The 144,179-nt window shown below is 44.3% G+C and overlaps 2 protein-coding genes and 1 non-coding gene across 10 annotated transcripts; 2 read left to right on the top strand and 1 right to left on the bottom strand.

Moving 5' to 3' along the window:
• Nucleotides 1-40,866: 40,866 nt before the first annotated feature.
• Nucleotides 40,867-52,669, top strand: actb2 (actin, beta 2). Of its 5 annotated transcripts, none has more exons than XM_078240126.1 (8): nucleotides 40,867-40,926; nucleotides 47,442-47,495; nucleotides 48,383-48,513; nucleotides 50,114-50,249; nucleotides 50,350-50,589; nucleotides 51,145-51,583; nucleotides 51,703-51,884; nucleotides 52,038-52,669. In XM_078240126.1, the coding sequence occupies exons 4-8, from the start codon at nucleotides 50,127-50,129 to the stop codon at nucleotides 52,179-52,181; spliced, it is 1,128 nt and encodes a 375-aa protein (XP_078096252.1). In that variant the 5' UTR covers nucleotides 40,867-40,926; nucleotides 47,442-47,495; nucleotides 48,383-48,513; nucleotides 50,114-50,126; the 3' UTR covers nucleotides 52,182-52,669. The 5 variants fall into 5 exon arrangements, with proteins under 5 accessions (XP_078096252.1, XP_078096254.1, XP_078096251.1 ...); XM_078240128.1 differs by lacking the exon at nucleotides 40,867-40,926 and adding an exon at nucleotides 50,676-50,716 and having other exon boundaries at nucleotides 47,229-47,495; XM_078240125.1 differs by lacking the exon at nucleotides 40,867-40,926 and having other exon boundaries at nucleotides 47,233-47,495.
• On the bottom strand, nucleotides 46,572-46,763 carry LOC144510942 (U2 spliceosomal RNA). The gene has a single exon (XR_013500711.1). It is a non-coding gene; the product is annotated as a U2 spliceosomal RNA (small nuclear RNA).
• A 16,105-nt stretch (nucleotides 52,670-68,774) lies between the features above and the next one.
• fbxl18 (F-box and leucine-rich repeat protein 18) lies at nucleotides 68,775-111,997 on the top strand. Of its 4 annotated transcripts, XM_078240143.1 has the most exons (5): nucleotides 68,785-68,856; nucleotides 68,941-69,226; nucleotides 81,101-82,680; nucleotides 89,804-90,022; nucleotides 111,101-111,994. In XM_078240143.1, exons 2-5 carry the CDS (start codon nucleotides 69,002-69,004, stop codon nucleotides 111,255-111,257), a joined length of 2,181 nt encoding a protein of 726 aa, XP_078096269.1. In that variant the 5' UTR covers nucleotides 68,785-68,856; nucleotides 68,941-69,001; the 3' UTR covers nucleotides 111,258-111,994. The 4 variants fall into 4 exon arrangements, with proteins under 4 accessions (XP_078096268.1, XP_078096269.1, XP_078096271.1 ...); XM_078240142.1 differs by having other exon boundaries at nucleotides 68,775-69,226; nucleotides 111,101-111,997; XM_078240145.1 differs by lacking the exon at nucleotides 68,941-69,226 and having other exon boundaries at nucleotides 68,802-68,856; nucleotides 111,101-111,962.
• Nucleotides 111,998-144,179: the final 32,182 nt, after the last annotated feature.

The following is a 144,179-nucleotide window of genomic DNA, read 5'->3' as shown; positions in this document are numbered from 1 at the left end:
TTCCTAGAATTGCTCTCTTGCAGCCATCTGCAGGCAATCAGTTGCTATTGCAAAACGACAGAAACAAGAACAAAGAACTCAGCTAAGGAGCTGTGATCGGAATAGAAATGTGCCTTTTCAACAGATAAATATGGAGCAACACTCCTGAGCCAAGAAACAGGTATAAGCAAAATCTGGCCCATGGTACAGTGATTCAAAAATAAATTACACAAATCACCCAAATATATCATTTTTATTGATGATGGATTGAAGTCAATTTTGCCTCATCCCATTTCTGGCTGGGTCTTCAATGCTTATTTCACTAAGTACAGTTGATTTTGTTTCCTCTAAGCCATTCATACAGAAACCTGGTTTGCTCCTTGATTTCTATCATTTTTAGATGTCTACAAAAGAAAGAGGGAGGAGGACTCATTTCTCTCTGCTGTAGGAAAGTACCCAGTCTCCCCATAGCAAGCCAACTCGATCAGGAAGTCAGTAGAGAAAGTAATCTATTTATCTCCCACACAACAATGCACTGCTCATTTTTCTCTTTTCTCCCAAAGGCATATACTCTTCTTCCAGTAAAATAATAGAATTGCCTGGCACAAAAGGGGTCATTTGGCCTTTCTGTCTGTCATGATGTGGAGATGCCGGCGTTGGACTGGGGTAAACACAGTAAGAAGTTTAACAACACCAGGTTAAAGTCCAACAAGTTTATTTGGTAGCAAAAGCCACACAAGCTCCGAAAACTTGTGTGGCTTTTGCTACCAAATAAACTTGTTGGACTTTAACCTGGTGTTGTTAAAACTTCTTACTTTCTGTCTGTGCCAGCTCTTTGAAAGAACAATCCAATGACTCCCACACCCCTGCCATTTCCCCAAAACCCTGCAAATTTCTCCTTTTCGAATATATATCCAATTATCTTTTGAAAGCTACTATTGATTCTGGTTCTGCCACTCTTTCAAGTACTGCATCCCAGATCATAGCATGTGGGAAGGTGGGTTCAACTATATGGAAAATTATGAAAAAATTTAAGATGAAGGAGAGCTCGGGAGAAGTTATTAAAGTCTCCTGAACAAATAATAGGTCAGAGTGTTTGGAAGGGTTAGTAATCTAACTTCAGGCAGAGCAGATAAGGGGACGACAGTGAGAAGGGGGACGGTTAATGCTGAACTGAGGGTGCTATATTTGAATGGGCGCAGTATACGAAATAAGGTAAATGAGCTTATAACGCAGATTGAAATTGGTGGGTATGATATTTTGGACATCACAGAGATGTGGCTGCAAGGGGATCAGGGCTGGGAGCTAAATATCCAAGGATACACATCCTATCAAAAAGACAGGCAGGTGGGCAGAGGGAGTGGGGTTGCCATGTTAGCAAGAAATGATGTTAAATCGATAGCAAGAAACGATGTAGGGTCAGAAGATGTAGAATCTGTATGGGTAGAGTTGAGGAACCGCAAAGGTAAAGGGACCCTGATGGGAGTTATGTACAGGCCTCCGAGCAGTAGTCAGGATGTAGGGTAGAAGATACAGCAGGAAATAAAAAAGGTGTGTAAGAAAGGCAAGGTTACAGGGATCATGGGAGACTTCAATATGCGGGTGGACTGGGAAAATCAGGTTGGTAGTGAATCCCAAGAAAAGGAATTCATGGGATGTCTACGAGATGGCTTTTTAGAGCAGCTTGTGGTGGAGCCTCCTAGGAATCAGGCAATTCTAGATTTGGTGATGTGTAATGAGGCAGACTTGATAAGGGAGCTGAAGTTGAAGGAACCCTTGGGAGGCATTAACTATAATATGATAGAATTCACCCTGCAGTTTGCGAGGGAGAAGCTGGAATCAGATGTAACGGTAAAGGCAACTACAGAGGCATGAGGGAGAAGCTGGCCAGAGTTGATTGGGAGAGGAGCCTAGCAGGAAAGACGGTGGAACAGCAATGGCAGGAGTTTCTGGGAGTAATTTGGGAGACATAGCAAAATTTCATTTCAAGAAAGAAGTATATTAAAGGGGGGATGAGGCAACCATGGCTGACAAGAAAAGTCAGGGACGGCATAAAAGCAAAAGAAAAAACATACAATGTGGTGAAGCTTAGTGGGAAGCCAGGAGATTGGGAAGCCTTTAAAAACCAAGAAGAGGACAACTAAAAAAAGAAAGGCTGTAGAGGCCAAGTCATTGGGTGTATTTAAGACAGATAGATAGCTTCTTGATTTGTAAAGAGATCAAAGGTTACAGGGAAAAAGCGGGGGAATGGGGTTGAGAAACTTATCAGCCATGATTGAATGGCAGAGCACACTCAATGAGCCGAATGGCCTACTTCTGCTCCTATATCTTATGGTCTTACATCGCCCCCTCCGATTGCCCGCCCAATTGGCGCCCCCTCCCCATTCCCCACCGATCGCTGCTGCAGCCGATCCCCGACCCCCCCCCCATTGCTGCCAAGGCCGATCGCTTCCCTGGCCGATCGCCACCCCCCCCGATTGCCGCTGTCCCCCGCTGATGCAGAGTACCCCCTTCCCATCCCCTCGACGGAGCTGCCTCACTCCCTATCATGGCCCTGTCCCCGTCATGGGCCTGCCCTTCCCCTCAGGCCCTGACGCCTTGGCACTGCCTAGTGCCTGCTGGACAATGCCAGGGTGCCTGGTGGGCACTGCCAGGTGGTAGGCTTGCAATGCCAGTGTGCCAAGTGGCACTGCCCGCCCCTGCTCCTGACCACCCATCATTCTGATGCACTTGTGGCAAAGTTGTGGAGCATAAGCAGCTTTCACACAAATATGCTTTTTAAGGGTAGCTTGGCCAATCTTGACAGGTTCTCTGGAAGTGAAAGAAACTGGAAGGGATGGTCACATACTATTCCATTTCAACATACATCCAGATTGCCCAGGTTAACATTTCCTTACAACAGTGACTACCTGTTCATTGACTGTAAGGAAGGTTATGGAAGACACTACATAAATGAAAACATGCTTGATTTCTGATGCAGCAATCACACAGAAAATGGAATCATAACCAAGTGCTAAGTGGTCCTTTCTGTTCAACCTTGGAACAGTAAGGCGGGTGGGGGAGACCATTTGTCCAAATAAATTATTTTAGAAAATGCACAAAAAGCATCTTCTCAGTGCCACTCTAAATAAATATTTTTTTAAATATCTGTATGATCCTTTTGAAATAGAAGTAGTGCTTGGCTCCCAAATGAATTTTTAGGTGGCTTATGAATCCTCAGCATTTTAAAAAGAAAGAAAATCTTTCAGGAAGTTGCAATGTTGTCAAAACAGGAAGAAATGGAATCCTGCCACCTAATGGTGTCACTTGGCAATTATAAAACAGTGTTATGCTCTTAACCAAGCTTCATGGATTTTATTTATATTCTGCTGTTCTCCCTGAACCATTGTTTCCCTCTCCTCTTGTACAACTGGTGACTCATGTTAAGCTATATATAGTCCTGGGAACCTTTAGCCATGATGTGGAGATGCCGGCGTTGGACTGGGGTAAACACAGTAAGACTTTTAACAACACCAGGTTAAAGTCCAACAGGTTTATTTGGTAGCAAAAGCCACTAGCTTTCGGAGCGCTACTCAGATGGAGTGGAAATTTGAGAGTAGATTTCCACTCCATCTGACGAAGGAGCAGCGCTCCGAAAGCTAATGGTATTTGCTACCAAATAAACCTGTCGGACTTTAACCTGGTGTTGTTAAAACTCTTACAACCTTTAGCCACCCAGTTTCTACACACTGAGGCAAGGTAGACCTGTGGGTCTGATCCTGATCCCATCTGATATCATTATATGTTTGAAAAACAAAGGAGGCTTAAGGTTATTGAAATGGGAGGAATAGCCAAAATAAATTTTAAAAGAGCAGCTATGTATGTAGCAAGAAAGCAGCTGATAAGTTTAAAGCAAAGGGGAATGGACGAGGGATTGGAAAAAAGCGAAAATGTTAGAGGTTGTCTAGGTTTGCATCTGGATGCATTGGATTACCTGAATACAGCCAGATTAAAAACAGTGGAGAGAATTGTTAGCCCTCATTGGGGGTAAGTATGGAGGTAGTTGGGCATCAAAATTCACACCCTGGCAAGCAACCCCAGCTCCATCCCACCCCAGACCATTTTCCAGTTAGCCCCCAGGTTGCCTCAGGCATCGGAACACTGTAGCTGCCTAGAAGCTTACACATCCTCACTGCCTGCCATGGTTCAACTGCAATTGTAGCCCAACTCCTGAGTCATTTATTATTTAAAATTTCTATTTTCTAAGTAACTCCTCGCTTGGCTGCAAAGTCATTCTGCGGCTGCTTCCAACCCAGAGAGCCTCTTGTTGACCTTCCAGCTTTGACAGCCAAGCCACTGACCTCAAGAGGGTGAACTCACCCTCTGGCCACTTGTTGAACAATTCAGAAAAAATCACAGATAAATTATTGTCCCTCACACAGTGATGACTTCTGACGCCCATTCAAAGCTGATGATGGAATCCTGAATACTGCAGGGAAAATCCTGCCCAATGGCCCAAATCCTAACCAGGCAACACATCCAATTTTCCAGTATTTGCCATGCCCAGACAAATAAATGCATCCAAGCAAAGATGGCACAGTGGCATAGTGGTTAGCACTGCTGCCTCACAGTGCCAGGGACCCAGGTTCAATTTTGGCCTCAGGTGACTGTCTGTATCTGCGTGGGTTTCCTCTGGGTGCTTTAGTTTCTTCCCACTGTCGAAAGATGGGCTGCCGGTCTCTGTACAGTTTTTGCTTATTAATAAATACCTTTTGTGTTCCTGATGAAGTCTGTGAGCGTGCATTATTACATTGGTGACAAGGATGAAATGGATTATGAGAACACTGCTTTTTGCCTGACATGTATGAGTATTCTGGTTGATCGAAGTCTGAAGAAAAGAAATACTCACCCGAATGGGCAAATAGACCATTTGAGATGTTGCGATATTGTCAGACCCTGACGGACGGACGCAGAGCAGACCTGAATTGTCCGATGCAGTCAAAAGTTTAGAAATGTATAGAGGAAAAAAACTCAAGAGAAAATAATCTTCAGAAGCAAGAGTTGTGATTTTGAGTTTAAAGAAAAGTGTAACTTAAGCGTTGCTGCAGAGCTTCTTTTGAAGAAAAAAGAAAGGAGACAACAGAGTGTAGCGCTTAAAGGGAAAAGGAAAAAATGCTCCAAGAAGCTGCAGTGAGTTCTTAAAAAGCATGGCAAAAATGAAGAGGCTGAGATTGCCAGGCTCCTGATCACAGCAGAGCCTGCACGGTGGGTGGGGGGTCTGGGTAGCAATCCCTGCACCGAGGGACTGCATGCAGTAAAGTTCCAAAGTTTTGAGGAGAAGTCCCCAGCCTAAATCGGCCCAAATCGAACATGCTGGATCTCCCATTGGAATTGACAAGGGAAACCGGTGCATCGGGGCGAGGAGGGAGAACAGATTCTCCATGCAGCCAACAGGTAACAAAAGCTGTGGAGGTCGCTCAAAAAGCTTTCTACCAGTAGAAGAATAGTTTCAAATTTTTTAAAATTTCAAAAAGGAGCAGCCAGTATTTCCGCCAAAACTTCAAAAGTGCGGGAAAAGCATATGGAGGGAATGGGCAGCTGCTGACCGTTTTTTCAAAAAGTTGGCAGTCTTAAAGTGGCAATGCCATTTAAAGTGGCAACCACAAGAAGAAACAGAGGGCAATGGACAGGAAAATTGGAGAACAGAGGGCAACTCTCAAAAGAGCAATGAAGACCTCAAGGAAGAGGCAATGGAAGACCTTAAAGAAGGCAATGAAACCTAAAGGAAGAGGCAACACAAGACCTCAGAAGACACAATGAAAGACCCCGGAAAGAGCAGCACTGAAAGACCCCGGAAGGAAGGCACTGAAAGACCCCAAAAGGAGGGCAATGATGATAGACCCCAGAAAAAGGATAATGGAAGACACTAAATGACCAAATGAAGGGCAATAAGAGAATTGCAGAACAATTCTTCAGAGACAGACCCAACCAACAGAGAAGCTCAAAGGGTTTAGGTGAAATTAAATCAAGTAGAAATGAGAATTCTATTTGTGAAATGTACATATCCAGTAAGAACATGATGGATTCACCTTGGAAGAAATACAAAAATTAAAGACTTCAAAATAAATTAGGAACCATTGAACATAAAGAGTAATTAGCAAAAGGAATTAAAGTTCTACAGAAGATATTAAAACAACAAGATGAAATGACAGACAGCAAACTTGGAAAATAAATGCAAAGAAAAACGTACTAAATTAAGGGCCCGATTCCCCCATCCCAATGGGCACGATTTTTGGCGCGTCAGATTGGGAGATGCATGTGTCGGCCATTTCACGGGATTCATGCATCCGTTCCCGATGGATGCGCATCCCCGGAGAGCAGATGCTGTCAGGACCGTGCTGGAAACCGGCGGGAAGACAACGCAAGTGATTTTAATCTCATTTGAATCTATTTTAAATGTCATTATCAGGCCCGGGACTGAATTCTCTGGACCCGCTAGCATCTCCCACCCCGCCAGGAGTATTTCACTCCGGTGGGGTTTAGAGTACCTCCCCACTTGTGGGGAACTAGCGGAAAATCCCACTGGAGTGAAGGGGGGGGCAGTTGGGGTCCACCATGGTTGGGTGGTGGGGGGGTGGTGCCACTTGGGCATGGGCACCCTGACAGTGCCAGCCTGTGCCCCTGACACTGCCGAAGGGGCAAAGTGCCCATGTGACGGGGAAACTTTGGCACTGCCCACTGGACATTGGGCAGTGCCAGGGGGCCAAGGGGGCAGGGCCAATGGGGCAGGACCAAGGGGGTGGGGTCTAGAGTCAGGGCCAAGGGGCAGAGCTTATTGTGAGCGGGGGCCTCTTGTGGGGGGGTCCTAGGGGGCGATCGGTGGGGGTGGGTGTGTTTCGCTGCCACTCTGCAGATAGGATTGGTCGGTGCTGGAGGAAGGCCAGCGATCGGGGCGGGCGGGGATTGGTGATCTGCTGGGGGGCGGTGGTCTGCCAGGGGGTTGGGGAGGGATCGTCACTGCTGGGGGTGGAGGGGGGTACTGGAGATTGTGGTGCCCCAGGACGGGAGAGGGTCGGGGTCATGCTTGTGCGGGCCACAATCGGCCCGCGATCGGGCCGTGGGGGTGTCGCGAGGGGCAGCAGTGCGGGGGTCCCGGGTGCTGGCCAGCAAACTGCATCTGACAGTTTGGGACCACTGTGCACGCACAAAGGCCCGGAACTGTCAGACTCTGGCGTGAATAGGTTTCGCCCCCCAAGCTTTTAATGATAATCATGATTGTGGCCTCTGCATTGCACAGAATGTGGGAGATTCGAGTCTGAACTCCCACTGAAACAACAATCGTGATTTACACCAGTTTTCCTGCCACTTCAGTGCTTAGAATTTTTTTGGGAGAATTGGGCCCTAAGAAGGAGAAGTGAATGAGACAACATAGAATAAACTGAATTCCATAAAAAGGTAACCAGAAAATAAGAGAAGTCCAGTAAAGAATTGAATTGGGAGAGTAAGAGCTTGAAGAAAGGAAACTTGACAATGAGAAATTAACTGAAGTTAAAAACAGTGAAATTGATCGTGGATTCAGCAATTCAAACAGAGAAATAAACTGAGATTACACACAAGAACAAGATTGCTGAAATGGAAGGATAACAAGCCTGCATGGAAGAGTTCCATGCAAGACCATATTTGGAACTGTACATAGTTAAAGCCTACCAATAAAAGTTATGTTTTGTCTATGAACATGCATTATTACACCAAATATAAGTTATAATTTAAAAAAAAAAAAAATTTTTGGAGTGTGGGTATTTCTGGCGAGGCCAGCATTCATTGCCCACCCCTAGTTGCCCTTGGAAAGGTGATGGTGAGCTGCCTTTTTGAACCACTGCAGTCCCTGAGGCGTAGGTATAACCACAATGCTGTTAGGGAGGAAATTCTAGGATTTTGATCCAGGGACAGTGAAAGAACGGTGATATATTTTCAAGTCAGGATGAGCAGTGACTTGGAGGGGAACCTCCATGTGATGACGTTACCAGGTATCTGTCTGTCTTTGTCCTTCCAGACGGTAATGGTCGTGCATTTGGGCAGTGCTGTCGAAGGAACCTTGGTGAGTTCCCACAGTGCATATTGCAGATGGTACACGCTGCTGCTCCTGTTCGTTGGTGGTGGGGGGATTGAATGTTTGTGGAATGGTAGCAATCATGCAAGCTGCTTTATTCTGGATGTTATTGAACATCTTGAGTATTGTTGGAGCTGCACTCATCCAGGCAAGTGGAGAGTATTCCATCACACTCCTGACTTATGCCTTGCAGATGGTGGACAGGGTTTGGGAAGTCAGGAGGTGAGTTACTCATTGCAGGATTCCTAGCCTTTCACCTGCTCTAGTAGCCACAGTATTTATATGGCTAGTCCAGTTCAGTTTCTGGTCAATGGTAACCCCCATGATGTTGATAGTGGAGGATTCAATGATGGTATTGCCATTGAATGAGCAATGGTTAGATCGTCTCTTGTTGGAGATGGTCATAGCCTGGCACTCGTGTGGCACAATGTTACTTGCCACTTGTTTGCCTAAGCCTTGATATTGTCTAGATCTTGCTGCATTTGGACATGGACTGCTTCAGTATCTGAGGAGTTGCGAATGGTGCTGAACATTGTGCAATCATTGACGAACATCCCCACTTCTGACCTTATGATGGAAGAAAAGTCATTGATGTAGCAGCTGAAGATGGTTCGGCCAAGGACACGAACCCAAGGAACTCCTGCAGTGATATCTTGGAGCTGAGATGATTGACCTCTAACTACCACAACCATGTTCTTTTGTGCTAAGTTTTATGGGTCAGGTTAGAAACTCCAAAGTATTTTATGGAGACTGCTCGAACCATAAGTTTTGCACATTGAATTTGGCTAGGATGAGCATGATAGGTTTCACTTCAGGTATGATTCAACAATCCACTAGAGAATTTTTATCAAAAAAAGCTTATTTAAGAATATAGTTAGCATTATAGAAAGAAAATTAGCAATACCTTTTATCAATCACAAACAAAAAAACAGAAAAAAATCAACCACAATTATGTATTCACCCTTAATTGAATATTAAAGCTATTCCAACAAATCAAAACCTTTCATAGACAAAACCCTTTTCACAGGTTTAACACAGCTAAGATTAAAATCTCACTTGACTGGCAATGAGTCATTTCGCAGCCTGCACTTTCCTTCCGGAAGGTAAAACGCTGCCTTGAGATAACCAGCAGAATTTCCACATAGAATAGGGAGATAGAGAGACTTCAGCTTCTTTCTTGCTTAATGCCCCTGCTAAAACCCAACTGCAGCTCAACTGAAAATGAAACCTTAAACTCACTGGGAAAAGAAAATCCTGTCCAAAAACACATGACCATCCTCCTAACAATGCAGGATCATAAAACTAAGCCCAGAGTAAACACAAACATCCCCATTTACCACTTAAGTAGTAATAACAGGATTCTTCATAGTCAGCCCACCAACAATGACATCACTGAAGCTGTGAGCTAAGAAACCACTGAAGCTGTGAGCTGCAGAAATCATGTTTCAAAAAAACTTCCTTAAAGGACACTAACGTCACACAGGTATGACTCCAATCAGCGGAGGATTTTCTCCCTGATTCGCATTGACTCCAGTTTTGTTCGGGCACCTTGATGCCACACTCAGTCAAATGCTGTCTTGATATAAAGGGCAGTCACGCGTACCTCAGCTCTGAAGTTCAGCTCTTTCATCCAGGTTTAAAACAATGCTGTAATGAGATCAGGGACTCAGTGACCCTAGCGGAACCCAAACTGAGCGTCATTGAGCATGTTATTGCTAAGTAATAAGTAAGGCATAACTTATCCTCATATAATAAAGAATAGAAGACTATCAACATTGCATAACTTTATCTAAGAACCTGCTTCTAAATAGCATATCTTTCTGATCTCCCAAAGCACTTCACAAGCAATTAATTACTTTTGACGTGAAGTCACTGTTGTTTTGTTGGCAAACATGACTACCAGGCAGATACACAGAGGGGTTCCATAATCAGCAGTGAGATGAATGACCAGTTAATCTATTTGGGGTAATATTGAGGATTCGTTGTTAACCAAGACATTGGGACACATATGTTCTTCTCTGGAAAAAGAGTAATAGGATTTCATACCTCCAGGCAGGCAATTTAACTGTGACAAAGATATCCCTGGACCTGATCCATTTTCATCTATTCCTTTACCCCACCAATGTTTAAGTAGCATGATGCTGCTTTTCTGCACCACTGTATACATTTAAGAAACAAATCAAACACCCAGGTGCAATCTCAGCTTCACACTGCCAGTGGCTATGGTAAGACCTTTCCAGTAAATATATGAAGAGTCAGTGAGGGCACATCGATATGAATTACGTCTAGTGTCTCACATTGTGCACCTGGCAGGCAGACGTGCCAGAGGAGCTCAGATGTGTGCATTGCTCAGGGGGGAGATGGTTATTTAGTACTTTAAAAGTAATGCCCACATCTTTTAAAATCTGAGTTGCTGGTTGGATGTCTTGGGTCACACCCCTTGGATTTTTTTCTTTAAGTTCCTAACAATATGGCAGGTAAAGCCACTGTTGAGGCAACCAGCTTCAACACCACTTTTCCTGCCCACTGCCACGCTCTGCATTTAAAAGGGAAAATTCTGCCCTTATTTTTCTTGCTCTTCCCATGCCTTTTGTAGTGAGTAACCAGGACATACAGGCTTGTTCTATACATAATGTTAAATGAACTCACCTTAGATGAAATGGCAGTTATTAGATTGGCTACAATAACTCTGAGTTAGGTAAGCAAAGACTGCTTATGCACTCTCCTCCTGATTACCGACCAGGAAACCTTGCTGGAAGTATACTTTTGTCCTGATGAAAGTGTGGAATTCAGCTGTGATCTCCCCTGGGTCCCCACTGCTGATCAAATAGGCTTGTACTGTCAAAGGTCCACACATGAATATCTTTGGTCAGTCACTGGTAAGAAACTATAACCATTGGAAATATATCCAAGCAAAGAGTCAATTCTTTATGGAGGAAATAGAATATTGGCAACAAAAATAGTTACTCGATAATAAAATTTCAGGAAATAGAATTATTAACAATCATAAAAGAACTTCCAGAATACAAAATATGCCATTGGACTCCGGACAAAAGTATTTGATCTCAATGGAGGTACAGGTAGAAACTGTCCAAATGTGTCTGTAACAACCAGTTGTAAAAATTTGATAACAAGGATATTAATGGTGATTCTATGTCAATAACTAATAGAAGTTTAAAATGTTTTAAAGTTTATTTATTTAGTAGTGTCACAAGTAGACTTACATTAACACTGCAATGAAGTTACTATGAAAATCCCCTACTCGCCACACTCTGGCACCTGTTTGGGTGCACAGAGGGAGAATTTAGCATGGTCAATGCACCTAACCAGCACATCTTTAGGACTGTGGGAGGAAACCGGAGCACCCAGAGGAAACACACGCAGGCATGGGGAGAATGTGCAGACTTCACACCGACAGTGGCCCAAGCTGGGAATTGAACCCGGGTCCCCGGCACTGTGAGGCAGCAGTGCTAATCACTTGCCACCGTGCTGCCCAAAGCAGCCCTCTGAATTTACAAGTTTAAATGTCCTAGAAATTTGCCAATTCTATTTCTCATGAAGACATATGACATACTTTTGGCAGCACGTGCACACTGGATGCTGGATGGTTCCAGGAGTTGCCATTTGAATAAATCTTGTTATCAATTACAAATGGCTAGTTCTCACAATTATTTTTATGTTGATTAGATTGAATCTGGCTGACAAACCAATATTCCATCTTCACGTAAATAGTCTCAACAAGTAGAATTGAACATAGCGCTTCAGTTATATGAAGTTTGCCATGGTTAATTCCACCAGTGGCAGTTGCCTTCTTTTACTCTTATTCACATGGCAATTGAAGTGCAACATAACAATGACACTCATCATTAGTCCTAACTGCCCTGCTTCTCATCTCTTTAGATGTTTTTTCCTGAGTTCCAGAAAGAACACTTACCATAATTCCAATCTACTGCACATTTGAATGCTTTCAGAATACTTTCATCCCTTATTCTTTGAATTTCCTACTCAGTTGATGTAATAAATTGTACATTTTTAAGGAGGTAGCACAATATTTAATAAATATGCTTTACCAGAAAAGCATCAGAATAATATTTGACTGTAGTTTTCAATGTAGCCATTCATTCATTTATATCCATGAGCTGACCTTCTAACTGAAGGAGGTCATGTGGGAGACAAAAGAAACCAACCAAACATCACTAATGAACTATTATCTTCAATTAGGGGCCTGGCTGAAATTCAAACACATGGACAGTAGGGCTTTTTGTTTCCTAATTTATTTCAATGCTGAACTGCTTAAAGGCCAGATAAGCAGAGAACTGAAATTTAAACAGTGTGAGCTTTTCGAAAGAAATTCTGAGGGAGAATTTTGTGGGAGTTCTACTTTCACAGCAAGGCCAACACCTTATATTAATAGCGCCTTCAGCATTGTAAAATATCCCAATACACTTCAGTGAAAACCAACTGTATGTGGACGAACTGAGTTATTGCCAAACTTCCACTATTGTTATGGTATGGAGCAGAAGAGGTTGCAAGGATCCCCTGATGGCTCAGTTATTAAATACACTGTTAAGTGCAATGAAGGGAGTTTTATATAGCACCAAATTACATTTACAGGACATCTCAAAAGTGCTTCAGCTGATGCTTTGCATATAAGCTAAAGGCAATGTTTATTTAGTAGAAAATATGGCAGCTGGCTTCACAGCATGGTCCACTAAACAGCAAGTGCAATAGATGGTCAGTTAATTTGGGTTTCTTTGACAGTTAGTTGATGCACGAATGTTTGCCAAGCACTGACCAGAACTTTCGGCTCCTGTTTTTTTTTGGCGATGGGAGCGCAAAATCTCATGAGAGGCCAAATTGTGTTTTATGTTGGTGGGCAATCTCGAGGCAATCGTCCCCTATTCTGTCAGTGAGGTAACGGGTTTCCCACCATGCAACATTAGGAACTTCATTTCCATTTATTTGCATGTCATTATCAGACATTCCCTCAGCAATCATCCCCCCGTTCAAAAATCTGCCCACGACGGCATGATGTCACCACAGCATGACTCACGACTGCTTTCAAAAGGCGTGCACCTGGCGAGTTGACTTCTGAGGGGAATTTGGGGGTGAGTGCACAGCTTGCTACACAACATGGCCTCTCCAGAGGGAACAGAGGGCACTGGCAAAGGCCCTAGGGGTACCGGTAGAGAAGAAGGGGGGTACCATCAGAGGCAAGGTGGTTATCAGCAGAGGTGAGGGAGTTACTGACAGAGGTACCAGCGCCAGAAAGAATCAATGCACTGGGGCTGAAGGGTGCAGGCACCATGGCTGAAAAGTGAAGGCACAGGGGCTGATGGGGTAATGGAACCGATGCAAAGGCATTGGGACCAGAAGGGGGGAAAAGAGTTGGTGCCAGAATGGGGAAGGCTCAGCACCAAAAAGAGGAATACAGCCAAGTTGTAAAATAATCAGTCCTTAGGTTTCCTTCTTCTGGTACTAGGCCACAGCTTTCTTGGAGGGCCATGACACCGAGGAGGAAGACTGAGCCAGTGAAATGGGTGGGTGGTAAGTCAACAAGACAACAGATCCACTGTCCAGGGGTGGCGGTGAGCTCATTACTGCCAAGGGCAAGTCTAATGGTCAGGCATGTCAGTATTCCATTGCTGCTGAGGTGATTCAGCTACAACTCAATTAACATGCCTGTAATCTGACTACTCACCCAATTATGCCCACTAACTCAACACTGATATGTGTGAGTGCCATTGATTTACACTCAGCAGTTAACCCTTGGCATGCTGAACTCCACATTCAGTGACTGTTATGACTTCCCTGAACCATAGGCCGACTGGGCAAGCGCATACATCCCCTTGAACAGTGAGCAAGGGCACACTGGTTGAGGAGAGTGTTCAATCTCCACCAGATGTGTGCTGAAATGTGTTTTGACAGGTGCCCCCCACCTCGTTGACAAGGTTGCACACAAGACCTTGGAGTGAAGCTTGGGACAATGCCTGCACCTTAGATGAGAGCTCAGGATACAGTAGAGTGGCCAAAGATGTGGTAACTCAGTCAAGCTGCGTGGGACAATGGTGGTGTGGGGTCTTTTGCATTCAGAGTGCAAATGAAGGACTGTCATCAATATGGTGGCCAGCACATGAGTTACTGGCCATCGAGATGCAGTGACCAAAGGTGAATGGGAAAAGTGTGAATCCTTGCAGACTCAAGTTCATTGCCAACTCTCGCTGTTTACTTTTGTAGTGATTTGTGCAAGGGAGATATGGAGCCTGTGGAACTGGCTATCATTTTTCTGGTGCATAGAGAGAAGACATCGACTGAGGTGGCTGGCTTTCCAGAGATTTGAGGAGAACTGAGGAGAAGGTATGACACGGGTACCCCCAGAGAGCCGTCACTCAGAGCATCTTCCATAACCCAGGGTGTACAGACAATCCCTGACCTTCCTGCAGAAGAGTGAGAGCCAGTGTCAGCAAAGATTTGCCTGTCAAGCGAACCGGTGGCACCCTTCTGCAAGAGTTGGTGCCATGGGGACTTGTGGGGGGTGTGGGGGGGGGGGGGGGGGGGTGGTATCCACTGCCTGTGGGAGTGTACACAATTCATACATCCTGAGCCACTCTCAGATTCCCACCATGTTGAAGGGTTCACAATGGCTATAGGGTTGGCTTCTCGGGGACAGAGGACACCCACTGAGGAGGTGGTTAATAAGATCTGTGCGGAAGCCACAGTATGTAAAGCACTAGATACAACGAGGCTCAAACTACAGCTCGCACTTTGGTGGAGCAGACTTTATGGATGCTGAAGATGAGGTCTGGTGCTTTGACCAGTCTGGTGGAGCCCTGCAGTACATTCCACAGAGGGTGTTGTGCATTTTGGTCATTTGCTGCACCCTTTACAAGCTGACACTTCAACAGGGGAGGAACTGCCTGAGGAGGAGATGGAGGAGTGGCACATTTCCTCAGATGGGGAACATATTGTGGTGGACGATGGAGATGAGGTCCTGGAAGAGGACGGGGCAGGGCGATGTTGACTATGATACAATGGCAATGGCCAGATGGGGCAGGCAAGCTTGGAACATGATCATAGCCGCCCGATTCATTGATGGTGATGAGGCAAACTCCCATCATCCTAAAGTGCCTTCTATGAGCACTGATCTTCCATTTGACTGCTGGCAGCGCACCCCCCCACTAATAAGGCTCATGTCATGGGGAGGAAGTTGTTGCCCACAGTCCCTATGTTGCAAGAGGATGATGATAATTTGCAGTAGGGACAGTGTATTGATTCTCAGACAGCTACTGCGAATGACTGATTCTTGTCTGGCTGATGGCAGCTCCATTAGTCTGTGGCCTGGGTCATATCATAGCTATGTTGCACGGAGTCTCACCTCTCCTGATCTAAGGTCATCCTTAATGATTGGTGCCCTTGAGGCCCAGTGCCATTGCAGGCTGAGGCTAATGGGGGCAAGCAGCAGGGCAACATATGCAGAGAGCATATATTGAAAATGAATGGGCTGAGTGACAGTAGCCCTGAACATTGTGGGAGGTGTCCTAATTCCTTAAACAGGCATGTGTCCAGTCACTGTAAAGGGACGCTTCCAATGTCCTTGCAACCCTGCAGAAAGCACATGGAGGAAGCTCTGGACTAAGCACCCAGCCTCTCTGTAGAACAGTAATCAGGCCTCCACTACATGAAGACAACTTATCAAAACAAGCAGTCAAAGAGAGGGTGCAATAACTGAAAGCTTATCGACAGAGGTTGATGCTATAAAAGACTGATCCAGAAGGTTAGTACCCAGGAGGTTGAATTTGGATAGAGGATTGGTTGACTGACAGAAAGCTGAGGATCGGGATAAATGGGTCCTTCTCTGGATGGCGAACTGTAACTAGTGATGTGCCGCAGGGTTCAGTTCTTAGATCTCAACTATTTACAATCTATATAAATGGTCAGCAAGCAGGGACAGAGTGTAACTTAGCAAAATTTGTGGATGATACTGAAATAGATGGGAAAGCAGGCAGTGATGAGGAGATAAAGAGTTTACAGATGGATATTGATAGGCTAGGAGAATGGGCCAGAATCTGGCAGATGGAGTTTAAAGTGGATATGTGCAAGGTTATCCATTTTGGCCAGAAAAATAAAAGGGCAAATTATTATTTAAATGGGAAGTAGATTTAAAGTGCGCCATTGCAGAGGGATTTGGGTGTCCTTGTGCATGAATCGCAGGTATGCAGGTGCAGCATATAATAAGAAAGGCAAATGGAATATTGGAATTTATTGAAAAATGAATGGATTATAAAAGTAAAGAAATGTTGTTACAATTGTATAAGGCGTTGATGAGACCATACCTGGAGTACTGTGTCCAGCTTTGGTCTCCTTGCTTGAGGAAGGATGTGGTGGCACTGGAGGCAGTCAAAGAAGGTTCACCAGATTGATTCCAGGGATGAAAGAGCTGTCGTACGAGGAGCAGTTGGAAAGCTAGCCTTGTACTTGATGGAGTTCAGAAGAATGAGGGGAGTTCAGAAGAATGAGGGGATCTGATTGAGGTATATAAAATGCTAAAGGAGATTGATAAATTCCTTGTTGAACATATGTTCCCCCTTGTGGGGCAGTCTAGAACAAGAGGTCATAGATATAGGGCAAAATTCTCCCCAAAAAATTCAAAGTGTTGAATTTGCAGGAAAACTGGCATAATTCACATTGGGTTTTTCCGGGGGAGTTCACACTAGAATCTCCCACACTCTGTGCAATGCAGAGGCCACCAGCGTGAGTATCATTCGATTTCAGGGGATGGGGCCTATTCCCACCTGGGAGGCTGGAACCAGCGGGCCACTGTGCATGCGCAGTGGCCCCAGACAGTCAGCCTCCCATTTGCTGGCCAGCTCGATTGCTGGCTCCCAGACCATTCCCAGCCTCGAACCCCCTGTCCCGCCCCCCCCCCACACCCCGCAGTGTGGACCCCCCCCGCTGTGCACACACCCCACAGGCAACCCCAGTAAACCCCCCCCCCCCAGACAACCCTGATCGCTGGCCTCCCTCCTGCCCCCATCGATCCCAATGGCAGAGTGGCAGTGGGACCCCCCATCCATTACCCCCTAGGCTCCACCCCACCAGGCCACGCCCCCAAGGCCCCATTCCCCCATAGGCCCCATCCCCTTCGCACCGCTCCATAGGCCCTGATGGGCAGTGCCAAGGTGCCCCATGGCCATTGCACTTTGTCCCTTGGGCAGTCACAGGGGACACAGGCTGACACTACCAAGGTGCCAATGCCCAGGGGGCACCTATCCCCCCGCCACCCGATTCCCTGGGGGGGGGCCCGATTTCCCTCCCTTCACTCCAGCGGGATCAGCCCACTCGCTCCCCAAAAGTGGGGAGATCCTCTAAATCCCGCTGGAGTGAAACACTCTGGCGGGGTGGGAGAGGCTAGCAAGCCCGAAGAATTCAGTCCCAGGCCCGCTAATAGTATTTAAATGATATTTAAAATATCATTTAAATGCTAACCCTGCCTTCCCGCCGATTTCTGGCGTGGAGCAGACTGTGCCAGAAATCCGGCACTGGGAGACGCTGGCAGGGCGTGAACTCTTGCACGAATCCCACCCATTGTCCCCCACGCGATTCTCCCATCCCGCTGCACTTGAGAGGAGGTAGGTTCAAAACTGAGATGAGGAGAAACTACTTCTGTCAAAGGGCTGTGAATCTGTGGAACTCCCTGCCCCAGAGTGCAGTGGAGGCAGAATCCATCAACAGGTTCAAGAAAGAGATAGAAATGTTCCTCATGAAAAGCAGGAGAAAGTGCTATGGGGAGCAGGCAGGAAAGTGGAGTTGAGACCAGGATAAGATCAGCCATGATCATGTTAAATGGCAGAACGGGCTCAAGGGGCTGAATTGCCTATTCCCGTCCATAATTCCTATGTCCCTATATACACCTTCTTAACCTTTCTAACCCTGCCCTTTCTAACCCTGCCCTTTCTAACCCTGCCACTACATTTTGTATCCCCAGTATCCACAAGAGAGTTGGAGGCAGCTTGCTCTTTGCCATGCCCTATTGTCTGTCATTACCTTGGCGGCCGTCAAGAGACTTGGAGGGCAATACTCTGTTTTTGGGGTCCTGCAGTGTGGCATTGCCATCCTCCTTGGCCTGTGGAATTGGAGCTGAAACGCTTCCAGGAAGAGGGGAATCGGTTAGGCTGGACACTCCTGGAGCCACCTGGGTAGATGGCCCTTGGCTATGGACCAGCTCCCTGAAGGCTCCGGCTTCCTCCTTGCAATTGAGGGGCAGCCGGAGTGAGCTTCAGCAGCCCTGCCATCCTCTGGTATTTGTGGATGCCCACAAGTTCCTGCACCATGGAGTGCATGTCCTGCAGCAGTACAGAAATCTTGCACCAAACTCTGCACGGTGGACCCAACCCTTGCTGTGTTGATTTAGTTGCATCAGAGTGCCAGCACTATCTTGTCAGACAGAGGTGGTAGGTCTCCTCAATTCTGCCTTTCAATCTGAAGAATGTAGCTGACATCCCTTCCTGATGTTCCCAACTTTACCTTTGCAGCTTCAGCAACTGAGACAAGACAGAGTCCAGAGACACATCATCTGACTGGGCCTCAGCAGATTCCTGGTCTCCAGCCACCTTCCGAGTGCTGGCACCCTTGAACGTCTCTGCCTCTGCCTACTGTGTATAAGAGAGAGTGAGGTGCTCACCAATTTATGACCCCAAGGCCTCTCTAAAACTAAGTCCCACAGAGGGTGGGTGGAGGGTATGGGTGAACGCTGTGATGGCTCTTCAATCTCCATATCAGAGAAATCATCTTGGCTGATGTTGGAGGTCACTTGGACCCGACTGGTGGACTACCTGGGCTGATTTGAATGAGTTAATCTAAAACAAAGACAACCCTCATAAGTGCTAACGCACAATACAGGATGTGGAATAAACATGAACACCACACCTTATTTGGAAAAGGTTAGGAAATCTTGTAAAAAACCACACGGAGACAGCCACATATTCTTTGTTTAAAAGATCAGCTAGGAGCTGTGTGTAGGTTGTTCCATCAAAGCCATTAGAAGCATCAGTTCAGCTGGTTAGTGAACCAGACTCAGAAAGAAGCTGTAAGACATCAGGCAGCCAGATATGTATTCTGTTTCAGTTTAAGTTTGCCTGCTATTCTAGCTATTCAACTACAAAAAAACTTCACTACCTGCCATGAACCCTTCACTTTACAAGACCCTAATTTCAACTTTAAATCACTGAATCCATTCAAAATTCCATAGATCTGCCACATGGGGGACCGGAGGTTAGAAATCAGAGACTGAGATAACTGTAATTTGTAAAGGTACATACCTTTATCTGTGTCCAAGCTTTGTGTGTGTGGGTGCCCAAATAAAACTGAATGTGAGTGATGTTGTGTTTAATTTAGGATAAGTGTGTGAGAATAAATAACCTCCTTTATTTTTAAACCCACGAAGGTTTGCTGCTGAATATACACACTATGGATAAGGAAACATACACCTCTTTCCAAACAAAACAAATTGATCGTGGGGAGTAAGAGAACATATAAATTCTGTCCGTTACACAATCATCAGCATGGAATGATAATTACATCCCACTACTTACTGAGCTTAGTTCAGGCTCTGTTCAGCTTAAGATCTTTCCATAGTCTTGATCCAAATGTGGATTCAGGAGCTGAATGCCAGAGGAGAATTGATGAAAATACTTTGCAAGGACTCCTGCAAAAACCAAGATCTCTGGGGTCAAATGGTAAAAGTCTCCAATAACTGAAGACATATCTGACACAAATGGAACTGTGATTCTTGGAGGCCAATTATTACAGTCCGAGGACATCGCTGCAAGAGTTTCTCAATGAAGTGTCTTCAGCCAAAACATCTTCAAGTGATTTATCAATGACCTTTTTTCCATTATAAGATGAAGGAGAAGGATTTCTAGCTGACATTTCTACCCCACGTTCAACTCCATTCACAACTTCTCTGATAATGAAGCAGTCCTTAAACAGCCTCCAACAGAACCTAAACAACTCAGGTTTAGGTTGACAAAATGGCAGATGATATTCACACTGCACAAGTGCCAAGAGTAACCCTCTCGAAAAGGAAACAACCATCCCTAATATTCAATACCACTATCCTTGAAATCAATATCCTTTGGTCACCATTGATCTGAAGTTTAACTGGAGTAGCCATAGCAATAAATGCGACTACTCAAGCAGAACAGACATTGAATTCCTCATTTTCAAACCCCTCAAAGCCTCTCCACCATCTATTTGGCCAATTCAAGAGTGTAATGGAATACTCATCATTTGCCTGGAATGCTTCAGCTGTAACAACACTGAAGTATCACAATGATTACAGCACAGAAGGAGGCCATTTGGCCTATTGTGTCTATGCTGGTTCTCTGAAGGAGCAGTTCATTTAGTGCCTTCTCTTTCCCCAGCACTTTTTCCCTGTAATATTGCACATTCTTCCTTTTTAGATAATTGTCCAATTCCCTCTTGAATGCCATGATTGAACCTGCCTCCAGCTCATGCTTGGGCAGTGCATTCCAAATCCTAAACACTTGTTGCGGGAAAATTTGTCCACATGTTGCTTTTTTTTTGCCTATTTTACCTTCAATCTGTGTCGATTTTCAATCCTACCACCAATGTGAACAATTTCCCCCAGCCAATCCAGATCCCTCATGATTTTGAATACCTCTATCAAATGTCATCTAAACCTGCTCTTCTCCAAGGAAAACATTCCAAAATTCTTCAAGCTATACATGTAACTGAAGTTTCTCATCACTGGCATCATTCTTATGTTTCTTTCCTGCACTCTCTCGACATGCTTTCTAAAGCGTGGCGCCCAGCATTGAAATGCAATACTCAAGCTAAGAACCAATATTTTATACAAGATTTATATAACTTCCTTGCTTTTGTAATTTATGCCCATATTGATAAAGCCTAGGACGTTGTATGCTTTATTAACTCTAAAGTTGTCCTACCACCTTCAATCATTTATGCACATATTCCCTCTGCTCCTGCACCCCCTTTAGAATTGTCCCCTTATTTTATATTGTTCCGCTACATTCTTTCTAGTAAAAAATGAACATATCCCTTTGCATTAAGCTTCATCTGCCACTTGTTCATCCATTCCTCCAACATGTTTATGTCTTTTGGAAGATCTACATTATCCTCTTCACAGTTTGCAATACTCCCAAATTTTGTATCATCTTCATATTTTGAAATTGTGCCTTGTACATCAAGGTCCAGGTCATTAATATATTTCAGAAAGAGCAAGGGTCCTAACACTGACTCCTGGGGAACTCCATTATAAACCTTCTTCCAGTCTGAGGAACAAGCTTTAACCACTACTCTCTGTTTCCTATTGCCCTTTTCTAATTTCTTTTTCATTTGCTAATGTCCCTTTTATTCCACGAGTTCTAACTTTGCCTCTGTGGTGACCCACTGTAACTGCGTGTTGTATGCCTGGACACACCCCTGTTGCACCTGACCCGAGACTCCTCCCTTTCCACCGGTCGAGGTATAAAGTAACGGTTCCTCCCCTTTGCCTCAGTCTGGTCCAGGCTAGGTACAAGGGTGTGTTTCAGTTCTTAGCGATTAAAAGCCTGTTATAATTTCACACTTGCCATCGTCTTCGTGAATTGACGGCGCGTCAGCCTCTTCTGCGGCACTTTATTAAATGTCTTTCTGAAGTCCATGTACAACTAGATCAACAGCAAGTGGTTAGCATTGCTGCCTTACAGCGCCAGGGATCCGGGTAGGCCTTGCAAAATCACGGGACTGCTTCCTGGTTAACATGCAAGGTCGCCTTGGCTCCTTTTATAGTTCCTAGCCCTTCTTGGAAAACTTCCAGGTACTTGAGCACTCAAGTGACCATTTTCTAACTGGAAAACCCAATCCAGGTGGATTTCTCGCAACCAGTTTTGCCCCCCACTAGAATTCACAGCAACCGAACCAATTGCCTTTCATAAGAGAAAAGAACAAAAATTGTACCCATGATTTTCAGAGGTTCCCCTGTAAAAGTTCTCAGTCTTGCCGAAGTCTTGATTAAAGTTAAGGGTTGGAGTCCAGTGCGAATTTTACTGAACACTGATTCTCCAAACATCTATATGAATCATAGAATCCTATAGTGCAGAAGGAGGCCATTCTGCCCATCGAGTCTACACCGACCACAATCCTGCCCAGACCCTATCCCCATAACCTCATGCATTTATCCTAGCTAGTCCTGCTGACAATAAGGGGCAATTTAGCATGGCCAATCCACCTAACTCGCACATCTTTGGATATGTCTGAGCCTGCATTGACCTCCATTAATGCTGGATGTCCATTTAAACTTGTGGTTATCTTAATTGGGTCCGATTTGGACATTGCTATGCAGTTTAATTGTTTCACATCCGATGTAGATGGACCTTCCCAGGTGTGCACTCTCCTGGACACCAGCCTCTGTGTCATTTTCCTAAATCTTGGTGGTGAGGGCTTGCTTTGCTATTCTGACTCCACATACCAGCAACAATTACAATGCCTTGCCGGGCACATTCTGAAGGGACTGTGGACTGGTCAAAACTTGGCTTTGCTTTAGGGCTGTACTGCAAGCAGATCTGGGTTTACTTATATTCAGACACTTGCTAAGGGGGGCTATGTATTTGCCAGTGCTCAAGTGATGGTCCCCGAATTCAATCGAACTGGCATGGGTTTCCACTTCCATCGGGATACGTTGCAACTCATGTGCTCCACTTGCAGTATTTTCCAACGATAAAGCCAGCTGCAGTACCTGTTTGAAGTCCAGCTGGGCTTCAGCCAACAGGTATTTTTGGATAGTTACATTATTTATCCCGCATATCAAACGGTCTCTTAGCATCTCATTTAGCACCAACATGAATTCACATGCTTCCGCCAGTTGTCTCAGCCTTGTTAGGAAACCTGTAATACCGAGTAAAATTGGTATCTTCTCAGGATCAGTGGTGGATTAGAGTTATAATATTCCTTCACTAGGTCCACCAATTCCTGAATGATTTTGGTATCTGGTGCCTCCTAGAAAGTTAAGCTATGAACAGTAGCAAATGCTGACAGTCCACAAGCAGTCAGAAGACTGACCCATTATTTTACATCTGCGACAATGTCGTCAGCCCGAAAAAAATAATGCATCCATTCTACATTTTGTTCCCAGTCCTCCACAACAAGGTCAAAAGAGTCCAGTTTCCCAAAGAGAGGCATGATGCTTGAAAATGGCTTACTCCTAGTGAAGCCAGATGTTAGCGAACAAGTTCCTGAGGGTCGTTTTTTTTCCTCGTTGCCACCGAAATATTTCCTCAGAACCCGGTGTCTCTTCACCAAATTCCCTTTATTTACAAACTTATCTTCACTCCTAAGAGTGCTTCAGGTACAAAATCAGAATCTGGAAGGGTCACTGACACTCCTCAATATATGTATAGAGGTGAGACTCCCTGACTGGGCAGGCAATCATTACCAATCTTTTTGGCAACTCAAATAAACTAACTCAATTAACAACGGGATAAATTAAAAGGGGCAGCTCCCAAAAAGGAGGAGAATCGCCCGAAACAAATGACAATGTGGAAAAGAAACTTAAAACATTAAATCAAAATGTGATTCAAGGGGTCAATAATACACCCCAGTCTCTGCGGTGCCCAGCGGGTATGGAAGGCGTTAATGCCCTCAGACATCATGTGCTCCATCTCCAGGGACACCCGGCCACGAATATAGCCACAGTATAGGGGCAGACAGTCGGGTCGGATAACCCCCTCGGTCACCTGCTGCCTGGACTTGTAGATGGCAAACTTTGCCAGGCCCAGGAGTAGGTTCACCTGGAGGTCCTCCTCCTTCCCTGGCCCCCTCCACACCAGGTGTCTGTAAATCAGGAACGTGGGACTGAAGTGCAAACAAAACATCAACAGAGGGTTTTTAAGGAAACTGAAAAGGGAGTGCATCCTATAACATTCAACATACTCATGGCTCACGGACTCCACAAGGTTGCAAAAAGGGCAGGTCGCTTGTGATTCCATGAACCAATTTAACCTTTGGTTGTACAGAACTGCTGTATGCATCACCCTCCACCCCAGGTCCCCAAGATAGTGGGAGAAGATCCCTCCGTAGAGGGACCTCCACTGGGGACCACCGTCACCCGGTGGCAACAGGGCCTGCCAAGGTGTACCTGGGTGACGGGTGAGGAAGCAGTAGTAGAAGGTTACAGCAGCAGCCTGTACAGGAAGGCATGACGCTTGAAAATGGCTTAGTTCTAGCAAAGCCAGCTGTCCGCAAACAAGTTCCTTAGAGTCGTTTTTTTCCCTTGTTGCCACTGAAATAACGCCTCAGAGTCCGGTGTCCCTTTACCAAACTCCCTTTATTTACAAACCTATCTCTACTCTTGGAGTGCTTCAGGTACAAATTCAGAATGTCAGTAGCTCTGACACTCCTCAATATATGTGTATATATATATATATATATATATAGAGGTGAGACTCCCTGATTGGGCAGGCAATCATTACCTCAATCAGGGAGCTCATACTCTGAGACCAACCTCATTAGTCTCATTGAGGTTATCACAGAGGGAAACTTGGAAAACAGAGTTACTGTTGTTCCAGTCTGTTGCTAACCACATTACGCATGTCCAGTAAGGCACTTTGTCATAGCTGCCTCACAACTCTTCACTGAGGAATCATTCCTAAGTCTTAAAATTGTACCTGCACATTTCTTCCTTTTATGGTGGCTGTTGCAAAGCTTGACAGGGGAACAATTTTCAAACCCTGAACAGTTGATTTTACAAGCTCATGATGACTTGAGGTTAATGGTTACTTTTTGTGAAAGAACAGGATATAAATGGCATTAAAGCTTTGATCTTAAGTATAAACAATCTCAGAGCTAGCTTCACAACCACAGTTTGTTGTCAATATATTCTTACCAGTTTTATGGTGTCTGACTAAACACCTATATTTGACAAATTCAGTTAACAGGGAGAAAATTAATTTAATAAATAGCACCATGACCAGTTAAATTTCCCACTGCAACAATCAGGTGGAATTTAATTTGCAATGACAAGATTTATAAACCTATGAACTTACTTGCAGAACACCTGCTTTTTGCCACTACCCAGACTACCAGTAGGCAGGAAGCAAGTTCACATATTAATGTTTGGCCCGGAACTGCATAACCCACCATATTGTAAATGAAAAAAATGTCTGTACCACACCCGTGGTTATAAAAGGTGCTAGGCACTTGGCATTTGTAAATAAGGGCCTGATATTTGTTTGAGCCCCCATTGCCAAGACTGCTTCATCCTGAGGTAGCAGGTGCTAGTCTTGGTATCACTTCTTACCAACAATGTAAATATACTTACTTAGGAGGAGCAGGACTGTTTTTCTTGGACACAAATTTAAAGACCGCAAGCAATTCCTCACCCCAGACCAGCTTCTCAGATCCCTGGGCAGTGACCTGATCTTTACTCTTCTTCAATGAATTGTTTGTGCCATATTAGCTTGATGTGAATGAGGCCCACATCCCAAAAATGAACACCTTGAGCCTCACTGTTCAGGCTCAGGGAATGCAGCCTCCCTCCACCCCACCTCCCAGTACAGCTAGTTTTTACCCCATGAACTGAAATCTATTAGGCTGCCTTGATAGTCTATTGAAAAGTACATTGCCCAATGTAATTTTAACCATACATAGCAAAAGATCCTCATGTTTGTTGCTGGTTAGTGTTTAATTAGCTGATCTCAGCTGGGGTAGCAGTTGATGCACCACATTTGGCCTCAGCAAATGTAGGGCAGAAACACATAGCACTGATCTTCAATACATTTATATTGCTCTGTACATTTGGGGATTTCCCGAAGGTACAAATTCTCTGTACTAACAATAGTGACAGGCTAATTAGACAGGGGTTTTCCCATGCCCTGCTGTCATATTTTCCTGACAAAACACTTGGTTTTGAGAATCGACTAGACAAAGTGGGCCTTAGGATTCACCCAGTTTCTCACCTCTAATGCAATGCAGGCAGCAAACATAAAGGCCTCAAAGGTAAGTCTTTCTCCCTAAATAGTAGATCAGGTGAGAGATTGGTGTTGGAGGGTTTCTGGCAGCTGCGTTTGAACTGTGGACTTAAGACCCATGCTGCCATTGCTAATAGAACTGCACCAGCTGCTGTTTTCCCCTCTCCATTTCCTAGGTATGAGACCTATCTGGGGCACAGACCAGGGCACTTAAGTAACCTGAATCTACAAACTCGGGTAGGCTTATAATTTAGATCGTTGATTGTTTTAAAATCACATTTTTCTGATGTCCAATATTTTGGTTTTTTTAATTGAATTTCTCAGCAGCTTGGTATGAAAATTCTTTAATCAGAGTGATGCACAGTGTCTGACTCATATCTAGGCACTGGGGTCTTGGGTAAAGTCCCAGTGTGTCATTCCATAGATGGTAGAGTTAGTGAATGTATTGCCTAGTTGAACTGAGGCACAAAACTATGAAGGTCAATTTCAGGCCTGTGCTTAGTTAGCTAATCACTGCACAAATAGAAATAGCAATACAGTAATTAATCTGAGATCTAATGAATGAATTTCTTCGAAGTTTGATATGAAAACTCTAAAATTTGGTGATGAGTCTCCATGTATGTCATACTAAACTGGCCAAATAAGTTATTTTGTTAATAGAATATTCTATTATTCACTGTGGTGTTCAAAATATTAAGTAACTCTGCAGCTTCCTGGCTAATTATTTTCATGGTGTTTCCCAGTACTTCATTCTGTTGTACTCACTGAACTCTGGCTTATTAAAATTAGATTCTCCCCATCCTCCATAGATGATGGGTAGAACGTAGCACGAAAACTAAAGAGAAAAACCTCATTTGATTGCTCATTTTGTTATTGCAGCATCGTCACCACAACAGGAGCTAAGGGACTGAAACAAATGCCTACGACAGTTTTAAGCAGTGGATCTGTGGAAATAATGACGGTCCCTTGACACCCACAACTGCAACATAGCCTTAAATGAAAACAATAAAAACAAATATGAATTTATTGTAACTTTCCACACATGTACCTTTAATTTTAAATCAAGCAGTGTTCATTTTATTTTCCTGGCCTATTTTCCCCATCACTTGCATTAAAAAAATCAACAGGTTGAATTTTCCAGTTCTGCCAGGATTGAATTGGATTGATTTATTATTGTCACATGTATTGGGATACAATGAAAAGTATTGTTTCTTGCGCACTATACAGACAAAACATACCGTTCATGGAGTACATAGGGGAGAAGGAAAGGAGAGAGTGCAGAAAATTGTGTTGCAGTTACTGATAGGGTGAGGAGAAAAATCAGCTTAATATGTGATAGGACCATTCAAAAGTCTGATGACAGCAGGGAAGAAGCTGTTCTTGAATCGGTTGGTACATGTTTTCAGACTTTTGTCTCTTTTTCCCCAACGGAAGAAGAGAGTATGTACATGGGGTCCTTGATTATGCTGGCTGCTTTCTCAAGGCAGTGGGAAGTGTAGATGGAGTCAATGGATGGGAGGCTGGTTTGTTTTTTAAAAAATGTTTATTTATTAGTGTCACAAGTAGGCTTACATTAACACAGTAGTGAGGTTACTGTGAAAATCCCCTAGTCGCCACACTCGGTGCCTGTTCGGGTACACTGAGGGAGAATTTAGCAAGGCCAATGTACCTAACCAGCAAGTCTTTGGACTGTGGGAGGAAACCAGAGTACCCGGAGGAAACCCACACAGACATGGGGAGAATGTGCAGACTCCACACAGTGACCCAAGTTGGGAATTGAACCCAGGTCCCTGGTGCTGTGAGGCAGCAGTGCTAACCACTGTGCCACGATGCTACCTGTGTGGTTTGCAGTAGGTTTTGTGCTGAGTGTGAGTGGAAAATTTGGAGTGAGGCCAAAAGTCAGATTTCTGCCAGCGGAAACGAGTCAGAACTTTCCCCTCGCCACTTACATGGTGGGAGGATGACGGGTCAGCTTTTCTGCTGATCCATGTCGGGAATGTCATTTGCATGCATTAACTTGTCATAAATACTCAAAAATGCAACTCGCTGGAATCACGTTCTCCCTCCCAAATTTGTGCCACACCAGCAGGATAATAGACTGGTCTGTATCATGACCAGAGAAGTGGTGTGCAGCTGTCCACCCTCACTTCTTGTGACTTTGAGGTGAGTGCAACATTAAAAGTCTATCTGCAACAGCGCTGCTCTGATTCCTCAGCAATGCCAGTGCTGGCCCATACTGGTGGGGATATATGGTAGGCTGCTGACTGGGGCTGCTGGTGCTGCTCCAACATGACAGCATTGTGTGCAGTGTGTCTCAGGCAGGGCTGTACACTAAACCACAGACCAGCATGACAAATGGAGGGTGGGGAATCAGGAAATGACAGAGACATAAGGGTGAAGGGGGTTGGTAGTGTTGGAGGGGCAGGAGGATGACAGAGGCATGAGGGTGAAGGGGGTTTGGAACGATTACAGGAGGAAATTATGGCAGGCATAGGGAAGATCGAGGATGGGGAAGCTGGAGCCTGACATGGAACAGTAGAATGCAGACACAGAAGAGGGTGGATGGATTCAATTTGCACGAAGGGAGGGAGGAGCACACAAACTCCAGAGTATGAAAGGTGTGGGGGAGTTGATAGTGTAGCACAAGAGTGGCAGGTTACAGAAAGACCCATGGAGCCAGGGACAAAGGGAAACGGTCCTGTGATAATTTATTGAGAAGCCAGAGAGCTGAGTGAGAGACAGTCATAGTCTCTGGATCGATGCCAAGGCATCAGGGTGAATGATTAAAGACAGTTGTGGGGCTCTGTGGACCTTGTAGGTAGGTGAGGTTAAAGGCACTCCTGGAGCTCTTTGGGCCATGCTACTGGACTTTGCATGGCATACATGTTGTGTTTTTACTCCAGGAAAGGCCAACACCTAAGTGCTCAATAGAGATCAGGCACGGCTTGAAATGCAGGACATGGGCATAATCTCCCTGTTGGTGGTCGATGGGGGTATCTGGCTTGGGCGGCACGGTAGCGCAGTGGTTAGCACTGCTGCTTCACAGCTCCAGGGTCCCGGGTTCGATTCCCGGCTCGGATCACTGTCTGTGTGGAGTTTGCACATTCTCCCCGTGTCTGCGTGGGTTTCCTCCGGGTGCTCCGGTTTCCTCCCACAGTCCAAAGATGTATGGGTTAGGTTGATTGCCCATGATAAATTGCCCCCAGTGTCAGGGGGATTCGCAGGGTAAATATGTAGGGTTATGGGTGCTACAGATATTCGAAGGGATACAGCGCTTACAGACTGGCTGCTTAGTGATAAGGGGTACCCACTGAAATGGTGGCTTATGGCACCTATGGATCATCCTCAAAGTGTCTTGGAGGAAAGATACAATACGGCGCATAGTTCACAAGATTCACCATAGAGCAGATCATTGACATCCTGAAGATGCACTTCCGATGCTTAGACTGTTCAGTTGGGACTCTGCAGTACTCTCCAGACAGGCTGTGTTGAATCATTTTGCTCTGTTGTGCCCTGCACAACATGGCACTTGGGGGGTGGGGTGGGGGGAGGGTAGGGGGAATCACTTGCTAGAGGGAGACTGGAGAAGGCTATGAACTCCTCAGACGATGAAGAACTGGAAGGGAAGAAACCTGAAGTGGGCAATGATGGGGAGCTTCCATGTGAGGATGCAATTAAAGGTACAACATGTGGAAGATGTGCCCATGTCACACTCATGGCCACAAAGTTCCAGGAGAAATAAAGGTACACTAGTGCATTTCTCTTAGTGGCATGCCAGTGATCTGAATGGCTTCTACAACCACTAACATTGAGAGCAAGGAAAGCATTCAGCCTTGGACCTCTATTCTCATGTTTCACCAGGCCCTAATCTTTGGAAAGGTCAGCAACCAAAGCTGTATGTAGCTGCTCTGGGAAGTGAAATACAGCATACCAGCACAAAGTCAAGTGGACTTGATGCAATCATGGCATTCTGAATGAGACATTTCTTGTTGCCACAGAGATGGATTCATGACTGGAGAGATCATCATGGCTGCAGGTCTTGGGCTTTGGCACAAGTAACTGAGAGAGCTATTTGATAATGAGACAACATGAGTGGTAACCCTCCAATGCAATTAAGCAAGCATGATGTCTTTTAATGAATATTATTTCCTCAGGTAATTTGCAGTCACTTTCAGTAAAGAGAGGTTGACACATCTCCCTGACATTAGACAAGGGTGAGTAACTAACATGAGTCAGCTAGACATCGCATAAACGTGACGCTCACAAAGGTAATTACGGAGTGGGATTTGGGTCACCCTCACAAAAGAGGCCACGAAGATGTATATGCAAGATGCTTTCAAATGACGAGTCATTAACACTATATATTTCTGTATGTACAATGTATTTACGAAGATGCATGATATACAGTGAGTGAACACCTGTGACCTAAAAGTGATATCAAGGTTCCTTAATCTTTCTACCCCTATTGCTACATCTTGGTGGATCCCTGACATCTGCAGTGGAGGTGGAGGCAGCCTGCTCACTGCTACGTCCTGTTATCTTTGATAACTTTGGCAGGCATTCTCTGGAAAGCTGAGACCGGGGGTCCCTGGCCTGCTTCGGGTCGCCTGCCACTGATGGGTCCCACAAATGCTTTTAGAGATGGAGTGAAGCTGTGAGTTCAAATCCGGCAGAAGCTGCTGGACCAAAGTCTCCAAGAGGGCACCACCCTTTCCATGGGAGACCTCGAGTTGCTCATATTTCAGAACAATGACACTCGACAAAACAGACGGACTATTCCACCCTTCATTCTAGTCTGTTGAGTATCTCTCACAACTCTGTCTGATGTTCTGCCCCTTGTCCTTGCATCACCAGAATGTTTGCTACAGCCATTTCCAGAGGCTCATCATCTGACTCAGACTCAGTGAGAGGCTGTTGTCCAGCAGCCTTCCGAATGCCAAAGACCTGGGCTGTCACTTCCACCGCAGGCTGCGGAGACATGTCTGTGAGGTGTTCTCCAGAAAGTGAGCCCTAAGCCTAATCTAAACCTATGACCCATCTATGTGTCTCTGCACATACATCTATGTGTCTCTGTGTTGGTGGAGGATGCAGGTGAACACTGTGAGAAATCTTCTTGAAATGTATCCTCAATGTCCTCCTCTGAGGTGGCCTGGGGGCTGAGGTTTATGTTGCCTGTGCTGGTCTGTCTAGATTTGCTGCTGTCTATAAGAGAGAGAAGATAGATTTCGTTCATGAATAAGTTGAATACAACATTGCATGTCACTCATTTTGAATGTCAGGATGTGATCAACTCATGGTGGGCTGATCCATACTGGCTGGGAGAAGCTGATCGCACCTTCACCAAAGGAGCAATCTGTCCTCCCTTGCCAATTCGACAGCATACTCAAAGTTGGAGAGCTCTTGGATGTTGCCCATCCGTCCTCCAGTCTGTGAATTCTCCCTCTCGTTGGCAAGCTTGGCCTGCATGAAGACAAATGGATGGGATGTGATGAGAAGGTGAGCAGATGTTAGGAAACGTGCATGCCTACTGTGTGTGTTGAGCCTTCCCCAGCAACGGTTGAAGATCCTGTTCATGAAAGATGATAGAAGAGATGCTGGTGAATAGACTTTCAATGCTGGTATCCTCTCCCCGTAATATTGTGTGAGATCCCTGAGCTGTGTGATGCTTTGAGTGCATAATGTCATTATGAGAGTGTGACTTTGGACTGAGCTGAAGGTTGACTTACCCTGGTGGTGCAGATGAGATCATTCCTGCACTGTATGGTATTTCCTTGGCTGTTGTCTGCAGAGCTGGTCTCCTTTACGACTGCCTCCTGGGTCAGCGAGGTGAGGTTGGTGGGTCTCTTGGATCTATTCCTGGGAAAAAGAATCTCACGTTTAACACAGCAAAAACTAACGCTCATGTGATACTGGACTTGAGACCTTTGGATGAAGTCTGCAGTTCTCTGGATAGCCTCAGAACAGATTGAAGTCAGAACAGCTTCCCAAAACACCAGGGACTCTAGGCAAGCCACCAACCGCCAATTCACCCTTCAGAAGGCCAAGACCTTGCTTTCAGGTGACCAGCAGAATTTCCAAAACTAGGGAGAGAGAGAGAGAGAGACACTTCTTTCCAGCTTAATGTCCCTTCTAAAAACTCCAACTCATAACTGTAGCTCCAAACTGAAAATGAGAAACTTCTATCACATGACCTGCCAACCAGGTTTTCCCTAACAATGCAGAGTCATAAACACCCCAGTAAAAATAAACAATAAGAGGACATCTCCAGTCAAACCAGTGTCATAATGGCATCAGCTAAGGCTGTGAGCTGAGAAACACTGACTGTGAGAGCTGCAGAGATCATGATTTTTAAAAAAAATCTCTTAATGGTACACTAACGTCACAGTGAGGGTGAGGTGGAGTAGCTGCCACCACCTTCTCAAGAGCATTATGGATGAGCAATTAATGCTGGTCCTATCAGTGATGCTCATATCCCATGAAACAAATAAATAAAAGTGGGGGTAAAGGAGTTTGGATGAGTAACAGGAACACACACTAGCAACATTGAAAGTGACGAACAATTTACATAAATTTAAGTCCTGTAGTCTTTGCAAGATCTGTTGTAGATTTTCAATTGGCCTGGTGCTTCACTTGTCACACGCTAAATGTACTGCATAATATGGCACCAACCAGTAGTCAAAAGTTGCCCATACTTAACACATTATGGCATCTTCCTGAACCCACATCAACGAAATATCAACCAACCGTTGTCATTTACCAACGTCTCCCCCCGTTAACAATCTCTTTGTTTTAGCTACCGATCCTCCCCCATCCCCACCTGGGTACCAATTGCCCCCACTTACCTGACAGTTGCTGCTAATATCACTCTTCAGTGATGCCTCTGATTCACTGCAGCTCAATCACATTCTGGACATTAGGTCTAAAATTGGGTTTTCCTTTGGAGCCTGCCGATCAGGCATAAGGGATAGTACTTTGTGTTGTCCCCCCAACTCTCTCCATCCGTGTAGCCAAAAATGGGCATGCATGAAGTACTAGCAAATTTAGTTTATGTTCTGATGAAGTTATTGCATACATCTCTATCTAAATCTCTGGAGCTTGGGTTTCCATTTTTGTTGGAAATTAAAATTATTCAGATTAGCAACTAAATCATTATTCTAAATAAACATAACTTAAAGTTACTGTAATCAATGCCATGCCTTCAGCTTAAAAACATTGTAAAACATGGCCAACAGGAAATACATTTTATGGCAAGCAGGTCATGACAAATAATTTCCAGAGTTCCTCTCTTGTGGGATTTCAGCCTTAACCAAGAAGAAAATCAATTTAAGAACAGCTAGGAAACTGCACAGAAACAGGCCGTACATCTCATTTTATCAACATATTCTTGGTAGAAGTAATCTAGAAACCCTACAGTACAGAAAGAGGCCATTCGGTCCATCGAGTCTGCACCGACCACAATCCCACCCAGACCCTACTCCCATATCCCTACATATTTTACCCACTAATCCCTCTAACCTACGCATCTCAGGACACTAAGGGGCAATTTTTTAACATGGCCAATCAACCTAACCCGCACATCTTTGGACTGTGGGAGGAAACCAGAGCACCCGGAGGAAACCCACACAGAAACGAGGAGAATGTGCAAACTCCACACAGACAGTGACCCGAGCCGGGAATCGAACCTAGGTCCCTGGAGCTGTGAAGCAGCAGTGCTAACCACTGTGCTACCGTGCCGCCCTATTCTTCTGTTCCTTTCTCCTCCATGTACCTACCTAGCTTCCCCTTAAAAACATCTGTTTATTCACCTCAAGGACTCCAAACTCCAAAGTCTTCTGGGTGAAGAAGTTTCTTACTGGATTTATTAATGACTATCTTACATTTATGACCCTTAGTTTTGTAATTCTCCAGGAGTGAAAACATCTTTTTTGCATCTACCCTTCATAATTTTAATAACCTCTATCAGGTGATTTCTCAGTCTTCCCTTTTCAAGAGAAAACATCACTGAATATGTTTAGCCCAAACATAAATATATATTTAACAAAAATTCCATTCACTTTCACATTTTACAATTTCACATATGAAAATATGCATTTTCCCACTTTACTGCATTCCCTGAACACCTCAGGGCAGAGCTGTAGCCAATTACATTGCAGATATGTAGAGGACAGAAGCAGGACTTCGACTTCTAATCTGTGCAGATTAATGCAACCTGCATTACTCTTTCCTTCCCTGTTGAGAGTCCTCCCTACATTTGCAGTTGTCTTTTGGAGACCTTTAACCTTCAGACTCAGACGGAGTCTTGGGTTGTACATTTAAGGCTCATGGTTAGCTTGTGATTTTCCTTACATCTAAAATGTCTCTTTCTGTCGAAATACAGGATCAATTAAAGTGATGATGATGCATATGGTAAGACTTTAGGCAGAATTGTTTCCCGCAGGCCAGTGGAAATTAAAGCCATGGCCAGGATTTTCCCAAAAAACTTCTAAGTCCCCAATGTGCAGGAAAATGGGAGTATATCCCACTGTTTTTTTTTAGCGTGATTTCCAGAATGAATCTCCACACTCTGTGCATCAGAGTGCCCTAGCGGGATTCACTCTGAAAATCTAGGGGCGGGACCTATTCCCGGCCAAGAGGCTGGCAGCATAGCGCTGAGTGGCATGCATCAATCTGTCAGCATGGAGATCGGCGCATGCACAGTGGCCCTACATTGCCAGCCTCCAGATCGCTGACCAGCCTGATTGCTGGCCAGCCCCGCAACCCCCCATCACAGGCCTTCTGACCCCTCCACCCCACGATTGCTGGCCTCCTGGACCTCCACAGGCCAGCTCCAATGTAACCACCCCCCCCCAACCCTGCCACCCCCAATCTCTCCGATCCTCCATCTGGTATCTCCTGATCCTTACACACCCCCCCAACAGGCCCGACCCCACCCGGATGCCCAGCCCCGGTCACCCCTTCCCTCCCTATCCCAGTCATCCCGAATGCAGAGTGGCAACGGGTCCCCTGACCCCCAACCGATCACCCTCCCAATTAGGTCCTGCCACCTTGGCACTGCTCAATGGCTGATGGGCAGTGCCAGTTTGCCCCTTGGGCAGTGCCAGGGTGTCAGGCTGGCACTGCCCAAGGAGCAACCCCCTCTAACCCCGACCTCATGGAGGGGCCTCAACGGCCTCAGTTCCCTCCAGCGGGGTGGGATAGCTTCCTCCCCGTTAGTGGGGAGCAGGAGTAAAGCTTGCTGGAGTGAAACACTCCCGCCAGGAGTGGGGGAGATGGGGAAGTCTCCGGGCCTGCTAATGGAATGTAAATGGGATTTTCATATTGTAATCAGCTCTGCACCGATTTCTGGCACGGAGCTGATTATGCTGGAAATCTTAGTTGCGGAGACTCACAGAGGCCCTGACGCCCAGCTGGAAGCCCACAAAACAGCCTCTGCTGATGTCTCCTGGCCCAATCCGAAACTCAAGCAGTGCAGCGGGCTGGGAGAGTCCCCCCCCCCCCCCCCCCCATATCTTATGGCCCCAATTTCATTAATTAGGTTTGCTGCCATATTCTGTGGCAGGGCGGAATGATGGAGCTGGTTCCGCCATCATATCTGGGTGCCATATTGAAAAGATGCTCAACATCAATAGTTGGTGAATGAAGAAAGAAGATGGACCTCCCGGAACACTCTTGAGGCTGACAGATGGACCTCCTCATGACACTAAATCTGGACGATCCACCTGTAGATGTCTCCCACTCGCTGCCGTGGTGTTTTGGGGCTGCTGGTCTCCATCCTAAACTCTGAAGGCAGCCCAAGGCATCGTGCAGGTGAGCTCGGACTTCTGCACATCACATTATTCCAGATGTGGGGGGGGGATTTTGCATTCACATTCGCCACAAGCGCAAACAGCGAAGTGGGTGCAAAATCCTGAGAGTGTCAGGAAACGGGATTCTTGCCAGCGAGATCTCATTTCCTGATTTTCCCAGCCCCACGTCCTGGTCCCTGGCCAGGAAGGGCGGGTATTTCATTTCAATTAATTTCAATGTATTAACATATTATTAAAGGCCTTCCCAGCCACATGATCCACCCTCACTAAATATTCATATCTCACCAACATTTACAACAGCTATATAAGAACTGGAATCAGTTGAGAGGAGCCTTCTGGGGCACCAAGGAGATATAGCCACCAGGGAGAGAAGGACATGCCTAGGCACTACCCTGGCATTGCCCCATGTGAGGGGACAGTTCCAGACTGGCCTTCTGGGGAGCCCATTGGTGGAATGGAGGGTTCCCTTATGTGTGGTGGAGGAGGAAGGACCAATCGATGTGAAGGGGGGGGGGGGGCAATGCCTGTGAAAAGAGGGTGATACCGGTGAAAGGGGGAGAGTGCCCATGGTGGTGGGTGATGACTGTCCCTGAAACTCTGCGGCGGGGTGGTCGCCCTCATGCTTGGGAGTCAACGAAAGGGTGGGAGGGAAGTATATTTTAAATGAAGATTAAGGTGCCCTTTAAAGATGGCAGCCCAATCTCTGTGGATTCTGCCTTGCAGGCTGTATCAGCCCCGCCTCACACCGACAGTGCAAACTACGCCCCCAGATTTTCCGTGCACTCAGCTGTGTTTCGGATAGATACACGCCAGTTTTCAGTCAGAGCTGAACATTCTGGCTGGGATTTTCCGGCCTCATCCGTGGCTGGGATTCTCCAGTCCCGCTGCTGTGAATGGAGATTTGGCTAATTGTCAAATTCTCAGTTCTTGCTGGCAGCAGTTGCAGGGTGTACTGGAGAACTCCGGTCTCTGACAAATGATAGTTAAATTCCACCCGTGTTCTGGACTGGTGTTTTTCCGACTGGCATCACAGAGAATTAGGAGTGGGGGAGAAGATTCCAGTCGGGCTTTCATCTGCATCCCACTAGCAGGATGCAAATTAATTTCACACTGGTCTGTAGTTTGTTTCCTGATCTGCCATGGTGAGCACCAGTGGAGGATCCCAAATTCACGCCAGGGTGGAACTGATTTTTAGACTCCCAACAATTCTGCCCACCATTGAACCCACTGGCAGGGCCATGGGAGAATTCCACACTTTGTTTTGACATCTGTGCAATGTATGCATAAGTGTGAAAAATAATGTTATTTCTCACTTAATGGATGATGTAGCATTGGCAAAAACAATGTTAGATTTCAGAGTATGTACAGGTGAAAAAATGTTGAAAATGTGAACAGTTGAGCTGCAGAGCATACATCTTACTAAGGCACTAACATGTGAATGAGCAGGTAGACCATGCATGTGTTTAAACTACTTTGAATGTCTATAACAAAGTCAGGTGAAAGTCATACACTTTTGTCACAGGCTAACATAGCAAATAAGCAATGTGAAATTGTAGAAAACTGGAAGTGTATGTTTTAAATGCTACAAAACAAATTATATCGTTAGAGGGTCAGAGTTACTTAAGGAATAGCTGAATTGAAAACAAAGGCACATTTCAGTTGCTATTTATGTTTATTTTCAATGTCATTTACTTATATCCTGTGCACTCACTTCTCAATGAACAAAATGTGAGTATTGATATTGGTACAAAACTCCAGAAAACTGAGTCTTGCTAAAATTAAATATCATTGTAAGGGAGATCTCTAGTGTTACAACAAAACTAAAGAGGCCAACTCTTGAAAAACAATAATAGAAAAACAAATTATAAATAGGAAATGCAATAGAATGTTAAGGTATGTGCTTTCATAAGCGTTTAACATTTTGACCTGGGCCACAGTCATGAGAGGATATTGTAAGCTTGCCTTTTCTCAATCTGCAGGATATGAGTTTCTGGTTCAAAGAACTTCCGGTTCTTTGATGTTATTGATTGGCTGATGTACTTCACACCACTGGTTTTTTTTAGAAAAAAACAACTTTAAAAAAGTCCATATAAAGAAAGATTTTCATGAGTGTCTCTGGTTCATATCCTGTGATCATCTCTTTCCATGTTAGGGCTTGAGGACCAATTAGTTGAAATTCCTGAGCAATATGAAGCCACTTTTGCAGAACTTCAAGATAAGCAGATATATTTTGCTTATTTTATATTTATATTACTTTTGCTGTTTTTTTAAAGGTGCACACAACCCTCTCACCTCCCCCACCACTCCTCCTCTCACCTCCCCCCACCCCCAACCCAGCTCTGCTGCCTCACACCCTGTACAGATGATAGGGTATGTTGGAAACTTGTTACTACTTTTCTGCCAGTGCTGCTGTGTATCTGACCACTGGAAACCATTAATCAAAGTAGTCTAATCCAGTGCAGGGGCAGTAGATCTATACCAGCAGATTTAACAATATATCACATGATTTTTGATTGCCTGAGGGGAATTTTCCAAAGTAGTTTTTCCTTCGTCCTTGGGTTTTTCTCTAATTTTTTGCCTCTTGATGACAGGGGTGCAGAGCTGGGGATGGGAAGGTTTGAAGATGCTATTAAGTGTCTAGTCATGAAGCTCTGGCCATTATGTATGGAGAAGGTTTGATGAACCAGCTGATTTTCTCATTAGCATTTTCATATGATTGTGAAAATTGTATCCCTTGCCCACTGCGAGGCAGACCAGTTTATTTTTTAAATTGTACAAACAGTGTATGCCTGGTTTTTCCTCTGGCTGCTGCCATCTTGGAGTCATCACAAGTGGGAGGGCGATTTTCAACTGTTGTCCTCTCACTTCCTGTCTGTAAATCAGAGTTTTTTGTGCACTGATTTGCCTACCTGAATCAATTTTCAAGCAGTTGCGTAACGGCTGCCCAGCGCTCCCAATCAGGTGGCAGACAGTTCAAATTTACAAATCAGGGTCCAATGTAATTACCGTTTTTGTGGAGAAAAGGGAAGTGTCGTGGCAGTCCCAATTTCTCCCGACAACTAACTGATGGTATTTAAAGGAATTGCTAGGGTTCTTTCCAGAACCAGAAAGCTATGTGCTATTTTTAAACTTTTGGAAGGAGGGGCTGGTGTTCTCCAGGACCCATAAATTCTTTGGGTTTGCTGCGACCCATTTTCACAGCAGCCCTCCACTTCCCCCTCCCCCCGCAGTGCACACAGTCGGCCAATTTTCCACTGTCAGAAAGGGATAAGCTACTGCGAAATGCTCGTTTGACTTGGCACCTTGCATGAAAAGCTCCAAAGGCGTGAAACCGAAAATGTTTTGAGACTCCTGACTGCTACTTTGGGTTGGCACCACAGGTAACTATTAATATTGTGCCCAGTTGGCACACAAATGGATCCTCTAGATGGTTGGCACTAAACCTGAATGCAAAGTGCTGAAAAGAACCGGGATTAAGCAATGTAAATCAAAAATAATAGAACAGAAACTGTTGGAAATACACAACATCCATAAAGATAGAAGACAATTTATTACCTATTAGATGTTCACCCTTCATCAAAGCGCCTAATATACTTTACTCCAAAATTTGCAACTCATGCACAATCTCCTTTTATTGAAATGCAGTGACTGTGACAATGGAAAGGAAAGTGAAATGGTCTGTCGGCGTTCACTGTTTTATGGAGGTAGCCATTAATCTGTTTCTCAATGGTCTTCTTGAGGGAGGAAGTTTGGGCAGGAATTGGAAAAACTCCCTGCTTTCCTCTGAATTGTGAGATCTTAAACATCCAGCATAATAGGCAGATGGGATCCTGCTTTAATATTTCAACACAATATAGTGCTCTCTTGATACATGACTGAGCGTCAGCCCAGATTACATGTTCAAGTGTAGAGCAAACAAGTCAGTCACTTATAATTGTACATCATAATAACGATATAATTGATTGTTGTGACTAAAATTCCCCCAACATCCCGGTCAAGGATGACTTTAATGTTGCTAATGTGACAGATTGAAAGATTTACTGAAACATCTGATTAATGCAAAGTAATAAGAGATAATGAATACTACAATAATGTCAGGCTTTCTGATCTTTTGTTGAAATTCCCAAAACTACCCCTAAATGGCTGATCCATTTATAGTAAAACAGAATCGGAAAGTATGAATGAACATGCAAGTATAAATAACATACAATATATACATTTCAGGAACCTTATCACATTACAGAATAACATTGCCACTGTAATGATAACAAAGTTGGAATTTAGATGTTTATGTTTTCCCTCTTCCTGTTAGCTTAGTTTATTTTCTTTCTGCATGCAAGGATAACCAACTTCCATGTGAAGTAAGAAATGTGTAAAGAAGCGTAGATGAAAATTCTACACTGTGTGTATGGATAGGAGAGGCACTTAAGTTAAAAAGTCAGAGCAAATATACAACACGTACTGCAATTTTCACACCCTTGCTTTATTAGTAGGTTTTCGGAGCATCGATCACAGTTGCAGTGTGTGTATCACAGGCTCGGTTCAGGGTAATGCAAGTAATTCAACTTTTCAATATCACGTACAGAACTACAACAATGGATATTCATGACATCCGAGGAGATAATGTCTGTGGCAAAAGTTATCAGAACAAATTGTCTCTAAATATGTGCATGCAAAGTCAAGATTTGCTCTTAGATAGACCAGCTAACTTGCATGATTGACAAAGAGAAAATATGCTTCAACAACCAGCTTGGTTTTCAACTGAGGTAGCTTGAGACTCAACCTTACAACCATCTGCTTCCAATGAAAATACTTATTTAAGAATGCAACAGTTAATCTAATGCATTTGTGAATATAAATTACCACACAACATGCAGAAAGGTAATATTCTAAACACTGGTAATTTTTAAACATTCTTTGCGGGGACTTGGGTGTGGCCGGCAAAGTCAGTGTTACTTGCCCATCCCTAATTGCCCTTTAAAGTGGCTTGCCAGGTCATTTCAGAGGGCAGTTAAGAATCAACCACGTTGCTGCAGATCTGGATTCACATATGTATGTCAGACAGGTAAGGACGGCAGATTTCCTTTCCTAAAGAAAATGAGTTGACCTGGTGGGTTTTTATAATAATTGATGATAGTTTCTTGGTCACCATCACTGAAATTAGCTTTCAATTCTTGATTTGATTAATTCTTTTTAAATTCCACCTGCTGCCACGGTGTGATTTGAACCTGTGTTCTCAGAGCATTAGCCTGGGTCTTTGGATCACTAGTTCAGTGACATTCCCATAATACCACCATCTCCCCCAAGATCTGAATCACTGAAAAGCTATTGTCCCTGCCTGTCTGCTTGGCCAGGAGACTCGTTGCATTTCTTTTTATACTGAAGCCGAGTGACATTGTGTTGTACATAAAGTTGCAATAATGACAAGAGTTAGATTCATGGCTGTGTGTTCCTCACAACTAATAGGCCACCCACCACATAATAAAAATGGAATATCTCAAGGATCAGCTAGGCAAGTGCAATTTGTTAGAGGGATTCATCATTCTTTCCATTTCTTCTCATGCTAGATGATGAACCTGGCTGGAAGGAAGTTCCCTCCAACTTTCTGTGGCTGGCAGAGGTCAGCGGTCAGAAGCAGGAGGGGAATTCTTTTCTCTCATAAAATAGGGAGAACATGCCCTATAACCTTTTCAAAAAAACATGGTTAAGGTGGCAGATGAAAGTAGTAGCTGGAACATCAATCATTCCATGGACTTGAATCCATAACGACTGCGTGCAGTAAGACATTAGGTATGTTGCCCTGAAGGATAATCAAGAAAGGCTAGATCGGTGTAAAAGCCTTTCAAGTTTGTATTATCTGATACTTATTCTTCCCTGAAGATTTCAGTTGAACTGTCTTATTATGCTTGTAATGCAAGAACTTATCATACTATTAGGTTAACTGGTGCTATAGTTCCCTGATACCTACCGCCAAATTGAACAATGTGTTTTTCTGTTCCAGTAACATCAGACAACACACCACACAACCTTTAGTCAATATATTTTCTAGTGTTGTTGCTAGCCTTTGTTTTGAGACAAAGAAGAATGTGCACAGTTACAGGGAGAAGATAGGAGAGTGGCACTAAGAAAACTGCTTATTCTGGTGCAGACATGTGGGCTGAATGGTCTCCTCCTGTACTATTTCAATTCTGTGATTCAATGTAGGAGGAAAGCTCAATGATCTCCTTGGATTAGCAAAGGTAATACAACTCCTTCTTTCCCCAATTCTTGCAATGTAACTGGTCAGTACTTCCCACCATCCTTCAGCAATCAGAGCAATGAACATGCCTGCATTGCATTCCTCAGCATCTACACAAGTTAACACTTTTGTCACCTCTCAAAATCACTCCTAATGCATGTACTTATCTCTGATGCTTTCACTCAAGACATGCTCTTCTCATCTGCTCTTAATTACAGAGGGAGGGAGAAAGGAACTTAAAATAATCACTATGACTAAACGAACATGATTTGATTTGATTTATTGTCACATGTTTTGGTACATACTGAAAAGTATTGTTTCTTGCATGCTTTACAGACAAAGCACACCGTTCATAGAGTACATAGGGGAGAAGGGAAGGAGAGGGTGCAGAATGTAGTGTTACAGTCATAGCTAGGGTATAGAGAAATATCAACTTAATATAGATAGGTCAATTCAAAAGTCTGATGGCAGCAGAGTCAGTTGGTACGTGAGTTGGATCTCAGACTTTTTGTATCTTTTTCCTGATGGAAGAAGGTGGAAGAGAGTATGTCCGGGGTGCTTGGAGTTCTTGATTATGCTGGCTGCTTTTCCGAGGCAGCAGGAAATGTAGACAGAGTCAATGGATGGGAGGCTGGTTTGCGTGATGGAGTGGGCTACATTCACAACCCTTTGTAGTTTCTCGCAATCTTGGTCAGTGCAGGAGCCATACCAAGCTGTGATACATCTGGAAAGGGTGCTTTCTATGGTGCAGTTGTAAAAATTGGTGACAATCGTAGTGCACATGCTGAATTTCCCTAGCCTCCTGAAAAACTAGAGACGTTGGTGGGTTTTCTTAGCTATAGCATCAGCATGGAGGGACCAGGACACAATATTGGTGATCTGGACACCTAGAAACTTGAAGCTATCGACCATTTTCACTTCATCCATGTTGATGTAGACAGGGGCATGTCCTCCACTATGCTTCCTGAAGTCAATGACTATCTCCTTTGTTTTCCTGATATTGAGGGAGAGATTATTGTCGTTGCACCATTTGACCAGATTCTACCTCTATCTCTTTCCTGTGCTCTGTCTCGTCATTGTTTGAGATCTTACCCCACCATGATGGTGCCATCAGCAAACATGAAAACTATTGGGACGAGAGACTGACAAGTCCCCTGGACCTGATAGCCTACATCTCAGGGTATTAAAAGATAGTGAATGCATTGGTTGCAAATTTCCAAAATTCACAGGAAAATTCCCAGCAGAATGGAAAGCTGGAAATATAATACCCATGTTCAAGAAAAGGCAGAGAGTGAAATCAGGAAACTATAAGCCAATTAGCCTAACTTCTATCATTGGGAAAATGTTGGAATCCATTATTAAGGAAGGAGTAGCAGGACATTTAGAAAATCATAATACAATCAAAAAGAGTCAATGTGGGTTTATTAAAGGGAAATTGTGTTTGACAAATTTATTAGAATTCTTTGAGGGTGAAAGGATCAGAAGTGGATAAAAAGGGAGTGTATTTGGATTTCCAAAAGGCATTTGATAAGGTGCCATGAGATAAGAGTTCATGGTGTTGGGGCAATATATTAGTATTGCTAGAGAATAGCTAACTAACATGAAACAGAGAGTTGAGATAAATATGTCATTTTCAGGTTGGCAATCTGTAACAGTGATCAGTGATAAGGTCTCAACTATTTAAAATCTATAATGACTTGGAAAAGGGGCAAAATTTTCTAGCAATATGGAAACTAGATGGGCAAGAAAGTTGAGATGACAAAGGCCTGGATCTTTTAATCAGTGGCAAAGTAGAGGCATACACCGCTGGCTGCATTACTCACATCTTCAATGGATCCATGCTGTAGCTGGGAGAGCAAGTTCCAGCTGCAGCTGACAAAAAAGATAGGAACATACAAAAACCTACAACTGCATCCATGGCTGGGATTCTCCGGTGCTGCTGCAGTGAATGGAATTTTGGATGAATGCCAAATTCTCCATTCCTGTTGGCAGCGGGGTGGATGTGAACAAGATTGGAGAATCCCGCCCATAGTTTTTCATGCAGCCAACTATGTATGCTCCCGTTGCCAGCGAGAATGGAGAATTTGGCCCTCAGCCAAAATTCCATTCACTGTAGCGGCACCGGAGAATCTAGCCATGGACGAGGTCATAGGGTTTTGGCGTATATTCCTACCTGTTTTGTAAGCTGCAGAAGGAGGGCAGTTAAGAGTCAACCACATTTCTGTGGTCAGGAGTCATGTATGTAGGCCAGACCTAGTCAGGATGACAAATTTCTTTCCTAAAAGGTTGTTGTTTATGACAATTGCTGATAATCTCAGTAATTGTGTCTATGAAATTATCTTTCAATTTCAGATTTTATTAATTGAATTTAAATTTCACCAGCTGCCATGGTGGGATTTGTGTTGAGAACATTAGCGTGGGCCTCTGGATTACTAGTCTAGTGACATTACCACTATACTACCATCTCCTTCCCCAAGTACAGGAAAGAGATAGAGAATCTGCTGAGCTGGTGCAATGACAATAATCTCTCCCTCAATGTCAACAAAACGAAGGAGATAGTCATCGACTTCAGAAAGCGTAGGAGAGAACATGCCACTGTCTACATCAATGGGGACAAAGTAGAAATGGTCGAGAGCTTCACGTTTTCAGGTGTCCAGATCACTAACAACCTGGTCCCTCCATGCGGACACTGTAGTTAAGAAAGCCCACCAACGCCTCTACTTTCTCAGGAGACTAAGGAAACTTGGCATGCCCACTACAACTCTCACCAACTTCTACAGATGCACCATAGAAAGCATCCTTTCTGGTTGTATCACAGCTTGGTATGGCTCCTGCTCTGTCCAAGACTGCGAGAAACTATAAAGGGTTGTGAATGAAGCCCAGTCCATCACTCAAACCAGCCTCCCATCCAGTGACTCTGTCTACACTTCCCACTGCCTCAGAAAAGCAGCCAGCATAATCAAGGACCCCACGCTCCTCGGACATGCTCTCTTACACCATCTTCCATCGGGAAAAAAATACAAAAATCTGAGATCATGTATCAACCAACTCAAAAATAACTTCTTCCCAGCTGCCATCAGACTTTTGAATGGATCTTCCTCGCATTAAATTGATCTTTCTCTGCACCCTAGCTATGACTGTAACACTACATTCTCCACTCTCGCCTTTCCTTCTCTATGTGCGATTTGCTTTGTCTGTATAGTGCACAAGAAACAATACTTTTCACTGTATACTAATACATGTGACAATAATAAATCAAATCACTTCCCCTTCCCCCACCAACTCCAAACCCACCTCCACGGGGCTGGTAAAATCCACCCTCCTCCCCCATTGTGCCCAACTGTGCACACCACACTTTAGGGTGGATGGGCTTTGAGAGAGTATCCACAAAATTTATTAGAATGGCCACAGGGATGAGCAATTATAGTTAAGTGAATCGCTTGGAAAAGCTGGATTTGTTCCCCATAGAGAAGCTAAGGTTAAGACAAGATTTGATAGTACTTTTTAAATCATGAAGGGTTTAAAAAGAGTAAATAAAGAGAAACTGTTTCTAACAGTGAAAGGGTCGATAACCAGAGGACACAGGTTTAAGGCGACTGGTAAGAAACAAACACCATGAGGAAAGCAGGGTGCTACATATAGATTCAATCGTAGCTTTTAAAAGGGAATTTAATAAATACTATACTTGAAGTAGCAAAAAAAATGCAGCGATACAAGAAAATATCAGACAGTGAGACTAACTGGATTGCTCTTTCAAAGAGGTAGTACAGATGGGCTGCATGGCCTCCTTTGTTCGATTATTATATGATCGTTGCATTATAGGATTCCAATCTGCATGAGAGTCATGATACTCTCATCTGCCAGCAATGAGAGCCTTAGTCGTTGGGATGTCCACTTGGTTAATGAGATGCCGGGTGGAAATCAAGCTGCAATGGAGTGATAACTAAAAATGCCCAATTCTAATCCCTGACACACCCTGTGCTTTAACATATAATTCTGATGTGCATAGTGTAATCCAATAGCACCTATGATTAATTTGATCAAGTAACATAGACCAACAACAAAATTTTAAAAAAGGTCTTAAATCTCAAAGACATAAAAGGGGTCTTACAAATCTGAAGATGGGTGACAGATTTTCAACATTAACCCTGCCTTGCCCTCTCCACAAATGCTGCCTGACCTGACTTACTTTGCCAAATCAAGCAGGCCATTCTCATTCACAACTGTCTTTGTGACCACAAATACATTGATATTTAATTTTACCACTTTAAGCACTAAAGTATATGAAATCTGCAGTAAGTGTGTATGTATTCTTGCCCGTTTTCCTTCCCATTCTCACATCCATATCCTGTTTTTTGTATTTTTATTCCAATTCAATCAAATCAAGTCCAATTCAGAGTCTCAATAAGTTGAGACATTCCCAATCCAAGCTGACAAGACAGGGCTCTCACCTCCTGTCTTGGGCTTGATATATATGATCCAAGCTGATTGGAGTAGGAATAGCTCCTCCTCCAAGGCTTGATCTCATTTGCATCTTAGCCAAAAGGCTGAGATGCCGCTTTTAAAAATTGCTTCAAATGAAGCTAAAATGTAACCTAATGACTTCAACCAAGCACAGCATGTCGATACTACACTTGATCTTAGCCAAAAGGCCCAGAAGTGATCCTGTTAAAATGGAAGAAGTGGGATCTCCAGGTCACTGGTTAACACACTTCCTCATTCAACAAACTCAAGTACATGGCTATACTGGGAAAAGAAGACGGCCCATCTTTGAACCATTTGTTCATGTGTTCCCTCACTGGTAAAGTTTGACTTTTAGGCAAGTCAGTCAATGCTGGGACCTGAACTTGTGTCTAGGCTTTATCTTGTGTTATAATTATTCAAGTGCCCCAATAGTTTTTGTCAGTTTGTATGCAAGATGGCTTAAATATTCTAAGGCCACTCTATGAACAATGTTGGTTTTTTTAAACATGAAAGACAAATATTCAGACTTTATATGTGTTAACAATTGAAGGAAGCATAGATGCCAATGTGGACTGGTTGGGCCCAATGGTCAGCTTCTGTGCTGCATGTCTTCTGTAATTCTATGTGAAAGAATGATAAATGGGAAAATGAATTATGAATATCCTGGCTATTGATGGGATGAGGCTGCTAACAGCTGGCTGTGGGCTGCGTTCTCAGATGTGTTTGATTGCACCTCGGTTGAAAATTGAGGACCCCTGATGATCTGATAGATGGCTGACTAAGATAATGTGTAACTGAACACAAAGAAATCTTTATTATGGGCTTTCATTTTACAATTCATCTTTTCTTTACCAACCTGCCGAAGTTTTGTTTTGCAGCAGGGAAGCAGGGAAAGAGTTAACACGAATATTCACTGCTCTGAAATACAGAAAGTAAGAAGCATGTTCTTGGGATTGTTTCAACCGGAATTATAACTAACATAACATAAAATGTGTACTGTTCGGGTTAGGCAAGTGGATTAATCTTATCAAATGACATTGACTGCGAGCGGTTGCAAAGTCAGTGCTGTTAACAGTGGGAACTATGTATAACATTTTTACCAAGCATTACCGGATTCCCATTCAGTTAAGTCATGTTTTACAGTAAACCCGGAGCGGTCAGTTTCGGTAAGTGTAAGTGAAATGACCTGTGGCGGCACAAATTCGGAACAATGGGAGTGTGGCACGCACGATAAGACTGTTCGGCCCATCACCCCGCAACACCCGAAGGAACTAACGGCCAACGCTGTTTATCCCCAAAATACTGACCCTACCTCCCTTTTATTGTTTGGCTCGCTGCATTTCCATACACATTGCTTTTCAAGTAATTCTGTTATTAATGGGATGGGTGGACGGGGGAAAGAAGTCCCAGTCATTTCCAATTGATGTGGGAGTGGGGAGGCTTTTGGACATTACAGCCATGGAGGAGGAGAGGGGAGAGGGGGGCTGTGCTAGTCATTGAATGATGGGGTGGGGGAGGCTTTTGGACATTGAGAGAGGGGGGGGGGGGGGGTTGTGCTAGTCATTGAGCGATAGGGTGGGGGAGGCTTTTGGACATTGCAGCCATGGAGAAGAGTGAAAGGGGGGTTGTGCTAGTCATTGAGCGATAGGGTGGGGGAAGCTTTTGGACATTGCAGCCATGGGGAGAAGTAAGGGTTCGGCTGGTGGGGGGGAGGGGCGATTACCAATCGCCGGTACACGGGGTGGGGGGAGGAGGGGGGGCAGTGACGCTCCGCCAATGGGAAGATCGCTTTTGCAAACGTGTCCTTATATGGTTACAGAAGGGTGTGGGCGGGGCCGTGCGCTACTATAAAGGCGGAGCGAACGCGCCGGCTCGAGACATTCTGAGGCGGTTTGAACCCCCAACGGCTGAGAGCCCAGGCCAAGCACTGCAAGCACCCGCTAACTAACGGTAAGACATTCCTCTCAGACATTCTCTCCTCCTCCGCTCCAAACCCAACAAAAATATAATATATAGATCATCAGTTGAAGCTCGCATTCAATATAAAAACAAAAAATATATATAAATGGTGGGGACTTGATTGTAAATCTGTGTGAGGGGTCGGGCGGCGGAAGAAACCAATCGAAATCTGCCTCTAACATGATTGCTTAAAAACTAAATTCCCCCCCCCCCGATCGTGTTGGGATGTTTCATCTTTAATAATAAAACTGTTTGGAGTGGCTTTTTAAAAAATATATAACGGGAAAAGTCCAACCCCACGTTCTTTAAAAATAATATTTTGAAAAGATTGTCGATGCGGGAGATGTTAAAAGTAAAATTAGCCGGTTGTGTGTATATTGGCGGATTGAGGTTTTTGTTTTTGCCCGAGGCAAAACAGGTGCGGGGAAGTTAACGGTTTTTTTCCTGGTGTGTGTGTGGCGATGGGGAAGGCGGTGGCTGAGGGAGGGTTGGGGCGAATAGATCTTTCCAGAAAGAAAATGGCGGGAGGGGAGTTTTTTTTGGGGGGGGGGGGGGCGGTGGTGAAGGGAGGGAGGGGAGACTCCGGGTCGATGTTTAGTGAAGGATCTCACCTGGTTTTCCTTCTCCCTCCCTCTCCGGGTTGGCGGTGTGAAGGGATCGGACACTCTTGTCCTCTTTTTTTCCTCTCGGCGGCGGAGTCGCTTGCTTTTCCACCCCAGGGGGGTGTGAAACCTTTGGGGAAGGGTGGTGGTTGGCTTGTAAGGGCGTGGTTGGTCCCCACATCCCCGGAGGATTAAGGGGGTGTGGAGGCGGAGTCGCTGCCAGAGTGGGGGGCCTCGGGTGTGTGGGGGGGGGGGAGAAGAAGGAAGGTGTCACTCTTTCCCCAGCCGCTGCCCGACTGAGCGGCTCCGCTCCCCCCCCCCTCCCCAGCGCTGGCTTGCTGCTGCTGCCGCCGCCACGCATGCGCGCGGAGCCACCGCGAGGACTACAACTCCCGGCAGGCAGTGCGCGGCAGGAGGGGAGAGGAGACTCATGCCAGAGTTTCCAAATCGCCAGGCAGCTTGGCTTGCCCGCTGATTCACCGCATCGCCTATAGCGGCTTTTGTGTTGCCGCCCTTGATCTGTACCGGTGGGCTGGAGGCGTTCGTCTGCTTTTTTTCCCCCTTGTTTGGGGAGTGGTGTGGCTAGGTCCCTGAGCTTGGCTGAGTGCCAGGCCTCTCTTGCTGGCTGGCTGGCCGCCCTGCTGGCCTCCTTCGGCACAACCCTTTAGTTGCCTTTTATGGGCAACGCGAGACGGTGTCCAGATTTCTTTGTCTGCGCTCTGGCAGCATCTAGCGCCCTCTGCAGTTAGTGCAGGGGAGCTCATCAGCTCAGCCGCAGGAAGTGAAAGCAGGGGAGGGGAACATGTGGGCAACTTGTTCAGCACAAGGACAGGAGGGGAGGCGTTTGGATCTTGGCAGAATTGACAGCACGCAATATCAGTTCTGCAATGACAATGCTGCGCATCATGGTTGGGAAGCAAGTCATTTTAATTTAGCATCCCATGCTATGTGGAATATTACTGCTAACACTTCAAAAACAATTTTTTTAGATAATCTACAGTCATGGATGATGAAATTGCAGCACTGGTTGTTGACAATGGATCTGGTATGTGCAAGGCTGGCTTTGCTGGGGATGATGCCCCTCGTGCTGTCTTCCCTTCCATTGTTGGTCGCCCAAGACACCAGGTATGGAATGACCATTTCTAGGTTACCAATGGGTTTTCTTTCAAAAACTGGATTCTTTTTCACTCCTTACTGGATATTTTAAATATGCTGTGCTTTGCAGGGTGTAATGGTTGGTATGGGGCAGAAGGACAGCTACGTTGGTGATGAAGCCCAGAGCAAAAGAGGTATCCTGACCCTGAAGTACCCCATTGAGCACGGTATTGTCACCAACTGGGATGACATGGAGAAGATCTGGCATCACACTTTCTACAATGAACTGAGAGTTGCTCCTGAAGAACACCCAGTCCTGCTCACAGAAGCCCCCCTGAACCCCAAAGCCAACAGAGAAAAAATGACACAGGTACAAAGCTGACCATATTAAATTGCATCACTACCCTTTCTATCTGGAAACTGTCTTCCTTCATTCTTTCCTATCCTCATTCACAGGGATTCTTTCAAAGATGACATTCTTTCCTGGAAATTACAAGGTTTTTTATTTGCTTTTCTCTGTTTGAGTTACATTAACTTACTGGTGCATGTATTGTGTGGAGTTCTAATCTTCAATTTTATCTATTTTGCATTAATAGCTGATATTGCAGGATGGGTTTCAAGGAATCTAAAACTCTGGATATTTGATGGTATCCTAAGAGTTGGGTTGGAGAGGATATTTCCCAAACTGTTGTTGTAGAATGGACATAGCTAGCAAGAATATGGTCAATTTTTTGGACCTGGGACATGATTTTGACAAAACGCATTGCATGCTTAACTTTTGACTTGGTTCTGATTTGCCACCTAAAATTCACAGTTGTAGCATGTAAAGTGCCTTTGCAGGTTCATATAGTGTAAACATTTGTATGCCTTTATTGGCTGAAAATTGGATTTCAGACAAATTGATGTTTGCTTGTCTCTTTTACAGATTATGTTTGAGACCTTCAATACCCCTGCCATGTATGTTGCCATCCAGGCTGTGCTGTCACTCTATGCCTCTGGTAGAACCACTGGTATCGTGATGGACTCTGGTGATGGTGTCACCCACACTGTGCCCATCTACGAAGGTTATGCCCTGCCCCATGCTATTCTGCGTCTGGATTTGGCTGGTCGTGATCTGACAGACTACCTCATGAAGATTCTGACAGAAAGAGGCTACTCTTTCACCACCACAGCTGAGAGAGAAATTGTCCGTGACATCAAGGAGAAGCTCTGCTATGTTGCACTGGACTTTGAACAAGAGATGGCCACTGCTGCTTCCTCTTCTTCCCTTGAGAAGAGCTATGAACTGCCTGATGGGCAGGTAATCACCATTGGTAATGAGCGATTCAGATGCCCAGAGGCCCTCTTCCAACCATCTTTCTTGGGTAAGTAAACAGGCTGCTGCTTTACTAATTTTGCTTCGCAACTAGCAACATTTCCTATTGCTATCAGTCACTGGATAAAAATAAAATACTAGGTATTAATTGATTATATTTGTTTGCAGGTATGGAATCCTGTGGTATACATGAGACCACTTTCAACTCCATTATGAAGTGTGATGTAGATATCAGGAAGGATCTGTATGCCAACACTGTCCTGTCTGGTGGTACCACTATGTATCCTGGCATTGCAGACCGTATGCAGAAGGAAATCACTGCTCTGGCTCCAAGCACCATGAAAATCAAGGTAATTTGGGAGTTTGAAAGTAATGTGGGATACGGCTGCATGAAATAAGTACATGTGATCTTGAATGGTTATGGGTAAAGCTAAACTGCTCTGGCTTGTATTTTTACTACACTTTTTGTTTACAGTGTACTAATGAGCTTCATCCTATTTCAGATTATTGCCCCACCTGAGCGTAAATACTCAGTCTGGATTGGAGGTTCCATCCTGGCTTCCCTGTCCACCTTCCAGCAGATGTGGATTAGCAAACAAGAGTATGATGAATCTGGACCTTCCATTGTCCACCGCAAATGCTTCTAAATGGACTGTAACTGTCACGATTGCGCGAGATGAATTGGCATGGCTTTAGTGCTTGTCTCAGGAATAAAAACTGGAACAGTGAAGGTGTTGGTGGTATTTTTGGCAACAAGCATCCCAGAAGTTCTGCAATGCGTTCAAGGACTGAATTGTACATTTAGTCATTCCAAATATTGATGTAAAGGATTGCATTGTCTAAGGTTATTAAAGCCTCTGTGAAGGCTGCCCAAAAAGTGGGAGCAAATACTTAACCTTGTGTAGTATTGCTTATATGTAAATTATGTAACCGAAAAAATGTCCCGTTTTGTACTTTTCCGCCTTAAATTTTCGGTCCTCTTTGATTTTGGTATGCAAAAAGCTTTACCTTTATACACACACAAGTGAGGTTTACATCCCCTGGGCACAAGATGAACCGTTTTAAAACTTGGTGATGCCAGTTTGTGGGACCTACACTGACTAATACAATAAAGTGCACATGTTTAATTGGAAAATTGAAGTTGCTGTGCTGTTATTTAGTAGTTGAGACAAGACGGGTAGTTCAAGGTGTACTGGTACCTAACAAGATTTCCTTGGTTTTTGCTCATGGCTATATAGTTTCTGCACTCCTGAGCACAACTAGTGGTAGCATCATGTGAAAGACTAATATTACATGTACAAACAAACTATGATAGACTACAAATTTCCAGTGATATTAAATTCCCAAAGTTGCTAAATGTCATGGGGCTTTGATAAGTTCATGATTGGTGCTTTTAAAAATTTAAAATGCACCCCAGGGGGAAAGGTCTACACAGCATAGCTTCCTTTGCTCCCTTGCTATTTTACTACTGACAGTCCTAATTGTAGTAATTTGAGTGAGCCCAGATTATGGAGAAAGTGGACAGGGATCATTGTGGGACAAACAGCCATTCACTAAATTAACTGGTTACTTGCTACAACAAATAATTGTGGGGTAATTCTTGCAATTGGGACAATACTATACTTATGTTGTACATGCATTGAAATGGATAAGGGTCAAATCTTGTACTACCTGAAGTTGCATAGATTACAGATAATCTCCAGTAACACTACTTCAATCACACATCAAACAAAATAGTCTTTGTTCAAAGTCAGACAAGCAATTAACAGGTCCACAATGTAATTACTGGGTAGACATGCAGATTTAAATCCATGCTATCAAAAGTCAACATCAAACAAGTCCAATTGCATAAATGTTGGTAATCGTCTAGAATAAATACAATGATTCTATTGCCAATTTTTATCCAATATGTTTGTGATGGAATTCCTACCCCTGCAACCATCTTGTTGAAATGGCTATTCTTATGAAGCCTCTGACAGGAAGTTTTTTTTCAATGGTTGGAGATATCTTCTCTATTGTCCTCATTCAAAATAAACATGACGATCAGTCACTGGGCAACAATCAAATTTTGATGCCCCTGGTTTTTTTTCTCCCCTAGAGATGAATGACCAACTAGGCTGTCTCTCATTTGGTGCAGTTATTGAAATGTAACAGGCCTATCTATCCGCAAATCTTGTGTTTTGAAAAGATCATGAGCAAATGTCATCAGTCTCCTGAATTGACTGAAATTACACACAAGCATTCTTCACATGTCTTATTAAGCACATGGGAAAGCCTGATGCTGAACCAGACCTATGGATTGGTGTGCTTCCAATCCTTAGGTTGATTTACTTTAATTGGCCCTGCATTAAAACCCATGCATTTACAAATAGTTTACGTACTGGACATGAAGGTCAAGAAAGCCCCAAGAATTAACTTCAGGAATGGAAATAGAATCACGATGAAGGTGGCTATGGCCATCAATCCCTGGAAAATGTTCACTAAATAGCAGCAGCTTCACAACCTTTAATGTGTAAATGTATCATGTTGCACGGTACTAAAATCCCAGCCTGAGAGATAATTGAGTCCTGGATAAAAGCAAATTACTGTGGATGCTGGAATCTGAAACCAAAAGGAAATGCTGGAAAATCTCAGCAGGTTTGGCAGCATCTGTGAGGAGAGAAAAGAGCTGACGTTTCGACTCCAGATGACCCTTTGTCAAACTAAAAGGCATTGAAAGTGGGTGATATTTATACTGCAGGGTGAGGGATTCCCTACAATATAAATATCTCCCACTACTGCCAGACCTGCTGAGATTTTCTCTTCAGACAATTGAGTCCTAACTGGAAGTCAGAACTTGCCTGGGTTCCTACTGATTACTATCCAATAAACCTATTGGAAAGTGAGATTGTGAGCATCTCAAATTGAGCTTTTGGATATGATGCCCCCTATGGTCAGATTTCCATACTGATGCTTGAGGCTCATACTTGAAAAGTCAGTTGAGAGGCTACTGGCAGCCATGAAATTATATTCCATGAAGAGTTGACACATACAGGGAAGATGACAAGTGTCTTGACTAAATGCACAAAAACTTGATTTTTTAAAACATTTATAATTCCCTTGAGGAAGGTGATGCCTCGAGACAATAATGCTGTTTTATAGTTTTAACAGTTCTTGGGTTGGAAGCACCATGTCAATGTACTGACCAAGCACAGATGGGGTGGGCCATCTTTCAGAGGCTCATTCACAGTGACACTGCAAGGATTTTTTCTCACCACTTTTTAGACTGCTCAAATACAGTTTTAATGTGTAAACTAGCAGCACTGATTAAAGGCAGGCTATTGTATGGGAGGGTTGAAATGAATTGATGCCAAGTGCAAAGTTTGCACACAATCCAGTTCCATTCAAAGTGACTGGATATTGAACGAGAACTGGACAGAGAACAAGAATTGAAACTGGAACTCTGATGTTCTCTATGGCTCAGATACTTGTATATAAAGTCATTGAAGCAACTGAGGAAATTCAGTTTATATGGGGGGTTTGTTAGCTTGTTTAATTCAAAATATGAAGCATTACAACCACTTTTTAGGCTAGGGTGACAAAAACCGGTTACTGAATGAGAAGAAAATTTTGTCCCATTCCCAAACATTGACAATAGTACGACATTTCCAATTCTGAGACATGAGAAAAGCCCTTTTCACCCAGCAAGTGGCTCGAGTCTGGAATGCACTGCCTGGAGGCAGGTTCAATCAATGCATTCAAGAGGGCACCAGATGATTTATCTGAATAGAAATGGCATGGTCGCCTCACAGCGCCAGGAATCCGGGTTCAATTCCAGCCTTGGGTGACTGGGGTTTGCACGTTCTTCCCATGTCTGTGTGGGTTTCCTCCGGATGCTCCGGTTTCCTCTCACACTCCCAAGATATGTAGGTTAGGTGGATTAGCTACGGTGGATGTGCTAGGTTGCAGGGATAGGGCGGGGCGGGGGGTGGACCTGGAGGGTCGGTGCAGACCCAATGAGCTGAATGGCCTCCTTCTGCACTTTCGGGAGTCTATGATTCTTCGATGGAACAATGTGCAGTGGTATGGGGAAAGGGCACCTCGACATAATGCTCATTTGAAGAGCAGACACAATGGACCGAATGGCCTCCTTCTGTGCCGGAATAAGTCTGTGATTCTGTGAAGACTGAGTTTTCCCACTTTCACTGAGGACTTGGGAATTTATAATGGAAAAGAATTGTCATAAAAATGACTACAAAATGTCAGGTTTTGTAGACAGGAAGTGAATGAAAATATTTTTCTTTTACTTTTGATTGAAATGCGTAATAAATATGTTTTAAAAGCTTTTGTATAGCTTCACTCTTCGGATACTTCAAGTCCATAAATTTCCACTTGTTTTGTTATAATTTGATATTGTAAAATGCCATGTAAATACTCCTCGTGGGAATCCTGTGGTTGAATGACAACATTGTTCTGCAACAGTTGCCTGCCATCCTACTAGATTGCACCGTTTTTCCAAAAAAAATGTTTTCTCAGTAACTAAAATTTCTAATATATATTGTATAACTTTAAAGTGAAACAAACATTCAAATACTTACAAAGCCATAGTCACATGATTATCTCAAGAATTCTGTTGATGAAAAATGTAAAAGTTCTAATTAGTGACATTGGTAAGAGATCAACATTAAGGTGCACTTAAGAATCTGTCAAAAAATACCAAATTTATTATTTAGAGATTGTTAAGAAAGTTACAAACTATTGCTGATCTGGGAGAATCCTACATCCAATGTTGTCAGGTCTATTACATGTTTCCCCCCACTCCTCAAGAAAGTCAAACCAGGAGTCAAATAACCAAGTCCAATAATCCACCCCACTTCTATTTAGCGGGATTCTCCCACCCCCTCCACAGTTCTGGCCAAGCCTAAGTGTCTCTTCTACAATATTCCATACCCCATGCTGCAAAATCTCAGGAGTCCCAAACACCAGATCACAAACTCAGGATCCAGTGCCAGTACGAACAAAACCACAAACCGTTTTTAAACAAAGTTCAGGACAATCCCCATCCCATGCTACAAAAGCTCAAGGCTCTCCTCAGTGTTATTAAAGTGCAGCACTGCCCCTCCGAGTGCAAATGAATCCCATTTATTTTATCCAATATTGCGGAATACCGGAATATCTTGCAGTAGTTCTCCTCCTCTCCGACCTAAGTTATTATGGGAGACTGGAGAACCCAGAGAAATTTCAGCACCAAAAGGTTCACCTTCAAAAGATAAAGAACAAAGAACAAAGAACAATACAGCACAGGAACAGGCCCTTCGGCCCTCCAAGCCCGCGCCGCTCCCCGGTCCAGGATTGAATCCTGAATCCAGGATCCCTGCCCAATTTTCCAGCCTATCTACATACCAATATCCTATCCACCGAGCTGTCCCTCACAGCTACGATGCTTTGTTCATTACAACCTATTAACTCACCCCCACCCCCCTATTCCAGACCATGTGATCCCCAGGGAGAGGCGAAAACCCAGAGTGAAAAACCCCAGGGCCAATATGGGGAAAAAAAAAATCTGGGAAATTCCTCTCCGACCCCCTGAGGCGATCGAAACGAGTCCAGGAGATCACAATGGCCCTGATCGGAAAATGCTTCCCAACCCTAGTCATTTCCACTTCCATGAACACCATATGAATTCCCTGCCCCCGAGACAGGTTCCCAACTATCCGCAGTCTCGCTCTGTACTGGCACCAGCAAGATGATCATAGAATGAAGCCTTGAAACGAGAAACAAGGAACAATTAGCCCGCGCCGCTCCCTGGTCCAAACTAGACCACTCTTTTGTATCCCTCCATTCCCACTCCGGTCATATAGCTGTCTAGATAAGTCTTAAACGTTCCCAGTGTGTCCGCCTCCATCACCTTGCCCGGCAACACATTCCAGGCCCCCACGACCCTCTGTGTGAAATATGTCCTTCTGATATATGTGTTAAACCTCCCCCCCTTCAAAGAACAAAGAACAAAGAACAGTACAGCACAGGAAACAGGCCTTCGGCCCTCCAAGCCTGTGCCGCTCCTTGGTCCAACTAGACCAATCGTTTGTATCCCTCCATTCCCAGGCTGCTCATGTGACTATCCAGTTAAGTCTTAAACGATGTCAGCGTGCCTGCCTCCACCACCCTACTTGGCAGCGCATTCCAGGCCCCCACCACCCTCTGTGTAAAAAACGTCCCTCTGATGTCTGAGTTATACTTCGCCCCTCTCAGCTTGAGCCCGTGACCCCTCGTGATCGTCACCTCCGACCTGGGAAAAAGCTTCCCACTGTTCACCCTATCTATACCCTTCATAATCTTGTATACCTCTATTAGATCTCCCCTCATTCTCCGTCTTTCCAAGGAGAACAACCCCAGTCTACCCAATCTCTCCTCATAGCTAAGACCCTCCATACCAGGCAACATCCTGGTAAACCTTCTCTGCACTCTCTCCAATGCCTCCACGTCCTTCTGGTAGTGCGGCGACCAGAACTGGACGCAGTACTCCAAATGCGGCCTAACCAGCGTTCTATACAGCTGCATCATCAGACTCCAGCTTTTATACTCTATACCCCGTCCTATAAAGGCAAGCATACCATATGCCTTCTTCACCACCTTCTCCACCTGTGTTGCCACCTTCAAGGATTTGTGGACTTGCACACCTAGGTCCCTCTGTGTTTCTATACTCCTGATGACTCTGCCATTTATTGCATAACTCCTCCCTACATTATTTCTTCCAAAATGCATCACTTCGCATTTATCCGGATTAAATTCCATCTGCCATCTCTCCGCCCAATTTTCCAGCCTATCTATATCCTGCTGTATTGCCCGACAATGCTCTTCGCTATCCGCAATTCCAGCCATCTTTGTGTCATCCGCAAACTTGCTGATTACACCAGTTACACCTTCTTCCAAATCATTTATATATATCACAAATAGCAGAGGTCCCAGTACAGAGCCCTGCGGAACACCACTGGTCACAGACCTCCAGCCGGAAAAAGACCCTTCGACCACTACCCTCTGTCTCCTATGGCCAAGCCAGTTCTCCACCCATCGAGCCACTTCTCCTTGTATCCCATGAGCCTTAACCTTCTTAACCAACCTGCCATGTGGGACTTTGTCAAATGCCTTACTGAAATCCATATAGACGACATCCACGGCCCTTCCTTCATCAACCGTTTTTGTCACTTCCTCAAAAAACTCCACCAAATTTGTAAGGCACGACCTCCCTCTTACAAAACCATGCTGTCTGTCACTAATGAGATTGTTCCGTTCTAAATGCACATACATCCTGTCTCTAAGAATCCTCTCCAACAACTTCCCTACCACGGACGTCAAGCTCACCGGCCTATAATTTCCTGGGTTATCCCTGCTACCCTTCTATGCAAGATACATCTTGCATAGCACCTTGCTGGATATTCCCAACTTATTAACTGGTAAGGGATTCAAAAATACATAGCTAAAGGAACCTCTATTAAATATGGAAGACATTGCTATTAATTGGTGTTCATAGTGTAATAATATTATAATATAATATAATAATGTTAGCCTTTATAAAGTAGTGAAGTATGGTCAGATTTTGAACAGAGACTGACACCGCAGGTCTGGCTAGTTTTTAGATGAAGTAATGATGCATTAATGAGGGGACTTAATAACATATGCATCATTGCATACTGGGTTCTAAGGTTCAGACAATGCAAAGACAAAAGTTTGTCCTGCAAAACATTTGGCTACTTAATTGGAGTTTCTGTAGAAGGAGGGGATTAACGGTGCAAAATGATATGGAATCATAGTTATAAATTATAGTTATAAACATGATTATAAACTAAACAGGGCGGCATGGTAGCACAATGGTTAGCACTGCTGCCTCACAGCGTCTGGGACCTGGGTTCGACTCCCGGCTTGAGTCACTGTCTGTGTGGAGTCTGCACATTCTCCTCATGTCTGCGTGGGTTTCCTCCGGGTGCTCCGGTTTCCTCCCACAATTCAAAAGACTGTGGGAGGAATTGGCCATGCTAAATTCTCCCTCAGTGTACCCAAACAGGTGCCAGAGTGTGGCGACTAGGGGACTTTCACAGCTAGTCCATTGCATGTTGATGTAAGCCTACTTGTGACACTAATAAATAAACTTTAAAACTTAAATGTAATTAACATTTTCACTTGGTGAGATAGCAGTTATTTGTATCAAGGTGGAACCTATTGATAACAAACTAAGGGAGTTGTATTGATCTCTGGTTAGCTCAGCAGAAAAATCTTGATTAAGGAAACTAGCTTGTTATCTGATGTTACTGTAAAGGCATGAGCCCAATTAGATTCTGCTTATACAGTGTGGAAAGTTAAATTTTGGTAATATCAAGTAATGTAGAAAAATGTGAATTGTCGTGTAGATAAAGGCAAAATACTACGGATGCTGGAATCTGAAGCAAAGACAGAAAATGCTGGAAAAACTCAGCAGGTCTGACAGCATCTGTGGAGAGAGAATAGAGCCAGTGTTTCGCGTCTGAATGACCCTTCGCCAGAGTTGTCAATGTTTCGAGTCAGCATGACGATGGGTCATCCTGACTCGAAACATTGGCTCTATTCTCTCTCCACAGATGATGTCAGACCTGCTGAGTTTTTCCAGCATTTCTTGAATTGTCATGTAGTTCGGAGTAGAAATATGTGTAAAATGTTTGTAATGAAATTTGAATTTACAAAGATTTGACCAGCCTGAAATACAGAGCTCAGAACTGTAACATATTTGAGGCTCAAACTGTCAGGTATTACCTTTTGGTGGATATTTAAATAGTCATCCAGAACTTGAATTTTGCTGAAAAAAGAGACATGCTGTCGAAACTTTTGTCTTGTACTGATCAGGATAGCATTGCAAGAATATCAAATCTCAAAGGGAACAATAATTTATACAACATGAGAAGAGTATGTTGATTGATTGGCAAGTGGACTCTGATTAGTAAAGGTGTTGCCATGCAGAAAGCACCAGTGAAGAGTTAACAGCCAAACTTCTGTTTCAATTCAAACCAACTAAGTCAACTCTGATTGGTCAGAGCATTGCAATGGGAAATGAACCAGGGAATGGCTGTCCCCCAACCTTTTGTTTAGTTGAAAAAGATGCAATGTGTGGACATGTTCTTTCTGTTTGCAAAGAACAGAGCCCTGTGTGTGAATGTATGTAGCTTCTAGCACACACCGAGACTGAGCGCGACTGATAAATTGTTAATATAATTCTTAGCACAATTGGGATTGTTTAGCAAGTGCTGTCCATTTGTGTAATTACATCTAAAGTTGGACAGTATGTTGTGAGTTTAACAAGCACGGGCTGGTTGAGTACAGTCAGTACTCTGCCTATTGCAAACAACCAAAGAGACATGCTGTTTGATACCTTCTGCCAATAGTTGGGACATACAGCCTACATTCCTGGCAACACACTGGCATTGAAATTCATACAGCACATTACTCATTTATGTATTAGGCAGAAAGTCTGTTTGGCTTGAGGGCAGCATCCTGTTAGTGGACAAAGTGACTCATGATGCGTTGGCACAGTAGCAGCATGAAAGGGCTGGCTTCACCAATCGCTCAAATTCTTGAGATACCTCACCCCAGGGTAATCTAAAACAGACTAGAGCATTTTGCAGGACTTTATTTTTAGCAATCTGCATATTTAAATATGATTGCATGCACATTGAGCTTAATAAATCCTTGACCACAATGTTTCAAGAACAGGATTGAATTTTGAGGAATAGATGGATCATCTACTGATAAAAATAATCCAGCTTCTAACAACACTGTTTCAAAAAATGCATTGAAAACTCTTTTGTTGAGCTGATTTCATGCATAACCCCATCGTAAAAGTGCTTTTATTTACGCCTGATACCTGATATGCCTGTAGATGGTGCTGTGACCAGGCTTATAAATGTTTAGCAAAAACAGAGGATGCTGGAAAAACTCAGCAAGCCTGTCAGGAGAGGAAAAAGAGCTTATGTTTCGAATTTGTTTAACTTCTTCAGAACTCAAATGACCTTGAAATATTAGCTCTGTTTTCCCTCCCTACGGATGCTGCCAGGCCTGCTGAGATTTTCCAGCATCATCTGTTTGCTTCAGATTCCAGTATCTGCAGTATTTTGCATTTTGATTTTTTAATGCTAAGCTTTGCGGACTTGAGTAACATTACTTAATCTTTTCTTGGGACACTCATGGATAAATTGGTGCCTGTTCAGAGGTCAGAAGAAACTTGTTAGTGCAGATAGTCATCGTTTTGTTCAAAAAACAAGAAATGTAGCCCCTTCAAACATGTAACCAGGAGCAGGAATCCTGTTTGTTTGTCACGAATATAGTGTTCCTGGAAGTGTCCCTATTGTCACCGCGTTTTAACTTAGTTTATTCACAACTGGTCAAAGATGAGTCCTCGGATCCTCCTGCTCCCCAATAGCTCAGCCAGTACTGCACTACCTAGAATAGGAATGAGGCATACACATTTGGAAAGTCCGAAATGTAATTCCTGGACCAATTGGGATGTCTGGAAAACAGCGTTGTTCTAGTGTTGTAGAAAATCAGAGATCTCAATGGAAAAAAATACAAGACTCGCATTTACACAGCACCATTTACAATCTTCAGACATCCAAAATGTGCTTTACAGCCAGTGATCTGTATTCACCGTTGTAATATAGCATCTAATTTGCATATAGCAAGGTCTCACAACAGCAATGTAATAATGGGCATCCAATCTATTTTAGTTATGTTGATTGAGGTCACAACACCAGGGAGAAGCTACTCTCATTCTCTTCATCTAGTGCCATGGGATCTTTTACATCGTAAGAGTTTTAACAACACCAGGTTAAAGTCCAACAGGTTTATTTGCTACCAAATAAACCTGTTGGACTTTAACCTCCGAATAAGCTCCGAAAGCTTACGGTATTTGCTACCAAATAAACCTGTTGGACTTTAACCTGGTGTTGTTAAAACTCTTACTGTGTTCACCCCAGTCCAATGCCGGCATCTCCACATCATCTTTTACATCCACAGAAAAAGACAGACAGACCCTAAGTTTAACATTTCATCCAAAAGACAGTACCTCTGAAAGTGCAGCACTCCCTTGGTACTACACTGAAATGACAATCTAGGTTTTTGGAGTGGGCTTGAACCAATAACCACTTAACTCAGAGGCTCGTGTGTCACACTGCCACTTACTGTGTGTTGCCCACAAAGTCAATTGTAGGGAAAGTATGCATTCCATATTTTAAAAATAACTTGATAAATGTCACCAGAGGTGAGAAGAAACACCCCTCAAAGCCGAGTCCTTCCTCCCTATGTATGTTAAAACAGAAATCTACTATGATATGGAATATACTGTCTGCAGTGGGCCAGACTTAACTGTAAGTTTCAAAATGGAATTAGATATATATTTTGAACAGGAAAATAAACTACAGGGCTATGGGAAAAGAGTAGGGCGAGTCGAAAAATAGCACGTTCAGAGAGCCAGCAAATGGATGGAATGGTCTCCTTCTCTATGAGAGGCGCAGGGGGGTAGGGCTCCTTCAAAGCAGCAGAGCAGGCATGACTGCACACCATGCCCTCCAGTATTCCTGAGGCTTTCCGCAGAGAGTGGAGTCCATATAGCGGATAGTGGAAACAATATTATTTAATTTTGGTAAGTTTCCTTTTCCTTTTGTATGCCTTGGGTGCTTATAAGTTGAGGCTGGGGGTGACGGGGTGCACTTTTGTGTAATACATTTTGCCTTGTGTCACCAGGCAGGGCAAAAAAATACAAGACTTGCATTTACACAGAACCATTTACAATCTTCAGACATCCAAAGTGTACTTGACAGTCAGTGATGCGTATTCACTGTTGTAATATAGCATCTATTTGATTTGATTTATTATTGTCACATGTTTTTTTCATAGGAGACAGAGGGTAGTGGTCGAAGGGTCTTTTTCCGGCTGGAGGTCTGTGACCAGTGGTGTTCCGCAGGGCTCTATACTGGGACCTCTGCTATTTGTGATATATATAAATGATTTGGAAGAAGGTGTAACTGGTGTAATCAGCAAGTTTGCGGATGACACGAAGATGGCTGGACTTGCGGATAGCGAAGAGCATTGTCGGGCAATACAGCAGGATATAGATAGGCTGGAAAATTGGGCGGAGAGGTGGCAGATGGAGTTTAATCCGGATAAATGCGAAGTGATGCATCTTGGAAGAAATAATGTAGGGAGGTGTTATACAATAAATGGCAGAGTCATCAGGAGTATAGAAACACAGAGGGACCTAGGTGTGCAAGTCCACAAATCCTTGAAGGTGGCAACACAGGTGGAGAAGGTGGTGAAGAAGGCATATGGTATGCTTGCCTTTATAGGACGGGGTATAGAGTATAAAAGCTGGAGTCTGATGATGCAGCTGTATAGAACGCTGGTTAGGCCACATTTGGAGTACTGCGTCCAGTTCTGGTCGCCGCACTACCAGAAGGATGTGGAGGCGTTAGAGAGAGTGCAGAGAAGGTTTACCAGGATGTTGCCTGGTATGGAGGGTCTTAGCTATGAGGAGAGATTGGGTAGACTGGGGTTGTTCTCCTTGGAAAGACGGAGAATGAGGGGAGATCTAATAGAGGTATACAAGATTATGAAGGGTATAGATAGGGTGAACAGTGGGAAGCTTTTTCCCAGGTCGGAGGTGACGATCACGAGAGGTCACGGGCTCAAGGTGAGAGGGGCGAAGTATAACTCAGATATCAGAGGGACGTTTTTTACACAGAGGGTGGTGGGGGCCTGGAATGCGCTGCCAAGTAGGGTGGTGGAGGCAGGCACGCTGACATCGTTTAAGACTTACCTGGATAGTCACATGAGCAGCCTGGGAATGGAGGAATACAAACGATTGGTCTAGTTGGACCAAGGAGCGGCACAGGCTTGGAGGGCCGAAGGGCCTGTTTCCTGTGCTGTACTGTTCTTTGTTCTTTTTTTTTGTTTTAACATAGTGAAAAATATTGTTTCTTGCATGCTATACAAAGCATACCATTCATAGAGAAGGAAATGAGAGAGTGCAGAATGTGGTGTTACAGTCATAGCTAGGGTATAGAGAAAGATCAACTTAATTCAAGGTAAGTCCATTCAAAAGTCTGACAGCAGCAGGGAAGAAGCTGTTCTTGAATCGGTTGGTGCGTGACCTCAGACTTTTGTATCTTTTTCCCAATGGAAGGAGATGGAAGAGAGAAGGTGCGGGGTACGTGGGGTCCTTAATTATCCTGGCTGCTTTTCCGAGGCAGTGGGAAGTGCAGACAGACTCTATGGATGGGAGGCTGGTTTGCGTGATGGATTGGGCTACATTCACGACCTTTTGTAGTTCCTTGCGGTCTTGGGCAGAGCGAGAGCCATACCAAGCTGTGATACAACCAGAAAGAATGTTTTCTATGGTGCATCTGTAAAAGTTGGTGAGAGTCATAGCTGACATGCCAAATTCCCTTAGTCTTCTGAGAAAGAAGAGGCATTGGTGGGCTTTCTTAACTATAGTGTTGGCATGGGGGGACCAGGACAGGTTATTGGTGATCTGGACACCTAAAAACTTGAAGCTCTTGACCCGGTGATGTAGACAGAGGCATGTTCTACTTTACGCTTCCTGAAGTCGATGACAATCTCCTTTGTTTTGTTGACATTGAGGGAGAGATTATTGTTGCCGCACCAGTTCACCAGATTCTCTATCTCATTCCTGTACTCTGTCTTGTCATTGTTTGAGATCAAACCCACTACGGTGGTGTCGTCAGCAAATTTGAAAATCGAATTGGAGGAGAATTTGGCCACAGTCATAGATGTATAAGGAATTTGGTAGGGGAATGAGAACACAGCCTTGTGGGGCACTGGTGTTGTGGATGATCGTGGAGTAAGTAAGCGTTGTTGCCTATCCTTACTGATCGTGCATCTAATTTTCATATAACAAGGTCTCACCACAGCAATGTAATAATGGGCATCCAATCTATTTTAGTTATGTTGGTTGAGGGATAAATACTGGTCACAACACCAGGGAGAAGCTACTCTCCTCTTCATATAGTACCATGTGACTTGTACATCCACAGGGAAAAAACAGACAGATTTAAATAAAGGAGGCACAGGCTCGATGGGCTGACTGACCTTTTACCGTAAGAAGTCTCACAACACCAGGTTAAGGTCCAACAGGTTTACTTGGTAGCAAAAGCCACTAGCTTTCGGAGCGCTCGCTGCTCCTTCATCAGGTGAGTGGGAGTTCAGTTTACAAACAGGGCATATAAAGACACAAACTCAATTTACAAAATAATGGTTGAATGCGAGTCTTTACAGGTAATGAAGTCTGAAAGATACAGACAATGTTAGTGGAGAGAGGGTTAAGCACAGGTTAAAGAGATGTGTATTGTCTCCAGCTAGGACAGTTAGTGAGATTTTGCAAGCCCAGGCAAGTCGTGGGGGGTTACAGATAGTGTGACATGAGCCCAAGATCCCGGTTGAGGCCATCCTCATGTGTGCGGAACTACGCTATCAGTCTCTGCTCAGCGACTCTGCGCTGTCGTGTGTCGTGAAGGCCACCTTGGAGAACGCTTACCTGAAGATCAGAGGCAGAGTGCCCGTGACGCTGAAGTGTTCCCCATCAGGAAGAAAACACTCTTGCCTGGTGATTGTCGAGCGGTGTTCATTCATCCGTGTCGTAGTGTCTGCATGGTCTCCCCAATGTACCATGCCTTGGGACATCCTTTCCTGCAGCGTATCAGGTAGACAACGTTGGCTGAGTTGCAAATGTATGTACCGTGTACCTGGTGGATGGTGTTCTCACGTGAGATGATGGCATCAGTACATACACTTGCAACTCGGCCAACGTTGTTTACCTGATACGCTGCAGGAAAGGATGTCCCGAGGCATGGTACATTGGGGAGATCATGCAGACGCTACGACAACGGATGAATGAACACTGCTGGACAATCACCAGGCAAGAGTGTTCTCTTCCTGTTGGGGACACTTCAGCGGGCATTCAGCCTCTGATCTTCGGGTAAGCGTTCTCCAAGGCGGCCTTCACGACAACGCAGAGTCGCTGAGCAGAGACTGATAGCCAAGTTCCGCACACATGAGGACGGCCTCAACCGGGATCTTGGCCTCTTTTAAGGTCAAACCAAATAAACAAACTCAAATTAAATCAGGACAAAGTAAAAGGGGTAGCTCCCCAAAAGGAGGGGGAACAGCCCGAACAAAAATCAAAGTACAAAGGAAACTTAAGAACATCAAATCATAATGTGATTATTAGGGTCGATAACACACCCCAACCCCTGCGGTGCCCAACGGGCGCGGAAGGCGTCAACCGTGTCTGTGGACACCGAACCGGGATCTTGGGTTCATGTCACACTATCTGTAACCCCTACGACTTGCCCTCTTTTTAGGTCAAACCAAACCAAGTAAACAAACTCAGATTAAATCAGGACAAAGTAAAAGGGACAGCTCCCCAAAAAGGAGGGGGAACAGCCCGAACAGAAATCAAAGTACAAAGGAAACTTAAAAACATCAAATTAAAATGTGATTATTGGGGTCAATGATGCACCCCAACCCCTGCGGTGCCCAGCGGGCGCGGAAAGCGTCAACCTCGCCCGTGGACACCGCATGCTCCCTCTCCAGGGACACCTGGCCGCGAACGTAGCCGCGGTAGAGGGGAAGACAGTCAGGATGGACGGCCCCCTCGATCGCCCGCAGCCTGGACCGGTAAATGGCGCGTTTCGCCAGGCCCAGGAGCAGGTTCACAAGGAGGTCGCCATCCCGACCCTCCCCTCTCCGCACCGGGTGTCCGTAGATCAGGAGCGTGGGACTGAAGTGCAGACAAAACATCAACAAAAGGTTCTTCAGGAAAACATAAAGGGAGTGCAGCCTAAGACACACAACAAAGACGTGGTCCACGGACTCCACAAGGCCGCAGAAAGGGCAGTCTTCGGAGCCCGTGAACCAGTGAACCCTACGGTTGTGCGGAACTGCTGCATGCATCACCCTCCACCCCAGGTCCCCGACGTAATTGGGGGAGATCCCTCCGTAGAGGGACCTCCAGCGGGGACCTCCGCCGCCCGGCGGCAACAAGGCCCGCCAAGGTGTATCCGGGCGACAGGCGAGGAGGCAGTGATGGAAGGTGTGCAGCAGCAGCCCGCACAGGAAACGCCTCCGCGCGGTAGAAAAAGGCACGGAGGGCATTTCCGCGAGGCGGCTCAGGCTGTGGGGCACCTCACCCAGGGGAGGGGGCTGAGGCTTTGGGCCAATGTGGAATTCCGCCCGAACAGGGAAACGCTCGGGCGGGATCCCACCGCACGCCTGCGCCGTCTCAAGTTTGCGTGCAGTTTCGGGGCCGAGCACGACCGTCCTAAGGTCTAGGATGGCTTTGGCCGCGCGCCAGACGGACGTCCCCGCGCGCTCAGCCAGCACGCGGGGACTCATCCAGCCCGCCCCTCCGCCATCGAGCACGTCCCCGATTCTGGTCACCCCGGCGTCCACAGCCCTCCTCTCCGCCAGCCACCTGAAGTTATACGGCTGGAGGAGCGGATTCCTGGGCAGCGGCTCTCGCACGAGAGCCGCTACTCCTGACGGGGGAGAGCTGCGTCGCGAGGCGACCTTGTTCCAGACAGTGAGGAGGTCCTGGTAAAAGACGGGCAACTCCTGCAGGGCGGTCGGAACACGCCCCAGTTCGATATGCAGGAGCTGCACGTCATAATTGAGGCCGTGCCACTGGCGGAAGAAATACGTCGCCATGGCACACCACTGTGGAGGGGGCTCAACATAACGACTTGCCTGGGGCTTGCAAAATCTCACTAACTGTCCTGTCTGGAGACAATACACATCTCTTTAACCTGTGCTTAACCCTCTCTCCACTCATGTTGTCTGTACCTTTAAGACTTGATTAGCTGTAAAGACTCGCATTCCAATCATTATTTTGTAAATTGAGCTTGTGTCTTTATATGCCCTATTTGTGAACAGAACTCCCACTTACCTGACGAAGGAGCAACGCTCCAAAAGCTCGTGGCTTTTGCTACCAAATAAACCTGTTGGACTTTAGTCTGGTGTTGTGAGACTTCTTACTGTGTTTACCCCAGTCCATCGCCGGCATCTCCACATCATGACCTTTTACCGCCATTGCTCTATGGTTAGGGGCGTGCCCTTTTGGATGGAAGCTGGGGCTCGGGGCGGAAGTCGGGACGGAAGTTGGGGCGCAGCGCGGGGCGGAAGTCGGGACGGAAGCGGGGGCGCAGCAGGCTAGTGCCGTGCGGGGCGGAAGCTGGGGGGGCAAGGGTCGCAGTGCGGTTCCGGAGTAGCGCCGTTAGTTTGTCGGTGCGGGGAGAGTGAGCGGCCCAGGTTCGGCTCCGGCCTGTCGGGCGGTTAAAGCTTTTTATTTTAAGATTGAAAGCCTTTTATAATTGAATACTGGTTATTTTTTAGTTGAGTTGGTTGGCCGATGCGGCCTCTGAGGTGCCGAGCCGGGCATTAAGAGTTTGAGGCGATGGAGAGCGGCGAGGAGCCGGAGCAGCAGCACCAGGATCAGGACCAATGCCAACCCCAGCCCCTCAACCTGACCGAGTTCTCGGATGAGATCCTGTTGACCATCCTGAGGTTCGTGCCCAGCTGCGACCTGCTGCTGAGTGTCAGGAAAGTGAGCAGGAAGTTGGCGGCTCTGTGTGTGGACAAGAGCCTGGTCAGCTCGGTCACTCTGCACAAGGAGTACCAGGTAAACAATCAGCGGGCCCGCCACTCTGCCCATCCACCCTCCTGCTCTCCCAATGGCACCCATCCACACTGGCCAGGATTGGAGACACTGGGTCCCAGCTGTGGCATTGCCAGGTTGTGACAATGGTCTCTCTGAAACACAGACAGGAAATATATAATCAGCAACAGGCAGTATCTGTGAGAGGGAACCTGAATGTGGACTGTGGAAATCGACTTCACCATGTTTACATTCAGTGTGGTAAAGTGATTAGCACTGCTGCAAGGACTCACAGCACCAGGGACTCGAGTTCGATTCCTGGCTTGGGTGACTGTGCGGAGTCTGCGCATTCTCCCCGTGTCTACGTGGGTTTCCTCCAGGTGCTCTGGTTTCCTCCCACAGTCCAAAATATGTGCTGGTTAGGTGCATTGGCCATGCTAAATTCTCTCTCCGTGTACCCGAACAGGCACCAGAGTGTGGCAACTAGGGGATTTTTGCAGTAACTTCATTGCAGTGTTAATGTAAGCCTACTTGTGACACTAATAAATAAACTTAAACTTAGTGTTATTTCAACACCAAAACAGGGAGGAGACAAAATAAATAGCAACCCAAGCTGGCCAATGTCCTTAACTCCAGCAGTTGAAAATATAAAATGGGAACTGGCGTTAGTTTTCCCCAGTAGTTTCAATGACCAATCAGTTATATTGCCCAAACTAGGTAGAGTTGAAGTCCTTCATTCAGATCATTCTGATTACAAATCTATATTTGGACCTAAATCTACCTTTTGCAGTCAAAGCTTGTTTTTCTATGCCTACAGTTCCTTTGAGTTTTTTTCAAATAAATATCCAATGCATCTTTAAATATTGAGCCGTTAATTGTAAGGAACCTTAAGTCTTAACTCTTCCATTAAACAATTCAGCCGTTGACTTTAAAACCAACAAAACACAGATTGGTATTAAAGAACAATACAGCACAGGAACAGGCCCTTTGTCCCAGCAAGCCTGCGCTGATACACGGTTTCTATCCCATAGTTTGCCTCTTGTTCATGTGTCTATCAAGATACACTTTGAACGTTGCTAACGTACCTGCTTCCACCACCTTCACCGGCAGTGCATTCCACCCTCTGTGTGGAAAAAATGTTCCCTGCACATCTCCCCTAAACTTACCACCTATTCTAGCTGACCCACCCTGGGAAAAAGCCTCAGACTACCCACCCTATCTGTGCGCCTCATAATTATGTAGACCTCTATCTGGCCTCCATCTTTCCAGTGAAAATGATCCGAGTTTATCCATCCTCTCCTCATACCTAAAACCCTTCAGGCCAGGCAACATCCTGGAAAACCTTCTTTGCACCTTCTCTAACGCATCCATGTCTTTCTGGTAGTGCGGAGACCAGAATTGCACGCAATTCCATTTAGCTACCAACTTTGTTTTTCTCTGTGAACAGAATCACAGCAAAATAAGTGATTCTTGCCAAATGTTCTGGAAGAAAATGAAAATCTTTTGTTACCCTGGCAACTCAATTGGCAAGCACATTGCATACTGTGCAACTCTGCCATGCAAATCAGGTCCTCGTTTTGCTCTCTATTACCAGTCGATTGGAAAGGATTTACATGGATATCAGATAAAGACAGTATACCCCTTAACTGTTATACTCACATAGTCATAGAGGTTTATAGCATGGAAACAGGCCCTTTGGCCCAACTTGTCCATGCTGCCCAGTTTTTACCATTAAGCTAGTCCCAATTCCCTGCGTTTGGCCCATATCCCTCTATACCCATCTTACCCATGTAACTGTCTAAATGCTTTTTAAAAGACAAAATTGTCCCCGCCCCTACTACTGCCTCTGGCTGCTTGTTCCAGACACTCACCCTCTATGTGAAAGAATTGCCCCTCCGGACCCTTTTGTATCTCTCCCCTCTCACCTTAAACCTAATGCCCTTTAGTTTTAGACTCCCCTACCTTTGGCAAAAGATTTTGACTATCTACCTTACCTATGCACCTCATTATTTTATAGATCTCTATAAGCCTCTACGCTCCAGGAAAAAAAGCCCCAGTCTATCCAGCCTCTCCTTATAACTCAAACCATCAAGTCCCGGTAGCATCCTAGTCAATCTTTTCTGCACTCTTTTTCTAGTTTAATAATATCCTTTCTATAATAGGGTAATCAGAACTGTATACAGTATTCCAAGTGTGGCATTACCAATGTCTTGTACAACTTCAACAAGATGTCCCAACTTCTGTATTCAGTGTTCTGACGAATGAAATCAAGCATGCCGAATGCCTTCTTCAGCACTCTGTCCACCTTTCAGGAACTATGAACCTGTACCCCTAGATCTCTTTGTTCTATAATTCTCCCCAACACCCTACCATTAACTGAGCAAATGCTGCCCTGGTTCGATCTACCAAAATGCATCACCTTGCATTTATCTAAATTAATCTCCATCTGCCATTCATCAGCCCACTGGCCCAATTGATCAAGATCCCGTTGCAATCCAAGATAACCTTCTCCACTGTCCACTATGCCACCAATCTTGGTGTCACCTGCAAACTTACTAACCATGTCTTCTAAATTCTCATCCAAATCATTAATATAAATGTCAAATAACAGTGGACCCAGCACTGATCCCTGAGGCACACTGCTGGTCACAGACCTCCAGTTTGAAAAACAACCCTCTACAACCACCCTCTGATTTGATTTGATTTATTATTGTCACATGTATTAGTATACAGTGAAAGTATTCTTTCTTGTGTGCTATACAGACAAAGCATACCGTTTGTAGAGAAGGAAAGGAGAGAGTGCAGAATGTAGTGTTACAGTCATAGCTAGGGTGTAGAGAAAGATCAACTCAATGCAAAGTAGGTCCATTCAGAAGTCTGATGACAGCAGGGAAAAGCTTTTCTTGAGTCAGTTCTTACGTGATCTCAGACTTTTGTATCTTTTTCCCAACGGAAGAAGGTGGAAGAGAGAATGTCTGGGGTGCATAGGGTCCTTAATTATGCTGGCTGCTTTTCTGAGGCAGTGGGAAGTGTAGATAGTGTCAATGAGTGGGCGGCTGGTTTGAGTGATGGACGGAGCTTCGTTCATGACCCTTTGTAGTTTCTTGCGATCTTGGGCAGAGCAGGAGCCATACCAAGCTGTGGTACAATCTGAAAGAATGCTTTCTATCTTGTGTCTAGAAAAGGTGATGAGAGTCGTAGTGGACATGCCAAATTTCCTTAGTCTTCTGAGAAAGTAGAGGCGTTGGTGGGCTTTCTTAACTATAGTGTCAGAATGGAGGGACCAGGGCAGGTTGTTGATCACCTGGACACCTAAAAACGCGAAGCTCTCGACCATTTCTACCTTGTCCCCATTGATGTCAACAGCGGCATGTCTTGTGTCATCAATAAGAAGTCTAACAACACCAGGTTAAAGTCCATGTGAGACTTCTTACTGTTCTTACCCCAGTCCAACACCGGCATCTCCACATTGTGTCATCAAGTCAATTTTGTAACCAATTGGCTACCTCACCCTGGATCCTGTGCGATTTAACCTTATGCAACAACCTACCTTGCTGAAGTCCATGTAGACAACGTCGACTGCACTGCCCTCATCTACCTTCTTGGTTACCCCTTCAAAAAACTCAATCAAATTTGTAAGACATGATTTTCCACTCACAAGGCCATGCTGACTGTCTCTAATCAGTCCTTGCGTCTCTAAATGCCTGTAGATCCTGTCTCTCAGAATACCTTCTAACAGTTTACCCACTACAGGTAGGCTCACCAGCCATTAGTTTCAGGCTTTGCCCTGCAGTCCTCCTTAAACAAAGGCACAACATTTTTCTTCAGGCACCTAACCTGTGGCTGTCGATGATTCAAATATCTCTGCTAGGGGACCTGCAATTTCCTCCCTAGTCTCCCACAACATCCTGAGATACACTTCATCAGGTCCTGGAGATTTATCTACCATGATGCACTTTAAGACTTCCAGCACCTCCTTCTCTGTAATATGTACACTCCTCAAGACATCACTACCTATTTTCCAAGTTCCCTAACATCTGTGCCTTTCTCAACCTTGAATACTGATGAGAAATATTCATTTAGGATCTCACCCATCTCTTGTGGATCCGCACATAGATGACCTTTTGATCCTTAAGAGACGCTATTCCCTCCCTAGTTACTCTTTTGCCCTTTATGTATTTGTAGAAGCTCTTTGGATTCTCTTTTGCCTTATCTGTCAAAGCAATCTCATGTCCCCTTTTTGCCCTCCTGATTTCTCTCTTAACTCTACTTCTACACCCTCTATACTCTTCAAGGGATCCACTCCATCCCAGCTGCCCTATGCATGTCATGTGCCGCCTCCTCCTTCTTGACCAGGGCCTCATATCCTGAGTCATCCAGGGTTCCCTACTCCTACCAGCTATGCCCTTCACTCTAAAAGGAATGTGCTTACCCTGGACCCTGGTTAACACACTTTTGAAAGCCTCCCAATTACCAGACATCCCTTCGCCTGCCAACAGACTTCCCCCAATCAGCTTTTGAAAGATCCTGTCAGCTTTTGAATGTTCCTGCCTGATACCATCAAATTTGGTCTTGCCTCAATTTAGAATTTTAACTTCTGGGCCAGACCTATCATTCTCCATAGCTATCTTAAAACGAATGGAATTATGGTCACTGGTCCCAAAGTGATCCCTCACTAACACTTCTGTCACCTGCCCTCCCTTATTTCCCATCCACATACTTATTTTGGGCCATCCTGTTCTGGTCGCCTCATTACAGGAGGGATGTGGAAATGATTGAAAGGGTGCAGAGAAGATTTACAAGGGTGTTGCCTGGATTGGTTGGCATGCCTTATGAAGATAGGCTGAGGGAGCTCGGTCTTTTCTCCTTGGAGAGGCGAAGGCTGAGAGGTGACCTGATAGAGGTGTACAAGATGTTGAGAGGTATAGATCGGGTGGATTCTCGGAGGCTTTTTCCCAGGGCTGAAATGGCTGCTACGAGAGGACACAGGTTTAAGGTGCTGGGGAGTAGGTACAGAGGAGATGTCAGGGGTAAGTTTTTCACTCAGAGGGTGGTGGGTGAGTGGAATCGGCTGCCGTCAGTGGTGGTGGAGGCAAACTCAATAGGGTCTTTTAAGAGACTTGTGGATGAGTACATGGGACTGAATAGGATTGAGGGTTATAGATAAGCCTAGGTAGGTAGGGACATGACCGGCGCAACTTGTGGGCCGAAGGGCCTGTTTGTGCTGTATTTTTTCTATGTTCTATCCACATACTGAATGAAAAATTCCTTCTGAATACGCTCAACAAATTTCTCTCCATCCAAGCCCCTAATGCTATGGATGTCCCAGTCAATGTTGGGAAAGTTAAAGTCCCCTACTATTACCACCCTATTTTTCTTGGAGCTGTCTGTAATCTCCTTGCATATTTGCCCCTCAATTTCCCACTGACTATTTGGGGGCCTGTGGTACAATCCTATCAACGTGATCTCCCTCTTCTTATTTCTCAGTTCTACCCATATAGACTCAGTGGGCGAACCCTTGGATATATCCCCTCTCAGTACTGCTGTGGTGTTCTCCCTAATCAAAAATGCAACTCCCCCTCCTCTCTTACCTCCTGTTCCATCTTTCCTATAGCATCCTATAGGGCGGCACGGTAGCACAGTAGGGCGGCACGGTAGCACAGTGGTTAGCACTGCTGCTTCACAGCTCCAGGGACCTGGGTTCGATTCCCGGCTTGGGTCACTGTCTGTGTGGAGTTTGCACATTCTTCTCGTGTCTGCTTGGGTTTCCTCCGGGTGCTCCGGTTTCCTCCCACAGTCCAAAGATGTGCGGGTTAGGTTGATTGGCCGTGCTAAAATTGCCCCTTAGTGTCTTGAGATGGGTAGGTTAGAGGGATTAGCGGGTGGATATGGGGGTAGGGCCTGGGTGGGATTGTGGTCGGTGTAGACTCGATGGGCCGAATGGCCTCTTTCTACACTGTAGGGTTTCTATGATTTCTATGATCTGTACCCTGGAACATTGAGCTGCCAGTCCTGTCCCTCCTGTAGCCATGTTTCAGTAATTGCTATAATATTCCAGTCCCATGTACCCATCAATGCCCTGAGTTCATCTGCCTTGCTCGTCAGGCCTCTTGCATTGAAATAAATGCAGTTTAATCTAGACTTCCCTTCCTCTCTCACATGATCAATCAACTTTCAGGCACTGTAAAAACATACCCCCAAATCATTTCAGTTCACGTTTTCCCCCATTTACTCTTGTAGGTTCCAAGATGATTTCAAACAATTGTCCCCTTGAACTTTGTTCATTCATTCTAATGAAATAAAGTGACTGCTTTTCCCCTCCACTGAGTTCAAATGATTTAAGTCCTAAAATGATTGTTGTTTTCTGATCTTTAAAAAAATTAATATTAACATGGAGATTAAAGTTGATAGCTCAGTTTGACTGTCCAGCAATACTGACCCGTGCTTTCACATCATTGTTTAATGTGTAAGCTGAGATGTAAATTTTAGACTGTTCTGCCAATGGGAGTGATCCCTTGCAAATGGTTCCATTATTCAAGTTTAATTCATCAGGAATCAAACCTCCTAAAGCCCACTATTAATCCAATGGGTTGTATTGTTGTGCTTGTCCATGGCAGTGGCATTTCGCAGGCATTGGCAGTGACTGATTAGTCTGTGACCTTTGCAAAATGAGTAAATGTTGAAGCGAATGGATTTACTGATGTGCTGAGCAATGTGAGAATAACCAATGATGCAACCTTCCTTGAATCATCGTGTGGAATTGAAGGCTGAATTTTCACTGTAGATTCTTCATTATCCCGCCTTTGTGGGAGGCAGGTCTTCCATATGTGGACAGAGTTTTAGCCAGCTCTGTGAATCCTTTTGATACCACAGTGACCATTTTGCTTCTGCCAGCAAATTGTGTGCAGTTATTTCTTTTTTAATTGTTATTCAAATCTTTGTATCTGTTCTCTTCCCGTTGCCTGGTATTCATCGACTGGGTGTCCTCTGTTACTATGGATAAAGTCTATAATCCATGTGAACCTTGACACTGAATGTATCTGCCTCGGGGGAGGGGAGCCTAACTCTGTCCTGTCCAATATTAGAGATCTGGTGCTCCATTTGACATCAAGTTCTTCCTACAAAGCAGAAAGAACGACATGTACGCATATCCACCACTCTTCACTGGATAGCATTTAGGAGTTGGGTATTATAGCTCATAGAATATCTACAGTGCAGAAGGAGGCCTTTTGGCCTATCAAGCCTGTACCGACAACAATCCTACCCAGGCCTTGTTCCCATAACCCCACGTATTTACACTGCTAATCCCCCTGACGCTAAGGCCAATTCAGCATGGCCAATCCACCTAACCCATACATCTTTGGAGTGTGGGCGGAAACCCACACAGGCACAGAGAGAATGTGCAAACTTAACACCCGACCTTGACCTGAGTTCGGAATTGAACCCGGGTCCCTGGCGCTGAGAGACAGCAGTGCTAACCACTGTGTCACTATTGTTTTTTTTGTTTCCTGATAAACCAGACACTATAGTGCAGGTAGCACTGCTCCTGCTAATTTCAATTAACCCTGAGGTTATTCTAAAATATGACTCAATATTGCATAACAAACTTGCTGAACTATGGGGTGGAGGCCTGGTATTCCATTATTTTAACAACTATTTAGATATATATATATAGTGTGTTTAATGTCGTAACACCTCCCAGAGCATCTCCTAGGTGTACAATTGGCCATGGCACAGATGTTCAGCATCTGTCTCAAATGCAAAGGGTTTTCAAATCGATCTAAACTAAGGTTTTGTGAGAATGTGGGACAGTTGCAGTGGAAGATTGCAGGCTCAATCCCAGCTCTCTGCTGAGTTAGCTGCTCACCACCAGAGGGAGCTCCAATTGTCCTGAACAGGGGCCCTGGTTAGGAAGGGAATATTTCACCATTCTTTCTGCAGCAACTGTTGACTGTCCTCTGCTGGACACTACAGGTGTATGACTACTAGCTGAGCGACAGGGTCAGGCGCACAGCCTGCTAACACAGTTGACTAGTTTGCTGACTCTGAGTAGCTTGCTGGTGTCCTTGGAAAATATAATCCAGGAAACGGAAGGAGGCGAGGAACGTGCTGCTGGGCCGTAACAATTTGAACTCGAGAATAAAGGGAGACTGTTTCCAATGACTGAAGGCTCGTTGACCACAGCACATAGATTTAAGGTGGTTGGCAAAAAAACCAGAGGTGGGATGAGGAAAAAAGATTTTACGCAACAAGTTCAGAAAGAATTGGGATGCACTGGCTCTGGTGTGCAAAATGCAGGTTCACTGTTAGATTTCAGATGGGATTTGGAAAAATACAGGAAGGAGAGAAAATTGCCAGGGTATGTGGAAAGAGCGGGAGGTTGGGACTAACTGGATTGCTGCTCAAAAGAGCTAGTGCAGACTCGATGGGCAGAATGCACTTCTGCCCATCGGGTCTGCACTGTCTATTTTGATTTGATTTATTATTGTCACATGTATTAGTATACAGTGAAAAGTATTGGTTCTTGTGCAGCTTACAGACAAAGCATACCATTCATAGAGAAGGAAATGAGAGAGTGCAGAATGTAGTGTTACAGTCATAGCCAGGGTGTGGAGAAAGATCAACTTAATGCAAGGTAGGTCCATTCAAAAGTCTGACGGCAGCAGGGAAGAAGCTGTTCTTGAGTCGGTTGGTACGTGACCTCAGACTTTTGTATCTTTTTCGCAACTGAAGAAGGTGGAAGAGAGAATGTCCGGGGTGCGTGGGGTCCTTAATTATGCTGGCTGTTTTGCCGAGGCAGCGGGAAGTGTAGACAGAGTCAATGGATGGGAGGCTGGTTTGAGTGATGGATTGGGCTTCATTCACGACCTTTTATAGTTTCTTGCGGTCTTGGGCAAAGCAGGAGCCATACCAAGCTGTGATACAACCAGAAAGAATGCTTCCTATGGTGCATCTGTAAAAGTTGGTGAGAGTCGTAGCTGACATGCCAAATTTCCTTTGTCTTCCAAGAAAGTAGAAGGGTTGGTGGGCTTTCTTAACTATAGTGTCGGCATGGGGGGACCAGGACAGGTTGTTGGTGATCTGGACACCTAAAAACTTGAAGCTCTCGACCATTTCTACTTCATCTCCATTGCTGTGGATAGGAGCATGTTCTCCACTACGCTTCCTGAAGTCGATGACAATCTCCTTCGTTTTGTTGCCATTGTGGAAGAGATTATTGTCATCGCACCAGTTCACCAGATCCTCTATCTCATTTGCGTACTCTGTCTCATCATTGTTTGAGATCCGACCCACTACGGTGGTGCCATCAGCAAACTTGAAAATCGAATTGGAGGGGAATTTGGCCACACAGTCAGGTGTATAAGGAGTATAGTGGGGGGCTGAGAACACAACCTTGTGGGGCACCGGTGTTGAGGATGATCATGGAGGAGGTGTTGTTGCCTATCCTTACTGATTGCGGTCTGTGAGTTAGGAAGTTCAGGATCCAGTCGCAGGAGAAGGAGCTGAGGCCTAGGCCACGGAGTTTGGAGATGAGTTTCGTAAGAATAATGGTGTTGAAGGCTGAGCTGTAGTCAAAATGGAGAGGCGAAAGGAACTATTTACTTTAAAAAAAGCTGAGTGTATAAAGGCAAGACTAAAACTAACGACTGACATACTAAAAACTATCAATGAAATAAAATATAGTCAGCCTGAAATCAGCAGGTTAGAAAAAGACAAACGCATGAAATATGACATACACGTAAAGGTCAATAGGAAACTTAAGCATAAGCCTGGAAAATCCTTTGATTTGTGGGCCAGACCATAATTATGCAATTGGAAATGATGAAAATTGAGTTTAAGGAAGAAAGTAACCACTGGAGGGCAGTAGAATAAGGCCGCAAATGGTTCACCCTCCATTGAAACTTAACTCTCAAGACAGCAAGTGGTTCCTTTGCACCAGGGGGTTTTACTTTATCTGAGGTATTGTTGTGATTCCCAAAGAGACCGATAACCTATATTAAAAAAAATTTGAATTCCCTGTGGCCAACTTAAAGGAATTGTATGACAGAATTTCAAGCTTTAAGACTTTTACTAACACAAACTAAAAGCATCGTTGCCTAAACACTATTTCTTTTGCAACTTAATACTCTAAACTACAAAGAAGATTCCCATTTAACATTTAAAGCAATCAAAAATCTCCCTCCACAGTTATTTACTCTCGTCACTTAAGTCGATAGACATTCTAGTCTCCCAGTACCAGTCCAAAGTGATTCTTGACTTCCAAGGGCTTACTTTCCCTTTCCTTTTCCAGACAGATAACTTTGAATCCCCAAACAGCTTTTGCAATGTAAGTTACTCTGGAGATCCCTCACTCTAGCCAAAGCTAGATGAAGCTCCCAGTCTTGTTTAAATCCTTACAAAGCTGGTCTTTTCAATCCAAGCTTGAGCTCCCACCCACATTCTTGCTTGGTGAACCACAGAGACTTGCTGTCTCTCTCTCAAATCTAATTCCACTACCTTCCTGGGACTTTGGAAACTAATAATCTATCCATTGTCTGCACAGATGCTTTAGTCGTTTATAGGTGCGAACACCTTGCATCATCTTCCCAGTAAACCAGCCTGGGCCCCACTTTAATCTTTAACTACTAAGCCACCCACAGGCTTGTTGTCAGCAGAATTCAGGACAGTCACATGACACTCTCCTCCATTTTACATCAAATAAAAGAGACAATCACAGAACACAATCTTATAAAACCTTGCATTTCTAACAGTATTTAGCGTGGGGGCTGCAAATGCCAGTAGTTTGATGTTTCTCCCTTTTACATTGGTCTGTTCATCTCGAGCATTAAGATGGAAACTGTGAGTTGCTGTATTTTTAACAGGGAGGAGAGATCTTCCTTGAACAGAAATAACTTTGCACAAACTGTCTATTCAAAACAGACCAGAACATTTTAAGTTGGTCTTCACGTCAAACTCCACTACTTTGTCCAGATGTCATCTATATGCGAGGATTGTCTCTGGAGAGCGTCATGATTAGCAAACCCTGGTCCTGTCTGATGTCACTCATTTATACTTTACAATTGAGGATCTTTCAGTAGTAACCAGGAGCCTTTTCCCTGCTCCACTTCTTTTTGCTTCCTAAACTAGGGTTCAGTACTCTAAATGTGGGGAAGCAGTGGTGTAGTGGTATTGTCACTAGATTAATAATCCAGAGACCCAGGGTAATGCTCTGGGGAGCCAGGTTTGAATCACACCACGTCAGCTGATGGAATTTAAATTAAGTGGCACGGCAGCACAGTGGTTAGCAATGCTGCCAGGGACCCGGGTTCGAATCTGGCCTTGGGTGATTGTGAGGAGTTTGCTTGTTCACCTCGTGTCTGTGTAGGTTTCCTCCGGATGCTCTGGTTTCCTCCCACGGTCCAAAGATGTGTGGGTTAGATGCATTGGCCATGCCTAAAAATTATCCTCTAATGTACAAAGATGTATAGTTTAGGTGGATTAGCCATGGTAAATGCCTGGGGTTATGGGGATAGTGGAAGAACATAAGAACTAGGAGCAGGAGTAGGCCATCTGGCCTCTCGAGCCTGCTCCGCCATTCAATAAGATCATGGCTGATCTTTTTGTGGACTCAGCTCCACTTACCCGCCCGCTCACCATAACCCTTAATTCCTTTACTGTTCAAAAATTTATCTATCCTAAGATGCTCTTTCAGAGAGTCAGTGCAGGCTAGATGGGCCAAATGGCCACCTCCTGCACTGTAGGGATTCTATGGTTAAGCACAATCCAACAGCCAATGGACAAAGGTATCACTTTGGCTCACTTGCAGCATTGTAAATGCACTGATTATTATAAACTGAGAGTTTTCTTAAATTACGTTTTGCTTTCAGATCCTTGACTGAAATGTTGATTTGTTTTCAGGAAAGTGACACAAAGGTGACATCTCTGCTGAAAGAAATAACCAGTGATGTTCAACAGCTGAAACTGAGTGGCTGCTATTGGCTGTCTGGCTCAACCATTGATCAGGTGGCAAAGTGTAAGAACATCCTGAAGCTGGACCTGACAGGATGCCGCATGACGTCACTGCGTCTCTCCAGGATGCTGTCTGTACTCCGTAACCTGCGCTCTCTGGCTTTAGACGTCAGCCAAGGATTTGATGTTGGCCAGCTTAGCAGTGAATGTAAGGCAACACTTGGCAAAGTAACTGAACTCAAGCAGACTTTATTCACCCCTTCCTACGGCATTGTTCCGTGCTGCACCAATCTGGAGCGGCTGCTGCTTTATTTCGAAATCCCTGACCGGACTCGAGAGGGTGAAATGCTCTCGGGACAGCTGATGGTTGGACAAAGCAACATCCCCCATTATCAAAACCTCAAAGTATTCTATGCAAGGTTGTCCCCAGGCTACGTTAACCAGGAAGTTGGAAGGTTTTACCTGTCTGTTCTGAGCATTCGGACTCCTGAGAACCTGCGTGCCTTTATCCTATCTGTCCCGGGGGTTTTTGTTGACACTGGATGCTCCACACGGAACTTCCTAGATTGTATGACCAAAAACTTTAGCTTGGAGGCATTGCAGCTCCCTCGTTCCTGGCTGAATGGATCCTCGCTCCTACACTCCTCACTTCTGCACACCATTACGTTGAGTAACCCTGTCTATTTGAACTTTAGCCACTGCATCCTGTCTGGCTGCCAGTTGAGCCATCAAATAATTAACGGTGGCAGAAATGTCCAGTCGTTAGTTAGCTTGAACCTCAGCGGCTGCGTACACTGCCTGCTATCGGATTGCTCCGTCTTTCGCAAGGCCAAAGATGACATTGATTTTGATGTGGTGGAGGCGCTGGTAAACTGTTGCCCTAACCTGAGGCACCTGAATCTGTCTGCAGCTCACCACCACAGCCCCGAGGGGGCCGGAAAGCACTTGTGCCTGCTGCTAGCGAGATTGAAACGCTTGCGTTCATTATCGCTCCCTGTGTGTTGCGTTGTGCAAAGTGCCAAAAATGCTGACAAACTGCCTAACCACACAGTGCCAACACTGGGGGCACAATCTGTGCGCCGGGGCCTGGGGAAGAAGGTTCGAATTGGGGTTGCGACCTACCCAAAGAATATTCAGGAGCAACTGTCGTTGAATTTGCCAGCAACGGTGTTTGGGACTTTGCTGGAGAATGTTCCCTTTTTGGAAGAACTTGAGCTGATTGGATCCAGTTTTTCCTCGAACGTGCCTCGGAATGAGCCTGCCATTAGGAACCTGCAGCCACCCTGCGACCGAGCGCAGCGCATCCGAGACGAAGAGCTGGCACTCATTGGACAGTTACAGCGCTTGCGCAGTCTGACCTTGGCCCAGCTTCCTGGCGTTCTTACTGGGTCAGGGCTGATTGGCATCGGACTGAAGTGTCAGCAGCTACAGACATTGTCTCTGGCAAACCTGGGTCTGTTGGGGAAAGTTGCTTACATGCCAGCTTTGTGTGAAATGCTGAAACACTGCAAACAATTGAAGGACTTGAGGTGAGCTAATGTCTTTGTTGAATTTGAAGTTTTAACACAATGTAATCCTCCTTGTGAAAGAGAAAATTGCATTTTTATAGCATCTTTAAGTCCTCGGGATCCAAAATGCTTCACAGTTAGTGAACTATTTAAGGCAGCCACATGTTATGTAGGCAAGTCTGGTGACCAACCTATACATAGTTCCACAAAGAACAATGAGATAATTGATCATTAATGGCAGTGTAATGGTAATGTTACTCAACTAGTCATTCGAGAGATCTGTGCAAATAATTGAGAGAATTGGTCAGGTGTGTCCTGTCCACAAAAAGCAGGACAAATCCAACCTAGTCAATTACCGCCCCATCAGTCTTCCCTTGATCATCAGTAAAGTGATCGAAGGGGTCATCAACAGCACTTTCAAGCGGCACTTACTCGATAACTTGCTCACTGATGCTCAGTTTAGATTCCTCTAGAGCCACTCAGCTCCTGACCTCATAAAAGCTTTGGTTCAAACATGGACTAAAGAGCTGTGCTCAAAAGGTGAGGTGAGAGTGACTTCTCTTGACATCAAGGCCACATTTGACCAAGTGTGGCATCAAGGTGCCCGAGCAAAACTGGAGTCCATACAAATCGGGGGGAAAGCTTTCCACTGGTTGGAGTTATACCTGGCACAAAGGAAGATGGTTGTGGTTGTTGGAGGTCACTCATCTCAGCTCCAGGACATCAATGCAGGAGTTTCTCAGGGTAGTGTGTCCTAGGCCCAAGCGTCTTCAGCTGCTTCATTAATGACCTTCCTCTCATAAGATTAGAAGTGGGGATGTTTGCCAATGATTGTACAATGTTCAGCTCCATTCATGACTCCTCAGATACTGAAGCAGTCAGTGTCCATATACAACAAGGTCTGAACCACATTCAGGCCTGGACTGATCAGTGCTAAGAGACATTCCATTTGCCTGGATGAGTGCAGCTCCAACAGCACTGAAGAGACTCGACGCCATCCAGGACAAAGCAGCCTGCTTGATTGGCACTCCGTCCACCACCTTCAACAACTGATCCCTCCATCACTGACACACAGTGGTAGCAGTGTGTACCATCTACAAGATGCACTGCAGTAATTCACAGAGGGGCATTCAACAGCACCTTCCAAATCCACAATCTCTCAATCACAAGGGAGCAGATGCATGGGAACACCACCTCCAAGTTCTCCAAGTGACTCACCATCCTGACTTGGAAATGTATCACTGTTCCTTCACTGTCTCTGGGTAAAAGTACTGAAACTCACTCCCTAACAACACTGTGGGTGTACCTACACCACATGGACTGCAGCGGTTCAAGAAGGCGGCTCACCACAACCTTCACAAAGATGATTAAGGATGGGCAATAAAAATGTTGGCCTGGCCAGTGATACACACAGCCCATGAAAGAATAACAAAGTTGACTTGAATCCCATTGTGGCAGATGGAGAATTTTTAATTGTTTTAATGGAAATAGAAAAAGTTGGTATCAGAAAAGTAAAAATTACTATTATTGGATTTTTGTAAAAATCCAACTGGTTCGTTCACGTCCTTTTGGGCTGGAATTCCTGTGACCGTATCCAGTCACACACCAACTCCTTAGCAGCCCTCTGGAGTAGCTGAGCAGAGCACTCAGTTCTGTCAAACACACAAAAAAAGCTGATCACCTGGTTTTCCCGAATGGCCTCGTGAGCTTCCATGAATCACTGTCTCCAGTGGAAGATGTGGAGTGAGGGGAAGAAACATGCAGTAGCCTTGTTGCTCACATTTAGCAGTTGTGTGTGAGTTGCAGCACTATCAAATAACATTGCATTCATTGTTTGGCATACTTCTCTTTTCTGCTCTTTATTTGTGTGCGCACTCTCCTGCTCAAGGTCTCTTTAACTACTACATATTGTAGTGATTTGTGGCATATTTTACTTTGTTCGTTTTACTTCATGCCATGAGTAGAAGCAAGATTCTGACTGTTTGCATCTATGGAGGACATTCCTCTGTTTTACTTATTCTGTCCTTGAGTCGTTTTGTTCAGTATCAAGTTATTCGTTTGTGAGGTTTGATTTTTTGAGACAAATACTTAGACCCTTGAGAGTAGTATTTTTGACTCTGCCCAATTAATGGCATTTTGAATAGCACTCATGTGATTGGAATTGTGGCTACAGGGAGTTTGGCATCACTATCTACAGCGTTTAACGGCTCAATAATTATTTACCACCTAATGTGACTTGTACTGACCAGACAGCTGCTGTCTTTTTATTTTATTCGTTCATGCAATGTGAGCCTCGCTGGCTAGACCAGCATTTATTACCCATCCCCAATTGCCCTTGGGAAGGTGGTGGTGAGCTGCCGCCTTAAATCACTGCAGTCCATGTGGTGTAGGTACACCCGCAGTGCTGTTAGGGAAGGAGTTCCAGGATTTTGACCCAGCGACAGTGCAAAAATGGTGATATAGTTCCAAGTCAGGAAGGTGTGTGGATTGAAGGGGACCTTGCAGATGTACCTGCTCTCCTCTCTTAAGAGGTAGAGAGTGTAGGTTTGGAAGGTGCTGTCAAATGAACCTCTTCAAGTTGCTTCAGTGCATCTTGCAGATGGTACACACTACTGCTACTGTGCACTGGTGCTCAAAGGAATGAACGTCTAAAATGGTGGATGCCGTGCCAATTAAGCGGCTGCTTTGTCCTTTAGTTGAGCTACTTGAGTGTTGTTAGAACTGCCAGGCAAGTGGAGAGTATTCCATCACACTCCCGACTTGTGCCTTGTATTGTGGGCAGGGTTTGGGAAGTCAGGAGATGAGTTGTTTGCTGCAGAATTCCTAACCTCTATGCACTTGTAGCTGCAGTATTTATATACAAAGAGAAGTACAGCACAGGAACAGGCCCTTCGGCCCTCCAAGCCTGTGCTAATCATGATGCTCTAACTTAAAAAAACATCCTGCCCTTACTCGGTCTGTATCCTTCTATTTCCTCCCTATTCATGTACCCATCCAGATGCCTCTTAAATGTTTCTAATGTGCCTGCTTCCACCACATCCTCTGGCAGCATGTTCCAGGTACCCAATACGCTCTGCATGGAAAACCTTCCCCCCGCACATCTCCCTTATGGCTGGTCTAGTTCAGTTTCTGGTCAATGGTAGCCCCCAGGATGCTGTTGGTAGGAGATTCAGTGATACTGGATGGTTACCTTCTCACTTGTTAGAGGTGGTCATTGCCTGGAACATGTATGGTGTGAATGTTACTTGACACTTATCAACCCAAACCTGAATGTTGTCCAGGTCTTGCTGCGAGCAGACATGGACTGCTTTATTATCTGCGGAATTGTGAATGGATCGAAACACTGTGCAATCATCAGTGAACATCCCCACCTTTGAGCTTGTGATGAAACACCAGAAGATGGTTGGGCCTCGGACTCTACCCTGCAGCAATCTCCTCAGTCTGAGATGATTGGCCGCTAACATCCACAACAGATCTCACCTGTCTGTTTTATTTTGTTTAAATATTGCACAGGTTTTTCTCTTATCCGTCATCATCATGTTGCTTTTTCTTTCATTTTTACTTTCCACCCTGCACCTTTCTGTTGGGTCTCTTTCCTTCTATACTAGGCAATGGCAGCATCTGCAACTTCAGCCTGTATTTGCTGCATTTCCATTCATGTCTTCTTTCCCCATCTGATCATCTTGACCTAAACCCACCCTCCCTCTTAGTGACTTCCTGTTTTCCTTCTTCCCTTTCTGCGATATTTCCCCCATACATCTCCCCCACTTCTTACTTTGTCCCTAAAATTGCTGCCCTATTTCCCGATCTCCAACTCTCCACAGCCCCACCATTATCCCTGTCCCTTCTTTTCAATCAGACCACCTTCCTGCTCTCTCCCAGTGACTCAATAAAGCCTACAAGTTGAAATGATTCTTTGAAAGTGAAACTAAAATCTAGTTGAAGACATTCTTCATCAGCAGCACTTGAGACCGGAAAAGTATGTCATGGTAAGTGGAGAAACCAGCTTCTCTGTGAAGGGAAAAACATCCCAAATGCAAAGTTTGAATTTCTTTTTTCATATTCCATCCATTGGTTTTCCTCATGAGGAAAATCCTGGAATCAAGGTACAGTCATCATGAAAAAAATGATTGATTACTTTAGTTAAGATGCTTGTTGTAGATCCGCCATGGTGTTGCTCATTGAACAAAGGAAATGGGGATAATGGATTGTGAGAAATGTGTAAAAGCAGAACAGTGGTGCAGGGTGAAGGAAGAATGGTCATAGAAGAAGAGCAGGAGGATGAAATGTTTGTTAATTGAGACAGATATCATTTTGTGTACGTGTGTGAGACTAAGCAGCCACATGCTGGGGTGAAAACATCTTCTGTGGCATTGAATTAAAGATGATGTGGATTGTGAATGGCCAGAGTCTTGTATCATGTAGCGCAAAATTCTGGAACTCCCTCCCGAACAGCATTGCGGATGCACCTACACTACATGGACTGCAGCTGTTCAAAAAGGCAGCTCACCGCCACTCTCTCGAGGGCAATTAGGGATGGGCAGTAAATGCTGGCCTGGCCAGTGGTGCCCATATACCATGAACAAATATAATGAAGCATGTTAGTTGATTTAAGGTGAATGTCTCTTGCTCAGTGAGTGGCATTCTCGCCTCTGGGTCGCAAGATTTTGGGTTCAAGTCCCAAAAGCACAAAATTCAAGGCTATTGCTCGAGTGCAGTAATAAAGGAGTGCAGCACCTTCAGATGTGCCATCTTGTGGATGAGACTATAAACCGAGGTCTCATTTGCCTGCTTGGATGAATGCAAAAGATCCCATGGCTCTATTTTGAAGAAGAGCAGAGAAGTTATCACTGGTGTCCTGGCCAATTCTTATCCCTCATTCAGTATCACAAAGCGCAAGGGTAGGTCGGATAGAGCATTGCGAGAGGCTGTCATAGTCACTATCAGCTCCAATAGGGAATTCAGAAGAAACTACTTCACCCAGTGAGTGGTAAGACTGGGGAACTCACTATCACAGAGCGTGACTGAAGGGAATAGTACAGATACATTCACGGGGAAGCTGGGCAACCAGATGAGGGAGAAGGGAGTAGAGGGTTATGGTGGTAGATTTAAATGAGGAAAGAGGCTCAAGTAGAGTATAAGCACCAGCATAGACTGGTTGGGCCGAATGATCTGTTCCTGCGCTATATGTCCTATCACATTTCTGTTTATGGGAATTTGCTGTGTGCTAATTAGATGCCATATTTTTTATATTGCAACAGTGACAGCACTTCAGAAGTACCTCATTGGCTATAATGTGCTTTGAAATGTCTGATCAGGAAAAGTGCTATATTTATTTTTCCTGCAACCGTGTCTTGATCCATTTCTCAAGTTTTGTCATTGTCTTCCTCACTGTGCAGCTATTCTGCTCTCGGAATATCAATTGCTGCTTTTGATTTTGACTCCTTTTCTCCTGTCACTATCTACGTTTCTTTTTTCTGTACCTTTCTCAATCCATCACTGTAGCTCTCACACTGGTTCCTATCTCACTTTATGTTCAGTTTCTGTACCTCTCACTTTTGAAGTCTAGCTTATACAGCAAGAGTTGACATTGAGTACTGAGATTTAGGCAAGGGAAGCTATCAGGGTGCTAATGGGCTAAATGTAAGGGAGGATGTGACATGACCCATGATAGGTGTGTTGGAGTAATTGTGCATGGAACTAATTCCTATTAGGGAATTGGGAGCACAAAATGGGATTGTGACACTAAGAGGAAGGTAGTGGCTGAACTATTTGAGATGTGATGGGGCTAGATTGTGTCAGCAGAAGAATATGAGAAACAGGAGCAGGGGTCTGCGGTTTAGGCATGTGCTAGAGGCTTTAAGGATGGGTTCATTAGAGAGCTTTGAATATGTACAATTGGGTGAGAAGAGTAATTAGTAAGGAGGATAGGAGGAAGTGGCTAAACTGCCAACATCAGATGCGGTTTAACAATCTTCCCAGACCTTTTTCTGGCCTCTCTTGGTAGTAATGGTTGATGTTGAGTGAAGTTCCACAAGAAATAGTTGGCTTCCTCCTCAATCTTTCCTTCACATATCAGTCATGACCTCTTCTCTTTCTCTTGCCATTTGTTCTGTACCCCTGGTATCCCTTTCCTCCTCATTGTAAATCACAGATGTCTACTACATGTGAGAAGACCTATTGAATATATTTGTTGGTGCACATCATCAAAATGGCTGCTATCCATAAATCTGGACAGTGAAACTTGGCTAACTTTTGTTTGGCTATGACAAAGTCAGACATGCTCACTGAAGACCCACATGTACACTTTTCCTAACTATATTGATCAGGAGAACAAATCAGCTCTCTCAGTAGAAAATTAGGTTTCTGGGTGAGTTCACGGACAGTCTTGACAATAGCAACAAATGCTGGCTTTGACAGTGACGCTCACACCTTGTGATCAATTTTTATTTAAAAAGGTGATGGTGTTTGGAAGCAAGATATTGCTTGGTGAGCTTCCTCCCGCTTTCGGTGTTCTCTAAATGTCCTCCGAAGACTTTGACTCATGCTAAGGTATGGTTCTGGAGTATACCACAAAGCCCCTTCATACTTGTTGCTAGAAGGTGATTATTATTATGAGAAGATTATTTGACTAGGGATACAGTCCAGCTGATCTTTACCTTCAAGCTCATGGGGCAGCTAGTTATTGAGCATCAGAATGACACACAAGATAAAAGTTGGGAAAGCTTTTCTGAGGCACGACAGTCCCAACAGCAGAATTACAGCATGATAAGTTTATGTAGGCAGATTTCATTATAAAGATGGATATAGGATTTTATAATAGGGAAAATCTGACAGGAAATGTGGAGATACAAGATTTTCTTAATATAGATATAGTTCCTCCTTGTCAACTTAGTACTGATGGAGTGACCTGCCAGAATTGACAACTAGATCCATTCTGAGCAGACAGAAATAAAAGTTATGAGGTCTTAATAAAGCAGTAAAATATGCATGCTTTTTTATTATTGCTCAGATCATTTACATTTGAACTTTCTTGGGTGGGATGGATCTGATGAGATGTAATTTGAAAGCTGGCACTTTACAAGGTTGTAGAATACATGATGGTGTATGATTTGTATTGCATTGTCGTTTATTCCTCCTGCAGACTAGAACAGCCGTACTTGTCAGCAAGCGTGCAGTTCTTCCAAGCGCTGGGCCACTGTTCATCACTGGAACGATTCTGCATTGTGTCTCGGCATGGAACTTTCCAGCACGATGCGGTGATATCATTCATGACCAAGTGCCCGGATGTCATCATGTGTCACATGTTTACAGGAGAAACTCTAGTGGCGTGCAAGAACCTTCAGCAAGCACTGATTCAGGGGTAAGTGAGAGAAAGCTAGCTTGTGTACACAAACAGCGAGTCATAGCTGCAATAGGTAAAAGGGCCAATGCACAAATGCCTTGTGTGGAAATACACCAGAGGGTTAATAAGTGCTAAATAAAGTGCATCAGATAGCCAAGGGTTGCCCTTTATCCTATCAATACATTTACATTTGTTAAAGTGTTATTTAAATTAATTAAAATTTCATGCTTTTTTAAACCTTAGGAAGTTGGGATATAGGAACAGGAGTAGGCCATTCGGTCCTTTGAAAATGCTCTGCCATTCGATAAGATTATAGCTGATTGTGGCCTTTACTCCACTTTCCTGTATGCCCCCCATAACCTTAGAATCCCTACAGTACAGAAGGAGGCCATTCGGCCTATCCAGTCTGTGCCATCCACAATCCCACCCAGGTCCTATTCCTGTAAACCCATGCTAATCCCCCTGACACTAGGGTCAATTTAGCATGGCCAATCAACCTAACCCACACATCTTTGGACTGTGGGAGGAAACTGGAGCACTCGGAGGAAACTCACGCAGACATGGGGAGAACGTGCAAACTCCACACGGATTGTGACCCGAGGCCGGAATTGAACCTGGGATCCCGGCGCTGTGAGGCAGCAGTGCTAACCACTGTGCCACCGTGCTGCCCTTGTCGATCAAAAATCAACTTTGTTTATCAAAAATCAACCTTGAATATATCTGATAAACCAGCCTCCACTGCGCGCTGAGGAAGAGAATCCAAAGGCTAAATACCCTCAGAGAGAATAATTCTCCTTGTCTTTGTTGTAAATGGGAGATCCCTTACTTTTAAACTGTCTCCACTAGTTTTAGTCTCTCTCACCCCCGAAGTGGAAACATCCTCCCAGTATCTACCCTATCAAATCTAGGGATCAAAAATGTTTTGATAAAATCCCCTCTCTTTCTTCTAAACTCCAATGTGATAGGCCCAACCTGTTCAGTCTTCAAAAGATAAGCCCTTCATTCCAGGAGTGAGTTGTGAGCCCAGTTTGTAATGCCCACATCCTGTGAAACATTTTTTAAAAAAGCCAGAGTTTCTATTTGCTGATTTCTATCCAGCAATTCTTACTGGAAATATATATCTTTTGATGTCCGTCAGTAATTGTGACACCCCACCTGCTCCCAAGTCATCTTGGTTATGTAACTTACTAACATTGTCTTGATTTTAATGCATGAAGATACGAGGACTGTCAGGGCTCGAGCACCATGTTCCAGCATCAATCCTTGATTTCTAGAAGAAGGAAAACCTTGGAGGGTGTCAAAGAGAAGAAATAGTTTGAGATCTGAAGTGCTTAGTGTTTCTTCTTGAGGGTTAATGGAGATTGTTGCTACTGCTGTCCCCTGGTATGTGGACCTTGCACAATCAGCAAAAACTCTGCATTTCACTGCAGCAATTTACTTTGAAATGCAGTTTCTTATGCAAGTAACAAGAAAGTATTGTATATTTTATAAGCACTGGGCATTAAAATACGTTTGAAGTTTTGTCATAATACTCTCCCTCCACCCTAGGATGGGGCTCTCTGTATTGCTCCCTTGCGTATCAGAGCAAGATTCTTCCTGCTTGTTTGAATAGCAAGGCTTGAACACTGGTTTAAACCAGTTTGAGCATTTTGATATTTCTTTACTCTTTCGGTAGGGGGTGATGTTGTAAGAGGTATCAGACTAGTTGGTTTTCTATCTTTCATACATGGGCAACATGAAGCTTGTTCCGTAGCCTAAACACCATAATGGAATTGAATGGGACTAAAGTATTCTAAGTGTTTTACTGCAGTATTGTGACATGTTAAACATCATCTCTAAATGGTGTTTCAGCAGAAAGGTTACAAATAGTTCAGGATTTTTTTTTTTCTTACTCTTACTCTTGCACTGTATCGCTCGAGTACGCTTGGTGTGAATAAAAGAGCGGCAGTGGTACAGAGTTATTAGTGGATTGTTTGATTTATACGGTCGATGTGGACTCATAAATGATTCATGTGTACATTATCCTTTTCATAATGGATAGAGGTACTTAATCCCTCTGGATTTCCAGAAAATGTTATCTGTATTCTACATTCTTGTGTGTGATGTATGTGTTTTTGAAGGTAGCTGCACTTTGGAGGGAGGAAATGGGAGGGGAGAAGAAAAGAGCGACTTCAAATTAAGGAGTGCAAAAAGCCAGGGTAAAAAACACAATTGGAAGGGAAGATATGAGGGAAAACTAATAGCATTGGAAAGAGTCACTGGGAATATGCAATGCCTGGTAGCATAGTGAATTGCACTCTCTTGCTCACTTCCTAATTTAAGATGTTGCCCAAAGGGCTTGAGTTGAGTGGATTTTTTTTCCCTTATGAACCACTAGCTTCTATAATGCATGCTTCGAGTTCCTTGTAGATTATAACTGGTCCATTTATAGGAGATACTTTGGATTTTAAAGTATGTGGCCATTGCTGAATCAATTGCTGATTCCGTTCTGGTCATCTCTCTGAAAATATGGCCTGAGGCAGAGACCTATTTATTTTCCCAATGTCACAGTGGTGTAGGTTATTGTGTGGGAGGTTTTGCCTTCTCTCACTTTCACCACCTCTTGCTCATTTATGCCACATTTTCACTGGAGTTAAGTTAACCATATGAGGCCAAGTCAAATTGCTACGGTGATAAAAGCAAAGTACCGCGGATGCTGGAAATCTGAAATTAAAAACGCAAAATGCTGGATAAACTCAGCGGGTCTGGCAGCATCTGTGGAGAGAAACAGAGTTAAGGTTTTGAGCCCATTCACTGAAGAGTCATCTGGACTCAATGTTAACAGATTCGGCCAGACCTGCTGAGTTTTTCCAGCCTTTTCTGTCTTTATTTCATATTAATAAGGGACGTTGAATAAAAAGGGTCAGTCCTTGCTAGCTTCTTTGAAGCCCATAGCCTGCTCAGTTCATACTCTCTACTGCTATAAAATCAATGACAGATCAGTCCCAAGTAATATGGAATTACATTTTGACAGCTAGTTACTAAATGAGGTGCTTTGCAGTCTGTTGTTTGTGGCAACCCTTGTGCCAGGGCAAAATGAGCCCTCATCCAGCTTCTAAGGATAACAGCATCTTGGAAAAGGTGGCACGCTTTTTGAAGGAAAAGAGCATTGGAATTTATTTCGAGTTCTATCGATCATACTGGCTCATGGTGAATACCTGGCTGAAGCTTTCCACTGTGATAACTCCTCTGCCAACCCCCCTGATTTCAATCTCCAGTCATTTCAGGACGCACGGTTTATTTCCAGTGATTCACAGATCATGTGGTGGGAACATGTGGACGAACTACTCGGACAGGTTTGCCTCATTTGCTAGTGCATTCATAGGTGGGATATCGGTCATGGTGTGTGGATCTGGCAGACCATTTCAACATGACTGGCTTGGTGCTTTAAGCAAGCTTTCTCTTTTTTATGTAAAAGCTGCTGAAGATCCAGTGGAAACATGAAGTGTTCATGTAGAAAATGTAGTCAGCTTGGTAGGAATTAAAATGAATAGTGGTAGCTTTATCAGTGGTAAAGGGGCATGACCCTCTTCAGAAATTATGAATCAGACGCAGTAATTCTCCCTTCAGGCTTGAGATGGCCACTAATATTGCTCATTAATTGCCAATTTCTTTAACCTGTTTCTTCCAAATTGGCAGCCATGATTTAATTCAAAATATACTGTGCTGTATGCTTCCCTCCTCTTCTGTCTTCTAACCACCACCCACCACTTTTGCTTTCTTTCAATATATTTATTGCATGGTTTTTGTCTGAGGATCAGGCCATGGACAACCCTGGTTCACCAACAGGAGCCACATTTGTAATAGATTATGTGTCATCTGTGGCGCAGTGGATATCACTCTCACCTCTGAGTGACTGTAGAAAATTACACAAATGACACAAAAAGTCCAATGCAGCACTGAAGGAGTGCTGCACAATATTAACATTGTTAATATTTGAGATGTTATACAAAAGCCCTGGTGGCCCCCTCAGCTGGATATTAAATATCCTATGGCACTATTTGGTAGGGCGCTATGTGATACCCTGGACTGTATTTGTCCCCTAGCCAAAGCCAAAAGACAAATTACCTGGTTATCATCACCCTGAAGTCCCATCTGTGTTACCCACATTACAGCAGTGACTACACCTCAACAGTATTTTATTGGCTGTCAAGTGCTGTGGGATATCCTGAGCTTGGGAAAGGCACTATGGAAATGCAAATCTTTTTCTTTTCCACTTTGAAGAATGCTGTCTGTCCACAAATTGAACCGTGTATTGTTGAGCAGGCGCGCCACCTAGTGGCTCAGCTAAAATTGACCAAAACTGTGGTCGGGATTTTCCTGACAGTGTCACACAGTCATAAGGCCTGATGAACTATCGATTTATTTGGCATTGGCTGTTTCTGTGTTTTAGTTGAGTAAAACACAAATGCAGTAGTGCCTACTTTTCAACCTCTCTCCTTTGCTATTGTTTCTCCCTCTCTTCCCCAATGGCAGGCACTCCTCATTGGGGAATCGTTCAAGTTGCAATTTGACTTCTGTTGCCCAAGTGACCATTATTCACTTGTAAGCCGAGACTATGAAAGCAGCAACTGATTATTTGACCAGGAAAGAGCCAGGCTTGATCGTGACATATGCTTGAACGCCTAGAGATCACTCCAGCCTGTAACACTTAAGGGCGAGGAGGGCAGAAATTAGTGAAACAATAACTGAAGAGACCTCCAGCTTTTGCTACTTGTTACAAAATATAGACCGTCATTGTTAATATTTTCTTCGATAGCTGCTTTCATTGTATTCAACCTGGTTTTTATTTTCCATTCAATCTAATATTTAGTCATATTTGAGTTTATTTTGAATATAGATATACTGCCTAATATGAAGTTACCTCTGATTGTTCAGCGGGACATGGGGTAGTCCCAAAATAAAATAATCAGCAACTCCAGCAGCAGCTGCGGGGAGAGAAAGAGAGTTTACATTTCGGGCCAATGGGCTTTTCTTCAGAAGCAATATCTGTAGTGTTTTGATTTAGTAGTGATACTGCGCCATTCTGAACAAGCTGCTCTCTAGTTTGGATCCCCACTCTCTGTTGAGTCTGGTTAGGGAAGGGGAGTGGTGGAGATGGGAGCCGCTGTTACGGTGGTGTGGAGATGGGAGCAGCCGTTACGGTGGTGTGATGGAGTGGTGTGAGATTGGAGTGGTGGAGATGGGGGCCGCCATTATGGTGGTGTGGTGGAGATGGGAGCCTCTATTATGGTGGAGATGGAAGCCTCTGTTACAGTGGTGTGGTGGAGTGGTGTGAGACGGGAGTGGTGGAGATGGGAGCCTCTGTTGGGATGGGTGGAAGGCGGAACTATATTTCACCACAATTCTGTGATACTGTTGCAGTATGCATTTGTAGTCAAGTGACAGAATCTTGGTTATAGGGAGAGGTTGGTCAGGCTATTTACTCCTTAGAATGAGGGTTGACCTTACTGAGGTGTATAACATCATGAGGGGCATAGATAGGATGAACGCACATAGTCTTTTTCCTAGGGAAGGGGAATTGAAAACTAGAGGGCATAGATTTAAGGTGAGAGAGGAAAGATTTAAAAGGAACCTGAGGGGCAACTTCTTCGCACAGGGTGGTGCGTATATGGAATGAGTTGCCAGAGAATGTGGTTGAGGCAGGTTCAATAGCAACATTTCAAAAACATTTGGATAAGTACATGAATGGGATAGGATTAGAGGGATATGGGCCAAATGTGGGCAATTGGGACTAGCTGGGAGGGCACCATGGTCTGCATGGACCGGTAGGATTCTGTACTGTGTTGCTCTTTGTGACAGCTCCATGTCCTAGCTGAGGAATGGCTGCTGAGATGAGTTACAGGAGAGCTGCTAGTGCACGTGGAAGCCGATTTCAGTTTAAGTTGCTTTCTCCGGTAGAGGAAGAAAAATAAAGAAAGGGGAAATGATGTCTGCAACCTGTTACTGGTCCTATATTTAATATTGTAGGTGCATTACTCGCATCCTTTTTCTGTTTCAGTATGTTCTTTTTCAGATTTGTTTTCTTCTAGTAAAAGCTTGCTGTACAGATTTAAGACTCTGCTGACTGCCACCATACTGTATTGTCATTACTTGGACAACTAGAATGTTTCTGTGATCAATCTTGAAGCACACCTAATTTGCTCTTGAAAGATCCAGTTAAGATCTACCAAACTTGGTTTCTCTCATTGAAGCATATAATAGGAATTGAGCATCTGCAATATCTCCTGGTTCTGCTTCTTATGAAGTTTAGTATTATGCCAAAGTCAGTAGAAATAGAAGTCATGTTTCAGAAAATATGGAATGGGTGAGAGTGGGTGGGTGTGAGCGAGAAATCTGAAAGGTCCAAAAATGCAATATAGTACGTCCTGACACGAAAGCACAGATGCACTCCTTCAGTCATTCGCCATGCATTACGCCTCATTGAAGACCAGATTCCAAGGCCCAGTTAGCACTATCCGTCAACTGCAGTCTCACCAATGAGATGAGAATAGGCAGAGAAATAAGCCGGTCTTTGCTCTGAAGCACGAACGTCATAGGCAACTGACCCAAGAATAACCAAGCTGTATGAATCTTCCAGTGCAAAACAGGTACCCAGTACTCAGCAAGTGGGAAGTCATCCTCCTATCTAATCTGTATAACAGACTATGGCATTTAATTCTTCTAATTTAAAGCACTTTGTGACGCAGCCAAGTCTGAGGTGATAATTTAATACATCTTTTATAAGGGTCTTCTTTCATACATTGTAAGGAGCTGGATATATCTCCATTGTACCCTAAATCTTCAGGAGGAAATGGTTTTCTTGATGTATGGTGAGGAGCCATTATGCTTTCCAATGTTCCCTAAATCTTCAGGATGGGTTGTTTTAGACAAAGGGAATGGCCTTTTGATGCCACTTGATTTGGCTCCATGACACACTTTAGTGAGCTCCTCACTGTGTGGGAACCTGGGCCCACAAGTTAGAGAGTATGGACATCCTTTCCTGCTCCCAATCTGCCCCTGCAAAAATGTAATAAGGTAGGGGCATACTGATATTTAAACATGATTATGAGCTTATTGGTATGAAGCAATAGCTTCCCAAACCGGATTCTACTCCTGTTTGAAATTTTATACCATTAAATGCAGCACTTCATGATTGTAGTATATCCACTTTGGTTGCGAGGATAAGTTTCACCTGCCTTCAAGCCATTTCCTTTCTGTGACTCAGTTTTTTGTGGCTGAGATTTGCAATTTAAAGGAGACACAGCTAAAAGGGGTTTGGAGATTTTAAGTGGAAATAAGCACAGCATTAAAATCAGTAACTGGTTAGAAGGCTCAATCTTCCCTTAAAGTTGGGAAAATAAAAAGCACCTTTTTGCAGGAGAATTTAACTGTGCAGAACACAAGTTACAGATAGCTAACCAGCGCACTAAGGTTTTTTATTCGTTCATGGGATGAGTGTCGCTGGCTGGGCCAGCGTTTATTGCACATCCCTGAGGGCATTTAAGAGTTAACTGCATTGGTTATACGTGTTTTCTTTTGTGGGAGGGTCTGTTGCTTCCCTTTAGCTTCTTCCTTTTAACCTGGTGTCCAATGCAATCATAGGATAGAATCATAGAATCCCTACAGTGCAGAAGGAGGCCATTTGGCCCATCAAGTCTGCACCGACCGCAATCCCACTCGGGCCCTATCCCCATAACCCCGTGCATTTACCCTAGCTAGTCCCCTGACACTAGGGGCAATTTAGCATGGCCAATCCACCTAACCAGCACACCTTTGTATTGTGGGAGGAAACTGGAGCACCCGCAGAAAACCCAAGCAGATGTGAGGAGAACATGCAAACTCCACACAGACAGTGACCCAAGCTGGGAATTGAACCTGGGACCCTGGCGTTGTGAGGCAGCAGTGCTAACCACTGTGAGAATAGGCAGAGAAATAAGCCAGCCTTTGTTCTGAACCACAGACGTCATTGGCCCCTAACCTATGAATAACCAAGCTGTATGAATCTTCCAGTGCAAAACAGGCACTCTGTACTCAGCAAGTGAGTGACAGGTTGGATTCTAGCAGCCACTAACTGTCAGGATTTCATACCAGAGTGTAGAAATTGGTTATTGGGCAAACTATTGAACAGTGGGGCCATTACAGCGGAGTGTAACCCTATCCAGCTAGATCTATATCTCCAGCTGAGCACCACACAAAACCAGGATCCCTGGCTAATGTTTTGTTTTCCCCATATCAGCACAAAGATGCACAATCTTCATTGTAGCATCCACAGTGACACCCTTGGTGATGCCCACTAACTGATCTGAAAGACTGTTTATTTGCCCAGTGAGTCATTGGAGGAGTTATCGTAAAGAAAGACAGACTTGCATTTTATATGTCGCCTTTCACAGCTTCCAGATGTCCCAAAGCAGTTTACAACCAACAAAGTACTCTTGAAGTGTAGCCACTGTTTTAATGTAGGGGGCAGGGCAGCTAATTTGCACACAACAAGTTCCCATGAGCAATGTAATGACCAGATAATCTGTTTATAGGTTCTGGTTGAGGGATAAATGTTGGCCAGGACACGGGCAAAATGCGCCTGCCCTTGTTCAGAATAATGCCATGGGATCTTTTCACCTTGGTAATCTAGAATCTGGATCACCTAGATAACAAGGACACCTATGTCAGTCTCCTATTTTTCGGAGCCTTGAGCTCCTTCTTCAGGTGAGTGGGAATTCTGTTCACAAACAGGGCATATAAAGACACAAACTCAATTTACAGAATAATGGTTGGAATGCGAATACTTACAGCTAATCAAGTCTTAAAGGTACAAACAATGTGAGTGGAGAGAGCATTAAGACAGGTTAAAGAGATGTGTATTGTCTCCAGACAGGACAGCCAGTGAGATTTTGCAAGCCCAGGAGGCAAGCTGTGGGGGTTACAGATAGTGTGACATGAACCCAATATCCCGGTTGAGGCCGTCCTCATGTGTGCGGAACTTGGCTATCAGTTTCTGCTCAGCGACTCTGCGCCGTCATGTAGGCCGCCTTGGAGAACGCTTACCTGAATATCAGAGGCCGAATGCCCGTGACCGCTGAAGTGCTCCCCAACAGGAAGAGAACAGTCTTGCCTGGTGATTGTCGAGCGGTGTTCATTCATCCGTTGTCGCAGCGTCTGCATGGTTTCCCCAATGTACCATGCCTCGGGACATCCTTTCCTGCAGCGTATCAGGTAGACAATGTTGGCCGAGTTGCAAGAGTATGTACCGTGTACCTGGTGGATGGTGTTCTCACGTGAGATGATGGCATCTGTGTTGATGATCCGGCACGTCTTGCAGAGGTTGCTGTGGCATGTCACACTATCTGTTGTGTGGAATCGGTTGCATTCTTGGACACACGCATCTCCATTAAGGACAGTCACCTCAGCACCTCACTATACCGCAAACCCGTGTCCCGTGTTTGTCTTCTGAGGAGGTCGGTGCGGTTTTTCGCTGTGGCGTGTCGGAACTGTCGATTGATGAGTCTAGCGCCATATCCTGTTCTTATGAGGGCATCTTTCAACGTCTGGAGGTGTCTGTTGCGATCCTCCTCATCTGGGCAGATCCTGTGTATTCGGAGGGCTTGTCCGTAGGGGATGGCTTCTTTAATGTGTTTAGGGTGGAAGCTGGAGAAGTGGAGCATCGTGAGGTTATCCGTGGGTTTGCGGTATAGTGAGGTGCTGAGGTGACCGTCCTGAATGGAGATGCGTGTGTCCAAGAATGCAACCGATTCCGGAGAGTAGTCCATGGTGAATCTGATGGTGGGATGGAACTTGTTGATGTTGTCATATAGTTGTTTCAGTGATTGTTCACCATGAGTCCAAAGGAAGAAACTGTCATTGATGTATCTAGTGTATAGCATCGGTTGAAGGTCCTGTGCGGTGACGAAGTCTTGTTCAAACCTGTGCATGAAGATGTTGGCATATTGAGGTGTGAATTTGGTCCCCATGGCTGTTCCGTGTGTCTGGATGAAGAACTGGTTGTTGAAGGTGAAGACATTGTGGTCCAGGATGAAGCGGATGAGTTGTAAAATTGCATCTGGAAACTGGCAGTTGTCGGCGCTGAGCACTGAGGCCATTGCAGCAATGCCATCATCGTGGGGGATGCTGGTGTAGAGTGCCGAGACATCCATTGTGACGAGGAGTGCCCCTGGTTCAACTGCTCCATGTGCGCTGAGTTTCTGTAGGAAGTCCGTAGTGTCGCAACAAAAGCTGGGGGTTCATTGTACAATGGGTTTCAGGATGCCCTCGACATAGCCGGAGAGGTTCTCGCACAGGGTCCCATTGCTCGATACGATGGGACGGCCGGGTGTGTTTGCCTTATGTATCTTCGGGAGGCAGTAGAGATCTCCAACGCGGGGAGTATGTGGGATGAGAGCACGGAGGGTGCTCTGAAGGTCCGGATCAAAGGTCTTGATCAGAGTGTTGAGTTGAGGGTGTGTTCTTTGGTCGGATCTGCGGGTAACTGTCTGTAGTGTTCCTTGTTGTTCAGTTGTCGGTACACTTCTTTGCAGTAATCCGTTCTGTTCAGTATGACGATGGCCCCTCCTTTGCTGGTTTGATGACAATGTTGCGGTTGGTCTTGAGAGCGCGGATGGCATTGCGTTGTGCTTGGGTGATGTTCGGGGCTGTCTTGTGAGTGCGGCTGATGAATTTGGTGTTGACGCACCTCCTGATGGCTTGGGCATACATGTCAAGTCGAGGGCAGCGTCCTTCCGGAGGAGTCCAATTCGACTCTTTCCTCATCGGATGCACTGCGGATCTCTTTGTCAGCTGTTCCAGTTCATTGGCCGTCTCATTGTGTTCGCTGTTGGCCTCTGGGGATTTGTGGAAGAACTCCAACTTTTACAGATACACCATAGCAAGCATCCTTTCTGGTTGCATCACAGCTTGGAATGGCTCCTGCTCTGTCTAAGACTGTAAGAAACTACAAAGGGTCGTGAACGAAGCCCAGTCCATCATTCAAACCAGCCTCCCACCCATTGACACTGACTACACTTCCCACTGCCTCGGAAAAGCAGCCAGCATAATTAAGGACCCCACACACGCCAGACGTACTCTCTTCCACCTTCTTCCATCAGGAAAAAGATACAGAAGTGTGAGGACGCGTGCCAACCGACTCAAGAGCAGCTTCTTCCCTGCTGCCATCAGATTTTTAAATGGACCTACCTTGCACTAAGTTGATCTTTCTCTACACCTTAGTTATGACTGTAACACCACATTCTGCACTCTCCTTTCCTTCTCTATGTTCAGTATGCATTGTCTGTGTAGCGCGCTAGAAACAGTACTTTTCACTGTATACTAATACATGTGACAACAATAAATCAAATCTTTTGCATCCATGTGAGAGGGTCTCGACTTAACGGTTTATCCAAAAGATAGCACGTCCAACTAGATTTGGTGCTCAAGTCTCTCAAGTGAGACTGAACCTGTGCCCTTTCTGAGTCAAGGGTGAGACTCACTACAGCTGACATCAATCCTAAAGGCACTTTTTGTTGAAGGATGGGCAAGCTTATGATTGGGAGTGTTGTTTTCTTTTTCCACTTGCCTGTTGGTGCTTGGAAATAACTTGCCAGAATTGGTGGGGTCACAAATTTGAAAGTGCTGCTATTTTAAAAATATATACCTTTTACAAATAAGTTCAGGATAAATCAGTCTAACTGTTCACTTCATCCCTCGTGTTGTAAAATGTATCTTAGGCTAGATAATGTGGTTTATGTTGTCTATATATGTATAGAAAGTTGGAGTTGCTGATACTTGATCATGTTTTGGAAAATAAATCGCACCAGGTTTTCCAGGTAATGCAGAATAAATAAATTGACTGGCCTGTACTTAATCTATTAAATTGGCATTTAACTGCATAAGTTAATATCAGATTACATTGTGTAACCCAGAATAACAAGGCATCAATATTTAGTTTGCAATAATTATCATTTGGGCAATAGCTGAAGCAGCTGCTGAAAAGGACTCTGGATTGTGAGACCATTATAACGTGTAGGTACAAATACCAGGAACTGAGGCACAATAAGATTTCCATTTATTTATACAGTGATCTCATTGTGGAACTGGTGTGGCAGAGTTACTGAGCTGATGGTGAGATAGCATTGAATTAATGCCTGATAGGGTTGTTGGCTTGGGATATTTTGATGCTTCATACTAAATTCACCTCGCATGCGTAATTTAGTTGGGCAACTGCTCTGATGTCAGCCATCATAGTTTGGCTCAATGTTCAAGTAATAAGATGTCTGTCTTGTAAATGTTTTTGTTGATTAATAAACCCATCAGTGGTGCACTTTTCTGATTGTTGACACTGGCAAAAGTTGGACTTGCACTGCCCAGCCGTTAGAGCTGAAGATTGTGCGGAGTTTGAGAATGGGGAGTGTTGATAACTAGGGGCAGCATGGACAAGTTGGGCCAAAGGACCTGTTTCCATGCTGTAAACCTCTATGACTCTATTCTATAGAGTGGATCTTGTAGTTCAGGACAATTCAATGCTTTCGTAACTGTACGAAATATGAAATTTGCAATAATATCTTAAACCAATATTAAAGTAAATAATTTGGTTATTATTGCATTGCTATTTGTAGGACTTTGTGTGCAGTTTGACTATCATTTCTTGGATTGCAACAATGATTGTGCTTCAGAAGTACTGAACGAGCTGTAAAGTGCTTTGGCACGTCCTAAGACTGTGAAAAAGGCTATATAAATGCAAGTCTTTCTTTATATGTCAAAAGCCATAAAGAAACAAGTGGCCCATTGGGCTAATCCTCCGTTGTTTATCGCGCATGGCAGGAGTGCATGGGTTGTGCAGCTCACTGGATGTAGATAAGTTAATAACTTGTGTTTAGAAGAAATTCTAATCCAGAAATAAATTTAAAAATTCCAGATTGATTTTGTTTCCCAAGTAGTGGATTATTAGTGCGGTTGTCAACTGAAAAGCATTATGTAATGTATGTGTTTTAACGGCTTCTGTTGGTTCTGCAGTGAATGTTGCCATGGCGATGCCTTCTTCCAGGCCATCATTGCATGTACATCTGATATGCGGGCAGATGGTCAGAAGAACTGACAGCAGTAGCACCGGGGAGTGTGTGTGAATGAGAACACTGTAGTCAAGACCAGTAGTGGGTTACTCCATAAATTATTGGGATCTTTTGTGTCCATTTTGAAAAGCAAAAGGCACTAAGACCTGGAACAGATCAGCAATTCCAGTTGCTCATATATCATGCAATGCCTTTACTGTAGTAATCAGTTAAAATGCCTCCCCTCGCTGAAGTTTTAATGCTAGCGCCTTGTAGCATTTTTCATTTATTAAAATGCACCTTTAAAGCAGTTTGACACTTTTGTTTAATGTGTAAACATTGACACCTTATTCACCAGGAACATAGCAATTGTTTTATACTTCAACACAGCTCAGTGGAACAGTTCCTCAATGAATAGAGAGTTTTATGTACATGTTTCAAATGCTTGACAGCCTACTTCTATCTAATATATAAATTAACATCCATTAGCTCTGCCTCCAGCAATGGAGGAAGTATGATTGCCTGTATTCAGGTAATAGCAGAACATGTACCTTTGAAGTGAGAAATACTGATCAAAAATTAATCTCCCCCCACCTCTAAATGCATGTGCTTGAAAGATGATTAAAATCTCCTGTGGAATTTTATTTCAGTTCTGTTCTCGCCTCTTTTTCAAGTCTTCATCCAAGAGGGTAGCCAGATGGCTTACTGCCAGGTCTCTGCCAGTGGCATTCTGTAATTACCCACCAGGAGGTTGGTGAAATGGGCCAAGAAGTCTTCCATCTGTCCCTGTGGGGATTCGTCAAGCAAAAACATTCTGGCCACAGTTGGCAGTACAGTGTATTGAATTGTGTGCTAGTATGTTTAATACATAGCAGCAAAAAAAAACCATTGATTTTATATTTGGCCCTTTAACGTAGTTACTGTAAATGACTGACTTGAGGTAATTCATGAGAAAGAACTTGTCATCATTTCACGACTGTGTGGCCTGATTATGCCTTTATTCCCCTCTTCCCAGCTTTCACTTCTTCTAAATGTGTAGATGTGACTTGGTTGGAGTACACCTCCAGTGGGATAGTAGGCATACTGGCCCCTGCCGCCAAGACTATTTGTTCCTTGTGTATGCCTGGACAGTGAATATTGGCTGATTATTTGACTAGCTTCTAAATTGCTTCAGTGCAGGAGATATTCTTTTTTTTTCAGAATTATTTGGAGCCCATTTTGAGTCCTCTTCCTGGGTCTTTTTAGTTGGAGCAAAACATGTTTATGTATTAAAAATTGAGCTGCTATGGAACAGATGAAGGGTTGAACAGAGCGATTGAGCTTAAAACCAGTTGGAGCAGGTATGCAGCATAAACAGGAACAGGGAATAGTTGGACGGTGGAGTATGATCAAACTAGTTGATTTTAAGTCTTTTCAATTCAAGCTTTCACTGGATTAATATCCATTTGAGTAAGATTGTTTTTTCTTTCTTTATCTCTCCCTCAGCCCCTCAATAACACATGTTTTTCCTGTATGGGCGTTGCATTTTCTCTTTCAATGATAGGGTGGGACTACGTTGCCTGCAGACTTTTCTATACCTACTGAGATGTGATTCTCTAAGATTTGTCTGTGCTTGTTTTGAAATTTCCTTTTTTGGTTTGTGCCACCATGAAACCAGTGAGCTTTGCTGGGGTGGGGTATACAATGTAGAGCCCTCTGATACCTTCCTGAAATGGGAATTTTACATGTTTAAGCCTTGATGAATGCTAGCAGTTAGTTCAACTATGGAAGGCATCATATCCTGTCTGCATCAGATGCTGCAGCATTGGAAAGAAGAGAGGTAGGGAAACCCTGGCCATTGTTTTGTTACCGGCACATTGTTCATGCACTTCTTCTAAAAATCACCCAGTAGATTTTTTTTTAACCTCTCTGAACAATGTGTGCCAACATGCGACCCATCCGTGGGTGGGGCATTGCTTTCAAGCCCAGTTTTATTATTGCCTGATTCTGCACATGCTTTTTCTAAGCAGAGGCTGCTGAATAATGATCAAGGCCATTTGCGGCATCTGAACTTCGACAGGAGCTCAGCTAACTCGGTACAGACCAAGGTCGGAACTTGAGGGCCCTCCTTGCTCTGTATTTCTGAGTTCCACATCATATAGCACAGATTGAGAAGTGAAAAATAAAATTTAGCAAGAAGTGTGCAAGAAAATCCAAATTGATCATGAACAGATATGCAAAAACTCCTTAAACAGAAGTGATAGGGATAGAAACATAGAAACTAGAAGCAGGAGTAGGCCATTCGGCCCTTCGAGCCTGCTCCGCCATTCATCTTGATCATGGCTGATCAGTGAATTCAATATCCTGATTCCCCCCCCCCCCCCCCCCCAACCTATCCTTTGATCCCTTCAGGCCCAAGAGCTGTATCTAATCTCTCCTTGAAATTGGACAACGTTTTGGCCTCAACTACATTCTGCGGTAGTGAATTTCACACATTCACCACCCTCTGGGTGAAGAGGTTTCTCCACCTGAGTTCTAAAAAGATAAGTAGTAAATGAAAAATATGCATAGTGATGCTGAACATTTCAAATGTACAATACTGCCACCCCCTTCCCAACAACCTGTGAAATGTTTTCTGGATAGAGAATATTCACAATATTCCTAGAATCATAATGTAATACAGCGCAGAAGGTGTCTATTCAGCCCATTGTGGTTTTGCTTACTTTGGCAGAGCTGTACAATTAAATCAAACTCTCTACTCTTTCAGCCGATTCCTTCAAACTTTCTGCTTGTCTGCTGTGTTTGCATTTTAAATAATTTTGCGAGGCATAGGTCTGAGTTGATTGAGCTCTGCTGGTTATTTGTATGAGAAATGCGCAGGGTGCAATGCAGTTCAATTGTCTTTTTTATCCTGGGAAACCTTATGAAGTTTTTGAGCAAATTTTAAATGAAAAGCAAGCAAACTGCTGTTGTCAAAGACTGTTTAATGTTCACGCGTGAAATAAGTTGTGGCTTGTCTGATTAATCATAATTACCTTCATCTCTCAACATATAGTTAATATAAATGTCATTCCCTTCCATTGTAATAAGCATCACAATTTGCACAGGTGGGAGATATACATTCCATCATATTCAAATTGTGGAAGAGTAATGTCGGACTTTGGAGCTGGTGGAGATTGACACTTTCATGAAGATTGTGTTGCTTTCAGTAAAGCTTTGAACATCAAAGCACTCCTGTGTCACAAAGGCTTTAAAGCATGTAATGCTTTCTCCTAACCCTATTCTATTAATACTCAATTTTTTATGAACCAGTTTTCTTCAGATTGTCGCCCTTCATTTTCATTTTTGTTACCCTTAACTCTTTGATGTCCGATAGTTAATCAGTGATTTTTGCTTTGTGGTGGAGGAGTTTAAAGTCCTACCATTACATGATGACTGTTCTTAAATACAACGACCATATGACTGACTAAAGCAAGACTTCAGATAACAGCCTTGAAGTCATTAAGCAAATTGTGTGGGAGCCTTAGGATATTATTAACTTGATGGCTTTGATTTTTTTTACTTTGCAGCAGCCTCCTGCTGCATGTTTTGTTTGTTAATGCTAAGTTGCGTTATATTAGCAGTGCTATATATACACGTTGTTGTTGTTGTTAGCAAAAGAAAGACAAAACAATAAACCCAGACAGTTTGGAGAATTTGGTAGACCGGGTTTTCAGTGGAGTGGTACTTCTGCTGTGAGTGTATGGAATATGCTTGGCTTGATTCATGTTGTGCCCTTTATAATCTATAGGAGAGGGAAAGAATTGTGATCCTTATATACATTACAGACCTCGTAACATCTACAGAAAAAAGAAAATTAGCTGCATAGGTTTACAGCAGCCATATAAAACAGGAAGGTCATCTTTTTGATCTGCAGTCGGCGCTGAATCGGCCAATATTAATATAAGCAAAATACTATGGATACTGAAATCTGAAACAAGAACAGAAAGGCCCAGCAGGTCTAGAGAGAGAAAACAGTTAACCTTTTGAGTCTGTTTGACTCTTCTTCAGATCTGTTTTTCTCTGTTCTTGTTGCACCAGTGTTAATGCCTGGCTCAACACCTACCCTACTGCAAGTGCACCTATGTCCTAAATGAGCATTTGTGTAGCAATACACTGCTGTCTTGTGAAACAGCATGACTTTCATTAGAGAGAACAAAAAATTGTGTAAATCTTGCTGTATTTACATTCAATTCCATTAAATAAATATCCTGATTAGTTTAGTAGGTAAATGCTCTACCAGTGATAACAGAGCAGGAAAGGCCAGGGATTTAATTTGCTGAACTCAGCTGGCATAGTAATCCTATAATTGGTTTCTCAATCCTTTGAGCTTGCGGTGGGGGCTGTTTCCGATTGCTGCCCAGTGACCACCCATATCTGGAAAGGGTATGTGAAACATGGGTCACATGTCATACTGCGTACAGTCAAATGGGCTGCAAATGTTTGCTGTCTACATTCAGTTGGGTGAAGCCCAAAGGGCAGCTGCCTCTGTAAAGTACTCGTACCTTTACCTCAGTATTCCACATAGTGCTTGTCACCCACCCTTGAGTTTCAAATGAAAATACCACAGTGGGACAGTGGAGTGGGTGTACTTGGGGAAGACTGGTGGGTGAAAGTATGTTGGGGTCAGAGGTTACCATGACTGCTTTTTTTTGAGCCCAACCAAAGTAAGATGGCATGTCTTATTGCCTCAATTTTCAATACGCGAACAATGTGTAATTGTTCAACAGTCCCTGTAAACAGCAAAAAATATTAATCAACTTAGCGCCTCAGCCCTGAGGGAAATGGGAGCCGAGACTTAGAACATAAAAATACTATGGTTGAGAAATCATTTTTGAGGTTCTTCCAAAGATGTGATTTTATTCGAACATAGCTTGCAGCCAAGTAACGCCCCTCCACACACAAGGTGCTTGACTGTACTTCGTTCTTGGCCTGCAGCACCTTTTCTAAAGGAGTAAGTACTTTTGCAGGTGCACGGGGAATGTTGGTACCCTGGGCTATTGGGTTCCATTACCTCTTGATGTTTTGTGGCTTCTATTATCTTTGTCGGTCTCATTAATGTAATAAATCTTCTCTTTATTAAAAATTATGGAACTGGTGCCAAACAGAATATGCAAATTGATTTTGCATCTGTTATTCCAGCTCAAAAACAAAACGCTTATGAATAGTTAATCCAAATTTTAAAAATCTCCTTTTTCATGCAAACAGCCCTGGCCCAGACTCTATCAAAACTGGAGCCTACAAAGTGCAGCTTTCAATTCCGTTCATTTGAAATTGGAATGTGTTCTAAAACAGAGAACTAACATCTATAAGATGCCTTTAATGCGATTTATTGAACAAAAATTTGACCCTGAACCTTATGAAGAAATGTTAGGAATATCCCAAAAACCTGATCAAAGAGGTAGATTTTGTGGAAGGTTTTGAGGAAGAGAGAAAGGTGGAGGGCAGAGAGGTTTATGGAAGGAATTCCAGCACTTAAAGCCCAAGCAGCAGTGATGGTGTGGAATGACTACAATTAGGGATTTTCAAGTGGCCAGAGTTAGAATAGAAACATAGAAGATAGGAGCAGGAAGAGGCCACTTGGTCCTTCAAGCCTGCTCCGCCATTCATCACGATCATGGCTGATCGTCCAACTCAATAGCCTAATCCTGCTTTCTCCCATAACCTTTGATCCCGTTCGCCCCAAGTGTTATATCTAGCCGCCTCTTGAATACAATAGAATCATTGAATCGGACAGTGCAGAAGGAGGCCATTCAGCCCATCAAGTCGGCACCATCCACAATCCCACCCAGGCCCTATTCCCGTAACCCCATGCATTTACCCTAGCTAATCCCCCTGACACTAAGTGGCAATTTAGCATGGCCATTCCATTTAACCCACACGTCTTTGCACTGTGGGAGGAAACCGGAGCACCCGGAGGAAACCCACGCAGTCACGGGAGAACGTACAGACTCCTCACAGACAGTGACCCGAGCTGGGAATTGAACCCAGGTTCCTGGCACTATGAGGCAGCAGTGCTAACCACTGTGCCACCATGCCGCTGAGATCTGAGAGTTGTAGGGCTGGAGGAGATTACAGACTGACCTAGATGGATTTTAGATGCAAGCTTTCTCCGAGGCAGCTTAAATCATTACCCTCTTTGTTGTATAGATAACAGTGTCTACATATTATTTGCATCCTTAACTGGTTTTAATAATGTATCCACCAAATTCCCCAATCATTTTCTCATTCATTTGGTCCAAGCATACTGCTGCTTAATCTTTATTTCCTGTTCGTTATTTAAACTAATCTCTCAACTTTACACTTGTGCAGAACTTCATAAGATGTAAGAAAACAAACTGTCCAATAATGTCTGAAAAGAGAATCATAGTAGAATGTCAGATCACAGCGAAGAATGAAAATTTCAAGCAGGGAGACAAATTTGTTACCCAGGAAGTATATCATCATTGGACAGATAGAGTGACCAAGGAATGAGTTGAAGGCTTGAAATGGCCAAAGATACACTTCGAAACATGAAAAAGATTACGATCAACTCAGAATTAGCCTTGGAAACAAAGCTAAGAATCCTGGAATGCTACATACATCACACCAATTTTGACAGAGGGTAGTGATTATTGGATGATCAGTAAAATACAGAGAACCTACTCCTTTTCCTAATTCGCATGTTTGTAAGAATTGAGGCTGTAGAGTTATGATTTTTGAGATGAATAATGAAGATGTCTTGGACAAATCACACAACCAGTGAAAAGGTGCTAGTAAAATCTGAGACCAGAATAATTATGCTGATCAAGATCAGGGAGAGTCATTTGGAATTTCTTGAGCATGTAATAAGATGTTGTGATTTAGAAAGTTTAATGTTGGTGGAAAAGATCGATGGTGAAAGAGATTGAGGTAGATAAAGAACAACCTTTTTAAAGAGCCTCACAAACTGGATGAATGTACCACCCACAAAGATTAACCACGTCTTCAGAGCACGATTGACATGGAAGTCCACAGTCGCCAATTATGGTTAGGGCTTGGTACCTGAAGAGAAAGAAGAGAACTTCATAATCAGCCTTTGAGCTACCTGCCCAGGTCCCTTTGGATTAATGCAAATTGACTAAAAGTAAACTAGAGAAAATCTGCACTCGATTCTACTTGGTGTCTTTATTACAAAGAAGTACATATCTTAGTTCACTCTCTGTTGCGTTTTCTTGCCCCATTTTGAAGATTTTGACTTGTTCCAGGATTCCTTTAGCACCTTTCCCTCTTCATGTGAGAGTTTTAGCAAACCTTTGAAGCAAAGTGTCACAGCTAACCCTGCTGAAGTCATGATGTGGAAATGCTGGCGTTGGACTGGGGTGGGCACAGTAAGAAGTCTCACAATTCCAAGTTAAAGTCCAACAGGTTTATTTGGAATCGCGATCTTACGGAGCACTCACCTGATGAAGGAGCAGCGCTCTGAAAGTTCGTGATTTCAAATAAACCTGTTGGACTTTAACCTGGTGTTGTGAGACTTCTTGCTGTGCTGAAGCAAGAGCCACTGGATAAGTTTCAAATCAGCAAGTGCAGCTGACTCCCACCTTCCCTTCCTCGACCTCTACACCCATCCTCCACCCCAGCCACAGACCTACGGGGAAGTGTAGCACCTTTGCCACTAGTCACACTGAGGGCAACAAAAAAAATCAACACTTCTGGGCATTGAGCTTTGGACTTTACTGGTCTGCAAGACAAATTCGATAAAGTGGGTATAAATGAAAACAAAAAGCAGTGGTTTAGGAATTGCATATAACTGGAACATTCCCACCTCCAACCCATACTCCATTCCATTGCCAGCCATTACAGAGTAATAGTTCATCAGTGGGCCTCCGCAGCCACTGTTTTTTGTTTCATATGTAAAGCAAAAGAACAACCTGATGCCTTGTTCTATGACCTATTATAACTTCATATCTAACTTCAGCAGTCATTAAAGATTGAAGGAAATGAGTCTTCCTTTTATGTCCACACCCAACTTTCTAACTTCTTGCCTTTTGTTGTCCTCCAGTTTCCAGACAGAACGGCCTGCTCTGAACGTGGCCATATTTCCACTTCTTCATGAAGGACTTGCTGACGCCATCAGGGATGTTCCTATGATGCACTTGGATGAAATAACTCTATTTAAAAGCCGTGTTGCAGAAGACCCTCTGCATCTCTGGTGGTGATACCCAGCGCTGCCAAAGGAATTGAATACAGTGTGGGTGACCGCACCCCCTCCCAACATGTGTACTCAATTTCCTGAATTTCCTCTGCCTGTCGATGACACTGTTGTTTAAAATAAAATACTCATATGTTTACTGTCTTGTGGAAACCAGAAAAAGGATTGAAGTTACAGAAGTTTGTTTTTGTTGCTTTGTTTTCCTGCAAAACTCCATGGAATTTGGGTCAGCACCAATAGTAATGGGTTTTGTGTGTAACTAGTTTTATGTTGTGTCTGCTGTAGTTTTCACAGTAATTGGAAGTAAGAACATGAGAAGTCAAGGACAAGTAACAACCGATCAACACTCATCCCTCTAGTACTGTAATAATCTCCCAGAATACCATTCATTGTGTTTTGAGCGTAACTAATGTTTGCGTCTACTTGCTGCTTAATTTACTTTCCACTAGATTAAATCCTCTGGTTCGTCTTTCCTGCTTTACCTTTGCAAAAAATCTGAGTGCAACCAAGTGTAGACTAGGTTCTTTCTTTTCTTGCCCTGTCCTCTGATTATCTGCTACTTTTTTAGACAGTGCTTGATCTTCAATAACCTTTCTTCAGCTCATACACTTGACAGCTGGGATCAGTCTTGTTCGTCTCTGCGCCCTCTCTAGTGTTTGTATATGTTCTTTGTGATGTGGTGACCAGCATTAAATACAGTTCTTCAAGTGTGGTCTGACTGGTGTGTTTTAAAGTCTTTGCATCATCTCTTGGCACTTGTGTCCTATTTTCTGGCAAAGTATTGCACCATTCTTCTTTTTGGTTTCAAATTGCTTTGCTGTATTGTCCAGACACAGTGATGATACAGCTAGCACTCCCAGCTCTCTCTCTAGGTCTCTAAATCTAATTCACTGTGTACATATGCACATGATTTGATTTATTATTGTCACATGTATTAGTAGGCAGTGAAAAGTATTGTTTCTTGCAAGCAATGCAGATCGTTCATAGAGAAGGAAAGGAGACAGTGCAGAATATAGTGTTACAGTCATAGCTAGGTGTAGCAAAAGATCAACTTAATGCAAGGTAGGTCCATTCAAAAGTCTGATGTACATGATGTAGAATTTACAGTGCAAAAACAGGCTTTCAGTCCAGCTACTGTATGCCAGCATTTATACTCTCATGCCACCTCTTCCCACACCTACTCATTTAACCCTAAGAGTATTTCTTTCTATTCCTGTCTCCATTATGTACTTGCCTAGCTTCTACATAAATGCAGCTATGCCTAATCTATAATATGCACATAGGGTGAAGCTAGATGTAGACTATGTTTATCTGCGCTGAATGCAGTTACTGTTTAAATAGGCACATGCTGAGGTGATCTAAATCTATTGCAACATTTTACTGTAGATCAGCATTGACAATTGGCATTTTTTGGCCACTGTTAATTCCAGCATTTTGAGGCATGTATCATGGATTCCTTATCTGGGTCTTTGTGTCCTCTGCTCAGGTACCAATTCAAAGCTGGAATTGTGCCTCTATTCCGATACAGTGAGATTGCATTTCAATGTGTTTACAATGCAAACTGAGCAGGGGTGGAACACAGATTAATGATACTATCATTTTCAGGATTCCTGAAGTGATTGAATTGGTGAAGACCCTATATGATGCAACTTGTCCCCAGGCCCCATCTCGTCTCTCTGCTCATTTGGCCTCAGCCGGGACCTTGTATGTGCAGCTGCACCTGGCTTCCTTGCTGTAAGCTGGGCTTGTTTGGATAGGGGAACCGACTGGGGCTTTACAGTCACCAGTTGTTATACAAGTGAAATAGCCTTGCAAGATTCAGTGTGAAAAATGACCACCTGGTTGCTGTCAGTGGATGTCTGCATGTGGAACTGTCTCCCAGTCTGACTTAAAATAAGAGGGAGAAATTTCACATTTGATTTTGTAAAAATAAAAGCAGATTTTGAATTGGGGATTTTGAGCTGTTGTACTACTGCTGATCTCCTGGTGGTAGCACTGCTGAGCTATTAAAGATCTGCTTTCGGCCGTGCCACCACCTTGAATGTAATAATTGTGTTGTAGAGATTGTAAACCATTTATGCCTCACTTCCTATTTCTTTGATAAACCATCACTTTTATGATGTATTGCATAAATTACGTTACAGATGGGACCCATTTGGCCCATGGCATGCCTGTATCAGTGCTTGCACTTCAACTGAAGCAATCTGCTCCAATCAAACGTCTGCCCTTAAATAATAACAAATACTGCAGATGCTGGAGTCGCTGCAGTTCTGAAGAAGTGTGATATTGGACCCTAACCATTAACTCTACAAACCATCTCTCGCCACAAATGCTGCCAGATCTGCTGAGTTTTTCCAGCACTTCCTGCTTTTCTATGCCTTCCCTTTCCCTCTACCCCTTTCTATCTATGCCATCGTTGTCCTTGACAGGTTGGTGATCAAGCTTCAATGATGTGTCGAAACAATGACTGGGACCGCCTTGGCTCCACTGGGAGTGGGTAACTCCCAATGGCATTGCTCAAGGCATCATCAGATTTCATATGCTCCTTCACCACATCAAGGTGGTAGCCCACAGAAAAGGTGGCACCTCAAGGTCCTCATATTAAACCAAACCATACATAGCCGGATGACAAAAATTTGCCAAGTGCTGTGGCAATGGGGAATGGGTGTCAGGAACAGAGATGTAGGCTTGTGAGTCCCCAGTCAATTTGTACCCAGGTGACAGATGCGTGAAGGTTGTTGGCCTCTTTTAAGGTCAAACCAAATAAACTCAAATTAAATCAGGGTGAAGGTTTTTGGACACATGTTGAAACAGAGCAGCATCTGTGACAGAAGTCCTCTTCAGGATACCCTCTGCTCACCTCAAATGGGCAGGGGGCTAGGAAAGGTGTCCTAAAATTAGGCTCTTTCCCCTGGCTTGGGTACCACAGCCTGTGGGATGACAATGTAGTCGAAGAAAGAAAACATTACATTTTACAACTTGGAATGTTAGAATACTCATGGGGAATCTCCAAGCGTGGCCATTCGAAAAGGAGAACTACAAACATCATTTGCAGTAGCAAGGCTTTATTGATATTGCCACCCTCAGACCTGCCTTCCTGGGGAGGGGCACCTGAAGGAACAAGCAGGTGGCTACTCCTACTGGAAATGGAAGGCTAACAGCGAGTTTGTATCCAAGGGATTGGTTCTGCCATCCCGATTAGAATGCTGGAAGCACTGCCAGAACTCTGTAATTGTATAAATTAAAGACCCATGACATTTCACCTAAGCTCAGCCATGATCAGTATGCCAACTTTGTCAGCGATTCTGTCCTGACCCTTTACTTTGATCAAGATGTTGAAGAAAAATTCTATTCAGACCTTGACAGAAGAAGAAAAGATCATCCTGGGGATTTGATTTGATTTATTATTGTCGCATGTATTAGTGTACAGTGAAAAGTATTATTTCTTGCTATACAGACAAAGCATACCATTCAGAGAGAAGGAAGGGAGAGAGCGCAGAATGTAGTGTAGCAGTCACAGCTAGGGTGAAGGGGAAGATCAACTTAGTGCGAAATAGGTCCATTCAAAAGTCTGATGGCAGCAGGGAAGAAGCTGTTCTTGAGTTGGTTGGCACGTGAGCTCAGACTTTTGTATCTTTTTCCCAATGGAAGAAGGTGGAAGAGGGTATGTCAGGGGTGTGTGGGGTCCTTAATTATGCTGGCTGCTTTTCTGAGGCAGCAGGAAGTGTGGACAGAGTCAATGGATGGGAGGCTGGTTTGCGTGATGGATTGGGCTACATTCACGACCTTTTGTTGTTTCTTGCAGTTTTGGGCAGAGCAGGAGCCATATCAAGCTGTGATACAACAAGAAAGATTGCTTTTTATGGTACACCTGTAAAAGCTGGTGAGAGTCGTAGCTGACATGCCAAATTTCATTCATCTTCTGAGAAAGTAGAGGCGTTGGTGGGCTTTCTTAAGTTTAGTGTTGGCATGGGGGGGACCAGGTTGTTGGTGATCTGGACACCTAAAAAATTGAAGCTCTTGACCATTTCTACTTTGTTCCCATTGTTGTAGACAGGGGCATGCCCTCCACTACACTTCCTGAAGTCAATGACAATCTCCTTCATTTTGTTAACGTTGAGGGAGAGATTATTGTTGCCGCATCAGCTCACCAGATTCTCTATCTCATTCCTGTACTCTGTCACATCATTGTTTGAGATCTAACCCATTACGGCGGTATCATCAGCAAACTTAAAAATCGAGTTGGAGGGGAATTTGGCCACACAGCCATCGGTGTATAAGGAGTATGGTAAGGGGCTGAGGACACAGCCTTGTGGAGCATTGTTGTTGAGGATGATCGAGGAGGAGATGTTGTTGCCTATCCTTACTGATTGGCTTCTAATGCCAAGATTAGATGCGAAAAATGGTATGGGAAAATTGAAACATACAACATTTTTTACAGGGCTCAACAGGGTAGGTATGGAAAGAATGTTTTCCCTGGGGTGGGGGTGGGGGCGGTTTGGTCTCGATCCAGGGGACACTCAGAATAAGGGGCAGGCCATTTAGAACTGAGGTAAGGCAAAATTACTTTGCTTAGTGAGTGATAATTCTCTACTCAAGAGAGCTGCGAAGGCTTAGTCACTGAGTGTTCAAGACAGAGATTGATATATTTCTAGATGTTAAAGATATCAAAGGATATGAGAAAATGAGTCTAGTCGAATGGCAGAGCAGGCTCAAGGGGATGAATGGCCTACTCCAGCTCCTGTTTTCTATGTTTCTATGTAAAGCCATGCAAACAGCATCCTCCTCATGCTGACAGTGCGCAGGATGGCCTCATTATAACAAAGGCCCTCTCTGAAAGAAGGCCAAATGCAGAAATCAAAGCATTGCATATCCACCTAGCACCAATTCATTCCAAACAGAAAATGTCCAAGAGGAAGAAGATCAACGTGACAGCCAAAAGCTGTTTAAAAAAAGGCCCTAGTCCCGTAAAAATGGGGTGTGACCTTTGTCCTGTTTCTTTTGAACTTTGACACTGGAGCCGGGGATACACGGGTGCTGCCTGAAGCTCACCCAGCTGGAGTCGGGGAGGTTGGGCAGGACAGGCATTTCAGAATTTTAGCGCAGGTGAGTGGGTACAGAGTGGCAATGCTACATTGGTTGCCACTTCAAAGAGGTCATGGCCCCATGTGTTCCTCCATGACTTCAGAAGTGCAACTAGAGTTTCTTCAAGAAGGGAAATAAATCATGCTGTTGGAACTATTGAGATATTTCTGTTTTGGCTATAGCAGTGAAAATGGAAAAATCCAGACATGCAGTCTCCTGAACGGTGTATTTTCAGTAGCTGAGGAAATTCTCTCAGAGATACAGTGTGGACTTAGATCTTCCAGAGCAACTGCTGACATGATCTTTATTGGAGACCTTGGACAAAACCAAGAAAAATGTTAAAAGCTCTGCATTGCATTCATCGACCTGGCTAAGGTATTTGACAGATTGCAAGGCTCTGTGGAGCGTGCTCCAAAGATTTGGATGCCCAAGAAGCTATATCAGAATCCTTCAATTGTCCCAAGATGATATGAGTGCATCTGTTATCAGTGGGAGATCTGGAACCATCTTAATCCAGACTGGGTCAAGTAAGTCTTACACTATTTGCAATCTACCTGACCAAGGCTATTCACCTTATCAAAGATCAACTGCCCTCAGGTGTCAGCATTAAATACCATTCAGGTGAAAAACTCTTTAACCTCAGTTGCCTTTGAGCCAAAACCAAACTGATCACCGTAAACATACATGGTCTACAGTTTGTAGGTGACCGCAATGCCATTACCCACATTGAAACATTTGCAAATCACTCGTCAATTCTGCATACAAGAAATTCTGTCTATTCTTAAAAACAAAACTCATATATCAATCTATACCTGGTCAGCCAAATATTTCACCTCCCATCCATGTTGGAGGAGAGATTCTGGAATTTGTTGAGCTCTCCCCATACCTTGGCAGCCACCTCTCCAAAGGCCACCTTTGATTAGGAGATCCAACACCAGCTCAGCTGCCTACAAACTACAGCAGTGAGTGTTTGACAACAAAGTCCTTCACAAATCAACAAAGCCCCTGGTAAAGAGCAGTTGTTGCCACCACACTTCTGTACTGCAGTGAGACCTTGACTGGATTTCAGCAACACAGAAGAGTGTCCATCAGCAATGCCTCTGCCACATCCTTTAGATTCAAGGGGAGGACCATGGAACAAATGTAGAGTCTTCCTTGAAGACAGCTCCACAAGCATTCAGGCAAAATTCCTGCAAAATCAACTTTGATGGACTAGATACTGTGTCTGGATGGCTGAATGCATCTCCTCACTAGGTCCTATTTTTTCAACTCTCAAAAGGCCAGTGTTCTAGGGGAGGACAAAGAAAACACTTCAAAGACACTCTTTAGTGCTTCTTGAGGCACAGCAGCACTGACATTAGTGACTGAGAGGAGCTTGCTACCAATTGTTCTGAACAGCAACAACTTGTCAATCAAGCAGCATCACACTTTGAGTCACAACATCTTAATGATGAAGCAGAACGATGGTAGATCCTTGTGCCTGTGGTGGAGAGGCTTTGGGGAGTTAGGAGGTGAGTTACTTGCTGCAGTATTCCTAGCCTCTGAACTACTCCTGTAGCCACTGTGTTTATGTGGTGAGTCCAGTTGAGTTTCTGGTCAATTTGGTCAATTTGAGTTTCTGCCCAAAGATGTTGACAGTGGGGGATTCAGTGATGGTAACACCATTGAATGTCAAGGGCCGGTGGTTAGAGTCTACATCTACTCTGTCAAGCCCCCTGAGAATCCTATATGTCTCAATAAGTTCACCTCTCATTCTTCTAAACTCCAGTGAGCACAGGCCCAATCTTATTAACCTATTCTCATAAGAAAATCCCTCCATACCCAGCATCAACCTAGTGAACCATCTCTGGACTGCCTCCAATCCCAGTACATCTTTCCTTAGATAAAAGGAACAAAACTGTTCACAATATTCCAGCTGGTGTCTTCTTGGGCGTGGTAGCCCAGTGGTTGATGATAGGACAGGGTCTGAGGATTAAATCCCACCATTAAAATGAACTCATCAGCTCAGTAAGTTTTCATCAGAATTTGTGTTGATGTTTTAATGAAGGGCCATAATCCTGGAACTTTAACTTTCTTTTTCTTTCTCTGCCCGATCTGCGGAGCATTTTCAAATGTTTTCTGTTTTTATTTCCACAATAAATGCTGCTTTGCTAGTGTTGCCCACATCCCATAAACAACAAAGAAAACACTGATGGATCTGATTTCTTCCTCTTCAATAATGAAACCACATAAGGCACCCTGTAATCCATTGGAACCAACCCAGACCTCAATAAACTATTAAACATATGAGCCAGTGATTCACATACGACCTCCCCCACTTTCATACTGGAATTAGTAGAATAGGGTTGAGCAGCAGAATCAGCTTTAAGTGCCTTAATCCTAGCTGCAACCCATCGGCAATTATACCTACTGAACCAACTTTAGCTGCATCAGGACTAGCGAGCATCTTCAGAAGTGAAAAACTAGGCTAAGTATCTATTAAATTTCCCCTTGCCCTGATTGATCTCCATGCAGTATTTAATGGTACTCTGACTTCTAACATAACTGCGAAAAAAAATTATCATTGCTACATGCACCATTCCACCCCCCCGCCCCCCAATATTGCACTTATTTTAGTAAAATAATATAACTCGATGTACCTTAGCCCTGCTGAAAATAGCTACTAATATTATATGATCAGCAATATAGATTTGCTGAACCAAGTGAAATGCAATGATCTATTGATTGCTCTTGTCAGGGAGATCCCCACATGGAGATCGGTTACTTAGTTAACTCCCCTTTGATGACCATGCTAGACTTCTTATGTCTTTCTAATTGGGTTGCTGAGGACGGCACGGCGGCACGATGGTTAGCATTGCTTCCTCACAGTGCCAGGGAGCCGGGTTCAATTCCGGCCTCGGGTGATTGTGTGGAGTTTGAACATTCTCCCCGTGTCTGCGTGGGTTTCCTCTGGGTGCCTCGATTTCCTCCCACAGTCCAAAGATGTGTGGGTTAGGTTGGTTGGCCAAGTTAAATTGCCCCCTAGTGTCAGGAGGGAATAGTGGGGTAAATACAGGGATAGGGCCTGGGTGGGAGTGTTGTTGGTGAGGGCTCGATGGGCCGAATGGCCTCTTTCTGCACTGTAGGGATTCTATGATTCTAAGTTGGAAATCAAGTTCCAACTGTGCCTCTTTCACACTAAGTTCAATCTCACATCGCCATTTTGAACTATTTACCAATAGGTGAGCTACTGCTGCATCAAAAACCATCGAGGTATTTAAACTAGAGCAGACTAACCACTTAAGCATAAATACCACACATGGGCAAGTCTGAGTGCACATCTTGCTACACTCAGCACATTTTCGTCTTGCTTTGGAAGGCTTTGAAAGCCATTATTCTTTTTTTCTTCTAAAATCATAGCGCAAATTATAGAGACAGGCTACTTAAAGGATGTGCAGTTCCAGAAAGGGACATTTTGGTTCATCTGACAGGCCTCATAGTTAGAATAAAGGATATGTGGTTCACTACCCATTACCCTCACTTAACTTTCTCATTCGCACCCAACCCCTCTTTAACTTACTGATGCTGTCTGCTTCTGCCAATTCCCTGAACGTTTAACATTCACCATTCTGTAATCCTCCCTCTTCTGAGCTGCATTCTACGCCTCCCGCCCCTTCCCCCAGTGATGTTCCCAGGGCCATGGTAAGCAGTTTCTCAGTGTCCAATCTAAGATCTTGAATGCTTAAATAAAACTCCTTCTCAGATTTCCCTGTTATAAAGAAAATTAGCTTCTCCAGTCTCCCCTTTTACCTCAAATGTTTTATTTTGCTATTATTTGGTATAAAGATCATGGAGGATTCTAACAGAGTAAATACGGAGAAGCTGCCTCAAGGCACAAGTGTCAATACTAGGTGATAGATATAAGCTTCTTGGCAAAAGAAGCAGAGGTGTGATGGGGAGAATATTGTTTGAGCAATGAGTCGCCTGGAATGCACTGTCTGAAAGGAGGGTAGAAGCAGATTCGATAATAACTTTCAATGGAGAATTGAAAAAACCTGCAGGACTACAGGGAACTGGGCTAGAGAATGGGCCTAATTTGATCGTTATTTCAAAGGGCTAGCATGGGCATGATGGGCTGAAGGGTCTCCTATGTTGTATCATTTTGAGGCTTTATGATCTCTCTGGCTCCCATTTTCTAGCATACTTCCTTCTACAGCAATCAGAACTCCACACACAGCTTCAGATGGGGCTAACTGCCCAATCACATCCAATGATTACTCTAATTAGCATTTGTTACGACCAGCCCCAGGTGAGGTTCCCCAAAAGCTGTTGATCCAGGTGAGACCCCTCAATTTGTCATCGTCTGGCTGGCTGGCTCTCTATCTTCATTCAACCCATTCTCTGCTTGTGGCAACATGGTTTAATCTAGCAAGGTTCCCTTTCCCTTGGATAACGTTTCCAAACCCCAGAGTTATTTTAAAAAAGGAGCCAATTTAACCAGGTTTTCTAGAGTTAAGATGGAATAAGTTTATTAACTACTAAAAAGGTACAGAGAAATGGTAAAACACATGCATCTACACTCACACAGATAAGAAGTAAGAACTGAGTCCAACAATAAGTAACTATAAATAAAAAGTTATACAGAACAATTCTTGAGTTGCGAGGATTGGATGATGAACCATTGCAGCTGTTACGGATTGATTCCAGTATAGTTGATCTCTGCTGGCAAATAGTTGATTCTTCTGTTCAGGCATTCCGTGGCTTGGGAGAGATATTTGAGTTCTTTCGTCCATTTGCAATCCCTTTTTGCTGGCTGGTTGACTTCCACAGTCAGAGAGTGAGTTTTCCCAGCTGCATTTCTTCACAGCACACACACACACACACACACACACACTGCAGGGCAGACACACACACACACACTGCAGGGCAGACACACACACACACACACACACACTGCAGGGCAGACACACACTGCAGGACAGACACACACCGACTCACAGACTGGCAGGGCATACACACACACACACACACATACAGACTGGCAGGGCAGACACATACACACGTACAGACTGGCAGGGCACACACACACACACTGCAGGGCAGACACACAGACTCACAGACTGTCAGGGCATACACACACACACACACACACACAGAATGGCAGGGCAGACACATACACACACACACACATACAGACTGGCAGGGCACACACACATACACACACACACAGACTGGCAGGGCAGACACACACAGACTCACAGACTGGCAGGGCATACACACACACACAGACTGGCAGGGCACACACATACACACACAGACTGGCAGGGCAGACACACACGCACACATACACACACACACAGACTGGCAGGGCATACACACACACACACAGACTGGCAGGGCAGACACACACGCACACATACACACACACACAGACTGGCAGGGCAGACACACACGCACACATACACACACACACAGACTGGCAGGGCAGACACACACACACACACACACAGACTGGCAGGGCAGACACACTGACACAGGTACCAGTGAGGCAAGCAGTTAATCCCCTTCTTTGTGTATTCCACTGGACCCAGAATACACCAGTTGGCATAAGAGGTAATCACTCAGGGTCCCTTAGATGAGATAGCCATTATCTTCCTTTGTCTTTATGGGAGAGACTGATCAGTCTTTGGATGCTTTTAAAAAGACCTTGCCTGGAAACATAGGGAGGGGTTCCATTGTACCTTTGAGTAACACCCTGCAGCCATTCCTGTCAGTGGCTAACTGTACATTCTCAGCCATCTTCAGTCTTTGTGTCTATTTTAAAATATAAAACTCAAGTCTAATATTGCCGTATATAATTCCACGTTTTCTTCTCCATCGTCATAACGCACCGTACAACCCAAGATTCCAGTTCCTTTATCCAGTGCTGCTGAGCAGTCTGTACAGATAGTTTTAATGGTCTGTCACAATCACTCCCTGAATGGTTATCCTGTACAGTATTATCGGATTCAGTGAGGTAGGGAGAAGGAGGTTCATTTGAAGGATTGACACCAGCACAGACTATTTGGCCCAAATGGTCTCTTTGCTGTAAATCATATGTAATCTCTACCTCTCCACCAACACCACCAACCTCTTGTTGAGTTGTTCTTATAACTTCATACTTTTTAACCTACAGCTCAGGAATGTAGTCTCATTCTGACTAGATAACCCGTTACCGCTCAGAGTGACTACTTTCTTATTGACCCTCATCTTAATCCCTATCTCAATCCATAGAGGTTTTATTTTACCCCACATAAAACTTTAATTATTTCCTGTAGCTTAACATGTTTTATATAAAATATAACGGCTGCCCTGGTTTATACAGCCTATCCTTGCACACCAGTTTCTATCCTTTATGATATGCCCTATTTTGCACCCTTTTTTAAAAGTGTATTGTGACTGAATGTCACAATCCTTACCCTATCAACAACATAAAATGTCAGATCAGAGTTTGTTCTGGATGCATCTCAAACTGTCCACCAAAAGCTGGTGAAATCCAACTTGGCCAATTGCCAACCCATAAGACTGATTTTCCATCAGCAAAATGATGGCAAGTGTCACCGGCAGAGCTATTAAGTAACCCTTACTCAGCAATATCTGCTTATTGCTCAGTTTGGGTTGCACCAGAGCTACTCAGCTCCTGACCACATCACAGCCTTGGTCCAAACATGAACAAAGGAGCTGAACTCAAGAGATGAGGAGAGAGTGACTGCCCTTGATACCAAGGCAGCACTTGACAGAGTGTAGATCAAGGGGCCATAGGAAAACTACAGTGGGAATCTGGGGGAAAGCTTTCCGCTGGTTGGTGTCATACCTAACACAAAGAAAGTTTGGAGCTCAATCATCTCAGACGGGGGGCATCACAGCAGAAGTTCCTCAGGTTGTGTCCTCAGCCCAACCATCTTCAGCTGCTTCATCAATAATCTTCCCTCCATCATAAGCTCAGAAGTGAGGACTTTTGCTAAAGATTGCACAATATTTAACGCCCTTCAGGACTCCACAGATACTGAAGCAGTCCATGTCCAAATGCAGCAAGACCTGGACAATATCCAGGCTTGGGCCGAGAAGTGGCAAGTAGTATTAGCGTCACACAAGTGGCAGGCAATGACTATGTCCAACAAAAGAGAAGCTAACCATCACCTCTTGACATTCAGTGGCGTTATAACTATTGAATCCCCACTATCAACTTCCTGGGGGGGGGGTTACCATTGACCAGAAACTGAACTGGACTATCTATATAAATACTGTGGCCACAAGAACAGGTCAGAGGCTGGGAATTCTCTGCTGAATAACTCACCTCCTGACTCCCCAAAGCCTGTCCACCATCTACATGGCACAAGTCAGGAGTGTGATGAAATACTCTCCACTTGCCTGGATGAGTGCAGTTCCAACAACACTCAAGAAGCTTGACGCCATCCAGAACAAAGCAGCCCATTTGACTGGCACCCCATCCACTGTCTCAAACATTCGTTACCCCCACTACCAATGCAATGGCAGCAGTGTGTACCACCTACAGGGTGTACTGAAGCAACCCACCAAGGCTTCATCCACAGCATCTTCCAAACTCACAACCTCTATCATCTAGAAGGACAAGGGCAGCAGATATATGGGAACACGACCACCTGCAAGTTCCCCTCCAAGCCACTCACCATCCTGACTTGGAAATATATCACTGTTCCTTCACAGTCACTGGGTCAAAATCCTGGAACTCCCTCCCTAACAGCACAGTGGGTGTACCTACACCTTATGGACAGCAGTTCAAGGAAGTCACTCACTAACATTTTCTCAAGGGCAGTTAAGGAGGGGCAATAAATGCTGCCTAGCCAGTGGTGCTCACATTCTGTGAAAGGATTAAAGATACCTTGCTTTGCCGCACATTTTTAACAACCTTAGCTCAATTCCTCAATGCTGTTCTCCCCTGCAATCCCACTCTGTCAGGTTTCCAAATATATCTTTTTTAATGCATTTTCTATGTGAAGTTATGCTGTTTGCTCAACTTGTGTCTCTGTGCTTCCCTTGTGGATGGTCCCATATTCCTGTTCTTTCCCTGAACTCTCTCACCTCACTCAATTGTCTCCCCGACTCAACACCAGAGACTACCTTCTGAGGCTTCTGATCCAGAACTATTCATCCTTCTGGATGTTGAGGAGTGCAGGGAATTAGTCATCGAACTCAACAAGCTTATTTCCTAGACCTCCAATCCTCCACAGCCCCCAATAAAGACATGGTTCCCCAGAATACCTTGTTGATGGAGGAGGGCCCACACTCGGCAGCTCACACACATTTCCCTAGAGGTCCCGTCCCCTCCATTTCCAGATTCATAAATTTGACTGGGAAGGAAACATTTAATCACTGACCTTCTCTCGACCCATAATCTGGTGCAGTCTGATTAGGCAAAACTAGCAAAAGATTTGTACACATTCCTCTGTCCCTGTGCTGACTCTGTAATGCTTTACACATTGTCTAAGGCATTCTTAACCCGACTGTTTATACCTCCTACGTTTTGTTCAAACGACTTGAGACCTGACCTCTCCTTGGATAGTGCGAGCCTGAACTCCAGCAACAAACCTCCGCCAGGATCAAATTCTTTGCTCACTCTCCTCTTGCAAATCACAGACATTAGTGAGAGATTTTATTTCCATAATTAATGCCAGTCCTGGGCCAGTAACTTCAGACTAAAGATTCCTTCTGGATTGAATAAAACATTCTCCCTTAAATCCTTTCTGCTCAAAATAAAATGCAAGTCCATGTTCTCGAAGGTATGTGGGGTTTTGACAGAATAAATGAGGATGTATGAACGTACCAATGAGGAGCAGGAGCAGGCCAGGAGAAACTACTTCCATTGGCATGAGGGTCTGTAACCAGGGGGGCGCATATTTAAGATTATTGGCAAAATAACGTGGGCTAGGTGGTGAGAATTCTCTTCCTGCAATAAGTTGTTGCAATCTGGAACACACTGCCTGAAAGGGGTGGAAGCAGATTTCAAAGTAATTTACAAAAGGGAATTGGATAAATAGTTGAAAAGTACAAAAAAAACTGCGGGAAATGAGCAAGGGAGTGGAATTAATTGAATAGCTCTTTTAAAAAGTGGAACATGTATTTTAATTGGACGGTTGGAGAAAACTAGCCGTGTATTGTTGGAGCTTCAGCAAAGAACAAAATAGACCATTTACCTGCTGTTTCCTTCTGTTCATGGTGAATCTTTATACTTAATAACTGTTAGGGGAGGAATCTCACCATTCAACTACTCTGAACATTTAATATTGAAAAAAGACACTTATTATAGTCAAGATAAAATTCCAGCGCTGTGTGTGGCCCATTCTCCTCCTCACTTGTTTGCAACATAAAGCATTATAAATTGGGAAAACTTGAATCTTGCTGAAAAGAGAGACATGTTGCTGAAGCTTTTCATCTTGCACCCATCAGGACTGTTAGGAAGTTGGAATTAAATGAAAAGTAAAGAGTTGGATTTCACTGGAACTGGTGGGGATTTAGCTGCACAGAGGACTTCAGAGATGCAGATTAGCAGAGCAGCAGAGTGAAAGAGATACTTTGTTAAGCAAAGATTAACAGTCTAGGGACCTAGATTAGAGTCCCGGCCAGTAGCAAAGCAGAGAACTCTCAGGAAAATCAAGCTGTTGTGCAGTTAAAGAAAGCAGCAGAATTCTGTCTGTGTCAGACCACATGAATTCTACTCTAAACTAGAAGAAGGATTCTCAAAAGAAAGCTAGAGATCCGATGTGGTAATTATTTGCTGGATTGGGTCACAGTGTTAAAACCTATGGGATGTTGTTTTGGGGAAGGTGTATTCTTGGAGTTTGAGAAAGTAGATAGATTTGAATTGGGGGGTAATTTATGTATACTGTCTGGGTTGTTGTAGTTAATTGTAAATGTTGTTCTTTATTGTTGTCTTTCTTGTTCTGTGTTTTAAATATTTATACATGTTTTGTTATTTGAATAACTTACACCAAGACTTATCTCTTTTTTCACCAGGTTGCATCTCTTTTCTCATATTTTTTCCAAATTACAAAAACAAATAGTTAAGAACTGGTGTTCCAAGTTTCTCTTTGGAGATTTGGGATGCCCTCGCAATGAACATTAGCGGGCTTCATAACAGGGCAAACAAAAGAATGCCAAATTTTAAACGATCTGAGAAATTTATACTACAGGAGAAAAAGATGCCAATCAGTTGGCACATCAATTCTGATTGGCCGAGGTATTGTCATGGAGAAAGCAATGGGGAACTACAGGCTCCCCAAGCTTCTGGGTAATTGAAAAAATGGCACAAGGTTTGAACATATTCCTTTTGTTTACAGAGGATGATTCCTGTGTATGAATGCATGTCACTGCTAGCAAGCGTAAATGAGTCACATTATTGAGCCCAACTGAATATCATAAACATAGAAACATAGAAACCCTACAATGCAGAAGGAGGCCATTCGGCCCATCGAGTCTGCACCGACCACAACCCCACCCAGGCCCTAGCCCCACATATTTACCCGCTAACTACACATCTCAGGGACAATTTTTTTTTTTTAACTTGGCCAATCAACCTAACCCGCACATCTTTGGATAAATGATTGTGACTATCAGCACATTCGCGATTATTCAGCAAGTGCTGCCCAATACAGAACCATGTCTAACAGCAGACGTTTTGCTTTGAGTTTTGCAAGCGAGGGCTGGTTGAACAGAGTCTATACTCTGCCAATTACAAACAACCGCAGGAACATACTGTTAGATTCGATTGGTCAATCACGGGGGTGTAGGGCCCAGGTACCTGTATTTCACCAACACTGAAATGTTGTTACTTTCTCCATGGCAACATCTCGGCCAATCAGAATCAACTTGGCAACCAATTAGCCCCCTTTTCTCCTGTAGTACAAATTGTTGTGATTGTTTGAAATTTGGGATTCTTGCATTTGCCCTGGTGAATGCAAAATGACAAGCTCCAACAACGTGTCTCTCTTTTCAGCATATGTGCTATTCAGTGGTCCAAATTCAAGTTGGGGGGATGTGGAATAATTAACGCTGAAATTATCCATGATAAGATTGTCTGTTTACGCACAGATTCTTTACAACATTATAACATGGTTGGTAGCCAGCGATGTGTGTGTGGGTGCGGGGTGAGTGCTGGTGGGTGGTGATCGGTAGCCATGGGGGGGTACGAGGAAGGAGGGGTGGAGGGGGGGGGGTGGTCCAATGGAAGATTGGGTGTGTCAGTACAATTGTTCCCCAGAAGCTAGAACTGGTTTTAATTCTTCTAACCTGCTTCTGGGCAGCTGTTTGCATTAAGACAGTCAGAGCCATCTGAAGTTTGCGATAGAAATCAGTATATCGATGTTTCTCAGTGCAAGGCAATTGCCCATTGGAGATTTGAACTTCCGGGCAACTGCAATCCTGACCTGGAAATTCTGCAGTGATGGGGGTGGGAGGGTCAGGGGGAGGTCCCCGGGGGGGGGTCCCCGGCGCATCTTTGGCATATCTCCCGGATCCAGTGTCCTGAAAGCTGAAAGTTGAAGGCCATTTTTCAGCTTCCAGCTTCCTCTTATTGAGGAGCAGCAGCGGCAATCGATGAGTACTTTAATTTTTCAGCTGACAGATGAAACAACCATTGGTTCTTCACTAATGAGTGCTGAATGAATGAATTGGAAGCAAGCAGACAATTGGAATCACAGTGATAGCTACTGTAAACTCAAAATGGGTCAGATTTGACTCAAACCACCCTGTAAATTTTACAGTGTATATGGTATATGTGGAAGTCTGGGAGTAATTAGAAGGCAGTAATCTAATTGTGGGGTTGATGTGATGTTCATGAACTGCATGAGCTTTGCACTTGAGCTGAATGACATCAATTTAACCTCTCAATTAGGTTACAGTCTTGTAATCATTCCCAGGTATCCATTATTCTGAAATTATTTTTCCAGAGAGTTGGGTTTCTGTTTGGATTGAGTGTTGGACACTGAAAGCAGCTGTTCCTTACCAAGAACATGTGCAGACTGCAAAGGATGTATGCTGTCTTGACTGTAATTATAATACTGTTTGATCCATAAATAGCATTTTTCTTGCTTTCAGTACATAGTGCGTTTGTTTGAATATAGAAATGGCATGGGTGTTCTGAGCACTTAGTTGGTATTTTCTCATTCTTTACTGTAGATGTTGACTTGTTAGGTACGCATTACACAAATGCCAGGAGTTCACTGACTCCTCATACAAATGGCCATCCATCATGCATTAATCTAGCTGGTGATGTGTTGGTACCCTGTTGTAGGGGAAGCCATCAACATCCGGGGCTTACCATTGACCAGAAACTTAACTGGACCAGCCACACAAACTCCAAAAGCAGGTCAATGGCTGGGATTCTGCAGAGAGTAACTCACCCCCTGACTCCCCAAAGCCTGTCCATCATCTACAAGGCACAGGTCAGGAGAGTGATGGAACACTCTTCACTTGCCTTGACAACTGCAACTCCAACAACACTCAAGAAGCTCAATACCATCCAGGATAAAGCAGCCCACTTGATTGACACCCCATCCACCACCTTCAACATTCAATCTCTCCAGCACTGGTGCAGCCGTGTGTACAATCTACAAGATTCGCTGCAGCGACTCACCAAGGCTCCTTTGACAGCATCTTCAAAACCTGAGACCTCTACCATCTGGAAGGGTAAGGGGAGCAATCACGTGGAAACACCACCTTAAAGTTCCTTTCCAAGCCACTCAGCATCCTGGATTGGAACTATATCACCCTTCCTTCACTGGATTAAAAACCTGGAACACTCAGTCTAACAGCACTGTGGATGTACCTACTCCCCTTACCCTTCTAGATGGTAGAGGTCTCAGGTTTTGAAGATGCTGTCGAAGGAGCCTTGGTGAGTTGCTGCAGCGAATCTTGTAGATTGTACACACGGCTGCACCAGTGCTGGAGAGATTGAATGTTGAAGGTGGTGGATGGGGTGTCAATCAAGTGGGCTGCTTTATCCTGGATGGTGTTGAGCTTCTTGAGTGTTGTTGGAGTTGCAGAAGTTCAAGGAGGCAGTTCATCACCATCTTCTCAATGGCAATTAGGGATTGCCAAAAAATGCTGGCCTTGCCAGCACATATCACTTCTCCTCTACTCCCCTCATGCCCTCCTATCTGCTCTTCTATCCCCTTCTCACCTCACCTTGCCTCTCCTCTCTTACCTTCCCCTGCTTCTTCCTACCCCTCCCTTCGCCACTCCTTTCCTCTGAAAACCCCCCTCCCGCATTCCCCTTCCAGTTCCTTCCCTCCTCCTCACAAAACCTCCCCCTTCCCTCTCCACCCCTTTGCACTACCCTCCCCACTTCCCCTCTCCATTTCCCTTCCCTTCAGGCTCCTCTCAATTCCTGTCCTTCCCCTCCCTTCATTTCCCCTCCTCCTCTCCCCACACCCCTTCCTTTGCCTCTCCTCCCTCTTCCCTTTTTCCTTCTCTCCTGCCACCCTCTCCCCCTCCCATCTTTTCCCCTCCCCTCACCTTTGTGTCCCTCCCCCTCTCCCCTCTTTCCCCCTTACTACCTCCGCTGTCCTCCCCTCTCGTGTGCTCTCCTGTCCACTCCTACCCTCTCCTCTCATACCTCCCCACCCTCCTCTCCTTTCCTCTTATACCCTCTGCTCTCCTCCCCTCATTCCCCCTGTTCTACCCTCACCATTCATCGAATTAGGCCCTGTCCCCGAACCAGTGGTCTAAGTAGCTGCATCACTGGGTATACTGATAGCTGCTGACTACGCTCACACTTGGATGGAGTACTGGAGGGTTTCTGATGTCTGTGGAACTGTCAATAAAGAGCCATCGCAGTTAGAAGTGGAAGACTGAATTTGAATATAAATAACAAATTTTACAACTTGTCTAAGTCAAATGTTCATCATTTCAAAACGTTCTCCAATTGGGTATATATTCAAACATCATTGAGATGCCCAGTACAAGATTCAGACACAAGATGAGGACATTAAGTGTCAAATGCAAGCAATCAGAGTTGATGAGTAATGCTTGTATGGTTAGATTGATGTAGTGAAATATTATCCTTCCATTATCTTTGAATGATGTCTCCAGATTTTGAAGTTTTGCCTGCTAGTTATTCATCTCCCTCAGAAGAACCAAATCGATTAAACTGAGTGTTTGGGAACTAGTATCAAAGAGTAGACCAGCTCAACCTTCAAAAAACTGCAGCAGCGAGTGTTCGACAACAAAGACCTCTGCAAATGAATGAAAGTGCACAGAGCAGTTATCATCATCAACCTCCTGTACTACGGTGAGACCTGGACTGTGCAGCAGCAACATGAGAGAGCTAGAAAAGTTCCATCAGTGACATTTTGTTATAACCTCCAGATTCAATGGGATGACCATTGAACAAAAGCTAGTTTCCTTCTTGAAGTCAGCTCCACAAGCCTCCAGGCAAAACCCCTGCAAAATCAACAACAATGAACTGGACACTGTGTCCGGACAACCAAATAGTGTCTCCCCCGCCAACTCCTGTTTTCTCAACTCTCAAATGGCCGACACTACAGGAGAGGACAAAGAAAACTCTTCAAAGGCTTTCTGACGCTCTCCATGACGAACATCAACATTGACATTAATGACTAGGAGGAGCTTGCTACCAACCTGAGCCCCCAGCATCTTAATGATGAGACCAAGTGGTAGCAGCAAGGCAGAAAGGAAGCAAATCCTGCACTCCTCATCCCACTGCCTCATGGGACATCTTGCCCCATGTGTCCAAAGTTCTGCAGCTCGGGATTCGGCCTCTTCAGTCACATGTAGACCCATGGCAGAAACCCAGGACCCTGAGTGGACATCATCTTTGAATCAAGGAATATATGACCTATTTTAGCAGCAATCTCTCTCTCTCTCTCTCTCTAGAACTCCCTCAAAGTGAGGAGGATACTTTCCCTAGAGCTTGTGGGAGGCAATTGTGCTGCAGCTACCACACAGTCCTAGCTGACCAGCAAATTCTTCCTCTCTTACCATCTGCCTCAGGCATATTAGAAGGATTTGCAGCTTGATAATCAACGTGTTTGGCTACATTATGAACACACCTTCCATGGCCATCAAGTTCTGGGGTGAGACTCAAACCCCAAACTTCTGGATCAGAGGCAGTGTGCCACCCGGACTTGGAAATGTATCACCTTCACTGTCACTGGGACAAAATCGTGGGAACTCCCACCCTAACGGCATTGTGGATGTACCTACACCACATGGACTGCAGCTCAGCACCACCTTCTGAAGGGCAATTAGGGATGGTCAATAAATGCTGGCCTAGCCAGCGATGCCCACATTCCATGAAAGAATAAATCACTGCCACAAGGCCTCCTACATTTGACAACAAAATGGAGAGAGTGACCTGTGACCCAGTCCCATGGGAGTATGATGTTGTCCAGTCACTGTGCTAATCACACGTTTACATCTGTTTGTGTAACCTAGCTCAGGAGCACAGCTCAACTCTGTTAGAAGATAGTGCCAGGAAGTGAATTGATTAGAACAAGGAATTAAAACGCAAGCAGCGAAACAGTAAAAATAAATCCCAACTAGAGAGAGCAAGTGGAAAAATAAAACTACGATGAAAGCTTGTAACAAAAGCCCAGCAAAGTATATTTTTTTATGCTTGCAAATTTGGTCTAGTGGCGCAGGATTTTGTTCGCATTTATTTGCAGCCAAAACAGAAACATCCAAATCTCTGCACCAACTCGAATGAACCTTTCCCTATTTCTGTAAGTTCTCTTCAGTGTAAGACAAATGGTTTATATCAAATGTAATAGGAATAAATTTTCACAACCTTTCCACCTCAGGCCCTTAACATCTGCTTCACACATTGAGGAACCAAACTTCTACTCTACCCATCCCCACGAGCTAGAGGTCCATTCCATTCCATCCTGCAAGCCTTTCCTGGTTCCCACACAAAGGTCGTGCTGTCAGGTTACACTCACAGGCATCTTAGGTTGACCAGAGCAGGGTCAATCAGAGGTCTCGTAAATCTAGGTGAAAGAGAAGCAAACATGGGGAGCGATATAAATGAGCAGTGGAAATGCTGACAGCTCACTCATGATGCACTCAGCAAATTCCCCCTCATTTATGCTAATGAAGCACTTAAAAATGAACACTTCTGATTACTGCAATTTAATCTGGAACTCATACACTAGAATTATTAGGATATTATATTAAATTGGAAGAAAGTCAATCCCTCATCTTTAGCCTTGAGTATAACATTTTCTAAAAGAAACTTTCTCAATAAATTAAAACTCTGGTACCCAGCAGGTTTGTCTCACTGAATGTTTTGTGTGTACCCTCACTGCCCCTTACGATCTGGTTTTAACTTCACTCACACCACAGCAAATTACACTTATATAGCACCACTAATGCAGTAAAAAATATTCCAAGGCTGCTCACTGGAGTGTTATCAGACAAAATGGGACCCTGAGCCACATGAGGAGGTATTGGTCAGTGAGGTGGCTTAGGGAGAGAAGCAGTGAGATTTATCAAGGGAATTCCAGAGTCTGTGGCCTAGGCAGCTAAAGGTTTGACCACTAAGTGCGCACTGATCAAAACTGGGGATGCTCAGAGTTGGAGGAGCAGAGATATTACAGCGGGATGTGGGAGAGAAGAGATAAAGAGGAGTGAGGCCATGGGTGAATTTGAAAACAAGGATGGGAATTTAAAACTGAGACATTGTCACCAATGAAACTGAGCTTTAGAGACTGTTGTTCATGTGATATTATTTATCTTTACTGATGAACATACCCCATGGTGATAGGCAATAGAGTTTGTTAGTAATCTCAAACGTACCCAGTTCATTTGTGTTTCTTTCATTTGTTCCCAGACTCCCTTTGGGCAGGCGGGGTGAGAGTGGGGTGATAAAGATCAAAACATGTGGTTGTAAGTATTAGATAGTCACTAATAGAAACCTCTTTAATCCAGAGAATGGTAAGATTGTGGAACTTGCTCACAGTTAGGGTGAATAGCATAGACGTATATCAGAGAAGTTCGATAAAAGGAGTGGAAGGGTTTGCTGATAGAGTTAGATGAAGAGGAGTGGGAGGAAGTTCTTGTGGACCATGAATGTAGTCTTAAGCTGTTTAGCCGAATGGTCTGCGTCTGAGCTGTGAATTCTGTTTACTTCTATGTATGGTTCTTTGGATACAATCCCACAAATAATGGTAACCTTCTGGTAACTTCGGACATCTTCCTGTAATAACCTAGATACTCTGTGCTAAGAGGAGAGATGGGAATTGTGCACTGATCCCCATTCTATCCACACCTGATGTCTGCACAGACACATTTTCCAGCAGGATCACTGGGCAGTGATTTTGAAATTAGAACCACTGGATAATTTCTCATTCTTCTCTCACATTCAGATAATTGAGGTGACTTGTATCACCAAGCAAAGCCAGCAACTGGGATCAAAGATGCCCAGATCAAAGATGGAAAGCTCTTTGGACGTTGGACGTTCAAAGGCGGGTTGGGAACGTGGCACCCGGATGAATTCTGTTCCCCGCCCCTGAACTGCATCACTCTTGCGATGCTACTTTCAAATGTAAATGGGCTGATTGGCCAGGAGGTTATCTCAATGCCCAATTAGAGGTCCTGAGCACCTCCAGGAGGTGAGAGTTGTCGATCTGACGTCAGCAGCAAAGGCAGAAGCAGCCATGTTGGGGGTCCATGTTCGGGGGAACAGGGAGCTCTTGAAAGGACCAGGAGGATAAAGACGGCACACAGTGGCCATGGACCTCAGTCAAGATGCCACTCTCAACCCATTGCTAGTTGACCTCTCATGTCTCACAAATGGAAATGAAGCTTCTTTTGCCCCCTGGTGACCCAGACAGCCGTGCATTAACTGGCACAAGATTGTCTGGCTTCATCCAGAGAGAATTTGAAACTCCCAATCTGCCCTTAACGAGCTCCTGAAGGGGTATGAGGGGCCATTAACTGGCGGTGAGTGGGTTTATCACTACCTCTCCTCTGCCAGTCTTGCAAACTGCCTGGGAGGCAGTGGGATCCAATATGTCGCCCTCCAGGAATGCAATTTTCAAATCACACCCACAGCGGCAATTGAGAATCCAGCTCCTGGCCTGTATGATCCACGTCCAGATGGGGTATTGGTTTTGCTAAATGCTGGAGCGCACTTGAGTCATTACAGAAAATATCCATGGACAGGAATATCCTTGGAGCTGCTCCTATCTGTTGCAGTATCATCAACAGGAGTGCGGAAGGAACTCAGTTCATATGATGATTCGATGGACAAGGTGGGATCGGGCTATTGAGTTGGTTGATCAACCCTGATCGTAATGAATGGTGGAGCAGGCTCGAAGGGTTGTATGGCCTACCCCTGCTCCTATTTTCTATACTTCTATGTTCTATGTTTCTATGATGTGACAACATAAGGAACTAGACTTGGACAGCATGAAGAGAAACAAATTTTACCTGTAACATGATCATGGTTTGTGACCTCCTAGTCCTATCATGCAAACATTCAAATAAGGAAACGAGACCAGCTAATCGAGATCTGGATGTGGAAAGCAATGTGAAAACCTCTGTTAGCAAGCAACCCATTATTTGAGTTCTCATTGACAATAGCCTGTCGGTGGAAAAGGAGAAGATCACTCATAAGCAATTCATCTTCGTTTTGAGCCAAGACCTCAAGTAGTTTATTGAAACTGGTTACTCTGCAAGTTCAGAGAAAGTGCATGACAGGAAACTGTAAAAAATAGTTACTCAAACACAGAACAAATAAATCCCATTGGATCCACAGCCCATGCCAGGTGTTAGACTGACAACTGAGACTGTCATAAAACCTCAAAATCTGAGTTGGGAAACAGAAAATGTTGGAAAGAGGAAAATAGGGAAAGGTCTGTATGCGGTGGGACTCTTTGTCAATGGTTAGAAGTCATTGTTGATTCTGCCATTGTCTTGCTAAAATACCTGTTCTTCTGTTTTATTTATTGATGCTAAAACTGGTTACATGAGCAAAGTGCTCAAATGGTCGGAATTCCTTTACTTAAATTGCAGCAGTATGAGGTTATGCAGCTACAAAATAGTCTGTGCCATTTGTGAGGGGGGAGTAGCTAATGTTTAAGTTTGTTTATTAGTGTCACAAGTAGGCTTACATTAACACTGCAGTGAAGTTACTGTGAAAATCCCTGAGCCGTCACATTCCGGCACCTGTTTGGGTACACTGAGGGAGAATTTAGCCTGGCCAATGCACCTAACCAGCATGTCTTTCAGACTGGGGGAGGAAACCGGAGCCCCTAGAGGAACATGCAAACTCCACACAGACAGTGACCCAAGCCGGGAATCGAACCCGGGTCCCTGGCGCTGTGAGGCAGCAGTGCTAACCCACTGTGCCATAGATTTTATTCCAATCATATCAGCCACAATAGAGCTAAAGGAACAATAAAATATTAAATACATAATGTACACCAGCATACAAGACTCTGAACTGCTTCACCGTCCTAGCAGTCAGTAATCACAATAAACTTTTATTCTCCCTGTTGGCCATATGCTTTACTTTGCATTTTGCAATGTGCTGTTTAATCTAAGTACAAGCAAAGATTTCAGTTAAATTCAGGAAACAAGATAGAGTCAACTCCACATTTTACAAACTCCCATATAACAAAGCTTTAGTGAAGCAAATTGGCATTTGTTATCCAAAACAACTTACATTCATCTTGCACTTCTTGCATTGTAATAAATCTGAAAGCAAGTTGTCTGTAATGTTTTCCTGTCATGAGACAGTAAATTGGGGACCTCTCATGATATGGACGACTTCACTCTATAAAGATTTCTTTAACAACATTCTTTTTTTCAAAAACTTAGGAAATTCCTTCTGACAAAATTATGTTTTATTATTATTTTTATTGGCTTCCCGTACTAAACCAGACATGGTTAAGCTGCCAGTTCACTACAAGACCATTACTGGAACAACATCACAAGGGCTGCTAACCTATCGCACCAAGAAGGCATCAATCTACCCGAGCAGCAGTGAGTCAGTTCTATCTGTACACTCACTGTGAGCCACAGACTAAAAAACTACAGATCAGTGTGTAGCACCACTTTAATGTACAAGAGATCCATGTCTTTGTACCTTCAGTTTGGCAAAATGTTGATGGCTTTAAAAGGAAGCTCTTACCCTCAGTAAGGCAAATAATAAGAATAATAACTGGAGTTGGATGGTCAGGCAGCACGGTGGCACAGTGGTTAGCACTGCTGCCTCACAGCGCCAGGGATCTGGGTTCAGTTCCGGCCTTGGGTCAGTGTCTGTGTGGAGTTTGCACTTTCTCCCTGTGTCTGTGTGGGGATGCTCTGGTTTCCTCCCACAATCCAAAGATGTGCAGGTTAGGTGGATTGGCCATGCTGAATCATCCGTCGTGGCTCAAAATGTGGAGATTAGAGGGGATTAGTGTGGGATTACAGTGCTGGAAGGGGGTGGGGTTAGGCCTGGGTAAACTGTTCTGTCAGAGAATTGGTGCAGTCTTGATGGGCTGAATGGTCTCCTTCTGCACTGTCCATTCTATGATTTAGGATTCTAACTTTTAAATTTTTATTGCCACAGTATTCTTGCTTCCTTCTTGCCTCAAGTTTCTCCATTGATGAACAGATAATATAGCTTGAAACTCCATCGCCATCAGTAGAGTTGAGCTGGAAGAAAGGGGAAAGGAGGAGCCTGGTGATTCTGTAAATCGGTTCAACACAATCTGGACCCACAAGGTTGAGGATTTAGGCCTCGGTGAGGCTGGGGACAGCAGGTGGGAACATTGCTGCTGGCCTGCATGCCAGTTCCCTGGCTTCATCTCACTCCTGGGCCATTTTCCCAGCGGCAGAGTGGGGGTGGCAGAGAGACCCACCAGCTATGTATGACAAGTAGCCAATTAAAGTCGTTAACAGCCAGTTAGGACCTATTTTCCAGCTGACTTCCAGGCTGCCAGAGGCGGCAGGCACCAGTTCAATGGCCTGGTGGCCACCTCCTTGTGGCAGATTGGGGAGGCCAGTACCCAAGCCAGGCCTACAGGTCCTGCCTGCTGGGTAGCACCAACTGCTAGAGGGGCTCCCTCTCCCGTACCCCCTCTCACTGGCAACCCAGCTGAACAAAAATATTTAACATGTTAAAAAGTTTCAGAAAGTGTGCCTCCATTTTGAAGCACTCTCTTTCTTATTTACTGCAGCCCACGGCTACTCTCCAGTTGGGAAGCCTCTGATTGACCTTCGAGAGTCCATTTACCAAACTGAATTAAATACAAAAGCAGGAGACTATGCTTCAGCTGCACAGGCCATTGGTAAGATCACATCTGGAGTGCTGTGCACAGTATTGGTCTCCTTATTTAAGGAAGGATATAAATGCATTGGAAACAGTTCAGAGAAGGTTTACTAATACATGTAATAGCTGGATTGTCTTATGAGGAAAGGTTGTACAGGCTAGGTTTGTATCCGCTGGAGTTTAGAAGAGTAAGAGGCGACTTGATTGAAACATGTAAGATCCTGAGGGGTCTTGACAGGGTGGATGTGGAGAGAATGTTCCCTCTTGGGAGAGAATCTAGAATTAGAGGGACACTGTTTAAACATAAGAGGTCACCCATTTCAGACATAGGGCGGGATTTTCCTCCACCTCCACAGTGTGTTTTGCATTGGCAGGAGGTGGCACACCACTCGTTGGTGGCAGGATTTTATGGTCTTGCCGTTGCCAACAGGGTTTCCCTTGAATTCACCCCTCACCGCTGGGAAATCCACGGCAGGGTGCATCATTGGCAGCACCGTCAGATCCCGCTGGAGGGTTGTGAGTCTTTGGAATTCTCTTCCTTGTACGGTGGTAATAATGATGCTCTTTCAGAGACTTCATCAGTGAACAGCAGGGGATTTATTTAAAGTTTTAAAGCTTAAAAGCTTATGTTTATTTTATTACTGTCACAAGTAGGCTTCCATTAACACTGCAATGAAGTTACTGTGAAAATCCCCTAGTCGCCACACTCCAGCACCTGTTCGGGTACACTGAGGGAGAATTTAGCATGGCCAATGCATCTAACCAGCACGTCTTTCAGACTGTGGGTGGAAACCGGAGCACCCGGAGGAAACCCACGCAGACATGGGGAGAACGTGCAGACTCCACACAGACAAGGGTTTACAAGGATCTACAAAAGCAGCAACATGTCTGGAGCTAGTTCTGGAATGTCTCCTGACTAAGAGAACTCCTCCCCCTGGGGTGATTCCCCACTCTGAATCCCAATTGATCACCCAGGACAGGTGACCCTTACTCTGTCATGTTGTCCCTAAAAGGACAATGACCTCAGTGAATGAGGGCAGAGGGGGCGATCCTACCAGCTTGTCATGCCGGGTGATCAGCGTGGTGAGTCGGTAAGATAGGGTGAGAGGAGAAAAATTAGGCTTGCGCCCAGTTTCTCGTCTCTCACGATGTTACCGGCCCCATTCCGCCGGTGAAATCTCTTCCCGGGCACGAGGCTTGTTTAAATATTCATCAGGTAATTTCAATATATTTACTGAGTCCCACACGCTATTGTCCGAGCTCACTTGCCCTTACCTTACCATCGGTGGAGGTCCTCTCCAGTGAGAATCACATATGATCCCCACCAACAGGGACCAGACGTGATGGCCTCGCTGGTGGAACCGGAGGCCATAGAAACCCCCTGGATGGTCAGGGGAAGGGGCGGGCAGTGCTAGTTTAGCACGCTGGCACTGCCCAACAGGCACTGGAACCCCTAGAGTTCAGCAGCTGGATTCCTGACGTGAATAGGTGCCACCCACTCCCCCTGCTGGCAAGAATCATGCTTTGCTCATTTTCTTTTCTAAGTGAGGTACGATTGCATCTGGGACCATTCTTTCTGGTTGTATCATAACTTGGAATGGCTCCTGCTCTGCCCAAGACCAGAAGAAACTACAAAGGGTCATGAACTAAGCCCAGTCCATCAGGCAAACCAGCCTCCCATCCAAAGACTCTGTCTACATTTCCCACTGCCTCAGAAAAGCAGCCAGAATAATCACGCAGCCCGGACATTCTCTCTTCCACCTTCTTCTGTCGGGAAAAAGATACAAAAGTCTGAGGTTACGTACCAACCAACTCAAGAACAGCTTCTTTCCTGCTGCCATCAGACTTTTGAATGGGCCTACCTGATATTAAACTGAACTTTTTCAACACCCTAGCTATGACTGTAACAGTACATTCTGCATTCTCTCCTCTCCTTCTCTATGTATGGTATGCTCTCTCTGTATAGCACGCAAGAAACAATACTTTTCACTGTATACTAATGCACGTGACAATAATAAATCAAATCAAATCAAATCAAAAAACAAAAAAATGGGCGGGATTCTTTCCTGTTTTCATGCTCGTTTAGCACTTAGAATTTTTTTGGTAAGATTGTTTTGTTTTTAAGGCAAAGTGAGATAGATTCTGGGTAAGCAGGAGGCTGAAAGATTATCAGGGTAGGTGGGAATGTGGAGTTGAGTTTACAGTTAATTCAGCCATGATATTATTGAATGATGGGGCAGGCTCGAGGGGCAGAGTGGCCTAGTCTTGCTCCTAATCGGTATGTTTGTATGAAACATTCTTAATTGGACCAGGAGCATGCTCTCTGGCCATTAATTGGCCTCTCTGGAGAAAATCACAATGGGTGGAATTTTCCGGCCATTCCTGCCGAAGGGATTTTCCAGTCTGCCGAACTTGATCCCCGTCACTGGGTTTCCTGGCAGCGAACTTTGGCGGGATCCCGCCAGCTGCCAATGGCTCGCTGTATCTGCCAGAGGAGAGTGCTGGGGTCTGGAAAATCCCAGTCAATGAGTGAGTTACCCACACAGCGAGAGCTTCTGACCCACATTTCAGCCTGGGGGTGGCCTACAGTAGCCCTCAGGAAAATCCTGCCACAATCTCTAGGCTTGAGTTGACTGATCTCAGCTCAGACACTGGTGGGGGACATTACAATGGGCCGGTCAACCAGAGTTACCAAGCTTAGTTCTCACCCAGTGAGGGCTGCTGGAGAGGATTGTATCAGTCTGGAATGGATCTCAAATTCAAGCGTTACTCAGAGAGACACACACGATAAATTAACCATGTGGCCTGGAGGACTGCCAGCGCTTACAAAATCACGTGGCAGCATCAACTGGAACCTTTCGAAAGAGGGAACAAGACTCTTAGTGAGCTGCGTCAGGAACATGTTTTCCTCTGGTAAGTAACTCCACCATCCATAAACCAATACAATACATCGTATCACCTCAACTTTACTATAAACTCCACACTAGAAAATGTGCATACATGGATTTTAATAATTTACCATTCTTGATAGATAAATATCTTATTAATCTTATATCTGCATGAACTTCCTGTTGTTAAATTTTGGATTAACTTTTTCCTAAGATAAATGCCTATGTCTACATTTTTAATGAGTATTGCTTAAGTAAACTTGTCACACAGATTGCACCATTTGGCCAGCAGAATCCTGTAAATCTCTCAAAAATGGTTTCTGAAAATAAATCTCCCAGTGTCCAAACTTTCTGCTGCTGCTTATAGCTGTTCCTATCAGGAGATCTGTACACATGGTATGTCACGCTTCTCTATCATGTGCCATCCCCACACATTCAGTTGTGTGAGGCCCCTTGGGGATGAGTGACCATAACGTGATAGAATTTTTCATCAAGATAGAGAGTGACGTAGTTGATTCTGAGACTAGGGTCCTGAATCTAAATAAAGGAATCTACAAAGGTATGAGGTGCGAGTTGGCTATGATGGATTGGGAAATGCTACATAAAGGGATGACGATGGATAGGCAATGGCAAACATTCAAAGAGCACATGGGTGAACTGCAACAATTGTTTATTCCTGTCTGGCACAAAAGTAAAACTGGAAAGGTGGCCAAACCATGCTTAACAAGGGAAATTAGAGATAATATTAGATCCAAGGAAGACGCAAACAAACTGGCCAGTAAAAAAAACAACAGACCTGAGGATTGGGAACAGTTTAGAATTCAACAAAGGAGGACCAAGGGATCGATTAAGAAAGGGAAAATGGAGTATGAGAGTAAGTTTGCGGAGAACAGAAAAAAACTGACTGTAAAGGTTTCTATAGCTATGTGAGGAGAAAAAGATTGGTAGGTCCCTCAGTCAGAAATAGGGGAACAAAGAAATGGCTGACCAACTGAATACATACTTTGGTTCTGTCTTCACAAAGGAGGACACAAATAACATACCAGAAATGTAGGGGAACACAGGGTTTAGGGAGAGGGAGGAACTGAAGGAGACCAGTATAAGCCCAGAAATGGTATTGGGGAAACTGATGGGATTGAAGGCTGATACATCCCCAGGGCCTGATAATCTACATCCCAGAGTACTTAAGGAAGTGGCCTGAGAAATAGTGGATGCATTGGTGGTCATCTTCCAAGATTCTATAGACTCTGGAGCAGTTCCTACAGATTGGGTGGTAGCTACTGTATCCCCACTATTTAAAAAGGGAGGCAGAGAGAAAACAGGGAATTATAGACCAGTAAATCTGATGTTAGTAGTGGGAAAAATTCTAGAATCCATTATCAAAGGTTACACAGCAAAACATTTGGAAAACAGTGGCAGGATTGGACAGAGTCAGCATGGATTTATGAAAGGGAAATCATGCTTGACAAATGGAATTCTTTGAAGATATTACTAGAAAAGTTGATGAGGGGGAGCCAGTGGATGTGCTTTATTTGGACTTTCAGCAGGCTTTCGACAAAGTCGAAAGAGATTACCACGTAAAATTAAATTGGGGGAAGTGTATTGAGATGGAAAGAAAAATGGTTGGCAGACAGGAAACAAAGAGTAGGAATAGATGAGTCTTTTCCCGAATGGTAGGGAGTGAGTAATGGGGTACCACGGGGATCAGTGCTAGGATCCCAGCTAATCACTATGTATATTAATGATTTAGATGAGGGAACTAAAAGTAATATCTCCAAATTTGCAGATGACACAAAGTTGGGTGGGAGGGTGAGCTGTGAGGAGGATGCAGAGATGCTTCAGTATGATTTGGACAGGCTGAGTGTGTGGGCATATGAATGGCAGATGCAGTATAATGTGGATAAATGTGAGGTTATCCAATTTGGTAGCAAAATTGGGATGGCAGATTACTATCTGAATGGCCATAAATTAGGAGAGGGGAAGGTGCAGTGAGACCTGGCTGTCCTCGTACGCCAGTCACTGAAGGTAAGCATGTAGGTGCAGCAGGTGGTAAAAAGGCAAGTGACATGACGGCCTTCATAGCGAGAAGATTCAAGTAGAGGAACAGGGATGCCTTGCTGCAGTTGTACAGGGACTTGGTGAGGCCACACCTGGAGTAGTTTATGCAATTTTGGTCTCCTTATCTGAGGAAGGATGTTCTTGCTCTAGAGGGAGTGCAGAGATTTTACCAGCCTGATTCCTGGGCTGGCCTTTGAGACCATGATGTGGAGATGCCGGCGTTGGACTGGGGTAAACACAGTAAGAAGTTTAACAACACCAGGTTAAAGTCCAACAGGTTTATTTGGTAGCAAAAGCCACACAAGCTTTCGGAGCTCTTAGCCCCTTCTTCAGGTGAGTGGGAATTCTGTTCACAAACAGAGCTTATAAAGACACAGACTCAATTTACATGAATAATGGTTGGAATGCGAATACTTACAACGAATCAAGTCTTTAAGAAACGAAACAATGTGAGTGGAGAGAGCATCAAGACAGGCTAAAAAGATGTGTATTGTCTGGAGACAAGACAGCCAGTGAAACTCTGCAGGTCCACGCAACTATTTGTAACTCCCACAGTTGCGTGGACCTGCAGAGTTTCACTGGCTGTCTTGTCTGGAGACAACACACATCTTTTTAGCCTGTCTTGATGCTCTCTCCATTCACATTGTTTTGTTTCTTAAAGACTTGATTAGTTGTAAGTATTCGCATTCCAACCATTATTCATGTAAATTGAGTCTGTGTCTTTATAAGCTCTGTTTGTGAACAGAATTCCCACTCACCTGAAGAAGGGGCTTAGAACTCCGAAAGCTTGTGTGGCTTTTGCTACCAAATAAACCTGTTGGACTTTAACCTGGTGTTGTTAAACTTCTTACTTTGAGACCATCCCAGGAATCAGTCTGGAGTTCAGAAGAATGAGGGGGGATCTCATAAAAACCTATAAAATTCTAACAGGATTAGACAGGGTAGATACAGAAAGGATGTCCCCAATGGTGGGTGGTGTCCAGAACCAGGGGTCACAGTCTGAGGATACAGATCATTTAGGTCAGAGATGAGGAGAAATGTCTTCACACAGAGAGTGATCAGCCTGTGGAATTCACTACCACAGAAAGTAATTGAGGTCAAATCATTGTATGTTTTTAAGAAGCAGTTTGATGTAGCTCTTGGAGCGAATGGGATAAAAGAATATGGGAAGAAGCATTTGAGTTGGACGATCAGCCACGATCATAATGAATGGCGGAGCAGGCTCGAAGGGCCGAATGGCCTCCTCCTGCTCCTATTTTCTATATTTCTATGTAAGCCATCTACAACCACTCTGTGTCGTATGTCATTGAACCATGTCTCGGTTGATCCCTCTTTCTTACTGCCCTCCACTTTCCCCTCTGGAAGAGATTTGTGTAGCTTTTCAGCTCTGATCAAATGGCCAAAATACTGACATTTTCTTCTCTGGATGTCCCTTTTTTGAGCTCTTTTCCCTCTTGCAATTTCAACCCCCTCTTCACTTGTCTTGTAATCTGCAAATTGAGTTTTTTAACATGCATCTTAGCATCCATATTTCAAAAGCCTCGATATTCTTCTTTATTTATTGTCCTGGGTTCTGAGGCAAACAAGAGAGTGGATCGAATGCAGCAGCTTACAACTGTTTTTC

Source organism: Mustelus asterias, chromosome 23, assembly GCF_964213995.1.
Source record: "Mustelus asterias chromosome 23, sMusAst1.hap1.1, whole genome shotgun sequence".
NCBI classification, from domain to species: domain Eukaryota; kingdom Metazoa; phylum Chordata; class Chondrichthyes; order Carcharhiniformes; family Triakidae; genus Mustelus; species Mustelus asterias.
This window is presented reverse-complemented; position numbering and strand designations above follow the sequence as displayed.

Excerpts from the sequence above, each read along its gene's own strand:
- actb2 (XM_078240126.1), top strand. The coding sequence starts at position 50,127 with ATGGATGATGAAATTGCAGCACTGGTTGTTGACAATGGATCTGGTATG. Across the intron at positions 51,584-51,702 it reads CTTCCAACCATCTTTCTTGG|GTATGGAATCCTGTGGTATA; the intron begins GTAAGTAAACAG and ends ATTTGTTTGCAG. Across the intron at positions 51,885-52,037 it reads CAAGCACCATGAAAATCAAG|ATTATTGCCCCACCTGAGCG; the intron begins GTAATTTGGGAG and ends ATCCTATTTCAG.
- fbxl18 (XM_078240142.1), top strand. The coding sequence starts at position 69,002 with ATGGAGAGCGGCGAGGAGCCGGAGCAGCAGCACCAGGATCAGGACCAA. Across the intron at positions 82,681-89,803 it reads AAACAATTGAAGGACTTGAG|ACTAGAACAGCCGTACTTGT; the intron begins GTGAGCTAATGT and ends TTCCTCCTGCAG. Across the intron at positions 90,023-111,100 it reads CAGCAAGCACTGATTCAGGG|TTTCCAGACAGAACGGCCTG; the intron begins GTAAGTGAGAGA and ends GTTGTCCTCCAG.